At 42.3% G+C, this 123,330-nt stretch overlaps 13 protein-coding genes and 1 long non-coding RNA gene across 18 annotated transcripts; 9 read left to right on the top strand and 5 right to left on the bottom strand.

The window, feature by feature from the left end:
• Nucleotides 1-217: 217 nt before the first annotated feature.
• Nucleotides 218-10,465, top strand: LOC139297553 (sodium-dependent lysophosphatidylcholine symporter 1-B-like). 2 transcript variants are annotated; one of them, XM_070920277.1, is made up of 14 exons: nt 218-301; nt 1,797-1,925; nt 2,546-2,670; nt 5,648-5,771; nt 5,866-5,944; nt 6,032-6,183; nt 6,265-6,355; nt 7,196-7,314; nt 7,586-7,669; nt 9,228-9,311; nt 9,411-9,523; nt 9,623-9,766; nt 9,988-10,164; nt 10,411-10,465. In XM_070920277.1, exons 1-14 carry the CDS (start codon nt 218-220, stop codon nt 10,463-10,465), a joined length of 1,560 nt encoding a protein of 519 aa, XP_070776378.1. The 2 variants fall into 2 exon arrangements, with proteins under 2 accessions (XP_070776378.1, XP_070776379.1); XM_070920278.1 differs by having other exon boundaries at nt 1,803-1,925.
• Nucleotides 10,466-13,350: 2,885 nt separating this feature from the next.
• On the top strand, nt 13,351-15,868 carry LOC139297888 (zona pellucida sperm-binding protein 3-like). The gene is made up of 8 exons (XM_070920698.1): nt 13,351-13,830; nt 13,912-14,024; nt 14,101-14,207; nt 14,346-14,517; nt 14,621-14,735; nt 14,806-14,885; nt 14,991-15,079; nt 15,162-15,868. The coding sequence occupies exons 1-8, from the start codon at nt 13,351-13,353 to the stop codon at nt 15,866-15,868; spliced, it is 1,863 nt and encodes a 620-aa protein (XP_070776799.1).
• A 428-nt stretch (nt 15,869-16,296) lies between these two features.
• On the bottom strand, nt 16,297-42,175 carry LOC139297210 (NHS-like protein 3). Of its 2 annotated transcripts, XM_070919781.1 has the most exons (9): nt 41,912-42,175; nt 33,179-33,479; nt 24,513-24,518; nt 22,963-23,106; nt 22,748-22,791; nt 22,494-22,629; nt 22,207-22,317; nt 17,815-21,990; nt 16,297-17,307 (listed from the first exon to the last, which is right to left on the bottom strand). In XM_070919781.1, the coding sequence occupies exons 2-9, from the start codon at nt 33,453-33,455 to the stop codon at nt 17,243-17,245; spliced, it is 4,959 nt and encodes a 1,652-aa protein (XP_070775882.1). In that variant the 5' UTR covers nt 33,456-33,479; nt 41,912-42,175; the 3' UTR covers nt 16,297-17,242. The 2 variants fall into 2 exon arrangements, with proteins under 2 accessions (XP_070775882.1, XP_070775881.1); XM_070919780.1 differs by lacking the exon at nt 24,513-24,518 and having other exon boundaries at nt 33,185-33,479.
• Nucleotides 42,176-43,995: 1,820 nt separating this feature from the next.
• On the top strand, nt 43,996-46,298 carry LOC139297213 (syncoilin-like). The gene is made up of 4 exons (XM_070919783.1): nt 43,996-44,466; nt 45,124-45,534; nt 45,625-45,749; nt 46,244-46,298. Exons 1-4 carry the CDS (start codon nt 43,996-43,998, stop codon nt 46,296-46,298), a joined length of 1,062 nt encoding a protein of 353 aa, XP_070775884.1.
• A 137-nt stretch (nt 46,299-46,435) lies between these two features.
• On the bottom strand, nt 46,436-50,863 carry LOC139297211 (histone-binding protein RBBP4). The gene is made up of 11 exons (XM_070919782.1): nt 50,774-50,863; nt 50,158-50,305; nt 49,884-50,029; nt 49,195-49,368; nt 48,975-49,090; nt 48,631-48,791; nt 48,382-48,508; nt 48,194-48,271; nt 46,950-47,084; nt 46,755-46,865; nt 46,436-46,604 (listed from the first exon to the last, which is right to left on the bottom strand). Exons 1-11 carry the CDS (start codon nt 50,787-50,789, stop codon nt 46,542-46,544), a joined length of 1,275 nt encoding a protein of 424 aa, XP_070775883.1. The 5' UTR covers nt 50,790-50,863; the 3' UTR covers nt 46,436-46,541.
• A 118-nt stretch (nt 50,864-50,981) lies between these two features.
• Nucleotides 50,982-53,920, top strand: zbtb8os (zinc finger and BTB domain containing 8 opposite strand). Of its 3 annotated transcripts, XM_070920385.1 has the most exons (7): nt 50,982-51,140; nt 51,419-51,443; nt 51,544-51,665; nt 51,777-51,859; nt 52,105-52,157; nt 53,054-53,090; nt 53,279-53,920. In XM_070920385.1, the coding sequence occupies exons 1-7, from the start codon at nt 51,059-51,061 to the stop codon at nt 53,363-53,365; spliced, it is 489 nt and encodes a 162-aa protein (XP_070776486.1). In that variant the 5' UTR covers nt 50,982-51,058; the 3' UTR covers nt 53,366-53,920. The 3 variants fall into 3 exon arrangements, with proteins under 3 accessions (XP_070776486.1, XP_070776487.1, XP_070776488.1); XM_070920386.1 differs by lacking the exon at nt 51,419-51,443 and having other exon boundaries at nt 50,982-51,144; XM_070920387.1 differs by lacking the exons at nt 52,105-52,157; nt 53,054-53,090.
• A 1,551-nt stretch (nt 53,921-55,471) lies between these two features.
• khdrbs1a (KH domain containing, RNA binding, signal transduction associated 1a) lies at nt 55,472-61,129 on the top strand. Its single transcript, XM_070920402.1, has 11 exons — nt 55,472-55,812; nt 56,365-56,492; nt 57,074-57,190; nt 57,286-57,432; nt 57,587-57,714; nt 57,925-58,192; nt 58,355-58,431; nt 58,529-58,590; nt 58,745-58,919; nt 60,719-60,780; nt 60,866-61,129. The coding sequence occupies exons 1-9, from the start codon at nt 55,647-55,649 to the stop codon at nt 58,852-58,854; spliced, it is 1,203 nt and encodes a 400-aa protein (XP_070776503.1). The 5' UTR covers nt 55,472-55,646; the 3' UTR covers nt 58,855-58,919; nt 60,719-60,780; nt 60,866-61,129.
• A 1,533-nt stretch (nt 61,130-62,662) lies between these two features.
• On the top strand, nt 62,663-67,199 carry tmem39b (transmembrane protein 39B). Its single transcript, XM_070920464.1, has 9 exons — nt 62,663-62,757; nt 63,447-63,642; nt 63,845-64,064; nt 64,299-64,382; nt 64,774-64,928; nt 65,828-66,161; nt 66,274-66,461; nt 66,557-66,677; nt 66,852-67,199. The coding sequence occupies exons 2-9, from the start codon at nt 63,512-63,514 to the stop codon at nt 67,083-67,085; spliced, it is 1,467 nt and encodes a 488-aa protein (XP_070776565.1). The 5' UTR covers nt 62,663-62,757; nt 63,447-63,511; the 3' UTR covers nt 67,086-67,199.
• A 3,049-nt stretch (nt 67,200-70,248) lies between these two features.
• ccdc28b (coiled-coil domain containing 28B) lies at nt 70,249-73,095 on the top strand. The gene is made up of 5 exons (XM_070920908.1): nt 70,249-70,484; nt 71,092-71,261; nt 71,477-71,631; nt 72,893-72,915; nt 73,041-73,095. The coding sequence occupies exons 1-5, from the start codon at nt 70,249-70,251 to the stop codon at nt 73,093-73,095; spliced, it is 639 nt and encodes a 212-aa protein (XP_070777009.1).
• A 2,810-nt stretch (nt 73,096-75,905) lies between these two features.
• Nucleotides 75,906-88,017, bottom strand: LOC139297628 (TOG array regulator of axonemal microtubules protein 1). The gene is made up of 22 exons (XM_070920376.1): nt 86,986-88,017; nt 84,956-85,022; nt 83,323-83,451; nt 82,898-83,155; nt 82,501-82,784; nt 82,043-82,266; nt 81,586-81,686; nt 81,338-81,502; nt 81,158-81,223; nt 80,862-81,031; nt 80,591-80,762; nt 80,087-80,323; nt 79,561-79,684; nt 79,153-79,258; nt 78,669-78,904; nt 78,387-78,545; nt 77,507-77,633; nt 77,168-77,283; nt 76,843-77,020; nt 76,493-76,712; nt 76,296-76,382; nt 75,906-76,213 (listed from the first exon to the last, which is right to left on the bottom strand). The coding sequence occupies exons 1-22, from the start codon at nt 88,015-88,017 to the stop codon at nt 75,957-75,959; spliced, it is 4,515 nt and encodes a 1,504-aa protein (XP_070776477.1). The 3' UTR covers nt 75,906-75,956.
• A 2,332-nt stretch (nt 88,018-90,349) lies between these two features.
• LOC139298026 (kelch-like protein 28) lies at nt 90,350-94,553 on the top strand. The gene is made up of 6 exons (XM_070920844.1): nt 90,350-90,409; nt 91,307-91,567; nt 91,664-92,301; nt 92,434-92,877; nt 94,088-94,296; nt 94,390-94,553. The coding sequence occupies exons 2-6, from the start codon at nt 91,307-91,309 to the stop codon at nt 94,551-94,553; spliced, it is 1,716 nt and encodes a 571-aa protein (XP_070776945.1). The 5' UTR covers nt 90,350-90,409.
• A 4,479-nt stretch (nt 94,554-99,032) lies between these two features.
• dorip1 (dopamine receptor interacting protein 1) lies at nt 99,033-101,735 on the bottom strand. The gene is made up of 5 exons (XM_070921017.1): nt 101,513-101,735; nt 100,712-101,236; nt 100,223-100,312; nt 100,006-100,140; nt 99,033-99,216 (listed from the first exon to the last, which is right to left on the bottom strand). The coding sequence occupies exons 1-5, from the start codon at nt 101,596-101,598 to the stop codon at nt 99,033-99,035; spliced, it is 1,020 nt and encodes a 339-aa protein (XP_070777118.1). The 5' UTR covers nt 101,599-101,735.
• A 488-nt stretch (nt 101,736-102,223) lies between these two features.
• On the top strand, nt 102,224-114,319 carry mthfd1b (methylenetetrahydrofolate dehydrogenase (NADP+ dependent) 1b). Its single transcript, XM_070919793.1, has 27 exons — nt 102,224-102,261; nt 104,263-104,347; nt 104,614-104,673; nt 104,779-104,832; nt 105,162-105,298; nt 105,451-105,551; nt 105,653-105,789; nt 106,239-106,350; nt 106,453-106,580; nt 106,875-106,972; nt 107,116-107,289; nt 107,734-107,870; nt 107,995-108,041; nt 108,139-108,246; nt 108,344-108,418; nt 108,505-108,607; nt 108,723-108,799; nt 109,034-109,174; nt 109,265-109,333; nt 109,651-109,762; nt 109,983-110,122; nt 110,543-110,584; nt 110,826-110,926; nt 111,674-111,851; nt 112,207-112,314; nt 112,472-112,624; nt 113,466-114,319. Exons 1-27 carry the CDS (start codon nt 102,224-102,226, stop codon nt 113,553-113,555), a joined length of 2,805 nt encoding a protein of 934 aa, XP_070775894.1. The 3' UTR covers nt 113,556-114,319.
• Nucleotides 114,320-117,729: 3,410 nt separating this feature from the next.
• On the bottom strand, nt 117,730-118,295 carry LOC139298208 (uncharacterized). The gene is made up of 4 exons (XR_011598497.1): nt 118,286-118,295; nt 118,132-118,197; nt 118,003-118,023; nt 117,730-117,915 (listed from the first exon to the last, which is right to left on the bottom strand). It is a non-coding gene; the product is annotated as an uncharacterized lncRNA (long non-coding RNA).
• Between the last annotated feature and the right edge of the window lie 5,035 nt (nt 118,296-123,330).

A 123,330-nucleotide genomic window follows, 5' to 3' on the forward strand; every position in this document is an offset into this window, starting at 1 on the left:
CGGCATTCTCGCATTTAGCCGATAAATGACGTATGCGTCGTAGTGGAATGAATGGACGGGGGACAGCAGCACACAAGAGAGTGGGCTCAACGACAGGCAGCACTGAGAGACACACCGTGATGCTGTGAACAAGCGGCTTTTTCCTTTTGCTTCTGACGCGGAGAAATATTACGATACCGATTAAAACAACAATTTACTTCATCTTCTCGAAAGCACAATGGCACGAGGAGAGGGCGCCGAGCAATACGCGGCGAGTTTACTATCAGTCAAGCCTATAAATACAGAGATCAAGACGGCGAAGGTAAGAACAAGGCGTTGTATGTTTGATTTCTGGGGTTATTATAAAACGAAGTGTCTCCGCGTTGCCCCTGTTTTTTCAGGAGCGTAAAAAGGCGCCATAAATTGAAGGCAATGTTTGATAAACTGTCGTTACTTCCTCTCAAATGCCCCCCTGACTTGTCCTCGGTGTTTGAAATTCACCCGGTTTGTCCATCTGTCCTCGGGCAGCTGCTCGTGCCTCGTGAGGCTGACATACCGGCTTTAAAGGGACCACGTCTGAATTAAACTTGCCCTTCAAAAGAAAAAGTGATTTTAAATAGTAGAATCTGGTCAAATCTAGCAGCCTTTAGTGATGACAGATGTGCCGCAGAAACGTGACGTGGTGCTACTGCTCCAGAGCTGCAGGATTTGTGATTCGTTTAGTTTGAGAGTCTAAAATTAAATGTATGTTCAACAAAGACGTCTGTGGTGTTAAAAAGCATCTCAACCTGCCTCTTGGAGTGCTTATACAGAGGCTTGTGTGTATTAAACCAGTCTTAAAGGACTCAAATTGGCAACTGTATGTGACTAATAGCGTCCAGGTAATTCCCAAGTGTTGGTATTTCATAGGAAAATGTGTGACAGCGTTGCATTTTATCCGTTTACAGCCTTAAAAACCTTCCACATCATGTCTGCTCCGTGACCACTCTTGCATCAGCAATATCAGATCGCCGGACATTTCACATTGGGACTGAATTCAGATATGCCTTAAATACCTCTTATTCAAATAGAAAACATTTCATGTAACTTCTTGGAAGTTGCGTGCAATTTCTTTGCGGCGGTATTTCTTCATGTAGCTTTAGTTTTAGTTTCACAATTATTAATTACGCCAGCGTGGACTTGGTATGCTGAAGGTTTTGTGATTTGTGGGGAGGCAGCGATTTGCTTACAGCATGAGGTGATGCTGCTCTCGTGTCTGTGGCTGCTGTGCATCAGGGTGTATAGACCACCTTTGCCTACATCATCAGACCGGTACAGGTGATTGGCTGTGGCTGTGGGATGTGATAAGACCCTACGCTGCCAGCTGACTGTTAGCTACTTGGCATGAAATATCACACTACCACCAACATCCTATTGCTGGAGCCAATGGCTGCGCTGGAGTCTCCATGATGTAGTGTGAGTGTGTGTGAACTACAGTAACCTCATAGTTTCACACACACCACACCACACACCACACACCACACTCGCCACTGGGGATTTATCTCTAATCTGACCAGTGGGGTGAGGGAAGTTAGCCAATCTCAGTCCTTCATGGAAACAGGTTGTTTAACACAACAGCAAGAGTTATGGACAGAGGGATGGATTAAATACACTCCACACTACAGAGGAGAGCTGTAGATAATGATCATGTAGCGCACCGCCGCCCACATCACTTCACAGTAATTCATAGCTCCACTGGGAATATGAGCATTTAAGCGCTTACAGTCAGATGCACAAACTAACTGCATTACACCCACCCCCCCCCCCTTGTCTTCCAGCCAAAGGACCTGAGAACTCGTCTGTCTGTGTGGAGCAAACTATGCTATGCCATCGGTGGGGCTCCCTACCAGATCACGGGCAGCGCTCTGGGCTTCTTCCTCCAGATCTACCTGCTGGATGTGGCTCAGGTGATTGACAAGAAACACACGAAAAATGGGAAGGGTGAAATCACTTTTACATATTACACATCTGACTTAATAAGAAGAAAGACAACTGGAAAAAGTTGTTGGAATATTTTATATTCAATAGTCTATAAAACAAAGTTCATCCATTTGTTAATTCTGCACAATATAAGTTGGAGACTAATTTCCTTATCTTTGCATTTCCCCCGTAGTGACACACACTGATTGGCTTGAAGGCCAAAGCTTGTGTTTGCCCTTCTCAGCCCTGTATCACTTTAACAGTCTCCATCCTGCAGCAGTCGGTCAAGCGCATTAACCTGGACTCCTACTGCTTTGCTTTGTTACTCAATTAGCAAATTAGACTTTTCCACTGTACACAGTAGGAACTTGTGCAAAGGCCATCCAGCTCAAGATATGAGATCATTAGAGTGGCTCTGAATGCTACTTTGTTCTTAAACAAATGGCACAGTTGTTTATTTCATTCTAAGCACATTCGAAATGTCTCCACAACCTCACTGGTGTCTTGGCTCTTTTGAATCAGTCACTAGCAGTGCTGTATGAGGTATTTGGCATCCTCTTTGTTTTGGTTTCATGCCTCACTCTTTTTCCACTTTGTGTCCCTTCAGCTGGATCCATCCCATGCCTCTATCATCTTGTTCGTGGGCCGGGCCTGGGATGCCGTCACAGACCCAACAGTTGGTTTCCTGGTGAGCCGGAGTAGATGGACCAGCATCGGCCGCATGATGCCCTGGTAGGTGTCTGAATCTCACAGCACCACATTATTTCAGGACAAAGCAAAAGAGGATATTAAGCTGCGATAAGGGAATACTGAAAATGAGTAGATAGGATATTGAGTGGGGTTGGAAATTTGAGGCAAATGTACTGGCAAAAACCAGCTCATGAGCCGTTGGCAGTAACCATGGCAACAGGGATGAAGTGGCTACTGAGGAAGAATAAGTGGTAAGAGTTCAGGAATGTCTGTATAAATGTGTGTGAAACACAGTGTAACACGCGTAAACAAACAGCAGCTGAAGCATCAGCGAGTTTGTCTTCACCTCATTCTAGATGCAGATGTGTAGCAGAACCAGCTGTTTTAACTTTTAGTTTAACTTTTTGAAGTGACTTGGCATTGTGTGAAGTTAATTGAACAGCTGGAAGCCTGTAAGCTTGTAGCAAAATAGATACATCCATATTTACTCGCTGGAAGTTCTAGTACTAGTGGTCAAAAACTACCTGGGGGTACCTTTTTAAATGTGTGTGCATGGATTTGATTTGTTTGCAAAGATCTCATGGTGACCAGTCGAGGATATCCCCACTTCCTCTTGCCAAAATAGTGTTGGCATTAGCTTGAGCTCCCTGCAACCCTGAACAGGCTGGATATACTGTATGTTTTAATATATTTTCACCTTAAGCACTGAAAGGCTCCGCATGAAGCAAGGAAAAGTGCAGGTTGTAAAATTGTAATATCCAAACGCTCTGCTTCAGAGCAGAAGATGACTTCTGTAACAATCGGTTCTGTATACGGCCGATGTCATTTGGCCATGTAATACTGACAGTAGCAGTCAGTTTGTGAAGGAAGATGACCTTGACATTCTGCTCGTAGAGTGAAAGTGTGTGTGTTTGTGTGTGTGTGTGTGTGTGTGTGTGTGGGGTGGTGGCTGGATGTGACAAGATTGTCTGTTTCAGAAACCATTGCTTAAGGCCATGATATCATTTGCACTGGAGCAGATCTAAATATTTTAGGGGCATTTTTTCTCACATGATGTCACAGTGATATCTTGAGCATTGTGGGTATTTGAGTCAGAAATGCCGGCTGTGCAGAAAGTGCACTTGTATGGGAAGGAGGGGGAGGGGAATTTGCCAGCTTCTGCTGCGATTGGTCCAACCCACAACACACCATCAGCTTCAAACCAATAGGGGTGTGTCCATCTTTGTGTGTGTGTGTGTGTGTGTGTGTGTGTGTGTGTGTGTGTGTGTGTGTGTGTGTGTGTGTGTGTGTGTGTGTGTGTGTGTGTGTGTGTGTGTGTGTGTGTGTGTGTGTGTGTGTGTGTGTGTGTGTGTGTGTGTGTGTGTGTGTGTGTGTGTGTGTGTGTGTGTGTGTGTGTGTGTGTGTGTGTGTGTGTGTGTGTGTGTGTTCTCCTAGACTGTTTGGGAGGGGGTTTGGCAGAAGCAGAGAAAGGTTACCTTGGGTCAAGCGGCATGTTTGGTTGAAATAATGGAGGTCATTGTTAAAAAAGGCAACATGTACATGATCCTCTGTGGACTGTGTGGCATTTCAAATTGAAGTGAAACAACCAGCCGTTAGATAAGAACACACAGATGTCCTCACGTGTCCTTTCTTTAGCCTTGTTTGCTGATGAAGTTATTTGAAACACATGATCAGTGTTTTTGTGTGGGTACTTTACACATTGATTTATGTCCCTCCAAGGTAATTTCCTGTCCTTACTGACAAATGTGCTACATCAAGAATCTGTCTGTGTCTGTGTCTGTGTGGTGTGTGTGTGTGTGTGTGTGTAATCAGCCAGTGTGTCGAACAGTCGCAACCTGGCCTCTATTTCCAGATAATTTAGCTCTCATTAACCCAATTCACTCAGACATTACATGGAGGTGCTTTCTTTCTTATTTCTCACATGTGTCACACAAGAAGGGAGGTGGGTGGGGGGATTTTCAAACAACCGTGTGTGAGCGCAGAAGTGTCACGTTCAATAAAGAAACATCTCTCTGTGTTCGGTGATACGGCCTCGGGGAGAGCCGGCACTGTATCTCTCTTGCATGACAGCTCAAAAATCTAAAATTAGAGGCAAAAACGCAGGAGGGTGAGAGTCCAGCTCTCAACTATAAAGCAGCAATTAACTGTTTTCATTATCGATTCATCTTCCAGCTATTTTTTTTTCAGTTAATTGTTTGCTCTATAAAATGTCAGAAAACAGTGAATCACACTTTTTCACAGTCACAAATTCGAGCAGCCCAAGGTGACTTCTTGAAATGTTGCTTGTTTTACTCGACCAACAGTCTTAAACCTAAAAGTATTCAGCTTACCGTCACATAAGCAGCAAAACTACAATGACTTAATGATACATTTTCTGTTCAATGAATAACGGACTTGTGTTGATGACAGCATGAGAAAAATATCTTGTATGTTTTTTTTCCCTCCTGCCTGGCAGCAGTGCCTGACTTCTAACTGTAATGGCTTGTGTAAAAGAAAAAGTTTGATTTACTCATTTTCACTGGGAGTTTTATCTGGACTGTTTTAAAAAAACAAGTTTCTGAGATGGCACCAGCTTCTCTGCCCCGAGGTCAGCTGGAGGTCATACAAAACTGAGGAAAAAAGGCTGCTGAGAGTGAGAGGGGTGAGAGCGAGGTGGGCCAGAGAGGCCTCGTCTCCTTATGCAGTCCAGACTGAGCCCCACACACGAGCCCTAACAAGGCAGGATTAGGGGGATTATTCACAAAGCGGCATGAGAGAGTAGAAAAGAAGTGACTGCAAGGGAGGAAAAATGAAAGGGGGGGATGGGGGCGGGGGGTAAAGCTACAGTAACAGTTGGCAGAATTTGTTTAAACACTCTTTAGCAGCAGACTGGACACACTTTTTGTCTCAGGCCAAACGTAATGCAAAGTGACCTCCACTGTAGTCACTCAAATGAGACTAAACATTGCCTATAGAAAACACTGCAAATCTTTTTTTAAATATGTCCCCTAACAACAATCTCCACCCCTTTTCTTACCAGGATCCTATGCTCTACCCCGTTTGCGGTGCTGACCTACTTGCTGATCTGGTACGTGCCTCCTTTTGAGCAAGGGAAGGTCGTCTGGTACCTGATCTTTTACTGCCTCTTCCAGTCAATGCAGACGGTCAGTATGTCATGTTCACACTCCCCGGCACTTTGTTTCCACCTGGTCCCAATGTGTACACTAGCCTAACTTTTGTGTTTGTGTACGTTTGCAGTGCTTCCATGTACCATATTCAGCCCTCACCATGTTCATCAGCAACGACCAGAAAGAGAGGGACTCTGCCACCGCTTATCGTACGTCAGCACTCCTACGTGACCGAGCGTTTTTTACTTGCGTGTTGTGGTTCGTGAGCTGACGCTGTGTTTCTGTGTTGCTCTCAGGTATGATGGTGGAGGTTCTGGGCACAGTTCTGGGTACTGCGATCCAGGGACAGATAGTGGGTGGCAGTGCAGATTGTCCCACTGAGCCTGATGTCCCCGACAGCAGCAACGCAACCAAAATCAACATGTCCAGAGTTACACTGGATGACACGGTGAGTCTCTTTTGCATTGTGTCTGATAAATGAGTATATCTGCAGCTAGTCCAAGCTAATGCTGTCTTTTTCTGTCCTCAGAAACAAGCTTACTTGACTGCTTCAGGGGTCATCTGCATCATCTACGTCCTCTGTGCAGCCATCTTGTTTTTTGGTGTGAAGGAGCAAAAAGGTATGAATCCATGAAATAGCAAGAGACGTTCTTGTGTGTCCAATGGCAAGGTGGAATATTTGTAATGTTTAATGTAGAGCAGTGGACTCTGAGGACTTTAGACTCTGACAAAATCAAAAAAGACTGACTTTAACACCAATGACTCGTGACTTCAGCTGGAGCCTTTTGACTTGCAGAGAACAACTCTTACTCTTCCTGACAACAAATATACTCAGAATCAATCCGACAGCAGCCAATCGCAGTGTGCGGGCGGGAGGGAAAGATGTGTTTGTCAGTGCGGACCAACAGACACCAGATGATACCTCAGGTCATCACACGTGGATGTACAGGATCAAACAGAAATAACAAAGCAAGGCACACCTGATCATTTTTCTTTTGAATGTTATAAAGTTTGTTTGAAATTAACGCATTCATTAAGTAAAAGCATTCATTAGTTCTGTAAATGTAGCACACTATTACCCTTTTTAAAATTTCAAAATAAAAGAGGTAATGACTGCAGAATGACTTGTTTAGGACTGAAACACACAGTTTAGGACTTGGACTTGATCCAGGACATCATAGCCAAGATTTGAGACTTACTGGTGTCTTGCAAAACCAATTTTGTATCAGTCTTTATAAGTTGTCTGTTGGAGATATTTCACCAACTCTAAAAAAAAAAAAAAAATGTCAGAATGTGGTGGCCACATTCTGGCAGACACTGTTTCTCCAAAGATACAAGTTAGATGCATACCAGAACATTGTTTCCTGTCATAATGGCTCTGTGTTGGGCCTTAAATTCCTTACAGCAAGGAGTTGCAGCTGTCTTATCTTTGTTTTCCTTTCCTCCCTGTTGGATTATAGAGAGCGGGCGAAAAAAATCCCAGCCCCTCTCCTTCTGTCAGGGCCTGCGGCTGGTGATGAGCCACGAACCATACATCAAACTGGTCCTCGGCTTCCTCTTCACCTCTCTGGCCTTCATGGTAAAGCTTTGTTTCATTATCCGTCTCATATTGGACGCACATTTTCTTTTGAATTAATTTAATTAAGTCATAGTTTAAGGAATAATTCAACGTTTTGAGAAATAACTTCTCATCTAAAGAGAAGATTGATACCACTCTTATAGCTGTCCATTAAATGAGGCTACAACCAGGATACAGTTAGCTTAGCATAAAGACTGGAAACAAGGGGAAACAGCTAGCCTAGCTATGTCTAAAGATAAAACCACTACTCTTCTTCATTTGTCTTTTACAGCTGCTGGAGGGAAACTTTGCTCTTTTCATCACCTACACTCTCGGCCATAGGAACCACTTCCAGAATATCCTCCTGGTTATCATGGTGAGTGTTTCTGTTTTCCGCTGAAGGCCTCTTCACCTCCCTGGTAAAAGTCCTAATCAGTATGAGGTTTGGAGGACATCAGTGAAATCTGCTGTCTGTTTGGCTGTTTTTGTGGCGTGAAGTAGGGTGCCAGTGTTTGTGGGGTTTTCAGCCCGCACTCTGAGGCCTTTCCTCACGTGAGGAGACTCATGCTACCGAGGCTGAAAGGGCAGATTTTCAGGGTGAGAGGAGGTGTTGTTTGGGCTCCTGGGAGCCTGTCTCCCAGTCGCACACTCACATGGCGTTAGCAGGAGATCAAGGGAGAGACCGGCACACAGTGGAGCTTTTGTTGCCTTGGCGATCCTTCACTGCCACCATGGGAACTGCCACCATTGGTTGCGCCCTCCTTTCCATCCTCTCGCTGCTTTCTGCTCTGGTGCCTTTCCCTCTGATTAGGAGTGGAAAACATTTTTGGGCACCATGTATCATAATTGGAGAGGTGGGAGTTGGGGGGGAGAAAGGAAATATTTTCCACTGTATTTGCCCACAGTTGATGTTCAAGTTATTTCTCAGGCTGCTAAATTGTCAGCAGCAGGATTGTTCTTGTGTGGCCATTTAACACTGCTTGACCAAGTTTGGCTAAGAGGTCGAAGGTCGTCTGCCCACTGCAGGGTTAAGTCATGACCACACAAAGCAGATTGCCCTGTCCCTTGACCTCCTCCTGCAGTGGTCACTTTATTCTTTCCGGTTCCCACATTTTCCAGAAGTTTAATGAAGCCCAGTTAGAATTTTGATTTGATTTTTAATGGAGAATGTGTCTTAGAAATTAGCGTACAAATATTCGGTTATTATTTAGCCTGCAGGATTTTAGATATATTGAGGTTTTTATAGTGCTTTGTACTTATTTACTATTTCATGATTTCCAGACATTTCTTTAGAAGGGAATATAGGATTTATATTTTCATGTAATTGGCAGAAATGAAATGAAGAAATGTTGTACCCTTATTTCATATTTTTGTGGCATCTGTGACAATTTTATTTCAACTACCAAAAATAACAAAACAAATAACATGGTTATATAAAACCATATACACCACAGGAAATGACATACTCCAGCCAAGACTTAAATTTCAAACTAAAAGTTGATTTTAGTCCCTGGTCATTATATGGGCAGATTTCCACCTAAATAAAAAGTTACAGATAGTAACAGGCTGCAAAAACCTCAAGATCACAGAGGACACTGCGGCTCTGATCGTGCCTCGCCAATAACAATGCAAGTGATACAACTGGCAATTCTTTCCTTGACTCCAGGTTTCAAGTTTTTCTCAAATACAAAATACATGTTAGATATATTATCAATGTTATCATTAACAATGCGAGAGTACAGATAAATATAAATATAAAAAACAATATAATCCACGGCTTCAAGAATGAAATTAAAGGCTAAACAGCTTCATCTGATTGAATGATTCCAGTTAAATCAGATGTTTTTATTATTGTCCTGTTGCTCTTTTTCAATCCTGCATAAATGATATTTAATGTCAACAATGCTGATGGTTCTGTGTCACATTGTTTCCAGCTCGCTGGGGCTCTAACCATCCCGTGGTGGCAGTGGTTTCTGACCCGGTTTGGGAAGAAGATGGCAGTTTACTTCGGCATCTCTGTAAGAAAAAAAAAAAGCTTTTTGGCACAACAAAGGCATTAATTAATAAGACGGTGTGTTGTTATGGAACTGCTCACTTCATTCTGTCTCTTTCTCTAGTGGGCAGTACCCTTCATGATCCTAATCATCAGCATCAAGAGCAACCTGATCATTTCTTACATGGTCTCGGTGGCGGCCGGTGTGAGCGTGGCGGCAGCTTTCCTCCTGCCTTGGTGAGTTTATCTGCAGAACCCCTGGATCCATATGCAGATGTGGATTTTAGTCACCTGTGTCTTGAGTTTCCTTCTAAATGTTGTGTTTGTGCTTTTCAGGTCAATGCTTCCCGATGTAGTGGACGACTTCAAGGTCAGGAACCCAGACATCCACGGTCACGAAGCCCTCTTCTACTCCTTCTATGTGTTCTTTCTCAAGTTTGCCTCTGGAGTATCTCTGGGTATCTCCACACTGAGTTTGAAGTGAGTTAACTGATTCATTTCTTTTATTATTCATATCTGTAGCCATTTTATTATAAATAATTCCCATGTTTGTGATCTCCAACTATATGAGATTGGCTCCATGTTACAGATCATTGGCCCAGTGGTCATGTGGTCAACAATCACTTAATCCGTCACCTAACTTGCCAAACTGTACTCTCATCAGCTCAACTTTTCCTCCCTCCATCTGCATTTTTTCGCAGATTTGCCGGGTATGTGACCGGGAGCTGCTCACAACCTGAGGCGGTCAGTTTAACTCTGAAGGTGCTGGTGTCTCCTGTGCCTGTGGTTCTTATTGCTGTGGGCCTGTTGATATTTAAGACCTACCCTATTGATGAAGAAAGGAGGCTTGGCAACCGAAAACTACTCAAGGAAATGCTGTAAGTGAAAAGCACTCAAAACACAACAACACAGAAGTCTATGCTTGATTCAGGATAACTGAACAAGGCTAGGCACCTTTTGTTGTGCAACAGGGCTCGTGCATGACCACAGTAAACAAAGCAGCGAGATGCTAAATTCAGTTCTGCTCTGAACACCTGAGCTAAATACAAATGAAACCTTTAAAAAAAAAACTGCTTTGCTCCAGTGTTGGCATGTGTTGTTCACCCTGTCTGGTCCTCTAACAGGGACTCTGAAGCAGATTCTGAATCTGAAACTTCAGCGCTTGGGAGCACGGTGTAGCGTCGGAGAACCAGCCAACGACCACCGCTGCTTTACATGTTTGCACAGGCTGTCGAGGGACATGACCACCAACTATCTTGACTGGCAAGGCGAGAGACCACAGACCACCACTGCTGCCCACACATCATCAGCATAGACCGGCTCCCTCCGGTGGATCACACAGGTTTACGTCGCCCTCTAGTGGCCAACCAGTGTTACCTTATGTGTGCTTCAAGAAGTTGATATGATGTCTTTTATCTCCAGCTGTGTCCCAATTAAACTGCATCTACTTAAACTAAATATATATCATAACCAAACTAAATATATATCATAACCAATCTACAAATGTACACAGTGTATCACTTTTTCAAGTAGTTTAGAGCCAAAGTCCTTTCTTTCATTGTTAAGCTGAAACACAGCACTGGGATCTGTTCTTATTTTAAACTAAATGGGTATCTACTACTGAAAAGTGAAATCTGATCACCTCATCATATAAAAGGAGGTAAAACATGTGTTTGTTCAACAACTACAGCTCTTATAAGTGTGTGGCAAAGACTCATGGGAGCTGTAGTCATTTTATCATGGTGGCGTCAAAGAGAAATCAAACTTGATCCACAGACCTGTTACTTTACTGTTTACTGAAATGTCCCTGTACCTGTCAACAATGTTATTTACCTTGACTAGTTGTTAACAGCTCCTCCATTTCTTTTGTGCATTGCATTGTGGGACAGTGGCATCCATCAGCTCTGTTTCTATACCCATCCTGAGTGAATGCACTACATACTGAGAACCTGGTTAGTAAAGGATGGAATTGGGACACAGCTTGTGATTTTGTGGTATTATTGAAGTATTTATGTGCTGGTTTACAAGATCGGACCTTTACTCGTGCACACTGGAGTGTGATGCTACCTTTTGATGTTTACCATGTCTTAGGTCGGGCTTGTTTGACTTTCAATTCAGACGGTGCTCTGAAGGAAATATACAGTATCAGGCCTTATTTATAAAAGGCATACCAGCACCATTCCACTAATTGGAGTTGTATGGAGCTGTGCTACAATTTCTCCTTTTCCTTCTGTTGTTTGTTATAAATCACTTCATATAAGGCAAAAACTTTAAGTGTACTTGAATCTTCTGAAGGGGAAAAGGCACCTTTTGGTATGACATACTGTATGTAGGCTGAATCGCTGCCTTACACACACATCTTGTATGATTAGTTGCAATGAGATTTTCTGTTGAACTTGTTACTCAGATTATTTGGTTTCTTTTTGCAAAGTGTTTCCCTTCACACCTCTTTGTGCTTTAATATTTCAGCCAATCTCCATTAGGGCTTAATAGATATTTCTGAATGTGCTTTCACTGCAAAGTCAACTCCAGTTTGAAGTCATCTAGCATGTTCCCACTTCCCAGGGGAGGAAAAATGCTTTATTTAACTATTTATTTAAACAAAATGTCTAAGGGATTATATTTTTTCTTATGAAAGCACATGTGTATAATAATTTATTAACAGTGAACAATTATTGATGGATATGTGACAGTGATTTTCAAGTCCTGTTGAAAACGTTTGAAAACATCAAAATGGTGGGTTTTTTCTTTTTCTAAGAAAAGAAAATGCTGTAATGTGATAAACACACTGCCTTTACAGTATTGTGACTCAAAAACAGCAGCCCAAACCCAGATTTTGTATTATAATGTTAGCAGGAGATGGCTTGATTTAACCTGACATGATCTTAAGGTTAAGCTATTAATTTAAAAAAATCTTTAAAACTGAATATAGACCTGCATACTTTTTAGGGTTTTGAAATTGCACTGAATGAACCTGAGGAATCACATTACGTCTCTCCTGTCTCCTTGGTGTTTATACGCTGCTGTATGTATAATATGTAAATACTTTTTTCTAAGTTTGACCTTGATGAGAAACCTGTTAATCAGTGAAGAGACAAGTTCATGTGCTGTAGAATTGCGATTTTAAGTCTGTGAATAAAGTTTGCCAAAACAGAGAAGAGCCTGTGATGTGGTTGCAATGTCCAAAACTCTCCCCCACCTTTTCATGTGTACAATATTTAACAACTTGTTTCAGCAGATACCTTGTTGAGGTTTATTTGCCAGATACATCAATTCTACTACATAAAAGTGGTTAAAAATACAGCAGTGGTAGGCAGTGGGCCCTCGAACTTAAAGTATTTGGCCCCTTGATGAAAGCTGAATATTTTAGTTTAATAGTTATTAAAACTTTTAAATCACGTTTCAACCACCACAGACAGGCAGAGCAGCTTCAGCTGTGCTCACAGCCAGTGGCTGTTTACTGTCGGAGTAATGAGCAATATATGCAGAATGTAAAGTGTCCCATCATCTCTCCTTTCTGTAGTGTCTGCAGAGTCTTTCCCTACACTGGCAGTGTGTTACAGCTGGACTGGACCAACTGTTTCTGTTATCAGGGGGAACGCAAGGGGTCTCCGAAGAAATCAATTAAACCAATTAAAAGATATGAACACATTAAAAACATACTGGCCCGTGTGTCCACTGCTTCTGTAAAACGTTGCCTCCCCAATGAACAATGCTGAAAAAAAGTGCCATTTAAAAAAAATAAAAAAAATAAAAAAAAAGAGCCATATCCCCATTAAATACTAGTTTCATCATTTAACCTTATTTTCATGTTCTAAAAACCTGAGGGCTGAATCATTTCACTTGTTTCTCTTTAAGTCAGCTTGTTACGTCAAGATATTGTGACAAGAATCAAGACAACGATTAAACAAAGAAATCTGCAGCTTAAAGACTGAAATCAACCAAACCGAGGCTGAGCTGAACCTGCTTCCTGTGTCCTCGCCTCTAATTACCTCCAGCCGTGACTGGGGGCGCTTTCACGCGCAGATCGAGCGGGAAAGGTAGGAGGACAGCAGCCTGTTGCGATGAAAACAAAGTGGCGTCTCTATATTTTGTGGAGTGTTTTATCACTTGGCCTCCTCAGCTGTGCAGTGGACACTGGAAGGAAAAAGGTTTTCAAACTGGGTTCGCCGAAATCCAAAGCAATCAAGCTGTCAACAACAGGCGACAGAAGACCCTCCCAAAGGTTACCTGCCGGCACTTCTCCATTGTCTCAACTCGGTCCCCACAGGCCCTACCCCCCTCCGACACCTGGCACACCTCGATCCGTGCGTCCAGGCGAACCCGAGGCAAAGATCCCGTCGGACTTTGCTCACCTCCCAGACGTCTCTGTGAGCTGCTCCACGTCTGACTTTGTCGTGCGGGTCAAACCAGCTTTCTACGGTCTTCGCGCAGATGCAGAGGAGCTGAAATTAGGCGACACCTGCAGAAGCAACGGGGTGCTCAGACCGTACGGCGACCTGCTCTTCACGTATCCCCTGACAGCGTGTGATGCCGTGCGCCAGGTGAGATTTCCACGCGTGTCATTTGTTTCCAGACTCTCCCTGAATGATCTTGACATCACAGTGTCTGACCCCTCCTGACAGACGCCCCGCGGTTATCTGGTCTACAAATTCGTGCTCCATTATGAGCCCTCGCCAAAACGTTTCCCAAGCAGAGCGCACCGGATCGATGTCGACATTGAATGCCGTTATCAAAGGTCAGACTCGTCTCTTGGCAATTTTTGACATCGTGTGTTAAATCCCACTATTTACACCCTCCAACCTCCTGTCCAGCAACCATCACGTGTACCAGCTGACCGTGCAGCCCACTTGGAAAACTGCTGTTGTGCGTAAAAGGCTGAAAGGAAGTCCAACTGACTTCCAGATCGAGTTGATGGATGGTATGTTTAAAGAAGTGTGGATTGTAGCGATTAAGAGCTGCTTCCCTTTTCAGTGCAAATGTTATTGAATGTTGATCACATCAAATGGAATATATATATATATATATATATATATATATAATTTGAATGAACTCTTAGATTCATGGAGCAGACAAGCAGCCAAGGTGTACCAGCTTGGAAAGACGGTTAATTTCCAGGTGATTGCTCCTCATCTCCCAACTGGTGGGAAACTGTACATCAGTAGCTGCTATGCTACACCATCCAGTGGTTCTAAATCATCCCTCAAATACACCATCATTGACAATTTTGGGTGAGTATTATGGAGAGTAATGCATTTAAACTCTTTTTGGTTTACCCTTGGTTTCCTGATTTGCAATTCGCCAATATTAGTTTTATATTGTTGTCATCCATAGCTGTATGCTGGACAGCAAGAGAGACCCAGGGGCCTCTCAGTTCATCTCGCGGACAGACAAGACCCTGAGATTCTCCCTTGAGGCTTTCCAGTTCACTTCTGACCCTGACACGGAGGTGAGCATGGATCATAATTCTCCGGATTCACACAGTTTTAACTGCAGCTTAAAACTGGTTCCATTTTTAGGTCAATATTCACTGCAAATTGTTTGTAACACCTGAAGACCCGGGTCCCGCACACAAATCATGCACCTACAGAGGGAACAGGTGAGCCTTGATGCTATGAATTCATTTCCATTCCAGGACTATAGGTGACTGTTCTTGCTGCTGACTCTAAGAGGTTTGAGCATATTTGTGCATTTGCCATGACAGGTGGAAGGCCCTTACTGGGGACGACTCCATATGTGAGTGCTGTGATTCCCAATGTGTGACCTCTAAACCGCGGAGGGCCATGATGGAAGGTATGAGGCACTTTTTATAGCCTTGCTTAGATTTCAAGGAAACATTTATACACCCGTTTATGCTTTATCGCTTTTCTTCAAGGCTCTGCCAGCAGTGGGTCATTGCTGGTCTCTGACCAGCCGTACACAGCAGAAGATGGCTTTCTACCAGTCAGTCCCTCCTCAGTCAGCATGAGCAGGGAAGGCGAGGCCACAGTCAATCATTACACTGATGAACTGCACAGTCATGAGAACCTGTGGGAAAGTGCAGATGTAATAAAGGAGGAGGAAGAAGAAGAAGTCTACACAGATGAAGAGGAGCAGCTTGATGAAGAGGAAAGTGTCCTTAGCGTGATGGCAGAACCTGAGTTAGATGAGTTGGGTTTTAGGGAGAGGGTCTTAGAGGAGGAGAAGAAAGAGTCTGAAGTGAAGGATTTAAATCAGCCTGAAGAGGATGGATCAGGTCATAGAGTACAAGAGCGTTTTTCAGAGAGTGAAGAAGAGGAGGAAGAGGGATTTGAAGGTAAAGATGATATATCTGACGTACAGCAGGCGATCCATTCGAATCAGAAGGAAGGTGAAGTGCTGCGTCACTGGGTGCAGTTGGAGCAAATGTTACCGTCAGAAGTCAGCCGACAGAGAGAGTTACGGCCACTGGTCTCCGAAGGCGAGGAGGAAAACAGGAAGCATACAGGTAGAGATGAAGAGGGTGACAGGATGATGGCCTCTGAGGTGAAGTGGAAGAGTGATGACGGTCTTACAGATTTAGTAGATGATAGGGAGATGACCTGGTATTTCACATGGAGGTAGTATTAGTTTAAAGTACTCTGCTTAAAGACTGTTGTAACTCTCCATAACAGAAGAATATTCTGACTCATTTCAATAAAAACATGAAAATGCCGATGGATTCTTTTGTCATAACTTGACATCAGACTAAGACGCCACTTCTTTTCTAAATGTTTAATTTGAAGATTTGATATTTAACATTATGAATGCTAATAGTAGTTAACAGATCAATTAAGCCATGTCAATATTACTCCTGACAATTACAAGTGTCCAAAAAAGGGGAAGTCAGAGTCTAACACTATCTACTTGTGTCTGTATCATACTGTGCACAGACTTGAGGCCAAAGAAGAGAGGGCTGAAATAACATTGCATTCAAATGTCAGAGGAAAATGCAACACTGAATCTCGGATTAACAGGAAATTTAGAAGAAAAAGGATCCTCCTCAGTCAATGTGACGATTTGATCTGTCCATAAATCTTTATTTTTTTCATTATGAATGATCATTTATTACAACACGTACTGTGAAACAAGTCTGAAAATATATTAATGCAGAAATACCCCACTGTCTGAGCCATAACTGTGAGGAAAGGCAATGCCTCCATTATCAGTAACTAAAAGCAGCAGAGAATGTGCTCCAAAATAAATCGAGTACTGCTTTACATGTCTGTTCATGTGACATTAATGGTCACGTACAAAGGTAGATTTCAATCATAGAAAATGACACATATGATTTCTGAGAAGAACATATATTTGTATAAGATTAAGAGCTATACAAACACACTTGATTTAAATGATATTAGGGTTTAAACATTGCAAAGAAGACATTCTGTCTGTAGAGACCCTCTTCTGAACATGAAAACAGGAACAATAACTTAAGATAATTAATATTTTTTTAACAAATATAATTGGTGTGGAAACTCTTTAGGAGAAAATACAGAACAGAACTCTGATGCACAGATCCATCAATACTGGATATGTTAAATGTACAAAATGTGGCTATATTTACAGATGAGCACCCAAAAGTCCCATTGTTAAGTACAGACAAAAGCTCTGATTCAGCAGGACATAAGTGGTACAATCATTGTGTGACACTAGAGGGCAGTATAGTCCCATCTCTTACAATGTTAAAGCTCAGAAGACCCTCTGGCAAAAGCAAATATGCTGCGTTTACTCTTAGTAAAATGCAAAATGAGTACTTAAGAGAAAATTAAGACCCACACCATTAACATCCAAGTCAAAGGATTTTCTTTAAAATCCAGACCTCTTCCAAATGAAATCTTTGAAATAAGCATCTCATCAATCCAACTCCAGTTTCTTGTCTCTCACACACAAATGCCAACTTGCAGCAAATTCAGTGTAATTGATAGGTCCTTCCCAGGTCTCCTTCAGTCTTTACAATCATGTTGATGGTATCCCTCCTCCTTCAACAGTACCTGCTGTCTCATTTGTTTTTTCTGCAGCATCTGAGGTAGGAGAAATTAGAATTGGTATAATATGCACAAGAAGTTGTACAATAAAAAACGAATTTTAGCCTCACTAATGGCACAGCTCTAGGGATTGTTGGTTGGTCCACCACTTTGGCCCAGACTGAAATATCTTAACTATTAAATGGATTGGCCATGAAATTTTACACAAACAATCATGTCTCCCACGGGATGAATTGTAATCACTTAAGTGATCCTCTGACTTTTCATCTCTTTAATTTGTCCTATAGTTTGGTTTGTGTGATGTACTTTGTGTTTGTGTAATTACAGTCAAAAAGACGTAATGCAGCCTAAACATCAGCATGTTAGCATGCTGACGTTAGTATGTGGCTCAAAGAATTAGGTACAGCCTCACAGAGCCGCTAGCGTGGCTGTATAGAGTCTTAGTCTTGTTCATATTCTTGATTCAAACAAAATAACTCAATTATCACATCATTCCCCGTCCAACTCTGAGGTGTTTTATGTATAGTGGATGATCTCTCTTACCCTTGATACTCTCTTGCAGTGATTCCTGTCCAGCAGTTTGCTCCGTCCCTTCACTGGTCTCATTCTCTTTGCCCTTCGATTTGGGTTTCTTTGCAACAGGTGGTGGCACCTTGACTCCCTTCTTCACCGCCTCTGCTTCACTCACCACCTTTGTCACAGAGGAAACCTCCAGGTTCTTCTGATCGGTTGCCATGGTCTCTGGCGCCGGCTTGGTCTCAATCACCACCCTCTTGTTGCTCTTGGAGAAGATAAAGCTTGCTGTGCTGGAGGGGGACTTATGCAGGTCTATTGGTGATGTTGGTGAGTGCAAGCTGAGGCGAGATGCAGGGCCAGCTTTTGCTCTGGCTGCTGTCCTCAGGCGGATGGCCTCCTGCAGGTTCATGGAAGGAGATGCGGTCATGGCGGGAGGAGACTTTTTTATAGGGGAGATGACTGTGGATGAAGATGCAGACTTTGGCAGAGCTGGTTGTGAAGTAACTATGGCAGCTTCAGAGGTGGATGTGGGAGATATGGGAGAGGTCATGATCAGAGACCTTCTGATGGGCTTCTGAGGAGCCTCACCACTGGAAGATGAGGTTGGGACCTGATTGCTGGGCTGTTTATTCCTCATCGTGACCTCACCCTCTGGTTCCTCCTGAGCATTAGGAGGCTCAGGGCTGCTACTGACGGACCGCAGCTTGACCATCTGCAGTAGTGAAGGGGTGACAATGGGAGTGGGTTCCTCCTGTACAACAGGGGCAGAGGTCAGCTCAGTTTGTTTTTCTATGCTTGCAGGGCTAGGTTGGTGCTGAATGCTGTCAGGACCCTGCACAGGTAAAGGTGGAGGTAAAGGAATGTTTCCAGGTGGAGAAGGAGCAGGTTCTTGAGCCTTTTCCGGTGAAGGAGAGTTTTCAAGAGCTGGTGGGATAGAGACTTCAGAGGGTGGTGAAGGGGAGGCCTCCTGGGTTGCTGGACCATCAGTGTTCAGGGGTACAACCTGAGGTTGGTGGAGAAGCTGTATGGGAGGCAGAGGTGAAATACTCTGAGGGGGAGTGAGAATACTGTTAGATGAATCTGGGTTGGTATCAGATTCGGATGGGATGTTCTCTTGTGGAAGATTAATTTCCTGGGGTTGTGATGGTAGGGGTGGTGGAGGTGGAATACTTTGTGGTGGAGAGAGATTGTTAACAGGTGTTGCCTCTTCAGAAGACTGACGGGCATTCTCTTGAGAAGGAGGAGAAACCTCTTCAGTGGACAGAGTGGAGACCTCGATAACAAGTGGAGGGGAGACATCTTTAACAAGTGTTGGGGGGGCTTCTTGAACCAGAATAGAAGTGGATTCTTTGGGCCTCACAGGAGAAACCTCTTTAGGTGGTGGAGGAGGAGAGACCTCCTTAGGTGGCGGAGGAGAAACCTCTTTAGGAGGAGAGACTTCTTTAGGTGATGGCAGAGGAGAGACCTCCTTAGGTGGTGGACAAGAAACCTCTTTAGGTGGTGGCGGAGGAGAGACTTCTTCAGGTGGGGGAGGAGAAACGTCTTTAGGTGGTGTTGGAGGAGAGACCTCCTTAGGTGGCGGAGGAGAAACCTCTTTAGGAGGAGAAACCTCTTTAGGTGATGGCAGAGGAGAGACCTCCTTAGGTGGTGGACAAGAAATCTCTTTAGGTGGTGGCGGAGGAGAGACTTCTTTAGGTGGGGGAGGAGAAACCTCTTCAGGTGGTGGAGGAGAAACCTCTTTAAGTGGCGGTAAAGGAGAGAACTTTTTAGTGGTAGAAAGAGAGACTGCTTCAACTGGTGGAGGGGGAGCCGTATATGGTGGGGGAGGTGGGATGCTCAGGGGTGGAGGTACAATCCCCTGGGATGTACTGGCTGTTTGTGGTTCAACCTCTGTGGGCTCGCTAACCCGTTCTGTTTTCACCGCTGACATAACAGATGTAGATGTACAAGAGGAGTAACCACCAGTAATGGATCTCTCTGGTGCCACCTGAACAGGTACAACCATCCCCTCTTCACCAAACATTGGGGGAGGCGGAAGAGGGAAATCAATGTCATCAGGCCCACCAAGGCCCATTGGTGGAGGGGGTGGGGGCCAGGATGATTCGGGGGACACAACTTTTACTGATGTGACAGAAGCAACCTCTGTGGTATGTTTGGTGGGGGGTTGTGGAGGGTGGTGTACAGTTGGAGGAGAGGGAGATGGAGGAATGCGTACGAATGAAATGGCAGGTAACGTGTTCATGTTAGTCTTTACCTCTGTAGCTTGTGTGGATGTCTTTTTGGCTGCTTCTTCTCTCACTGCTGCCAGCCTAACTTCCCGTTTCTCTACGGCCTTCACTAACATCCCATTTAATATGTCACTTACTCTTACTTTCTCAACCGTTTCTGTCACTTTGCTATTTCCTTTCAAATCAACGTTCTGCTCAGCCAGTCTGTCATTGTTCTCTTTGCGAATCTCTGCATTCAAAATCACACTTTCTTGAACTTTCTTTGTCTCCATCACATGTAGAGATCCACTAATGGACTCCAGTGTTATAGCCGCATTCTTGTGTTTTCTTTCTACCACCAAGCTCTTCACAGAGCCCTCTGTAGAGGCATTAGGAGACTGCCTCTGTTGTCTCCTGTCCTTTGGATTCTTCTTTATTATGGCGTAAATGTTATCAGGTGCCGGGGGTCCCAGCAGCAGCTCAAAGGTACGTTTGCTATGCGCCCATACCTCTGGAGGAGGGGGTGGAGGTGCATGGACTTTAGGTGGCGGAGGGATGTTGAAGAGTTCTCTCAAGGTCCTTACAGAGGGGCTGGCATTGGCAGTATCGACTGAGGTGTCGAGTTTGAGATCCCCTTTGTTTTTTGTGTTTTCAGGAGCCTCTGTCTGTGGAAGAGGGGGTGGAGTTGAAGCAGCAGGAGTGGACCCAGGAAAGAACCTTTGAAGCTTTGCTAAGATGCCTCTCTTGTGCCTTGGAGATGAACTGTGGGACTGTTTAGAAGGCTGTGCAGATGTGCCATCTTGGCTGGAGTAGCCACTGGACGGGGAGACTACTTTGCTTAGCTTATTCTCCTGAAGTGGTTCCTGCTTCTCTTGTGAAGCATCATCGGGAACCGTTTCCTCAACCTTTGCAGCTCCCTCTGCCTTTAGTGCCTGCAACTGGGATCTGATGGGACTGAATGCTACAGAACCTGTAGAGTCGTCCAGAGAGCTGGTGTCACCATTGTATCCAGGGCTGTCTATGATTCTGGAGGGCATGAGAGAAGATCCCGATTTGTTTTTTTCATTTTCCCCACCAGCTGAGATGACTCTAACCTCTGCCAGATCACGTGACCGTCGCTTCATCTTATTGTGAAGGGAATAGGAGCGGTTTGGTGGAGGAGGAGCCCTCTTGGGCTTCATGACAGAGAGGCTACGTACAAAAGGCCCTTCTCTGTTCTCGTCTCCCTTAATAAGGAGCTTGCCATTGGAAGTGCATTTTGAAGCCTTGCTGATGGAGGAGTGAACACTAATTTTGTTCTCTTTAGCAGAGGCATCTCCATCCTGTGACCTCTTCTCTCTGGGGGTGCTGCTTCTGGAGATGGTCGAGGAGTCAGATACCAAGGTCTCTGAGGATTCAGAGTTGCTCCAACAAGAGCTGTCGGACATATTGGGAGGGTTGTGGTGGGAGGTGGAGGCTCTGGAGGAAATGTGTCTGGAGGAAGAGGCTCTAGAGGAAGCACGGGATGGGGCCGGGCTGGACAGCAGCAGGCTGCTCTTGCTGACGGTGCGTACGCTGTTGCGACTCCGTCCACGGCTGATTTCCACCACCTCGATGGAGGGTGGCAACACAGCATTGGGAATGATTTTGGACATGTAGGGGGCCTGCGGTGACATGGACATGACTGGGCTGGGCGGCTCCTGCTCAAGGCTGTTGGCAGTGGTCATCCAGGGAACAGCCAGGGACCGAGGCCTCTGCTCACCTGAGAAGTCAGGGCCCAAGCGGTGCAGCAGGGCTAGGTCATCCCTATGACCAGCATGGGTGGCACCAAGATGCTCGAGCTGGTCTTTGTTGAGGGGCTGGATGATGTTCATGTCCTGAGGGCTGGCGCCGGCTCCCTTTTGTAACTCTGCTGCCTGCAGTGGCCCATAAGTGGTTGGGCTGTTGTCAGTTTCACCATTATAAAGCTGGTCCTCATCTAACCTCTGAGTCAGGGTCCAACCCACTCTGTCCAGGCCTGATAGAAGACAGGAGGACTAATTAGCACATGTTCATATTAATAACTAAGGAAATAGACATGCAAAGAAACCATGCATCCATTTATTTTCTATTTAGAAGACATAACCATATTTAATACCATATTTTTGAATATACTGTAGCTCATACAATTTAAAGAGTCATTCATAGACAGATGTCTTTCATAGGTAATACGTTTAAATGATGAGCTGCATACCCAGTTCTCTCTGAACATGCTGTGGGATACCCACAGCAGTCTTCCTGTGTCTTCTCCTTGTCCTGGCCTTTTCCGACTTTTTCCCAGAGTTCAAGGGCCTGAATGTTGATTCTGGGCAGACGGAGGCATGAGAGAAAAAAGACAAACATGATGCTTTGATCCTTAAAACATTCAATTTAAAGTCCAACCTGCGCATCTCACCCATCAAATTCATTCCCGTCATTGTACGTGAGTGGATCAGCATATGTTGTATAATGACCAAAATGGGAGTTTTGTGGTTAAGTTACCTTGCCTGGTGAGACCAGAGCGGGAAGACCTTGTGGACACGGATGATTGTACAGAGACGATGGAAGATGTGTCAGCAATGGTACTGTCTGTCATAAAGCCTCCACCTTCCCCGTCTGTGTGGACTGACATTGACGACTGGAAAAAGGAGAAACACAATCTTATTGGAAAACAAAATCTTGCTGTTCTTGTACAAGACCTGTGCATTTGCAGCAAGTGTAAGAAAAAAACAGCAATTCTGGGTGTGATCACTTACAATTGTGCTTTCATTATCCCGGTACTCCACTCCATTATTGGTTTCTGCAAGGAGAGTAACATTTAACTCAGATATATAATGGCATTTAAAATACTTAGCAGTGTTTACATCCTCTGGTGCACACCCTCTTTAGTAATATGCAGACAGTTATCAACATGTTGGCATGGGACACCTCTAATTTAGTTGTACGGCTGCATCACTAGAGTGTTTTGTACCTTCCTGCTGCATCATTTTCAATCCTTCCAGGGCCTCAGTGTGAAGGTTCTCCAGGTACTTGGGCCTGCTGGCCTCGATGAACACATTCTCCTGGAGCAACGGGGGTGCCGGGGTCTTGTCGTCGTCACCTCGCTTTGGGACGGCTTGAAGTAGAGAGAGGAGAGAGAGGGGGGGATCAGCCTGGATCAACTCAAAGCTCTGTGTTACTGTAACAGTAGATAAGGGGGCCATATGGAGGGGATGAGAGCGTTCAGGTGTCTGCCAGAGTGATTTAAGCACAGGAACAGTAAATATGTTTGAGGGTTAATACATGAGAGCGTGAGTGCGAATTAAAAAGGCTGAACTCCAGCTCCACTCATACAGGGTTAAACTCCAGTGGCTGACAAGTTTTAAAACGGGATTATCACATCAAAAATCTACCGTCAGCAACGTATGCTCGCTATTTTCTTCTAGCCTAAGTATCATTTAATCAGACAGTGAGAAGGACACTAATTAAATTGCTGTCACATCTTGTTGCATGCTTAGTACATTTACAGTTCAGCCTTTCATTAACTAACTAATGAACTAATAAAATGCTGAAATACCATGTCATGAACCATGGGCGACATCCAAGAAAGTGCCAATATGCTTTGAGATACAAATTGCATGAAGTCATACTGTACGTGAACTCTGAAACCTGAATAACCTCTTCTAATGGCTCCAGCAAGTACAGCAAGTACAAAATCAAATTGAGTTACTGGTTTTAATGTTGTGGTTTTCCTTAGAAAGTGCAATTGTTGTGTGTTATTTTTTTGCATTTTAAAAAGACGTCATATGAAAATTAAAGTATGAAACTTGACAAAAACTAGTGCTACAATAGCTTTACAGTTGCTGACTAACTGGCATGTGATGCAACTCTGTGATCCACGCTTCCAGGCCATAGTCAGGGATCATTGGGCCAACAACCGGCTAAGACACTTTTATGTAATGGTGACAGCTGGTCTACATTTAGCCACCTACTGAACTCAACTGCCCACACTGTCACTGTAAGACCATGCTGGAATTAGCCTTGACAGTCATGTGCTCAGTGATTGCTACTAATTATTACCACTGTCTCTTTTGTAACAGCATTACAGGTGCTCTCTGAGACAGAAAATCTCAATAAGCAATTATCTAGAAATATACAAAATTCTCATTCCTTATTTTATTTTCCTGCAATTTAGAGTAAAGTATTAGTTGCTAAAGTGAGACTATAAATCACAGCACATTACATATCAGAAGAGTACACATTACAAACTGACAGTAGCTTTTATGGTCTACAGCGGCAGTGAATGACCACAGTTTTATTACTTGATTGCCTGTCTTAAGCGAGCCAGTAGGTCCAGCTTGTACTGGTCATACTTGAATAGCAATTGTGACAAGGAGCAATTGGTTTGAGTCATAAACCAATCAGGTCAATTGTCTCATAATTTCAAACAATTGGCACAAGCTGCTTTCACTCACCTTTCCTCTTGAAGACTGTTGGAAAGCAGTAGAAATTAGTACTGGAGTTGTTAGTCAGAAGCACTACCATGGTCTCTCGTAAAGTAATCAAAAAGTACACCAAAACTACGCCCAAGTTGTGTTAAAGAAAGAGGGGGGAAAACTCAATGCAAAGGTGCAGTCTGCAGTCCGTCAGTTCAGAAAACATCCGGGAAAGTATACGACAGGATGATAATCTTGCTTGTTTTTGATGAAGTTGTTGTTGTCAGTTCAGGACCATGCAGAGCGGAGAAGGTCTCTACAGCCAATAGACAATCAGAGCTCAGACACTAATCCTCAGCAGCCTAATTCCTGCCATCCCTATCGACTGTTATCTCCCCCACTCGCTGCTCAACAAGCTACCCAGCATCTCTCTGTTGCTCCCCATCTGCAGGCACGCTCGCCCCGGATTGGTCAGTCATGGGCACAGATCAAAGTGAGATCATACATGTAAACATTGAAGGGAAGAGAAAGCTGTTGTCAGGGATTTGAGGCACGAGGGCGTCACGGGTGGCTCCCTCTTACTTGAGCACTATTAATAAATAACACTACACTCCTTTGTTAGATTATACGCCATTTTCACTATAGAACACTGGTTATTTACTTCCTCAGACTTCATTAAGAGATATATAACTTTTATTGTTTTGCCACAAGGGGGAGTAAGTGAATTAAAATAATCTATTTCTGAACGGAGATTAAAAACATGTTTAAAAAGAGGCCTGCAGCTCCACAGCACATGGTCACACATGTGAAAAATGTTCCCTATTGTTTCTAGGAACATTACTTTAGATTTGCTACTAGGCAACAAGAATACAGAGACAGAAGTTCTTAAATTCTTCATTTGATCAAGAGCTGCTATTTAGAGATGAATTTTCTGATCAGGAGAAGCAATAGACACTTTTGAGTCTGTTGTTGAGACTACTTCTTCATCTTGCTTTCTTTTTATTTTCTATTCAGTACACCTCAGACTCATTTGCGGCTAAGGGGGTTTGTTCACTTCCTGGTGTGCCGAGCAGACATGACATGGAATGAATGCCATCTGAACAAATGGAAAACATTCCCATGGTCGTGATCCTACCAAGTGACTCAAGACAAAAGCAGTTTGCAAGAGAAAAGAAATGAATTGCATATGTTACCAGTACATAGCAACGTGTGGAAATAGATCCCTGTGTCAACAGGATCCACTGCTTAAGTGGAAGCTTCAACCTATCGATGTAAACAGCAAGTTGATATGCATGTGCAGAGGTAGAGTCAGTCTAGGCCAACACTTGACAAGGTCTGATTACCATGACAGTACACACTCGACTATAGAGGCCTGGAGTGATGGGTGGGGCACGGCTGCACGTTAACGAGGGGCTCATATTATCACCGGTTCTGTGATCACATTGTAATTGTGTCCATATTAATCACTGACATATTACAGGCACCATCTGCCACTGGTGGATTGTGCGGAAGCTGGCGGTATTAACAGGCTGGTGGTGATTATGTATGAAGCCCAAACTGATGTTTACATCTCGGATTTGGATAAACATACTAAATCTAATGGATGTGATACTGCGTGACCAGTTCATTCAAGTTGCAGCCTCTAGTGAGGAAAAACAATGTGTTAAAAAAAAAAAATCAGCCCTAGGGGGTAATTATGATTATGTTTTATGACATGTAAATAATGGTGGATTTAAAGTAGAACATTTTAAATGAGCAAACATCTGTTAGCAAGTTTGTTTTGGTAAAATATGGACTCTCTGGCAGTAAACACAGACAGAAGGCTTCAGGGGACATGTTGCGTCATCAGCTACTGTAAACAAATTACAAGCAGTGACACAGACAATGGTGAAGAGTGTTTATGATATGAAACCATGGCAATTCTTTGTACATTTGAGCTATGACTACCCATTTTAGATTACTAACAGCGCTCTGTAAATCGATTTAGGTTTAGAAAGAAAGACCACGATACCAAATTAAAATGTTTTAATTTTAGAGTAATCATTTCATTTTTGTGTCAGAGGATAGAAATTGGCTTAATATTTCACATTTAACATTTATCTATGAACAACAGCACTCTGATTTACAGAGGCACACCTGATACCAGGGCTGAAGCCAGGATGTTAGAACTATTGATGTCATGAGTCCAAGTCTCTAAAATGTTTGAATTGTTTTTCTTCTTTTTCTTATTTAATGTATTCAGTTAACTGTGTGACGACATTTCCTGTCAATTTCATTTATTGTACGTGAAGGTCTTGTTGTTTTTAAGCCCCCTCTACACAGCCAAAATTCTGGCAGGGAAACACTGAATCCTTTACTTATTCATTTTTTTATTGACCTAAAAGAGGCCATATTTTAATGTATTCAGTCTAGAAATACTGTAAAATACCCGTGTGTTCCTTTATTTTATTTGTAGAATGTAAACCTGCCCCCAGGTTGCTATGACCATAATGTCTTCAGTAGCTACAGCTCTGCCTGAAAATGCCTTCTTCTAAACCTAAAACAAGGATCTAGATCACAGATACTATAGTTACAAAAGGGAAAACTGATTATCTTTGTGAAGTTGCTGTTAATATCATCTAAACAATATAATCTCTAGCATCGTCATCCAATAGTAGGCAAGGAACGAGGGAGAGGAAAGGGAAAGACAAGTTGCTCAGCTTCAGAGTGTAAATAGTAAAATTCTATTGTAAAAAGCAGTTTGGGATCCCTGCTATAGATAGAGCGCCGCACACATACACACTGACAGACAAACTACCTGATGTGACACTTCATAGAACCGCTTCATGGGAATCAAACAGATGCAAATACCCCACACACACCTTACATCCCTGCCCTAACTTGCCCCTCTCTCTTGTTTTGCACCGCCAGGCAGACAGCCATGCAGAGACATTCTCTCCAGCTCTGAGGGTGCTGTCTGCCAGGTGCTTAAGCCTCTCTAATCAGCACAAACCCAACCGAACACACTGTGATGACAGTGGGAAAGGGCTGGAGGCTCACTGTTCCTCTAAAAGCAAGTATGTACTGTCTCGACACAGTGGACACTGATGTTAATGCTCCCTTGACTATTTTCACGCTCTTGGTTTTCAATGAATTAAATATAAACATCCCTCCATGACGGCTGAAAGAAAGGAAGGAAGAAGCGTGGTGTGACGAGGACAACAATCCAGGTAACAGATACACCTGCATCGTCTGACACGCAGGGTTACACTCTAATTCACTGTCAGACAACACAATGTGTACGCCAACAAACCAGCGGACACATCCAAAAACACAGCGGTGTGGCTCTAGGGATGGCAATGTCGGTCTGTCGCTCAGCCCATCACTTTGGGCCATCTCTATATTAATAGCTCAACAGCTATCGGAGGAATTGTCACTAAATTTGGTACAGACATTTATGGTCCCCAGAGGATGAATCCTAATGACTTTTGTGGTCCTCTGACTTTTCCTCTAGCACCACCAGCAGGTCATAATTTCAATTTGTCCAATACTTTGGTTTATGACCAAATACCTTAGCAGCTGTCTTTACTGCTAATTAGCAAATATCAGCATGCTAACACGCTACACTAAGATGGTGGTGACCATGATATTGCAAGCATATCAGCATGCTATAATTAGCATTTAGCTCAACACACCGCTGTTTACCATTAATTCTTGTTTACCATTAATTCTACATCTTCGGAATAAATGAAATGGTAGATCACTCCCCAACACCCCTGGGCACTAAAACACCAGGTTGTGCTGATGTAAACTGGGAAAGTCCCTCATTTATATACAAGCAGAGTGCAGGCTTATCACAGCTCCAGTCCTTGAACACGTCCCGAAAGAACAGTGTGTTCTTGGAGAAGAAAAGTATGAACAAACAACACTTTGTGCACCTTTACTAAACTGGACGTAAAAACCAAAAAGTAATCTTCACCAATAGTACAGTGAATGTCTACTCTTTACAGTCAGCCCTGCTGCTAAAAAACTGCCTCATTTGACAACAAAAGTCATGTCTGGTGACTCACAAAACTTTCCAAGTACATATTTATCAGTCTCTCTGTAGACTTGCCACAGTGCCTTGGCAAACATTTGCCTTTCGTGACAGTAGCCTGTGCAGTTGGTGCAAAGACACAGTAATGTATCTGCAAATCCTGACAATGAAACAATGTAGGATTTCATAAATAATAAATACTAATAAATAAAAACTTTGCTTTTGGTCGTCCCGCTTAGTCTGGTAACATTGACATCAAACATTAGAGGATTGCAAAGAATAAAAGGAACTTGATAAGTGAAACTGGAGCACATTATTCAGTTGGGACTGGAGGGCAAACTGGCACTTAGTAAACTTCTCTTTCCATTCGAGGGACCTAAATATGATCTCCTCTGTCATTTGGGCGTGGTGACTCTTCACCTAATGAAATAAAATCCTAGTAAATGCCCATAAAACCCTGTGATCGCAACCAAGCATTTGTACAACTGTTTACTATACAGGTAGTCAAGTCCTCGTGTACAGATATTCCTGCAATGTCAGCATCAGCTTGATTCTCACAAAACACATGAGCAGAGCATGTGCTTGTGTTTGTGTTGCGTCAGCGTTTCAGGCTGATGTTCATTTTCAGATATTTTATATTCGAAGTGACAAAAAGTAACCACAGCAGAAAAGAACCTCATCCTTGCTCCACTACGGCGAGCACATGACAAAATCAACAAGTGCTTTTCACATGAAGGCTAAATAATGAGACCATCTCTCAGATGTATACACTTTCCTGAGGTGACAGTGTATAAAAAGGCGGGCTGGTTTATAACTTCCCTCCATGACAGGAGGAAAGCGAAACTATCAGTTTTCTCAAACCTGTTCTCCTGCCCTTCATTATTATCATGTCATCATCACAACACAACTACAACGACACATGCTGCGTCTCACAAACACAAACGCACAAACCCACAGTGTCGCAAACAATAAACATTTCTTATTAATTGCTGGCGGTTGATGTGGCCTTTGGCCTCTATCTCAGTGATGTTGTTAGCCCAACTACATTTCCCATAATCCTCAAAGCTCCTGTGTGTATTTCACTGCTCACTGTAGTGTGTACAATAGTGTATGTTACAAATAAATCTTTGAATCTACATAAGGATGCTGTAACTTGTGCCCTGCCGCCTCCATGATGGTGTTTTGATTATTTTGTCTTACTTCTTCTACTGTTTACCATCCCAAAGCTGAAAACTTGACTTCCCCTGAAAACACGCACTGATTTTATGCTATAATGCAATCTGCCGTTGTGCCTTATATACAATCAAGCAGATTTCATTAAAAAAAAAAAAAAAACCCTGCTGATGAACCCGTACAAGCTGCAAATCTTTTATACAACCGTATCAAAACTGGAGGTAGTGGTTTATCAGTGACCAAACGCTCCACATAGCACCTTTAACTGACACAATAAAGTGACAGAAAATACAGTAAAGCAACAGATAAACACACTTAGGCTCAACAGTCCCTCTTAAATTAAGCAGCGTCTATAATAAACATATAAAAAAAAAGTTAAGTTAAGTTAAGTCAAATAAAACGGCTCATACGATCTGTCACCTGGCATGTATGCCAAACACACTCACACAAAGGGCTCCCTATTTCTAGCTTCCTCAAAGAAATGTCCTTATAAAGCTCAGGAATGTGAGGAATCTCTGAGGGAGTGTTTCGGGCGAACAGGTGACCTTCCGAATGTACCTGATCAGTCTTCCCATCACCTTGTTTCCATTTAACCAAACCAAGAGAATTCCTCTTAAAACCCATTAAGAAGCTAAGACATGTCGTCTAGTTTAACACAGGATGGAGTAAACTGACGGCAGGGACATAAATCACTGTCAGACACTGACATTAATACTGTAAGGAATTAGACAAATGGGGGGAGAAAACATGTAATCAGGGAACACAATGCAGGATTAATGGGTCCAAGGAGGCCAGAGTTTATCACTCCTAAACCTGCTACCGTGCAGTTCCCTCTCTGGTCAAACTCCACAGGCCTTGTTTACAAAAACGCATTCCTGCAAGAGCAAAGGGTTTGGATGCTTCCCCTAACAGGGACTCTAAGTCAACCTGCACTGTCATCGTCAAATGAAACTGAAAAGCAAACACATGGGGAAATTAGATTGTCTGATAGCAGCAGGTTACTTTGTTTAGAATGAATACAAGCCCATTCCAGTAGGGCTGCGTATTCATTGAAGATTTTCAGTACTACTGCCGATACCTGATACCTGAGTTTTGGTACCGATAACAAAACTATACTTTCTTTTTGTGCCTTACTTTGAAAAATATAAACATGGTTTTCTACAAAAAAACTTTTTCTTTACCAAAGTTCTCAAATGTTAAATGTTCTTTATCTAACTTGACTGATATAACTGAATGAAATATTCTATAATTCAGTCTAAAGCCAGGAAATATCTGACCAAAGAATTAGAAATCAAGATTACGAATCTGACCGGACATTTAATACCAGCTTTCGGTACGTGGCCACTTACTTATGACACTCACTGTTACAGACACATTTAGGTTGGTCAGTTCTTCCCCAAAAACATATTCTCAAAAAAAAAAAAAATCACATTTTCAAAGTGTGATCCAGTGTAATTAGCTTTTTGAGATTATACATTTGCTCTAAAAAAAACTTTAAAAAAACAGGGACTGAGTAGAAAAATGTGAGTACACTGTGTCTTGAAACATTTGTGTGTTTTCAAGTTGGTTGTAATACTGTGTAGGGCTGCAACTTATTTTCAGTTAAATATGGTCTTTTGTAAAAAAAATAAATAATAATAATTACATAAATGTTGTTTTGTATACTTTGTATCTCAGATAAAACTGATGAAAAAGAGATCCAGTATCGTTAACTGTAGAAGAGTTGTGCAAAAAGGTTTGACACTGAGGCGTTCGTACTAGTCTCATACGTACACATATTCCATGTGAGGAGGAACAGTGTGAGTGGAGGGGTCAGGAAAAACAGAACCCCTTGTTCCTCCCTCACTGTAACGGTCCTGGCATGGCTTTTAATGAACTGGCGCTGTGCCCGCCATACCAGGCATTTAGTGGGCAGGAGGCCCCTCTGGCATCAATACAGATCATCATCAGGGGCTCAGCTGGAGATATTCAATTTTCTGAGCAAGTGTGTCCTACGCCACGTCCTGCTCCTGCAATAGACCTCCTCTGGATGCGTTTTGGGAATTGCTGAGCTCCTTCTCTAATCAGAGGAAGCGTCTGGCGAAGAGTTTGCTGTGGTTGTTGCCAGCACCAACAATCTGCACGCCATGCACAACACGTTGATTGCTGAGGGCTCAATAGCAGCATATGTTAATACCTGGCATAAATCACACTCAATAGTCTACACTTCCGGCTTTGAACTGATATATTTCTGTAACCTTAAGGCAACAGGTACACATTTAAAAGAGTATTCATTGTAGCTGCCATCAAAGCAATCATTAAAGGTTGGCACCAACAAGATCCAGAAGTTTTTCAGTAATTCTACTTGAGTGGAAGATTTTACAGCCTCTGTCTGATGTGGGAGGCAGCCTCGAAGCTGACCTTGGCAGAGGAGAAATACCTTATCTGTCCTCACCGTTTACTTTCTCTTACAAAACTCTTCACTTCACACTGCTGCTGTAACCAACCACAAGCGGCACAATGTAGTGCAGAGATTGTGTAATGCAGTCTACATATGCATGCTCCAGTCAATGCTGACGCACCTGACTATAAATTCATCATCCACCAAAGCCCCAGACGTGACAGAGAACGTGTTAATGCATATTCATCTTCTGTTGTGGGTATAGTTCGACCATGTGAGACTGAATCCTGTGGAAATCCCCCCTGACGCCCGCCCAGCTGAACTACAAGCTCTGGGCTTCCACTTGGAGAAGACGCAGCAAAAGAAACAGGCGGGGCCTCCTCTGTCTGTTAAGCAATTAGCCATGACTGCACAAGCACTGCCAGACACACATAAAAACAGCCTGAACCGAACACTGCTTGTACATTTTGTGTTTTTTTTGCATAATCCGACTCACTAGCACAAGGTTTAGCTTGCTGGTCTGATGTGTTTGTGTTTCAGGTCTGACTGCATCGTGGTGTGATTAATGAGGGTGTAAAACTAAAGTTAGTGCTCACTGTTCACACTACACTAAACTGAAGGAAAAAAAAACGTGTGCACAAAGAGAAAACAGGACTGGTAGAGTTCAGCATGCTGACATACGAGTACACATGTGCAAGATCCAACAAGATCCCACAGCTCTGGGAAAAGTCAGAGTGTTGCTGCAATTTTTCTTGGGAGCGTGTGAATAGTACATTTGTATGCGTGTGTGTCCTGTGTGGATTGCAGCCACAGTGCAGCACTTTACACCCTCCATGTAACCTGAAGACCAGGTAAGTTAAGTGATGGTATCACAGAACAGGACAGGCAGAGATTTTTTTTTTCCACAGCAAACAAAAGCGAACGAGAGGTCAGAAGGCAAGTAGCAAGTCAGTCTGTTCAAACATCCCTCCACTGAACAAACACGCATGCCTGGGAGCCAGCGAGCAGCATATTCAACTGGCTCCAAGGAACTTAGTCCTGCTCATCTTAGATGTTACTAAACTAAACTCTCTCTATAGAAATGGCTCACTGTTAAGGTACAATACATTACAGGACCACACTGGTGGGTTTCAGCCCATTAGCAACAAATCACTTCACCACTAACCACTAAAGGGGATAAAATGGCTGTCGAGCATCCTGTGACTGTTACCTTGTGGATGAGCCTGCCTTCCTGATTTCTGTCCTCCTTTGTGTCCTCCAGCAGGATGCCCATCCAAGGCCAAGTCAAGTGCAGGACCTAGACCCAGTTGCCCCTTAGCACCGAGATCCTTCCTCTTCTTGCCCTTCAGCCAGCCCAAAGCCCGGCCCAGGGAGTGACTGCGCTTCTTCCGGCCCCTTTTGCTGTGCTTCTCCTGAGCAAAAATATCAACCACATCCTGGGGAATCAGGTCCCCGAACCCCAGCGAGTCACGGTTTGACATACCACCTCGCACGGGAGCTACGTCCTGAAAAAAGAAGAAGAAGAGCAGGGAGGCAGACATTACATTTTAGTCATCATCGTCCAGGTTCCACATGTGCTGGCACTCAAGTAATAATCAAAGGAACATACCAGATTTTTTGCTTGATTTCTAACCTTCCAGGTTTAAATGAATGCCAGTACTGTGTTATAAATCAACTTACGGATACTTGAAACTTGCTTTACAGTAAATATTGACCAAAAAAAAGGAGACATGAAAACCAGCCTCGCTGCTGGAAATCACAACATCCAATATTTGAGAGTTAGCTGCTACAAAGAAATCTTTTTCACTCAAGAAGCTGCCAAATTCAGTGTTCTTACAACAATTACTATATCTGATTACTGACTGCCTTCCAGCTTTGATTTCCCGTCAACATAACTCATTGTTCTCAAGCCTTTCTGCAGCTGATGGTGGGCTTTAGCCCTTCCTTGAATGCAACAAAAAAGCACCAAAGTTCACGTGCCAAATGATTTTCATCTTCTTTTTTTTTTTTAAAGTGGTGAAAAGGTTTTTAATCAAGTTAAAAGTATGCATTAGAAAATGTTTGTCAGTAATGTAAAGTGTACAAAACCAGCAGTGTGGTGAATCCAGTTGGACTGCAAATATATACAGCATCAGACACGTGTCCATAGTTGCAACGCCTTATTCTTTGGTATGTGTGTGTGTATATGTTGTGTTTGTGCGTCTCCGTGGGCACTTCTCATTCAGCCCACACGCTCAGCCTACACAGACCCCCTCCTGCCTCTAAACCAAACTTCACAGTTCTGCAAAGAAAGACCTGGCACCGCTCCCTTCATTCCATAACATGGAGTCATAATTCACAAAGCCGCACCCGTAGGCTCATGCGCTTCTGCACACAGGCACAACAGCACACCAGGAAGAGCTAGAGAGTAGAAAATAAACAGTCACCAATGTGCATCGAGGCGTTTTTAACAAACAGTGTCCATTCATGTATCAATGTAGTTTCTGTTTTGTGCTCCTTGTCCTATAGAATGAGTTCATCGCGCTCTCTCAGCCTCCTTCCTCCACCTCGCTAAACTGCTCTACTTTGAGGCAGGTTTCCCAGCCGTGCTCCTGAGGATCTGTAGCTTACACTGGGCTTCTTCCAGCTGTGTACTTTATTAGATACTTATCTCCAAAAATCATGGGCTAAAAGTAGGATCAGGCCCTTAAGATGACAGGAGTCAGAGCTTGTAAATAAGCACACAAAAGACTGAAGGAAGGTGGGAGCGGAGTGGAGTCAGAGTGAGAGAATTATGAATCCCTGGATGATTTGTGGTCGAAAAAGTTCACGAAAAGTTTTTTTGGCTGCTATGCTGCTACACGGTCATGCATGAAAAACACTGCAGAAAGATTTTAGTACAAGCAATGTGTGAGCAACACAACCAAGCATCTCTCAATAACCCAGTCTCTAGGAATACTTGCCTGCCACAGACGAGACATGAAACTGAACCACAGGAACCTATGTCGTGTTCTCTGAAGTTCACAAATGTGACTTTTCCTTATCATCACAGCTCTGACTAATGTAGAGGGCTGGTTGTGATGAGAAGAAGAAGAGGACGCTGGTTTGGATGTATCGTATGGAAAGTTTTCGAGCAGATGTGCACCCTTTAAAGCCAGATGCCTTACATACTGTACATGGTCATAAATTAACCTTTTAGCAGTCAAATCTTGACAGCATCTCACCGCTGGAGTGAAGAAGACACAGGAAATATACACTCAGTTGCCAGTTTTTTAGATACACCTACCTAAAACCTGAAACAGTCCTGCAATGAATCCTCCCTTCATGGAGGTCATAATGTTGTTGAAACTGTTTTAGAGATGGTGTTTATTCAACTTTATGGTCATTTTGGGGGATGTAGTGCGTGGTGCTGTTGAACTGTGTTGTGTTATAGTGACCGGCGTTTCTGTTATTTTGTCCAACCCGTTTATATCAATGAGGGTAAATAACAGAAACACCTCTTAGTATAATGCACTACAGTTCAACAGCACCACAAATTGCGGCCTCCAAAATGACCTTACAGTTGAATCAACACCTCTCTGAAACAGTTTAAACAAAAACTAAACATTATAATTTTCTCAAAGATAGAATTTATTGTGGATAGATAGAATTGTTATTGTTAGGCTGCATTAGTTTTAGCTAGGCGTACCTAATAAACTGGCAAATGAGTTTCCAAGGCAGGCGGGGGTCTTCACTGTGTACTCAACGTAGACACATGTATACAGCCATGCATCACAGAAATGCTGAATGCTAATGTCAGCATGCTAACATGCTCACAACAACAATGCTGACATGCTGATGTTTAACAGGTTTAATGTTTACCCTATTCAATGTCTAAATGTTAGCATGTTAGCATGCTAACATTTGCTAATAAGCACTACACAAGTGCACACAGTCACCAAAGAGATTAGGGTTCATCCCCTTGGCACCATGAATGTCTGTAAAAATTTCATGGTAGTTGTTGAGATATTTTAGTCTCAACAAAGCTGCCAGTACGGCTAAAAAGTAAAGTTAAATTTGTTTCGAGAGGTTTGCACACAGAGTATGCAGCCCCATATGAGGGGCTTAAGACGAGTACTTAAAGTACTCGAATGCTTTTCTAAACTTTATACATATGTGGGCGTTTTTGACGTAATTTGTTATCTTAATGTAGCCGAAGGTGAACATATTCTTCACTGCAGCACATCTGAAGTGGCACAGTGTGTACAGAGTAGACGAAAGGAGTGAGTTGTAGTGAAAGGCCAATAACAAGAGAGAGCATCCATCTTCTCCAGAGAAAAGCACCGGGCCTCTCCCTGCACTAAGCCCTGTGTTTCTCCTGCTCCAAATTACAGTCATTTGGGTATGACTAAGACCCGTGCTGTCTGTATTGGCTACAGTCGCCAATAATCAGACGCCACTCTCGGACAAAGAGGGGGCTGGTGGTTCATTCATTTATAGCCCAGGGGCTGCTGGGAGTGCTACAACTCCTCGTATTATTTCCATTACGGGGGGACCAGAGTACTGCTAAGAACTCTGGGACTCGATGGAGGACCACCCGGCAGACCGCTGTCTGTGCAGTCCGGTCACAAGGAGCTGACTCATGCCACCGTTGCTGTGGTTACACATGACAACGTGCAATTTTCAGTTTTGCAAACAAATGTAATGAGGTGATGCACACAGTGGACTGTCCTTTAAAAGTGCCATTGCTCTGTTGGTTTGATGATGTCTACTTTTATACAGTTTGTATTTAGATTTACTAAAGAAAATGTCACATCTCTCTCTAACAAATAAGCTCTGACCATCTCTCTTCAAAGCTAAAGCACCGCTGCTGAAATCTTAATTACAGAGTTGCTTCATTGTCCCAGCAACCACTTAACCCCTAACCACACCCCTCAATTCATAAAAGTTGATACATAAACTATAGGCACAAAAGACTCATTTAAAATCTTATTTTTTAGAGGATTTGTGGCACAAACTTAGCTAAAAACCTCCGCCAGCATTGCCTACACTCCACCACATCAGGGTGTATCACATTATCATAAAGATCATGTTCAAGTCGTAAGCCCTAAGCTGATTTACAAACAAAAAAGTTCTTCTCTCTCTCTCACACACACACTAAAACCAGCCCAGCCCCAGTCCTGCCGGAGCAGGCATGTGTTCCAACATGCTGTTTACTTATCCTTTACAAAAGACGCCAGGCTTTCACATTGGACAGGAGGCACAGCTCAAACACTGCAAACCTCAACCCAGTGAGTCAATATCTGCAGCACTGACTGATTATCTGACATTGACAGCCGTGTGTACACATCAGCATGAAGTAAACTGGGGCTGATAATAGTTTACACACAGTCATGAAATAGACTGTGAGACTCAGCATATCTGGAAATGACGTTTATAGATTGTGTACTTTTGACATCTATATGTCCTGGAGCTTGAGGACATAAATTCCAGAGCGAATGTGGGTCTCCTCTCCATTTTTTTACGCAGGTGGGTAAACAGAGTTAAAGCAAAGCAGAGCACTGACACCTGCCTTGCCTAAAGCAAAGCGGCGTAGCGTCCTGATCAAATCCAAACCCAAATCCACGAATATACCAAAGATCTCCATCTCACACTGAGCTCTGCTGTACCTTTCTTTGACAAACTGGTGTGTAAAAGAAAGATGGAAAGCCAGTTCTTGTAATAGATGGAAATGACTCGTGACTTAAGACTTAAGACACACCCTCAACTGATCTATGTCAAAGAGGAAGTGCAAATAATTATCAGTATTTGTTTTAAACATCATGCCTTTAAGCTGGGATTTACTCCACCAGACATTTCAGAGAACTATACCGACTCTGAAATAATTTCCATTACATTGTGGTCAAGAATTAACTTGTCATAAAAAGTAAGTACAAAACTCCAACTGGAGAGTACAGCAGCCGGTAACGTAACAAAACTCACAGTACTTTATGCTGAAGTGTAATCACACCCTTATCGTCTCTAGCAAATATGAACAATGTGAATTTTGCAGGCGGGGGACGGGGGAGAGGTCTCCAGGAACTGTAACTCCGACTGCGGTGAGTCACACAGGGAAGTTGACGGAGCAGACTCCAGTGCCTCATGGGGATAAGGCAAAGCCAAGAGGGAGCGGCAGTGATACAGACAGCCACCTTTGTTTGAATTAGGAACTGGCTCAGTTTAACCAGGAGGCCGTTCACATCTACACCTCAGCTGCTGGGTTTTGCATAACACGACTTAGCTGTCAGTGAACGCGGTTAAGGTCAGACTGAATGTGGTTAGTCAGAAGACAGAAATGACAGATGAATAAGGTTTTTTTTGGGGGGGGGGGGGTCTGTTCCAGTCTCCCTGCTGAGATCACCTGAATATGCTTCACAGTAACAGCCAGTTTTGTCAATAACAGTTTTTAAACCACACTTAAAGTGACACTGTAGCTAAATGGCAAGCGTTAAGCAGTGTGACAACTGCTGTTACTGTGCAGCACCTGCAGGCCTCAATCAGGGCGTTGGCTGTCTTCTCTGGGCATAATCAAACAAAGGAGAGCACTGCTACTCAAGAGCAGACTGAAGCAACCACATCTGCACAACACTCAGTGTACGAGATCTGTATGTGTGATGGATGATGAGGCCACCAAGACACAAACCGTAAAAACTCAATTTGACAACTTGAGGAGGTTTGAGGCCAGGGACAGTCGGCGAAATGGCCGGGGAGAGCTTTTTAGGAGAGCGTTGTGGGAGTCATCAGGCATCACTGAAAGCTGTCCCATCCCGAGGGAAGCAGTTCATCTCGTTCGGGGTGGCCACAAGTTTCCTACATTCTGGCTCCACACCGACATATCAGCATAAACACACATCGGTGAAGGACTTAGACTGAAAGACAATCTCTAACTGACATTATGTGGTCCCTTTGTTTGCTGCAGAGAGGATACAGTTTCAGAAAAAGACCATGTAGGTAATGACAGTGATAAAAATAAACACAACAACAGTGCGAGACAATAACGACACAAATAAACCAAACTGCTATGTAAGTGAACTCGCTGAGGTTATAGGCTGTGTGTGTGTGTGTGTGTGTGTGTGTGTGTGTGTGTGTGTGTGTGTGTGTGTGTGTGTGTGTGTGTGTGCGTGTGCGTGTGCTGCGAGGCCGTTATAGCCATGCAGCAGCTTGTCTGGTAAGAGCAGCAGCTACATTCCTGAGAGATTCATAATTACCGACTGAGGAACTCTTCACTCCAAATCTGCCCCCCCCCACATCTCCTCCTCTACCCCCATCCCCTCCTCTTGTTCTCCCTTTCACCCCCTCCCTCCCTGCCACACATCCCTCATATACAGTACAGTGGCCTTGGAAACAGAGCCATGAAAGAAAAAACATAATGGCTGGCGCATGAGAGTCATTTTGAGATAATATCATAACATGCGGTTGAGTGCACTGGCCGCTCTGTGTTACAAATATTTGACCTCTATGGAAACACAAGAGATTTTTCTTTTTCAGAATATGTGGTAAAAGTATGAAAAAACATATTTACATTTTGGTTAATTTTACAATAATAATTTGTCCATGTTGATACATATTTTAAAATACAATCTGAAGTCAGCTGCATTTAAGTGTGTGTATTACAAGCCTCAGTACCTCAGTTTATTTTGTTTAAGGCTGCAACTAACAATCATTATCATTAAACCAATATTTTTCTTAATTAATGACTTGATCATTTTGTCAATAACACTCAGAAAACAGTGAATAATGTCCGTTATAATTTCCCATAGTCCAAGGGGGCTTCAAATTCCGTGTTTTATGTGACCATCAGTCCAAAACCCGAAGATATTCTGTTTTCTATCACATGAAACAAAGAAAACTCAAAATTCTGAAGCTGAAAGTAGGTCATGAAAATTAATTAAACGACTAATTGATTATCCAAATAATAATGCAGATTCATTTTTGGGGGGCTGCTGAGATACTGTAGTTGTCAATAATGTATAGGAAGTGCACTAAAATGTTACTGATTGAACCCTTATGATCTTAGTTTCCATTGTTTACTTATTTGTTTCTTTCCAAAGACAGACAAATGACGGGAATTTGACTTTTCTCTGGCAGTATACAAGACAGCAGCCAGCAGAGACAGTGGCAGAGCTCTGTAAAGTGTGTTGTTTGCTTTGCTTCCAGGGGTTGCCAGGGGTCTGAGTCTGGACCGCAGCCTCAGTGGAGCTTAAGACCCCTGAACTGACAGGTCAGTCAGGGGTGAAAAAGAAAGTGTTGTGCAGCAGCAGCAGCGACCAGCTCACAGCAAAGGCAAACACAGCTGGACACTCTGGGTTTTAAAAATACATCTTGGCATCTCTGTGTCTCTGCTCTGCACCCTTCAAAACAAAAAACTCTGTAGCTGCTTTGAAATGCTCTCAGTCTGAGGCTCACGCAGTCTGACAGTTGCCTGAGTGGATGGCAGTCAAATTAAAATGTAGTGTGGGAATAAAAAAAGTTTAGACCAGAACTTGTGCAAACCTTCAGAAAAAGAAAGAAAAGAAAGGGTGTAAGCTTGTTTGCATACACACATCATGCCTTAATGCCCCTAACAGCTATTGATTAAATCTGTCAGAAGCATTGATGAGGACTCACTGACGAGCTGATTAACAACACACTGTGTCCTACTCATCAGGAAGCAGTTTCCCCTCACTGCAGGCCTGCAAGACACACACACACACACACACACTCACTCAACGTTCACACACACCTAATCATGTGTCTTTGTCCGTTACAACACCAATTGTTCCTCCTGTTGCCCTCTCTTGACCAAGAAGCTTTCCCCTTTCCCCCACTGAGCTGGATCTTCGTCACTGACAGGTCACGATTGAACACAGTGAACAAGTGAGATGTTGAACCTACCTGGCTGCAACATAGTCTTTCTTTCCAGTGAATTCTTTATCCTGTCCTGCCCCTCATCGCTCACTGCCTCTGCGTTATCATCCCTTCTCTGCCTTGATCTACCTCTCAATCTCGGGTATTTCGCCAGGCTCTGCTGTACCTCTAGTGCTTACATAACACACCTGTAATCTCCATGGGTACAAGCCCTGGCATGGCAGGGCTGGCGAGGAAGGAGCACCAGTATGCGACACACCCTTTCTAAACAAATGGCTCAGTCTCAGCCTCACCTTCCACGGCTTCAGGTAAACTTGAAGCCATGGAGCTGGGGGAAAAACAACGGCCTCCAATCCAGAAAAGTTTGGATTTTCAGTCCAAAGTCCAAGAGAGGCAGCGGACAAACAGAGATTGGGAGACCCCTAAGAGGTCTAGAGGTGGTCCTGTTATCTCTGCCAGGTTAATCAACAAGCAGTGGATCAATATAAGAGCATTATGAACTGCACACCGACTGTCATTGACTGGCTCACATGAAATCAAGTGTCAGAGCGCCGTGCTGTCAAGCAGTCATTTGCTGCTGGGACAGTGACGGGAAATAACACAATAGTGTTCATTGTCATGAGCTCCATAGCTGAGAGAAGCACTACAGGTCTTAAATTACCTCTGCTTAGGATCCGTCAAGGCCAAGCTAAGCAAATCTCCCACACCTAGTTTTCCATGCATGCCTATACTCAACCTGGATCTCCTGCCATCCTGCCATCCATTCGCACCTCACTTTATGATTACAACACTGGTTTTGACTATTTTCTTTATTTTATTTTATTTTTTTACATTACAGCAACTGTATGAGACTAATCAGACAACATGATGCAACAGCTTCACCTACAAATGTACTTTCTGTACATCCTTAAAGGTTGCTTCAGTCGATCCTGGTCTCATTTGAACTTTTTGAAAGAATACTAAGCTCTATTTTTCATAATTTATCATGCCAAAGAATAGCTCAGGAGGCTTTAAAGAGGAATTGACAAAAGACAAAGCTGCACTTTTCTATCAAACTTTCACGACGACAAAGAAAAGCAGCTGTTGGTCATACCTTGGTGAACTTTTCTGATCCGGATGGGCTGATTCACCCTCTCTCCATTGGAAGCGTCTCCCTGCTGCGTCCTTCCTCTCCAAACTCCAAACTTTCACCGTCCGAAGGAAAACTTCAGGTGAACCATTTCCGTGAAAAAAAAGCACTTCAGGAAGCGACTGGAGTCTGTGAGTTTGTTTTCGTGCCCGCGGGTTCAGATCCGTCTGTTGGCTGGCAGCTAAACTGACTTGTCCGCTGTCGGTGCTGCTGGTCTGCGGGCGCTCCGGTGGACCACAGAGGGGAAATGAGGAGAAGTCGCCGTCGACCTGCAGCGCCCACCTGGAGGAGGCTGGGCGCGCGCGCGCTCAGGTGAGCGTGAGAGGCTGCGGGCAGTGTGGTGAGGACATCTAGTGGCGAGACAGAGGAACAGCAAGTGACACAGAGCAAGTGAGGATCCCATGCTTACTTTGCATTTCAAACTTTGTTATGCAAAATATCTCCCAAAGAAGTCTTATTAACTGTTTACGTGAGAGATAATAATAATAATACTGATAACTTTATTTATATAGCACTTTTCAAAATAGTTACAAAGCAGTGTAAATACAGGACATAAAACACAGCAAAGCAATGACAATCAATGAAAAGTCATATCTGACAATTAATAGAAAGGATATGAATTGCATTGGATTTTGCATTTAAATACCATTTTGAATGTTAAATGTTAAAACACAATCTCTCAGGTTCAAACATATTCTTTGACAATGATCGTTGTTAGGCGTAGAGTTAAAACATTTAAACATATACATATTCCTTTTTGTTTGTCTGTTTTTATTTACCTATGCAGAACAACACATCAGTGCACAACCATGCAAGATACATAGGACATGTAACTGTCCCATGAGAACCATGTATCACACTATCCAGTGAAGAAGTATTAAAATTTTGTTGACCCATAAAAGAAAAATAATTAATTAAATCAAGTTTGTCTGAAAAATTCAACATCACCACATGTGGAGATGCATGGTTTTCTTTGGACAGCCTAGAGATTTGCACACAGTAAACTATGATACTTAGTCGACAATGACACATTGTTGCCATGGACACAGAGGATGCCCTTGCATTATCATAAAGACACTCTAGATAAACATACAGTGCCAATTTATAACTTCCCTGTTTGGAAACTTTCTTACTGTATTTTAGTGGTTTTTCATGTGGAATATGGGACATTATGAAATACATACACGATGCTCACATCTCAGAAATTGCCTCCTTCGTGTGTGGTGGTACATGTTTGTCTCCATTTGTGTGTGAGGAATTTGAAAGGCAGCATGCAAAACACTACAAACAAATACTGTTTATGAACCATGCAAACTTTATGGGCAGCTGAGCTCAATACAGAAGGAAGCTATTAAAAGAAAATGTTTGAGGCAAAATGTTTTCAGGTAGAAAGCTGAGGAAAGTTATTGCTCAAACAGTTTTCAGTCATGATGTCACTACCCTCTTAGATGCACATGGTAAAAAACAGGCTGTAAAGCTGCATAAATATAGCACTCTCCCTCTCTCTGGCACCCAGGTTCATCCAGACATGTGTTAGCTGATGCATCCAGAGCATGTAGGCCAGTCTGTCCTCAGCACTGACACAGTTTGTGATCCCATGTGGGGGTATGAGAGAGTCTTAGATAGAGTTTCCCCTGTGCCTCCAGTGTTATTAATACACACAAAGTGTGCCTCTGTTTTCCTAGAGACAGACACACAGCAGAGCTGTCCTTAAAGTCAGACGCAGACTGTCTTCACAGCTGTCTGGACTGTCACCTCCAAACAAAGTAAGTAGAAATATTAGTTAATGTGAATTGTTACTTTTTTGACAATGAACTGAAGGTTTTTAAGGTCCTCTTGTGTGCTATCTTTGGATGTTTTTAAGGTTTGCAGCTATCAGGATTATAAACATGATTAGATTTACATTACATTGCTTTGTTATGCAAAACAACTCAAAAGGAACGATGAGTAGAAGGCTTTTAAACCACAATCTCGTCAATTATTGCTGTGGCTCATTTACTTAATGACAGTTCTCTCCTCCTTCCCTCTAGCTTGCCTCTCAGAAGGCCATGGACAATCACACATCAGCAGACAATGGGAAAGACAAGGACTCACACATTAAACTTGTTGAGGATATCACAGACAGCAGCCATACTGTCTCTGAAACAGAAAAATATATTCCCCTAGATGTGTGCACACCGCATCCCATAATATATATGGACCAGGCGGTCATGGACGGCTTGGGGAAGCTTTTCGACCACTGCATCCAGCAAGTGTCCCACATGGAGACGCAGAGGAACGAGCTGATACAAGAGCTCCTCCGTCTGCAGGAGCCCATGCTGCGAGTGGTGGGGCACCTGAGAGGGAGGCTGGTGGAGACGCAGAGGCGGCTCTCTCTGGCTCAGCTGGATTACATCACTGTTCACGAGGAAGTGCAACAGGTGAAGAGGAAACTGTTTGCCACAGCCAGAGACTGCATCCAGAGCCAGGTGACGCTGGCTGCACACGAGTACGAGGTGGCTGAGGGTGCTGTTGCACAGGTAGGAACTGCTGGATTCATGACACCTGGAGGACTGAGTTACTGTGGCAGGTTATGGCAGATCATTGTGTTTTTGTTCTGCTGTTTGAGAGGTGTTCCATGTTCACATTTTTCATCTACTGTAAATGAATCATGTAAATCATGTATAAAGTAAGCAAAATAAACGACTATGTGCAGGTATATGTTTGAAATGAGAGAATGTCAGTATGAATTATTGTATTTCAGTTAAAGAGATGAATTTATGGAACAGCTGCAGTGAGGAACTGCAGACACACAGCACACTTTGTAAGTTTAAGATAATTTAATTAACATATATAAAAATGAATGACCAGAATGCCATGTTGTTGAAGTTTGGCTTTAAATAGGTTGTGTATTGTAAACAGGGTCGGCACAAAAAGCTGTAGCTTCAGCCTATCTTTACTGTCTGTAGAAAATGTTTTTTGTTGTTTTCTACTGTTTTGTCGTGTCATTTTTTGCCTAGTTGTTTGTTTAATTACCTATGGACTCCAATAAATTTCAAATTAAATCTTGATGAGCACTTCCTCCTCCGTCCTCGCCAGTTTGTATTTTTCTGCAAAAATTTTATTTTTACAAATAGCATTGCTCAATTATGGCATTGAAATTTATGTATGCATGCTTTTTTTACATCCACCCATAGGAGGAGCTCAAGGCCCACATCCAAAGTCTGACCCAGGAGTTGTCCCAGCTCCGGGAGGCCTACCAGAACCAAGTAAACTCCCTGAGGGACCAGGCCACTAAGCCCTGCAGGCCCAGGGCCATGAGCGATGTCGGCCATTGCCGCCAGGCTTCTGTCAGACTGCAGCGGCGGCTCAGCGGCAGCGTGAGGGCACTGGAGGGCTGCTATGAGCCTCGGCTCATGGCCCTGCTGAAGAGAAGGCAGATTGGGGAGGATGCTTTGAGAAAGAGCAGGGAGCAGGCCATGGACCTGAGGGCCAGCCTGGGGCCCCTGAGAGATGACGTCCAGAGACTGGAGTTGCAGAGAGCCTGTCTGGAGCAGAGGATCACTCTGATGGAGAGGGAGAGGGAGGAGAGCATCGCACAACACAAGGTACAGTGACTGAAGTCAAGGAGGACATAAAAGATATAAAGGATGTTTGGTGAGAGTAGACCAACTAAGATGTTTCTCCACTTTGCACAGGAGACTGTGGAGACATTACAAGAGACTCTGAGAGAACTACAGGTGGAGCTTGAGGTTCAAAGAAAATCTAAGATGGACTTGGAGGATCAGAAGGATGGCCTTTTAAAAGAGCTGACATTTCTGAGGTACGTTTACTCGGATCCTTTTACTGTTTAACTATAAACTGTGAGAATCAGGATTTACAAATACCTTATTTTACAGAGGCTGTGAGGAACCCAGGGAAACCACTACAGAGGAGGATCCCTCTGTTTCCAGTGGATACTCTTAAGCCGATTATCTACATCAGACCAAACCACTACATTTACATTTAATGTCAAATAATTTAAACTTGATATTTATTCGCTTCTACAGACTCATTTACTTATTAATTCATATTTCACAGGAAATTACTCTTACAACTTAATACCTTGCATGCTGTGCCAAGAAACAAAGCAAACAGATTTACTGTAAATATTTTATTATGAATATACACAAAAGATCAGATGCAGCACAGAAAAACAGAACAAAACAAACAAAAACAAAAAAAACGTACAAGTGACACAACACGCAATCTGGAAAATGTAATACAAGAAAAACCTACAATATGTACAATTTTGTTAAAAAGGATCTCAGTTTTCAGCACAACTGATGAAGGTGAAAAAAGCAAACCTGAATGTTGTTGGACACATCTGTGATGGTTTCATCACAAGCCAGAGTTGATGAAAGTTCTGGAAAGATCTAAAAATCTGACCAATACAGACTTAATTTAAATACTTCATGACATGATGATTACGCAGCATTTTTATTCTTTCATTTTTTACGAAACCACTCTGCCGCCCAAAATGTAAATAAAAACTCATTACTGCTTATGCAGCCAGCACTGGAAAATGGATCCACCTTTAACAAGCACGTCAAATGAAGACACGTGCAGACTGGACTCATGCCTGGACCTCTGAATCTGCAGCACCTTCTGGGTCCTCGTCGTTGTAGATATTTTCAGCCTGTAGAAGAAACAATTCAAACATATATTCACTGTAACTGGTGTTCAATGTTAATAAATGCACTTCAGAATTCTCTCTGTGCTGTCAGATATTTACTGTCCTTTATATTTCCACATCATTTCATGAGCCTGTGACAAACAAAGCTCTCACCATCTGCCAGACTTGCATGATATTGTCTTCTGATACAGAACAGATGACCCAAGGCTCGTTGGGGTTCCAAGAGAAGTCTGAGATCTTAGCTGTGTGTCCGCCGTGGATGAACTAAAGAGAAACAGAGCAGGAGGGATTACTACAGCATTTCACGTTTAATTAAAAACAAATGTAATTGTTTTTGTCACAACTAACCAGCAGCTCAGGAGGGCCGTCCTCAGCATCCTCTGGTGACTGTTCCTCTCCGATCTTGCTGAGGTCCCAGACGTTGAGCCTCCTGTCAGTGCCGCTGGAGGCCAGGATGGTTTCGTTATGAGGAGACCACTGAACCTGTGGGGTAGAGATGGGCCAGATGTTACATACCTGCGACAAAGTGCCTCATAAACATAAAACTAAAAACAACTGCGAGTATTCCTCTGTTTGCTGACTTTTAAAGCCCAGCATAACTCCAGATCAGTAGAGATGGGCGGATGATACCGAAGCTCCAAAGTTTGTTTCACTCCAGTGAAGTGCACTGTTTCAATACATTGTGTCAGAGCTTGTGTCAAAATGAAGAGTACCACGTGACTAATGACAGCTGAAGCTTCAAACTTCTCTGGTGCTTCAGAAAACACTGAGAAATATGGAGATGTACACTAGAAGGACACATTTCCACCTGATAATACCAAGTAATAATGTAATAAAAGGAATAGGCTAATTTAATGAATATCACAGCAAAGTTACATTAACATTTCATGTCAGCAAAAATATTTTATAACCAGGCCTTTTGAACAATTAATTAATTATCTTACTGTAACATGTTGCACAATAACATCTACATTTAAAGCAGCATTTCTGAACAAAAGTATTACAGATTTAATAATAACACGCAGGCTTGTTGGACTTTTATTGCTCACAAATGATACTAAAATTATCAATATCAGAGAGGTGTTGTGGTGCTGCAGCTCCAGTCTTGAAGGGCCGCTGTAAAGTTTTCTGAGCCACCACATGTCACTGTTCTAGAGGTGTCTGAAGCTTTGAATATGTTTCGGCACAAATAGACAGAAACCCCAAAGCTTCATAAGGCTTCATCCGCCCATCACTACAGATGAGCCAAACAATACTGCTAGTTCAGATGAATGCAAAATGAGTAGCGAGTTGAAACTATGGCTGAGTGCTGATCATCTGATTGCAGTTACATGAGGTAGTTGTGTTGGGAATGCTCCCAGCATGCACTGGGGCAATAGATCCATGGACATAAGTCTCATTTTATGTGTTCCTGCATTTTTACGGGTGTTCTTTTGTTTTACTATTAAACAATTAGACATTACCAGTGTTATGATCTAGCTAACTGTCAATAAGGCTGCACTTTTGCATTTTAATTTTTTTGCAATTTTAAATCAGCTTTGAAGAACCAAAAATCCATGCACAAAGATCGGGCCCGGAGGGTCGCTTCTTACCTGGAAGATCTCGTCCTTGTGAGACTCGAATGAGTGCAGCTTCAGCTTCAGGTTTCTCAGGTCCCAAAGTGCCACAGTCTAAAAATAAAAGTAGTCAGCTTCAACTGATTCAAATCATACAAAATGAGAAAAGAGGAGGGGACAGCAACAAGCTATGCAACAGTTCTACAGAGAAAGAATGGACCCACCTTATCTGCAGAGCCAGAGGCCAGGATGAACTCGCTGTAGGGATTGAAGGACAAGCAGTTGACCTCAGCGGTGTGGGCGTCCACTGCATGGCTGGGCTTGGAGGTGTTGTTGGACCGCGTGTCCCAGCTGTGCCAAAACAGACAGAAGCATCATTGTTACAGAGAAAATTGAAACAGAACAACAACTTTGTTTCTCGTGAGTCGTCATAGAGGTTAGTGAATTTTGTTACTAACTTAAGAGCTGCTCACATCATGAGTTTCTGGTCATCTGCGACAGATCCAAAGAGCGACTCGTGGAGCAGGTGCCAGGAAACATCCTCCACCACAGCAGTGTGTCCTGTGAAGATGGTCTTGGCATCCACAATCTTTCCCTCCTTGGGCACTGTGCTGATGTCCCACAGGCAGATGGTCTGTAACAGAGAGCAGAGATGGGTAAGAAAATGTATTAACAACAATATAAAAGTTTTAAAAACCACTTTCCGAACAAAGTTACCAAATTGTTTGCAATGACGTATATTCAATATATAGGAAAAACACACGATTCTATTTAAATGGGGTAAAACAAGAAGAGAGACAAACAGAAGGTTGCTTACATGGTCATCTGAGGCACTGAGGAGGCAGCCGCTGAGGTTCGAGTTCCAGGAGAGGCCATATCCCTCCTTCTGGTGCCCTCTCAAACGCAAATCTGGGGTGCATTCTCCAGAGGGGTCTTCAATATAAATAAAAATCAATGTTACAAAAATTGAGCAGAAACAACACTTGTTGTAGACTTTTGAAAGCTCTTGATATAACGTGTTCTGGTTGTAATCCTACCAGGCTTAGAGGGGTGCTTTGTGTAATCAAAGACCAGCACGTCGCAGGTCGGGGTCTTGGTGGCAATGATGCAAGGATTCTGAGGCATGTACCGGGCTCTGTTCACTTCTCCCTCGTGGTTGATCTTGATCTCAATCTCTATCTTCCCACTTACAGACCCAAAGCCTCCAAACTCTGAAATGAAGAACAACAGATACATAAGATGGTTGTTGCAAATTACCATGTGTCCAATAAACTTTCCCACTGTTAAAGCATATTAAATGGTATATTGTATGCAAGTATGGTTTATTGCATTTTACTAACTAAAGTATAATCTAAACCAAAAATACATACCTATATTTTCTGGAGCATTAAAGGTTTCAGCAAAATGTTACTTGAATCATTCACTGAGAGGAACTATGAACCACAATATTCAAATATAAGAACTTGTTTGAGACAATTTAAATACATTGAATGAGAATATAAAAATATCGCACAGGCCTAGCTGCAGGAGTGTGAATTAGTTTGTTTAATCCATGTGACTTGACAATGTATATGAATAATGACTATGACTTTAAGTCGTTAACATTTGAGAACATAATTTACCCATCAATACATATATTTTGTGCAATAAGCAGCTAGGCACAACATATAGTATACTCTAGTTTTTAAACATAACCAAGCTTCCCACGCACATAATCCTCCCTCACCTCCTTTCTCGCTGTCGTAGTGTGAAGCATCAAACTGGGCATCATCGTTTGGGAGCTGAACGCTAGCAATGACAAGGTGATTCTGCTCATCAGAAGTGTGTGTCCCCAGGACCAGCCTGTGCACGCTGTAGTCTTTCCCCTCTGGCCTGTCAAAAGAGATGAATCAAAATATATATATATATATATCTCATTTATTCATTCATAAAAAAAAAAGAAGAAATCAGATGTCTCTCTTATATCATGTTTTGTCAGGGTGCAGCAGACCTCCTCTCACCTGGTGACATCAGGCAGCCACTGGGCCGTGAGGCTGGGCCACTCCAGAGCGTGTGTCATGACCAGGTCGTAGAGGAAAGGGGTGTTCTTCTTCCAGATCTTGTACTCCTCGTTGATCACCCTTTCCTCCACAGCATCATCAAATGCAACTGCAAATTTAGCAGCAACACACAGATATGTTATACTGGCTGTCAAAACTAGTCATGCAGCATCTAATTAGCTTGAATTGAACAGAGGATATTGGGGTGATTTATAGTTATATACCTAGTCAAGTCTTTTCCTTGTTAAATCAACGTTTATTTTGCCGAGAAGATACTGTCAGCACATGTTGCCACGGTTACCTACTTATATACAACATCCTAAATCAGTTTAGGAAGATCCCAAGCAATACGTCAGTCCATGTGGGACAGTAAGCTAACCTGCTTAACATAAATTAAAAACATCTATAACCAGCCGGCTACCAGCTAACCTTAGCTAGCTGGTGTGTAACAACGATGAAGGGAGATGTTGGCTGGCGCGCCAACATCCACCCGTACATCCTGGCTAGTACTTTCTATCATTCTGGATAACGTACGCACACATTCAGTCATGCAATTCAGAAAAGTAAACACCCCTACCGTCTTTATCAGCCATTGCGTCGTAGTTCTAATACTGGCAAAGAGTAACAATTATTTGGGGAAAGCGCTCCGACAGCAGCAGAGATGTTTGCGATGGCGCCAACTCCATACGAGATTGGCCAATCAGCACTCACCAAAAACCCGATCGGAAGTCGCTACAGCAACACATTACGACATCCGGAACACCTTCCTCTGGTCCATGTTGTTAGCGGTGCTGTAACACAGCGACATGGTAAAGATCAGATTTGATCTTTTTTTAAAACGTTGAACAAACCTACAGCTACAATGGACGACCGTCACCTAGACTTGACAGAGGCGCAGAAAGCTACGAAGTCAAAATACCCGCCTATCAACAAGAAATATGAATGTAAGTCTGAAGTTGTGATATATAACGTAGCTAGCTTAGCTTGTTTACTTTTACTTTACTTGTGAAAACAGTGTTATACACTATTTTCATCGTCTCCAACGTCGTGACTAGCAAATGGTATGTTAATGTTCTGATTAAATGAGACCGTTTATCTAAATTAAGTGACATATGCCATACATGGTCTTTGAAAATAGTACTATCATATCCGCCCAGCTGTTCTAAATTGGTCTAACAGCATACCCTGGCTTATCATGTCACCCTGTGTTTTACTATTACAGACCTGGATCATACAGCAGATGTACAGTGAGTGCGTTTTGATATCTTGGTAAAGTGTTTGTCAGATCTGGTGTTTCTCTATTGTTCAGTAGTGATCAATATCATATTTTCTCCTCTCTTCTCCAAGAATTCACTCCTGGGGAGACTCTCTGGAGGAAGCCTTCGAGCAGTGCGCCATGGGCATGTTCGGCTACATGACGGACACAGAGACAGTGGAACCGCTTGATACTGTTGATGTGGAATCAGAGGGTGAGAGCATGGATAGTTTGTCGCTGTCGCTTCAACAGAAGTGTCAATCAACCTTCTCTATACCTGCATCAGTCACTGAAACTCTATGTGTACGGTTTCCCTTCTCAAAAGGTGAAGACATGGAGTCTCTTCTTTTCCACTTCCTAGATGACTGGTTATACAAGTTTAGTGCAGACCTCTTCTTTGTTCCCAGGGTGAGTATGTTAGCCTCTAGACCCCTGTGGTCCTGAAAGGGATTTACGTCAGAACATGTGCCACAGGTGCTTGTTAAATGAGTTAATTTACACTGCTGCTCATAATTTACACAACATGCACAACATTTATTTTGATTCCTGTTTGATGGGAAGCCCATTGAAAGGTTGTGTTTATTATTGTGTTTATTATTTGAGTATTTTGTTTCCTGTTATTCTCCTGACAATCAAATGCTACATCTATACAGGAGATCAAAGTTCTGCACATAGACAGAATGCGCTTCAGGATCCGCTCCATTGGGTAAGTTTGGGTATCTCTTCACTAGAACATAGTGCACTCTGCACTGTTATAGCATATATAAAGCATCCACACATGCTCCACTAGGGCCACTAGGGGACTCCTATCACTCCATCATACAGGCATAAGCTCAAAGTATCTGAGCCACTAACATAAACAGTGAACATATGGTCCCCTGAGGCCATAGAGACTCTGAGACTGCATGGACTACACAGATTGGGACATCTTCATGACCACCAGTGACAGCCTGGATGATGGATCTCTCCACTGCTGTACTCACTCTATACCAATGATTGTACGTCCAAAAGCCTATGTGTCAAACAACGGACGACACCGCTACACTTGGCCTTATCTCACACCATCCACGTACAGAGAGGAAGTCAAGCAGCTGGTGTCATGGTGTGGAGCCAAACACACAAATGGCTATTGACTCCAGAGATCACTGGATGTCATCTCACCTCTCTGACAGAACTGTACCCACCAAGGACCAGGAAGAGAGCACAGAAAATCTTGACAAACCCTATTCATCTTGGCTACTCGCTCTTTCTGTGCTTCCCCTGTCAGCGGAGACTGAGAATGAGAGCCCTAAAAATTAGGACTACACAACACCTCCACAGCTTCAGGCCGTAGCCCTCATAAACAAAGACCCCTCTCACAGCCTAACCATTCCTATCTGCCACTTGCACCCTGCTACACAGACTGACAATGTGCCACCTATAACAGTTCCTTGATCTCCTCCATTCCTTATACTTTGCACATTATGCATATTGTACTCAGATGCTGTTGCACACATGAATACTATGTATTTATCTAAACCGCTTTTTGCACTGAACAACAACTATTGTATTTATCTCTCTTAAGCTGCTCTCATACGGTCAATTTTCTTTTGTTTATTAAAGTTGGGGTGAAGAATTCTCTCTGGCAAAGCATCCACAGGTAAGCTAGTAAACTAACTCACTGGATGATTGTTCAGAATCTAATTCTGTATATAATAAAATTATGGAATAAAAGTACAGAAGGCTTTACGTTATGTTTGACCACAAGAATTCTGTAAAATAAATGATAAAAGATACACTATTGTAGTGCGTTTATACTAAGTGTTATGTCCTGTGTTGTCAATCCAGGGAACTGAGGTGAAAGCCATCACATACTCGGCAATGCAGATCCACGATAAAGAAAAACCAGAGATATTTACCATTATTGATATCTGACAATGCCTCCAGAGGCAGACTACCTCCTGGTTCAATGGAACTGTAATATCTACATGGCCAATTTAAGTGGCCTTTTAACTGAGGCACTGATTATTGATCGTTCTCTACTTGTAGAGTGAACTGTTTGCTAACAGGAGCATTTCTTGTGATTATTGTGCACATAGTACAATGGAAGAGCTCTTTGACAGATTAGTGAGGTTATAAATTGAATTGTTTCAGAAATCACAAAACTTCATATAAATGAGACTTCTGAGAATGACAGTGATAGTTAGAGAAAGGATGGAAATGGATGGATATAGTTAAATAACTATTTACATAAAGGCTTTATTGAAAAGTAAAACGCTTTAGGTTTAGAATGATGTAATGGTTTTTAATACATTTGTGGAACCGGTTTTGCTTGAAATGCTTTTGCAAATTCTTATTCTTATTTGTCACACATTTGACATTGTGTTGATGCCTTATCAATCATTGTAAATAAATCAATGGATGTTTATTTTCTGCTGTTGGTTTAATTTAATAATTACTGGTACTTATAGATAAAATCTCACTTGTGAATATTTTGTGGATGTGTGGTCATTGTGGAAGACAAAGCAGTAATTAGGAGCTCCAAATTTAGAATTACATAGCAAACAACAACAAAAAATAACTCACTTACCGTCATACATTGACTCTTCTTTTTGTATTGTTTAAACCTGCTCACACATAAGCCTTTAAGTAAATATAGAGTATTGTTAATAACACTATCTAAGTTGTTCAACACACAGACATCCAATATTTATATTTGCTGATTTCTACTTTTTTAAGAGCACTAACGATACATTGTGGACTTCATGGTGTGTGTGTGTCTATGCCTGTTTAAAGGATTGACATTTGGGAATAAGTAATCTTAAAAGGAAGACTGTTTCCAATGAGTCTTCAAGGAAGAATTGCAGGGCATTTTCTTTTGTAGCATATTGGCTGAATGCCTATATCTGTCTGTTTATAAGCTATAAAGGTTAGTGTTTCTACTACTTGAGTGGGTTTATTGAGAAATTGACTGAAAATATAAAGATAACTACTTAATTCATTCATCATTGATCATTAAAAATGGTCAACTAATTAAAAAAGAATAAGTTATGGAATAATAATTGATGATACAAATAATTGTTTGTTGCAGTTTTGTTAAATATAAGTCCATTCTGTAAATCCAAAACTGATTTTAAAAATCGGCCCATTGTTTCAACTGACCTTAGTCTGGAAATGAATTTTAGTCAGACGAATTTGCGAGCTCATGTTTTATTTGCCCTGAACTGGTCTGGCGATGTCAGGCTAAACTGACCCAGTACAAAGGACACCGATAACAGTAACAGCTGTATGTTACCAGTTGGAACAGTTTGTCTGAAGCCACAGCATAACCCAGGGGCAAATTATTCTCAAAATAATATTAAGTATTACAACCAGTATTTAGGATCGATAGAGGATTCACCTTCTAAGGTCTGTTGATATGAGGTCTGTTTTGGGTATAAGAATCATGATCAGCTAGGGTGTACACTTCCTTTGTGGAGAGGGCGTTGGATCCATTACAATAGGTTTCAATGGCATGCCACTGGCATAATAAGATCCACACCCCTGCTGCCTTTCCCTGCTAACATGCTTGGCCCCATAGATTAATGTTGTTTAATACAGAAGTTAAAGAATGGAGTTTGGCACACAAGTAGTAAAACTTGTTAAAATGGGACTGTGGTGGATATGTGGGAAAAACAATTGCTTCAGTTTTTCATTTTCATGACCTCTGGCCCCTGCCTTGATGGGTGCATCAGGAGGTCATTGTAAGGCTCTCACTGTAGCTGCCTCAGGTAAAGATGAATTAATTCCTGATAACATGAATTTATAAAACAGGAGTAAACAATTGAAGTTAGCTACTACCACTATAATTGTGTATTTTAACAAAGTGAACCACTTAATTTCGCTACAGGGAAGAAAATAAGCAGCGCGAAGAGGCAACTTGCTCCTCAGGATTTTGGCTTTACCTTGGTGCTCTCTGGCTGTGACGTCATTGTCTCGTCCCGTGTTTCTTCCTCTCATCATACTCAAATGCAGCTGCGCCATTCCTCCTTTGTCCAGTGAAGAGAGCGAAACGACCTGCAGTGAAAATATACCGGGAGGCTCTGCAACTTCACCGTTTATCGCCCCGCAGTCGGTAACTGCTGTTACATACTAAGCTGTAGGCTTATTTAAAGTGAAGATAACGAACAGAGCAAGGCTTCGTTCGTTAATCTGAACGTGTTAGTGCATTTACGTTATGAGCGACGCGGATGCCAATAACAGCAAATCTGAGTCTGCCATAGAGTCAAGTCCGGCACAGAAGAAAATCAAAATGGAAGATACAAAGTATCTCCCGGAGCTCCTGGCTGAGAAAGACAGCTTGGATTCATCGTTCACGCACGCCATGAAACTGATCTCTGCAGGTAATGTGATTGCTTGCTAGCTAGCTAGCAAGCCGAGGCTAACACAGACTAGCTAACGGTAGCATGGCGCGAGGCCTGGTGTCTTTTTTCTTGGACGAGTCTAACGTACAGAGGCCTGAACAATGGTGCATGAACACGTGGTTGTTGGCAATGTGGGTCAAACCCTCTCGGATGAAAATGTGTCAGGTTTGGGGAATCAACAAGGTAGCCATGTATTTGATAGGATGTGTAAATATTTAATCCATGCAAGAACCGGGTTTGTTTAATAAGACGTTAACAGTCCATTGAATAGCGTCAAATCCAGTCAGGCTCATGGTGCATGGCACGTTTATTTGTTATAGTTAATTTGATATCGGTACCGACACAAAAGCTTTATTCATTTTTAAGCATTATAGAATATATAGAAGCTTTGTTTTGAGTGGTTTGCAGACTGCTCCGAGATCAGCTGAGATGCGGCCTAATTTGGCATTGTAAATACATTTCTGTGTGTGTAGCTGGTTGGTCATGCATGTGTGAATGCCACATGCTGAAAATCTTCTGTATTGCCCGCAGAGATTGAGAGGATCCAGAAAGGAGAAACTAAGAAAGAGCCAGAGAAGGAAACATATTTGGACCTATTTGCTACCAAGAATCTCAAACTCAAAGAGCGAGTACTCATTCCTACCAAGCAGTACCCCAGGGTAAGCATTTCCTATTGTCTTTTACTTATTGAGGGTCCTGCCACTGTTTGCTGTCCCCAGGGGGCTTGGTCACCCTGTCCAATCAGCCAGCTGGTGACGCTGTGTTAAGTGAGTCTTAAATGGGCCAAGTGGGACTAAAATTTAAATTTTATCAATGCTGGGCTTTTTTTTCACACTGGGGTTAAATGTAAAACAGGGGAATTTCTGTCCTTCAGCACTGGGCCTTTACAATACACACACGATTTTGTGTACTACAAGTCCGGCTAATCCTGTGTATCTGACTGATGCACCCCCTCTTCCGCCTGCTGTGCTGTCCCAGAATTAGTCAAGTCATGCGCCCAGTGCCCTACTAAGCTTGTTTCTGCATGAACAATTTTGCAGTAGTCTAAACATGCTGTTTGTGAGGAGGGGGCTGTAACAACTACTGTGGTGTGAAGAAAGGATTTTTTTTTTGTGCTGAACATGACTGACATGTCGGAGGTGACTGTACTTGGCCCTGCCTCCATATTTACCTGCAATATACTTCTGTAATGTTAACAAAGGGTAACAATGCTTAAATTTTATTAAACTATTTCCTACAGGTCAACTTTGTTGGTAAGCTTTTGGGACCTCAGGGCAGCACAATCAAGAGACTCCAGGAGGAGACCGGTGCAAAGATTTCAGTTCTGGGTAAAGGTTCCATGAGGGACAAGAATAAGGTACATGTAGAAAAGTTTTCCTTGCTGCACAGTTCAAAGGATGTTACCATGTAGTATTCATGTGGCTGATTTTGCAACTTTAATATGTTTATCAGGAGGAAGAGCTGAGGAAGGGTGGGGAGGCCAAATATGCTCACCTGTCCATGGAGCTGCATGTATTCATTGAGGTGATGGCACCCATACCAGAAGCCTACCTGCGCATGGCTCATGCCATGGAAGAGGTCAAGAAGTTCCTTATCCCGGTATGTGTCCAAGACAGCCTCTTGCAACCCATTTAGAGAAACATTTTGTACACATAAAACTTGACATTTACATTCCAGATATGGAAGAAATTTCTTCTCTGGCTACCCCTGAGGAATACCATGCATAATTGACTGATTTTTGTCTTTTCTGTAGGAACCTGGTGAGCACGACCAGTACATGGATCCCCACTTCCTGAATGGTTCCCAGGATGGTTCAGGCAGGGGGAGAGGTGGTCACCTAGGAAGGGGCAGGGGTGGACCACCTGGTGCTGGAGGACCAAGGTAAGAGCCTGATTGATAATAACTTCATCCACAGTACATTGTAGCATCTGGCAACACACTGCATTGGCACGTTAACTATGCAAGTGACACCGTCTGGAGCAATATAGCAAAATGCTATTGTGTTATTACCCTTTAGTCTTTTGTTTTGCTAATCTTTTCTATGGTTGAACACATTTTACAACCATTTTAAACCTGGCTAACGTTCCACAGGGGGCGAGGAATGCCACGTGGGGGCCCTCGAGGAGCAATGCGGGGTGGAGCTCCACGGGGAGGACTAGGCCGGGGCAATGCTCCTAGAGGTGCACCGTCTGGAAGGGGTGGACCACCTTCTGCTCCTAGTAGAGGAGGCTCGGCTCCTCGCTCTAGACCCCCTGCAGCAGGGGCTCCAAGGATGCTCCCCTCTTCAGCCATGTCCCACCAGCAACACCAGGGTCCTCCTTCAGCATCACAGCCCAAAGCTGATGGCTATGAGGACTATGTAAGTTGCTTAAGTCCTGGTTTCTTCATTCATTTCACATTAGTTGTCTCTAATAAATGGTGGCGATCTCTCGCTGTGTGCAGTGTGGGTTCCTTTTTCCTTTTTTCACAATGGTTGTGACACACGTGACATGGCTTGACTATTCATTTGTTTTCCTTACAGCCTCCATATGAAGAATCCTATGCAGAGCCTGCCTATGAGGGATATGATAGTTATTACAATCAGCAATCTGCACCTGCGTAAGTCAAACTTAATTTGGGTGACAAACTGCCCATTTAATCTGACTATTTAAAGTTGTTGGAGTACTGAATTAACATGATACTTTACTTTCTTCAGAGATACTGAATATTATGACTACGGACACGGAGAGGCCCAGGAAACCTCATACGAGCCATATGGTAAGATTATAAGATTCACATTCACTTTTGTCTTACCATGTAGCACACACTCAATGAGGACCCCTGTGGAGCACTTATTGGCGTCCTGTCTACCTCGCGGAGAATATTTGGACTGATGTTTTGTTTCTTTTGTTTGTCTTTTCTGTCCTTGTAGCTCAAGATGATTGGGACAACTCATGGTCCAACTCCGGGGCTGGAGGCAAAGCCCCAATGTCCAGGCAGTCAAAGGGATCGTATAGAGAGCATCCATATGGAAGATACTGAGCGGCTACTGGTAGAGAGTTGCTATGGCAACTGTCTCAGATTGTAACTCTCTGAACTTTCCAAAAGTAATTTCCCTCTCGTTTTCTCCCTTTTTTTATGGTTTATTTTATTTTTTGTTTTTTAAACTCGTTAGAGACGTTTTGTTGGATGTATCATAGTGCCAGAGGAGAAACATGAACACAAGGTTTTTCATTGTTTACCTGTTTCCATTTAATGTTTGTTTTCAGTTGCGTAGTTGGCAGTTCAAGTCCTAGTGACATAAACCTAACAAAGGAACAAGAGTGACATTTTAGTGATATTTGATGGTTATCGTTTAAGTTAATTGTTCCTGAACAAAATGTGATTGTGGCGATAAACTCTTCTCACATAGGCTGCATTTTTAAAGTCCTTCACGACTGGACAAAAATTATTCATAATGCCTCAATGTAACTTTACTTTAACTAGATTTAGTTGCAAACTCAAACACAGCCCTGAGCCATTTTGATTAAAAACAAAAGTCTTATCATATATTTGTTTATACTGCAATACAAATCTACTCTTGTGTCAAGTTATAGAATCTCCTAAAATATTATTGAAACCCATTTGGCAAAGAAAAATGCTTCTATTTTTGCCACCCTTTACAATTGGTATTATGATCTGTCGTACTATTACTTGCAAAATCATCGCTGTTGATAGACTAATTCTTGTTAAGCTTGAAGGATTAACAATCCTTACTGTGTGTAAGAAAGGCTGCAGCCAACTCAATATTTTGTACATAACCTTAGGACAACTGTGTATGCTTTAAGCCGTGCCGTCTCCAAAATGCATAATGCTTGTGTACCTTTTGGCTAAATAGGATACTAAATATATCCCAAAATGTTTTTCTGCAGTGCGTGTTTCAATAAAGTTTCTAGTTTCTTTTTAATCAATCTAAACATGGTATTTTGCCTTTGTTGTACCAAAGGAATGCCTTCAGTTTGTGAAAGTGGTCCTCAGTGGTTTCTCAACAACGCTGAATAAAATGTATGTATACACGTCAGCCTGACAAAAAAACAAAAAAAAGCAGTGTTTTGACAATGAGCTTATCCTCTTCGTCTGTTTTCAAAACTTATCTAAATGACGCTTGTAATGTCACCTTCAAAAAAAACCCAATAAAGCTCATCATTCCTTGAGGTAATGTGCTGCCAAATACATGTTTGACTTGAGAATGATATAGTGCTTGAACATGTATTGTCATTAACCTTTAGTTAGTGTATCTATTCAAGCTCTCAAGAGAGCAATGTATCTTCAGCCGCTTGAAATAACTGAATTTCAACAGTATTTCAAATCAAGCTTGCAGGGACCTTACTTGACTTTGATGCAAAGTCATGCTGGCTGGTTTTTATAAAAGAAAAAAATCGCAGAGGAGAGGATTCTAAAAGCCTAAAGATCGCCACAAGAAGGTAAAACTAACCCCAACACTCATTTGTTAGATTTTTGTTTTGTTTTCTGTGCAAAACATCAAGTTATGCAAGTCATCCAAAACATATCAAAAGCATTGAAGTACAAAATTATGCTATCTGTAGTTATTCCGAGCAAAATAAGCCGTACAAAACAATCAGAAATGGTTGTGATGCAACTCTTGCTCAAATAAAACCAAGAATGGTCCATTCATTTCACTCAATACTTACCAATTTCCATCTTGATAATTTCTGTAGAATGTAGATTAATGAAAATTAGTAGTTGCACTCAAAGCGTTAAAACATCCCATTGGTGGACAAAAACCCTTCAGCTTGAGTTGCATGATATTTTGTAGTATAAAGTTAGTGTTGCATGTGTTGTGTTGTCCACTGTGTGCATGTTGGCACTGGTGTGTCCAAGATCTCACTTCTGTTTCTCTTCTTAGGTTATCAGAGAACTGCGTAGGTGCAGTTGACACATTGAACTCCAGTTTACCAGGCACTCATGGTCAGTAGAAAAGAAATTGCAGACAGGTGTTAGTCTTGAATTTTGCTGTTTAAAGATGATTTAAATTCTTCTCTGTCTTTAACAGGTCCATTGAAAGTCCCTGGAAAGAGCAGAGGCCTTGCAGTGTCTGAGACTGGTTGCTTGTTTATAAATACTAATCTCTCAAGGGATTTGTAAGAAAGTGTAGAGGGAGCTTTCTCCATCACTGAGAAAAGGCTCTGCTCTTCTGAAATACTGCTGTAGCAAGTTTTAATTATTTTTTTTATTGAACGTGTCCAGATTTACAATGTTTTTACACAAGACATTTTAAATGCCTTTTAATATGAAAAAAAGAAAATAAAACTTTTGATATAAATTGTGGTTTTATTCTTTAAGATATAGGAAGTCGGTCTTCACATGTGGTCAGATCACCAAGAGTGAATTGTCAGTATTAGCTGGATGGTTGTATTTAAGGTTGCGCAAAGGTTTCATGAGCATGAATTACAACACATTTATCATGCAGTGTTGCTGTCCAGTTGTGTCCTACATTATATATACACAGATCCTATGGTCTATTTTGATTTCCTGTATGTCGTCTTGTTTGGACCGAAGTCTATAACTATATGCCATTTGAAGATCAGGGACAAGCAAGTTTACAACCTACGTGTTGGTATAATAGGCCGTGCCAAGTTTTACACTACCTCCCTGAATACCCAGTTCAGAAATGTTGTTGCCATGCCTGAACCTGTGCGGGCGTTGGGATTTGGAGAGCTGGGCCAGTGCTGTGGAGTCAGCAGAAGAGGACTGGTGACTGTGGGGGGGGGGGGGCACTACAAGCACCAGTGAGAGGAAGTCTGAAAGTTCTGATGTACGTATTTTTGTATTGGTAAAATTGAGATGTATTTCCGCTTTTAAATGTGTCCCAAACCAATTCGGAAAGTATGAGACTCCACATGCCTTTTCCCAGAATAGTTTCCATATACCATTTGAGCTTAATGTCAGGAAAAGTCAGTCAATAACAAAAATGTCTAAAATAATGGATGAGACACTACAATCTGCACAGGTTGCAGCAAACCAATTTTTTTTTGATACACTACAAGCAGAATTGTATACACAGCAGTGGTGGAAGAAGTATTCCGATCATTTACTTAAGTAAAAGTACTAATACCACACTGTAGAAGTCCTGCAATGAAAATCTTAAGTATAAGTATAAGTATAATCAGGAAAACATTATACTGTGACTATTATACTATTATATATCATGTCATTAAATTATTATTACACATGCATTCATGTAAAAGAATGTTACTGTTGCAGTTGGTTGAGTTGGAGCTCATTTTGAACTATTTTGCATCGGACTGCAACTAATGATTATTTTCATTATGGATTAATCTGCTGATTATTTTCTCCATTAGTTGATGAATTGTTTGGTTTGTAAAAATTCTGAAAAAGTCACAATTACCCAACGTGACACCTTCACAATGTTTTCTGTCAAATCAACAGTGTGAACCTCAAAATGAAATGTTTTTGCATGAAAAAGGATTTAAACGAGTATCAGAATAGATGCCAATTGATTTTCTGTCAATCGACTAATTGCTTAATCGACTAATCATTTCAGCTGTACTTGTATATTCCAGTATTATTCCAGTATTGTAGTGTATTGTAGTTTTAATTAATTAAAAGTTTCATGTAAATTTATAACATAACATCGTATGACATAAGTAAGTGTGTGTAACGTGTAAGTACATTATCCATCATCGAAAGACGTCGCTTGAATATCGGCGGAATGGCCCTTTAAATGACTCTCCTCCCACAGGTCGCAAACATATCCGCGCCCCCGTCAATCAGAGGCTGGTCTCACATCAACAATGACTGTCTTCGGTGATTTCAAAGAAAAACACGCCAGTATTTCAATAAATATTCTGAAAATGTGTTGCGTTTAACTTAGTATCAATGCAACAGAGCAGCATCTGACAAAGACAAGAGGCACTGCCATCGGTAAGATTACATTTTCTTGTCAAGCCTGTTTGGTGGGTTGTTTGGAAGCTAGCTAGCTGGTGAGAGATACTGTTAGCCTAGGCCTCAATCTTTGTATTTAATCAAGCATGGTCTCGGCGGCATTGGTGTCCGTCGCTCATTGTATAGGTCCACGTTGTTTTCGCAGTCTGCCTCATGTCCCGTGTCCGACACTGCTCTCGTGAGCTATTTGACCCGGGGGGAGAGAGCAAATGATGTAGCTGCTAAGCTAGCTTGTTGTGCCAGCTTCCGCAAAACTTGCACCATATTAAGGGATGCTATGCAGCTAGTGCAAACTTGTTTAACGCCAGCTGTTTGTGATGCATATTTATGAGGGAGAATTTGTGCAGATGGTTTGATCTGGTTGGCCTTGCACGTGCTTTGATTGGCGCAGAAATCTTAAGATAGGTTTTTGTTGTGTTTGTTATGACTCTGTGCACCACTCCTTTCAGTATCAGCTCAGTGTCTAATCCAATCACTGACCAAAATATAGCCTCATTTCCTAACTAACTCTTGATCGATGCTGTGCCTGTAAATTCTATCCTACGTGACACATATCACAGACTCATTTACACCCTTTACTCAAGACGTGTGTATTCATATTAGTTGGATATTCCAGGTTCAGCCCTCCCCATTACAGCGTGTCTGACCTGCTCTCTTTCTGTAAACAGGTACAAGAACGAGGAGAGTAATCATAAAACTAGACACATAGACGTGAGCCGTGGGTGTGTCTGCGATGGCTGGTGGAAGGAGAGGGGCCAACCGTACCACATACTGCAGACCTCCACTGAGCAGTGAACCGGGCTCGGTCAGCAATGGCAACCACTCGACCAGCTCCCCGGTCACAGGGGTGCGATCTCGCACAAGGCAAGTCAAGCTCTGATATGCCGCTGCTAAACACATGCTCTGGGAGTAAAGAAGTGAATGTTGCAGCCTGAGAGTCGGGAAGGATTTCCTCCCACCTGGGCTGCAGGAATGCACAATTACGTGGATGCGTTGTACTCCAGTTATGCCACATTATAACAGAATAATATACTCCATAATAAAGGGCTTTTTGTTTTGTCTGCAGGAATGGTTCGGGAACATGCATGTCCAGCCCCCCACTAGCTGCGCAGACGGTGGTTCCTCTGAAGCACTGTAAGATCCCTGAGTTGTCTGTGGATCGCAATGTGCTGTTTGAGCTCCATCTTTTCTTCTGCCACCTCATTGCCCTCTTTGTCCATTACGTCAACATCTACAAGACTGTGTGGTGGTACCCCCCGTCACACCCTCCCTCACACACATCACTGGTGAGTCCTCAGTGGTCAGCTACTGACTGATGACCATGTTAATTATGGTTATCAGGTGTTATTTTAAGCTGTTGTTTTGTTTTTAGAGTGTGAGCTGCCATAGACAACAGTATCTCTGTTGTTTTGAAATTAACATATTTAGCTGGTAGCCTAAACTGGCTCTGTAGAGCTTATTTATGTTGACAAAATAATGTCAGTGTGGTGGTAATCCTGAATCAATCTTATTGTTTACAGAACTTTCACCTTATTGATTATAACATGCTGGTGTTTACTGTCATCATACTGGCCAGGAGGTTAATTGCAGCAATTGTTAAAGAGGTAAGAAATCTATTTTTGGCTTCACGATTAAGCATTTGTTCTTGACCTGTTTCTCTATACATTCAAATATAAAATACCACAAGTCATGTTACTCTATATTTGATGCAAGGGTCCAAAAAGGTCCAAAAGACAGGATTTAAACTACTGCAGATACTGGACATCTTGAAATGGGTCCTGCACTGTGTTTACAAGCCTCAGATATACCCCTGCTTCCAAACATTCTCAAGGAAACACACTGTGCCATTTGCTTTTGAAGGATTATATTAAAGATGATGTCCATTTTTGCTGCACTTTGTTTCTCTCTGATATCTTTGATTGTGTTTCTATGTAGAATAAAGGTGTAATGGCCAAATTGTATTAATGCATTTGACTTTTCTGTGCCCTCCCCCAGGCATCACAGAGTGGGAAACTATCCTTCCCTCATTCTATCTTTCTAGTGATGGCTCGGTTCGCTGTGCTAACACTGACGGGCTGGAGCCTGTGCCGCTCCCTCATTTACCTCTTCAGAACCTACTCTGTCCTCAGCCTGCTCTTCCTCTGCTACCCGTAAGTGTCCACAGGAGGAACAAAGCGGCCTGTAATCATACCACCATTTCACCTAATAGCTGAGGGGCGGTCACGGTCTCCTTCCACTGATTCTCTTGGTAACAGTGTTGTAATAGTCTGTGCTTGAAATGTTGAGTTGACACGCAAGTTCCAATGTTTATTGCTTGTATTTCATAGTCTGTGTTACCCAACTTCAGCTGTTTTGGTTTCTGCTGGCATGTTTGCTGTCATATTGTCCCCATCTATCATTAGCTACATTCGATACAGCTGCATATCAAATGTGTTTGAATACATTTGAAACAAGCTGCTTATAAGTAGTCTGAACCAAGATTTGAATGATGAAAGTGATCATTCAAATCTTGTTATGTTTGCCATTTGTTGTGCCTTGAGCTTTATAGTGAAGAGTTTTGATTGGAACATATTTGGTTTATTAAATATTGATAACATAATGCAGGTTGAAATGGAGCTTGAATCGTGTACCCTTCATTTCCTGGTAGGCCTGATGGTGTGTGTTGTTTGGATACTGTTATCCATGGTGTCTGTGTTTGCAAACATTTTCAGCTTGGGTGGCCCTGGTTTATCACCTAGCAAGCAGTTGATCCTCAGTGAAGTGCAGAAGACAGTCACGCTTAACGTTAAACCAAAAGAGGATACAATAATGTGCTATTATTCAGGTTTGTGAACCTGTTCTCGGCTCACAGTTTTACAAAATCTTGCAATTCAAAACTATGTACACTGTCGGTGTTGACGAGCCATATTTATTTGGGGTTTAACATCAGTGCCGGCTGTTGTGTCACAAATTACGTTCAGTGTGAGAATATTTACCCAACTACCCTGGCAGTGTTGATGCAGGGCTTTAGGTATTGTAAAGGTTAATTGTACCGGTTGTTTTTCTGCAGATTTGGGATGTATATTCCATTCTTCCGGCTGAGCTGTGACTTCCGGCGAGCAGGTCCGCTCTCCCCCATCGCCAGCATCGGCTCCAAGGAGGTGGGCAGCGTGGGCCGGGGCAGGGACTATTTGACGGTGCTGAAGGAGACATGGAAGCAGCACACCAGCCAGCTGTACGGCGTCCAGGCCATGCCAACGCATGCCTGCTGCCTCTCCCCGGATCTCATCCGCAAGGAGGTCGAGTACCTGAAGATGGACTTCAACTGGAGGATGAAGGAGGTGCTGGTCAGCTCGATGCTCAGTGCTTACTATGTGGCCTTCGTACCCGTCTGGTTTGTCAAGGTGAGAAAGTGTTGGACTTCTCTAAGTCTCAGTTGTAACTTTTTAAACTTCATAACTTAATATGCTTTAATAACAAGTCGTAATATTTTTCCACCTATGTATTTTCATTCAGAGTACACAGTATGTGGACAAGCGCTGGTCTTGTGAGCTCTTCATCCTGGTGTCGGTCAGCACGTCAGTCATCCTCATGAGGCACTTGTTGCCGCCTCGATACTGTGACCTGCTTCACAAAGCTGCAGCTCACCTGGGCTGCTGGCAGAAAGTAGACCCCTCCCTCTGCTCCAATGTTCTTCAGCACATGTATGTACCACTCGTAGTTTATTACTGGGCTTTAGGTCCATTTGCACTCATTGGAGTCAGATCTTAATCTCCCTCTGCTGTCTCTCTTTGCACAGATGGACGGAAGAGTACATGTGGCCACAGGGAGTCCTGGTCAAACACAATAAGAACGTCTACAAGGCCATGGGTCACTACAATGTTGCAGTCCCATCAGATGTGTCCCATTATCGCTTCTATGTGAGTATTCCTGAATTAACAGGCCCTGTAGAACAACAGCAGACGCCAGAGATTTCTGAGAGCCTGCACTGACATAGCCTGTTTTGAGAAATGTTTGTGGCATTTTAAAAGAGCAGCTGCTTGCACAGGCGTTATCTGATGACTGACTGCATCCTGTCTCTTTCCCTCCCCTAGTTCTTCTTCAACAAGCCTTTACGAATATTGAACATACTCATCATCCTGGAAGGTGCCATGATATTCTACCAGCTCTACTCGTTGATATGTTCAGAAAAGTGGCATCAGACGATATCACTGGCTCTGATTCTCTTCAGCAACTACTACGCCTTCTTCAAGCTTCTCAGAGACAGAATAGTCCTAGGAAAGGCATACTCGTACTCCAACAGCTCATCAGACCAGAAAGTCAGTTAGACGTCCGGTATTGTTGGTCGCATTTGCTTAGGAACAACACAAACATGCCTAAGAGCTCTGTATTTTTTCTACAAACTGCATTTTGTGTCACGTTTTTGTTCTGATCTGCCATAATAAAAAGAAATATTTTTGTATTACTTTAAAGGTTTGCTTGAGTTTTATTTGGCTTTAAAATGTGTTTCCATTCTGACCACAAGAGGCCTCTGTGATTCAAAAGTTAAACTATCCCTCAGCAAATAGGGGTAAATTTCAGTTGACAACCTGCAATAAATTGACTTTTTTTAAAAAAAATTTAATTAATATGGAAGCAACGAAAGGCTGTAAGGATTTGAATTTTATTAATGCTGAATACCTGATTAATCACCACTGAATACTAAATTGTGGAATTCAAACATCACTGAATTTACAGCCTTTTACTTAAAACCATCTAACTGAATTTAAGTTTTGCTCTAAGCTACTTAAAAGTCAAGTGTTTAAATAAGCTGTTGCTCAAATTCAGTTGGTTATTTATAGATTTGAAAATTCAAGTTATGAAAAAAAAAAAAAATTAAAATGCTCAATTTTCATTTGTCATTTTATCTAAATAAAGAGAAGTTCAGATGAGTGACTGGAAACCCGGACCCATCTGAATCTGTCAACCCAAAATGAGAGTCAAAACTTAAAATTACCCTCTGGAAAATTTCAAAATAATTCCAACCACATAGATTCATATGGACAGTTTTTACAGCAAATATTTTCAACGCTATAAATTCATTGGTGCGGAAATTTCAACCCTGAGCATTCCGTAGTTAAACGGAAATAAAATGTGACAAATAGATATTTTGTTGTGTATGAAACTCATATCATCATGGCCTTTCTCTGCATCCATAGTATTCACTGTTCATAAAGCTGGGGGATTTACCAGAGACAGAAAATGGTAGATTGTGCATTTCCCATAATACAAGCCAGTATCTTATTGTATTCGACCCTCCCTGTCTGGTAAAAGTCTTTCAAACTCCATCCCTTTAGTCTGTGAGGCAGTCCAAACTGAGATAACTGGGTCCCTCCTCTGTTTTTGAAGTTTCTTGTCTTTTTCCCCCATTGAAGGGGGGGTTGAAGGTACTGCACAGACAGTGACGCCCTTTGAGGCCAATTTGTGATTTGGGGCTATATAAATCAAATTGACTCGACAGAAGACAACCGTTAATGGGTCTTATAAGATATAAGGAAAGCCACTGATAGAGGTTTATCATTAACAGAACTGGTGATGCTTGTCTTATATCAAGATGTCAGTGAAAGGGATGAGGATTGTAAATAAAGATGGGGGAACACTGGCGTCACCATGTGGCCTGTCAGGTCCCGAGTAACTCTGTACTGGTAAACCCTGTGTGCTGTAGAAGAGGATATAAGTATGCAAAGAGCCATCATCCCGTGATCAGTGATCAGCAGTACACAGCAGCACCTGTACGACAGGCCGCGGAGTAAACAGCGACACTGCCCTGCAGGGCTGCTGCTCTCCTGGCTCGGCGGGGCGGACTGGCCCTTTAAGAAGGATAATAAAGACGACAGCTCTGCCTGAGCCGAGCGCATCGATGCCGCGCTTTGCGTTTCGTCGGTAATTTACACTGGTGCTGCAGGGATACTTCACCTCCACCGTGGTTTATAAAGCCTCGTTCATATGAAGCGTACTTCAGCGTTTTGAGCGGCAGGAGGAGAGATGTGGCACTGTGTCCAGCCGGTTTGCTCTCCGGTGCGTAATTGATTCGGTAAGTCTTATTTGTGTCATTCGTAGACGATACATTTGTATACGCGTCTTCTCTCCCACTGAATTTAACACAATGGTGTAACAAACCGCTTCGTGCGTATTGTCCTTAACATCGGCTTTCCCACAGTATTCATACAATCCAAGTAAAGAAGCATTTCAGCGTATAAAGTTGCCGCTGTGTATTACTGTAGTGGCCATCTTTGGATTCTACTTTGAACGGAGGCTGGCGCAGTGTTGAGGAGATAACAGCTATTATGATTTCAGCCACTGTAATGGGATAAAGCGTGATATAGGCTCAGTGCCCATATCACAAAGACATTAATGCACTCACTTGGTCTGTTAATATAATAATAAACAGCCACTCTACTGCTGCAGGAGGGTGAAGGTACTCATATCACCGCAAAACTACTAAGAGCCTAATATAAAACACCACATATATAAGTGAACAGCAAACAAGTGCAATCCAATACAAGTCCTGTAATACTACCTTCAATATAAAAGTATCTGAATTTATTGCAGGTCTATTCTATTTAACCGGATCCTTCACACTGTAAATGTGTTTATTTATGGTCACTCCCAGAGTGTAAATAGATAAGGGTAAGGCCTTTGACCTGCACTATCCTGTCATGCCTGTCCCAAAAATAATGCAATATATTGATTTTCTCCCTCAGTCATTTGTCTGAAAGCTGTGTGCATTTGGTCCATTTGTAGTAGGACTCATGTTCTGCATCTTGGTGCAGCAATTCAATCAATTACCTTTCTGTGCATTTCAGTCATTCATGTAGTAAAAGATAAAAGCAAAGCCTACTGCAGTGCAGCTTTTTAAAAAACTTCTTGATAATATGTGTAGCATATCATTTGTTTGTTTGGCTGGAAAATGTCCTCAAACCAGTAATGCATCCTCTTTCAGTTTGCTCATATTCTCTATTTTCCACTTTGAAGCTGCTCTAAAAATATCTTCCTAGGCTGCTGTTTCACTCCAGCTTTTTACACCAGGGAAGCATTATGGGGGAAAAAAACTAGTAAATTGCTTTCTATTAAAAACTTCCATCTAAATGCAATCCCATTTAGGTGGGTAGATCAGTGCTACAGTCTTCCTCACTGTCACTTAATATGAAAGTGTAGTAGCACGTATATTTTTATGTGACAGATATATTGTTGTGATTACCTGGGGCTGCTGTTAAACTAATGAAAGCATTGCTGGCGTTATTTTGCAGACTGAAGAATCCTGAGCTGCAGCACTCATTTTGGCCCAGTCAGGATCCTCCACAGAGCCCTTTTCTGGGAGGGGAAGGCTTCTGGTTTTGAACTTCCTACCTTTGTTGTTTTCAGGACGTCCTTAACACCAGCCCAGGCTGTGCCCCCTCGTCTCACCCCAGAGAGCCTCACTCTAAAGATAAAATAATAATAATAATAATAATGGAAGACAAACGCAAGAAGCGGAGCCCAAAGGTGTCTCTGCCCCAGCCCCCTCCTCCCCCCATCAACCCCCGCAAACTCTCCGTCCTGCCTGCAAGCAAAAGTGCCACCTTCTCTCTCGGTCTGCCGCAGCCCCCCTCCCCCAAGAACAGAGGCAAGTTTAAGCGGTCCATAGGAGCACCAGGACAGCCCAAAGAGGTGTTCGCAGCCGTCGTAGCTCCACCAAAGACTACCAGGTTTGTCTCTTAACGTAACAGGAAAATCCTCCAGAAAACACCAGTAGCTGCAAATGTTTTTGTCTTATCATCTCATTCTTTTTCATACAGAGAACTGGCTGGCTTACATACTGTGAGATCACGTACAGTGTGCAGCATCTCCACCACAGCTATGTCTGAGTATAGTAGAAAAAGTGTATGTGATCTTGAAATTCAGTAACTACCAGATTTTTTATTTTATTCACTTATTTGACAAGGGGGATACATATAGGCATTGTTACATTTAAATAAAATGCAACCAATGCAATGTACATAGGACCTCCAGCCGTAGCCAATATGTGGTCCATGTCCCAGAGTGCCCCTCTATCAGACACACTACACTCACTATTTTGCAAGCTACTGTTCAGCATTTAAAAAGTCATAAAGTCAGCAGACTGACTCAGTAATATCTTTTATACAGTAATATTTACGTAAAAAACATTAGCCTCAATAAGCTACCAGACTAAGTAAGGCTGCAGCTGTGTGTGCGTGTGATGAGACAATTGAAGGACTGGTTTAAAACAAAACAAAAACATTTTTCAATCAGTTACAACAACGGATGTGATGTTTCCTGTCTGTTTTTCCTCAGGCCCCACAAGGAGAAGCCCAGAGCCCCTCAGCCCGCAGGACCCAGCAAAGTAGTGCAGTCTTCCCCCCTGCAGCACTCCTTCCTCACAGATGTCTCAGACGTGAGGGAGATGGAGGGAGGCCTCCTCAACCTACTCAACGACTTCCACTCAGGCAAACTACAGGCGTTTGGTAAGATTGATTAGAGAGGCCACCAAGGGAATATTCTGTTACGGGCTGAAAAAGTGGCTTTGTTACCTTAATCAGGCTGAAATCAAATAGCTGTGTTGCTATTTTTACACACCTGCTGCCATGGAAATACTTTTGACTTTGCTGTAATTCTCCTGCAATTAAAGAGATGACACTTTGGGGCTTAGAGACGTCACACCTGTGTGGTTGAACTCTAGGTAAGGTGTGCTCCTTCGAGCAGCTGGAGCATGTGCGTGAGATGCAGGAGAAGCTGGCACGACTGCACTTCAGCCTCGACAGCCACGTGGAGGAGCTTTCAGAGGACCAGAGGAAGTGTGCCTCCGACCACAACCTGGAGCACCTGCTCTGTAACGTAAGCACCAACCGCAGCAGCACAGGGTCATCCTCATCCATGTTGTTTTCTTTTGATATGATAGAGATCCATTATCTTTACACCAGCTGTTAAACCTGTATGAATGTTTGAAAAGTCAGTACCTTTCTAAATGTCACCATATGCATGCCAAAACTGCCTCCTAAATAACAAGAAATCAGTGTGTGTGTTTCATTATCGTCTCTGCCACGATGGACAAGCCACTGAAACAGCATCAGAGTGAGGCAGGTTTCACTGTTGGTTTTACAAACTGTCAAGCCCGAGGCTACGGAGTAAAGCACTTACACATAACACTGAAATGTTTTCACCATTTCACCAGGGAGGCATTTCAAGTAAAAATAAGAATAAAACAAGCTGACAAGCAAACCTCTGTTATAGGTCCAGTTTCTCAAATGAATGCATGCAGTTTGACTTTTATTTTTTGGTCAAACCAGGAAGAAACTAAATTATTAGGTCATGGGAGCCACGTCAGTTTACTTATTAACTGCTAACAAAGTGTGATGGAATATTGTACAGTGGAATCCTGCAATATGCTTCCATTTGTGGCTCCAATGCTCAAGAGGGAGGCATGTATCACATGTGTGCAGTGTTAATGAGTACAGTATGTTGTAGTATGCACAAAAGCTATTTATTCTTCCTTTCACTCTAGGCTGTGAACCTTCCAGTAAAGCAGATGAAATAAATATACAATACAGTGAAGACTGTCCTGAGGTTAAGCATAAAGCAGTGTTAAAGTTGTTGTACACTTTGCTGAGTTTCTACTACGTTTAAATGTTAAATATTATCCAGCACAAACAGTGATGTGTAGTCCAAGAATGCCTTGAAAGAGTTTCTATTGTTAGCATGTTTGTGTGTGGCTCCTAGTTACCCACGCCTGAGGCTGGTATGCTGGCTGTGGGGAAGCTGCAGTGTTATGTGTGAGGGAGGTGAGAAAAAGCCTTCAGCTCATTACAGATTCTGCTGCCAGGAATACTTGCTAGCGGTGGATAATTGTGCCTCAGAGCAGATGGGATGTGATGTGACTTTGCTTTGTGTGGATGAGACGGGAAGTTGACCGTTTGCTTTAGTAAACAATGTAGTCGGATGATGGGAGTTTGATTCAAATATTGACCTGACATACAGGCTGTTATGTAATATGATCACTTTTAGTGATTAGTCCCTTGTGCTGCCACATCATTTTCTATTTTTGGCTGTTTCTATTTTATGATACACCTCTCATCCATTTGTTCATTTGTCCCTGCAGCTGGAGGAGCTCAGCACCTCAATGTATCCTTTCCTAATCGAATGACTGTTTATTTATGGGAATCACCTGGCACTCCGGGTGCAGATTTAAATAATCTGTTTCCATTTCACAGTCCTCCTGTACAAATCCTTAACGTGTCCGCGTTCAGACAAAAGCTCCACTTGGCTGAGAACCAGGATCTGCCCAAGACATCTGGTCCCTGATAAAGTGAGGCGTGGAGGACGGCGACCACACACTGATCTTCTCCCAACATCTAACCAGTCCAGGTTGCCATGGCATTAATCCAGCTGCCTTAGTAACAGAACGGAACGATCCACAGGAGGAGGGGCCATTTTTCCATTTGGTCAGCGACGCTGAGGGAACAATACAGTGACTCGAAGCAGCAGAGCATGAAATGAACACTCAACCAAAATCATAAACCCCTCATTCACGGCAGAAGAAATGATCAGAGGGTTTACTGAACAGTAGTGTTAGAGGAAGTATGCTGTTTTAAAGTTTTCAGCATGTTCTTGGCTCCAGTTATTAGTTACATCATTTGGTAACAAATGACTGAATCCAGGTGTAGTCTTTGGTTCTCTGTTTGTGTTCCAACATCCATCACAAAAAGCACACATCATGACAGTTTAAGAATTTGAATCATCTCATATTATGCCTTGTCTTATGCATGATTTCTGAAGGTATTTGTCTCTGTTAGCAAAGGTAAGAATTTGCCATAGTAGCAAACATTTGTCTCTTGTCGACCACACCACTGTGGTTAGCTCAGAACTTTAAAAGGGAGTTTTCACTTTTGCTATTATTCTGAATACACTCCCTCATTTTTATATGTTTGCTCTTAAAGTTTAATACTGGAAAACAGACTGGATTTAATAAAAGCAGGGTGAACCTTTGTTACAACTGTGCATTTTAAAAGGGACTATGTGAGGAGATGTATGTTTGATTGTAAAATGGGTTATATGTTTTGCCAATGTGCAGTCCAGCTACTGTATTTGTTGATCCTGATGGTTTAATAGAACTTGAGTTGGAGGATTGTCCACCCTGCTACTGAAATGCTGTAAAATCACCTACTGTAACATGTAGGTCACAGGGACTCCAGTCTGACATTCACTTGTCTCTCATTACACTGTGTTGGACAGCACATTCAGAGTAATGCAGCTGGCATAAATCTCTGTACAGTACAATTTCAAAATGGCAGCTACTTTCATAGTTAAAAGTTTAGGGGGGGTTATGATTTATGTTGTATTCAGCGATGTACCATGGCCATAATAATTAATCCCTGAAAAGCCAATTAAAGTGATCTTAGTGATCACTGAAAAACATCAGAGCATGTCAAAACATTGGTGCATTCGGTACATTAAAAATGTAATATATGACTTTTATACTGCTTGCTAAGCCTACCTCTTTTTAAAGCCATGGCCTGGATCGCCTCTACAGTGACATAACACATTTCTTATTCTGGTTACTCTGTCAAAGATCCTTCACAGTGGGGCTGCAATTATTTTCTCAATTCATTGATTTATCATTTAGTCTAAAAAACATCAGGAAATATTGAAAAATGTCCATCCCAGTATCCTGGAGTCCAGGGCTGTGCCTTCAAATGTCTTGTTTTGTCAGACCAACAGTCCTAAACCCAAAGATATTCAATTTACAATTCTATAAAACAGAAAATCAGAATTTGGGCATTTTTTCCTTAAAAAAAGAAAACCTTTATCAAAATGATCAAAATAGTTGTCATGACATGTCTATCGATTAATCAACAAATCGTTGCAGCTCTTCTTCATCTTCATAATCTGCTATTTTCTGTTATTTTAAATATGAAGTGGGGCTGGTTATCATTAGCTTGACACATGAATTAGGCAGTCAAAACAACAGAAAACTTGGTAAGAATCTTATGTGTATTCAGTAACTTTACCCATTAGTAAAGGTAAACTTGGTCACTTATAAGGCATATAATGTGTGTTTCTGGGACAGAATTTAATTCACCTTTCATTTTGAAAAGCTGAATAGCTGTGGTCGATTCCCCTCCACCCCATTTCCAGTCCCATTAGAATTTGAATGAGGCACCTGGAAGTTGGTTTTACAGAAATAAAACACTTTATTTATATATCAATCTGTCTTTGCTCTTGCTCACAACCAAGTTCAATATAATTTAACAATAGGTGAGTTAAAAGGCTACTTGAAGACTGGCACTATACTGAGACAGAATCAGATCTGGGCCTTCAGCTGGAGTAGAACTCAACTTCCTTCCAAGCCGTCCGCATCCAGGAGAACTGGTTCGAACCCGACCTTCATCTAGACATCAGTGTACATATATATACACTGTATCTCCTTAACAAAAATATACACTATTTTGATCCTGCCAGTACATTTTGGTCATGCAAAAAAAAGAAAAAAAGACAGACGGTACCAACTCAGCACATCATCAACAGGACTTTTAAACCATTACACAATAGATAAATTATAACTGTACCATCATACAGCATATGATTACAGATTAAGCTAATACTGTGCAAATACACATTTGAGCTGTACAAAAGTATTTTGTACTATTCTTGTTAATCTCAATTCACAAATCTTCAAAACTACACAAGACATTTTGAAAATATCACATCACATATGATGAAACAGCAAAAATATACATCTCTCAGGTCCCTGTCTTCTTCCTTGTCTTTTTGTGCATTTCATTTTTATGTTCTGCAATAGTGTCTCTGATTTGTCTACAGTACATGTTTAGATCATGAAAAAAAGCAATGACAATCATGGGATGGTAAAATGTAAAACTCATGATGACGTCTATCATGATAACGAGCTACCTTTTCAAAGTGCAAAGAGAGCAGGTTGAGTATGTGTAAGACCTGATGTCAGTATGTTACAATTGTCCATGCTTCTGTACCAGAGGAAATCTCACTGAGATAAGAATAAGAGCTCCTAACTTTTAAGGACTTTCTCTTTATTGATATAAAAGTGCAGGCACTATAAGAAATGTAGAACATCTCTGTCTTCAAGTAAGGTCAGTGTTAATGTTCTTCTCTTCCAACATTTGGTTGCGTTTGGACTGGATTCACCTTTAGGATAAGGTCCTCAGGACCTCATTTAAACATTTATGGATATTGGCAGGCTGGGAGGCCTGAGCACACTCGATCAGGCTGGGCCCCATCTGGGCGTAGAGGGCTTGGCACAGGTTGGCGGTAGCACCCCTCACGCTGCCGCCCCGGCCATGGATGGTGCCGCTGTGGGTAGAGGTGCCCAGGAGGTGCCACAGCAAGGGCAGCACTTTCTGCTCCACCATCTGGGGCTTGCGAGGGTAGAGCTCCGTCACAAGATCTGGAAATAATGAGAAGAAACAAGAGGTGGCCAGAATATAAACCAATTCGAGAGCCGAAGCTAAAACTGTGTTCTTAATTACCTGCAACCTTTTCGATAAGATCCACCTTTGCTTTGCCGTTTAAAAACTGGGCCTTGGTGCAGAAAGGCTGAAGAAGAAGTATGTTATCTGTCATGGAAACAAATAAAATCATGCAGTCAAATAAAGACAATTCTCCAAATAGACTGAGCCTCTAATTTCACCTTTACCAGAAATATTTGAATGCTCGTAATGAGTACCAAGATTTAAGATAAGTGCATTAATAGCTCCAATAGCAGCAGAAGAGATGGCGTTGTTCTTGGAGTTGAGGTGATTGTCCACGATTGCTGGGACCAGGATGTTGACCACTTGGGACAGGTTGTCTTTCAAGAAGTGGATAATTTTCTGTAGAGACTCAAGGGCATGCAGGTTGACCTTGCTGTTGGACTCCTGCAGCCTGGCCTTGAAGGCATCAAACACCTGGAAGAAGGGAAACCGGAGGGGGAAGAAGAAAAGAGTGAAAGTGAAAGAGAGATATTTCATAATGAAACTGAATTGTAATTGAAATTGAAAACCATGACAAAGCACATAAAGAAATGCTAAAACTAACCTGGAATATACTATTGATGACCATGTTGGGGTTGTGCTGGCAGTCGGCCACTAGCTGGTCGATTCCTTTGATCCTCTCTCTGAAGTCCTTTGAACCCAGCAGACCTGAGATCTGCTTGATGTATTCTGTCTTGTCTGCAATACTCTGAGATCTACAGCTGTAATGGCTGTTAGACTCCCTGTAGATGATGAAATACATCAAATGGTTTATAAAACCTGTGAGTAAAGTATGAATAGCTTCCATATGTATTATGCAGTTTGTGTATGTCTGCTTAAAAGGCTGAACTGAGTGTTTACACTGTTGTGCTGTTGATATTTACACCCACCTGTTGGTCTGGTTGAGTGGCTCTCTGGTGAGAGAAGAGGCCCTGACTGTACCACTGCCTGGGAGGGAGCGTCTACCCCTGGCTGACTGGGTGTCTTGGGGCATCTCACCAAGACCCTAAAAAAAGCCCCAAATAATCTCCAGGTAAGATGACAGTGAGACTTTTAGCAAAGTGGGGGGGGGGGGGGGGGGGGATTACTTTATTTGATAGGAACAGCTCTGAGTGACAGGGTATGTGGGAGAGAGGAGGTGACATGCAGCAAAGGGCTCGGTTTGCTGAGGTAAGGACTCTATATGGTACGTGCTCTACCCGGTGAGCTACCGGGGTGCCCAACTGTACCTTTGTCTTGAGAGTGAAGACGGTGTCTCTGACAGTTGGCAGGTCTTTGGTGGGGATATATTTCTCCAGGATCTTGTCAAAGTCATGGTGTGATGACAGGGACAGTAGCATCCGTCGCCCAAAGTACCTGTGGGTTGAATCAGTGTAATAGTGAGAATTCAGACGTTCAGAAGTGTAGATATTAACAGTGACTTCTCTTTGGCCTTGCAGATGTCAAGTCCATGAATCAGCTGCTAAGCAGGAGAAGCTACTCTTATTTTTCTTCAATGTTTTAAGATATCCATTTCAGTATCAGTAAATCATGCATCAACCAGAATGCCTGTGTATATATATCTTGCAATTTACTGTTGTAATGTACTGCATTACATCAAAACAAATGTCTACATGGGGAAACAAAATGTTACAAACACTTAAAATCCAAATCCAATAGACAACCACAACAAGAATGACCATGAGTTGAGTAAACACACCCCCTGATACTGTCAACAAAGTTTCGATTGCATTACATTGTCTATTTTTCTAGTCACTCAGTGGATTTCATGGCATGTGCCAACAATATGAAGCATCACTCATCTAATTTTCTATGATGGTTGACCAAACTTTCCTAAAAATCATGACAAAAAACGTCTTCTTCCAAAAATCTTTTGGAAAATGTATTATTTTGCATTTTCCCAACATTGAAGGCCTTGAATTTTCTGCAAAACAAGGATTATATGTGAATCGGCTGGTAGACCCAACCACTCTTTGTTTCATTCTTTGTAAAACACTTTGTAAAACAGAAAATATTAATGATTTTCACAAAAGTTCATTTGTGCAAACACAAAAGTTAAAATCAAATCTGTGTGTACACACATGAATGAGGCCCAATGGCTCCACATACCTGGCTTCCTGTGAGGAGTCTTGTGCAAGTTTGGTGACGGCTGGCAAGATTCTGTCTGTGAGATCTTTACCTCCTGACAGAAGACGGGCAGCACCAACCTTCTCTACCAGATTAGCCAGATGTTGGGCGGTGCATTTTCTCACCACTGCGTTGAGGTGACTATCAGTAGAGGGGAAACCAATTCAGCAATCAAAGATTGAAATAACTACCCGCAAAAATTCAAAATTGTCAGTGTGGTGAAACAGCACTTCACTGTGTGTGTATGTTGACATTCACACTGACCTGAGACCCCCAGAGAGTAAAGCACTGATGCAGCGAGTGGGTGTGCAGTGTTGCACCATGCAGTCCAGTGCTGCGTCCACATCCTGCCTAATGAAAGCGTTACTCTCCCCAGCCTTCTGCAGCAAAGCTTTAACTGTCGCTTCCAGCTCCTGGTCCATTGCCTTCTGCAGGTGGGTGTACAGGTCCCCCAGCGTACACACTGCCACCCTGGACACACCCGACCGCAGGTTCTTCACCTGAATGAGATGGACATTATTAATACCTCATGGGAAACAGTCCAGGATCACTCCAGCATCAAGCAACAGGAGATATAGATATTACACAGATATTAATGTGTATACTGGTAATTACCAAGACACTGAGGAATGAAAGTGATCTGCAAAATCAGACATCAATATAGAAAATCAGGAGCGAAGCAGTTTCAAGTTCAGATGGAAGAGACCAGCAAAATGATGTGGGAGTGTTATACAACAAGTTATACTACCTCTTGAATGAGGGACAGGCAGACATCATGAAGCCTGCCTTGGAGTGTGTCTGAGTGGTAGTGAGCCAGACTGCGCAAGAACGTCAGACCCTCGATCTTCTTCTCCCTGAAGTAAAAGAGAAGAAAAAAAGACACAGTTGGTAACCATTTTTTCTTGACCAGACCTTCTTCAAATTTAAAGATATGGTTCCTGTTGAGTATGATGTATGCTGATAGTGGCTGTTTTTGTTCCTCTAAAAAAAAGGTATATACATGTATATGTAATGATTACACCACAAATATCATACCACCTGCAAGTGCACTTTTCTATTCTATTCTATATTTTATTTATCAGTATGATGGATCAAAAGTATTCTCCTCCGCTGCAGTGCAGTTGGGATACTGCGATAACATGCAAGTGTTTCTCACCATTCTTCGGAGCTCAGCAGGTTGAAGCTCTGCGTCAGTGCCAGGTCAGGCTTGGAAAACGGACACAGCTCCGGAGGCTCTGAGAGGTTTTTCTTGTGGCCCATAGTACCAGGGGACAGCTCATCTAGATGGTCCGTCAGACACCACACGACACACAGACACACAGATTCGGTCTCATGTTACATCTCTATCAGTCTGAAAACAAGCAGTGTGTGTGGGTGGCGGTGCATTAACAGTAGGCTGTCAAAACAAAGCATTGTGGCACCAAAGCATCTTATTCACCCATGCTCTGGTGGCTCTGACAGTCTAATTAATGTTCCAACAGTTTCTATAAACAAAGACCTGTTAAAACACTGGTTCATCTATTTATAATGCGGTGGAATTCTGCTACATTGCGAGCCAACGGACCAACTAACAAATTATATATAATACTAAGCAACATAATAAAAGATGTCTCTGGTTGTTTAAAAAACAGATGACTGAGCTTGATGCAGCAGGTACACCAAATCTTGTTGGATCAACCAACCTGAGCTGTGGGACAGCGACAGTCTGGTTCTGCTGAGGCTAGGGGCCCTCCTAAGACGGGACAGGTTTTTGGGGTTGGGGGGCACTGTGGGGGGGCTCGGCTGGTGGGGAAGAGCGAAGCACTTGATGGGGCTTTGGGCTCCTGGTGGGCTGACAGGACTGGTGGGGCTGATAGGGGACTCGTCAGAGAGATGGTCTGCTTTGGTGGAGGTCAGTGTGCTGCCGTTCAGATGCAGATCTACATCAGAGAAAATCAACATTTCAAATCTCTGGCTGCAAACATTATGTGCTGTATTTATGAATGATTTCATTTCTTTAAAATAACATGAGGATAAAATAAAATACAACACAGCGAGATCCAAGGGGGTAGTAAGGTAGAGAAGCTGAGAAGGTGCTTGAATCTGAAAAAGTAAAACTAGCTAGAATTTAAACTCCACAGTGTGAAGAAATATTAATGTAAGCAAAATAAAAACAGTTGGTTAAGTTTTCCAAATGTTTTTCTTGCCTTTGATGATTAATGCTCTATTCTCCTCCGTGGGCGAGTCAGACAGCATCTGTCTGACTCGGTGGCGAATTTTGTCTCGTGTGTGGTCCACTTGACTGAACTGTCCCTCTTGCTGATCCAGAGACTGCAGCCGCATCTTATCCCGGCTAAACCTTGCATTCTTCACCCTCTGCTGCACATACATTGGTAGAAAACAAACCAGGTGGGACTTTGGTAACTGGAAACTTTGTATGACGTACTATGATTTACCACTGGACAAAGTGTTACTAACCTTAACCTCATCTGGACGTGGGCTGTCATCACTGTCTCGGTGACTGCCAGACAGAGCATGGCTGTAGATGCCTGCTGAGGGATCAGTGGGGGGTTTGGCTACAGGATCACCCTGCTCAAGTGACAAGGCGACTCCTGGACGGCTGGAGGACACTGCAGTGCCAAACATGCCTAAGAAGCATGAGGGGGAAGTTTGTAGATAACTTAAATATATTATCAGAGAGGCGGACATCAAATCTTCTCAACTGCGAGAATAATTACAAATGACATCTATTTACACTCAAATTAAGATCTGACCTCTTCCAATGACTCCTTCAGGCATATCTGTGGCTGGTGAGTTCCTGCTGCTGTGGCTCTGAGATCCTTAGAGTCAAAGGAGAGTAAGACTGGTGGTTTAATTATTTAAGCACACAAAATATCATTACAAGATAAATCCAGGAAAAAGATCTGTTGTGTTTGATATCAACACTGACGGACCTTTGGCAGGCTTCAGAGCTCTGACTGATTCACGGAAGGCTGATTTGACCAACGGAGGGGACGGTCCTGTCGTCTCCTCCTCAGTTTTGATTGATCCATTGGAGTAAGTGACTCTCTGGCCAACAACACCCACCTCAGACGACAGTTCGTTTCTCTGAGACAATCCTTGAAATAAAACAGAAAACAAAGATAATAAGGTAAACTAGACAAAAACCAGATTGGACAAAACCATTTAATCCCTTTTATACCTTGAAGGCTGCTGAAGTCCATGGACACAGAAGACCTCAGTTTTGCAGAAGGCACTCTTGCAATGCGAGGTTTCATTCCTGGAGAGGCAGAGTTCCTGTGACTGTCGACAGATGTGACAAGTGAGAAATGATGCTGGAAATCTGCTTAGCACTGTTCAACACATTGTCAAACAACACCAGATGGGTACCATGTTACCACTGCTTTAACTTGTCAACAGGTGCTTGAGCTGACTAATGTCCCCACATACTGTGATCCTCATTACAAATGAAGCATAAACCAATCTGAATAATAAACGAAATAATGCATTCTCTGAAAACATGTTAAACAGTATCTTTGTGCTTGTGTTTACACAGGACATGTATAAATACAACAATTACGAGTCTACGCACAGACAGACACCATGCACAGTGATGGCGGGACTTCAAAAACATTATATGCACAATGTGGATATTTTACCTGGTTTTGATGACATTGACGCTGGAATTGGCGTCCGAGTTCAGACTGGAAAGACCACTCTCACTGGCTGAGGTGGTAAGCATTGGAGAGGTGTGTGATGGTGAGTCCAGACCCAGGTCCAGCCTCACAGCTGAGTCAGGGCTGTCTGGATCTGAACTGCTGAGGCTCACTTTGGCCCTCTTCTTGGCAGCACTGTTGCGCAATGAGCGCAGTGAGTTCAGCATCTGTGAGCAAAACACAAATTAGCGCATGTAAGCATGGAGAGGAAAATACTACTAATGGAGCCAAACTTCAACCCCCTGGACTAGCAGACTATGCCCTTATGCCTTTGGTTGTACAGTATCTATAGTACCCAAAATACTTTTCCTGTTTCTTTAAAGACTCTTAGTTGCTGAGGTTGCAAGTTTGAACTTGCAGTGTCCAGTATTTTCTAAGGAAAAAACAGACAGTTTGCTGACCTCCTGCATGTCCAGAGGATCATCCTCTTGAGATTCTAGCACTGCATTGATGTTATCAGGGTCCAGATGAAGGTCCCTTTCTATCTGCTGAGTCTGTGGGCTGCCTGGAAGATTGGACCTCTGGTCATTATGGGACTGGACATGCTCTGCTGTAGGGACAACTGGCGAGATAGACAGGGTTGCCCTGGTGCTGCTCAGAGCCCGGCGGAACGACGAAGTGGAAGAAGAACTCACGAGGGAGGCACGGAGAGGCCGGGGAGAGCATCTGCTAGAGAGATGGTCTCCTGCAGGGGGTAGAACAGGGAGGATAAAACAAACAGATGATACAAAGAGGCCACAACATTTTTACATTCAGCTGACAGCTCACGTGACTACTTGGGTCTTTTTACTAGATTACCCTTTGCTGTTGTGTCTCTCCAGGGGCTGGTGTCTCGCTGCTGAGGGCTGTTGTCTCTCTTGTTGGGCCAGGTGTTGGACATCGAGAGGGAGGAGTCTGCATGACGGCGGGACAGTGTTGGAGTAAGCATGCCTCCTGGGAGTGTAGCCAGTGGGTAGGAGGGAAGTAGGAAGGAGCCGGATGTGGTGGGGTTCGAGGGGAGGGAAAACGTGCGCTCAACACTGGGGTTCCTTGAGAGCATGCGTCCCTTGGGTGCCACTGTGAGACAGGGTATTCACACGTCAGGAACCTTAAACTGAGTACATACAAGGTAGCAAGGTGGAATTTAAAAAAGGGCTTAAGTTCTTTGTTATTTTGTCATTTTAAAAGGGACATTTGACATTTTTGAAAAATGAAAAGATCCTTTTGAGGTAATGACTCCTTACCAACATCTGGGTCAGAGAAGTTGGTGGTTTTAAAGATGTCGGCATCTAAGTTGAGGCTTCCACTTCTTCTGAGGCGTGCAGGGGATGCCCTCCTTCTGGAGGATTGTGGCTTCTGAGGCTCTGCAGAACCTAGATGGAAAGTATATTTTGCTATTCACACTATAAACATGGTTGCACAATACTAACTAACTTACTTGACAGTAACAACCCCACCGTAAATCTATGATTTTAAAAGTGTATTGTCTAAAAAGTATTGTAACTTTAGTTAATATACTACTTTACTTTAATTTTTTATGCTGCTTCTAGTATTGAGTTCTACTATTTCCAGGGTCTTCTAAAACCTTATTTAATACATAATTTAATGTCTGTGCCTGACTGAACCTTTGGCTGAGATACTTCTTCTTGAACAGTCCTTAAATTCAGATATAATAAACTGATCTTGACTGAAGATTGAAGGTATTGGTATACTGATTAGACTGGTGATTACATTGTTTGCTTAACTGGGGTGGTAAACATTTCTGGCAAGCTTTGCTTTGCAGCCATAAATTCAAAAAGTTTCAAGTCCAGTCTTGCCTGTGAGAACAGAGTGTTCGGACACACAGAGGCTATGTAGCTCCTCTACATAGTGTGTCACACATAGCTGCAGCCATAAAAAAAACTGCACACAACTGATTTTTATAAAGGTATGGAAAAAGAGACTGCATTCAAATATTATCAGCACATCTCCTACACTTGTAATCTTCATTTAAGGATTACCACAAGCATATGTTCAGATTACATAAAATATAGTGGCAGCATTGGAAGTGAGTGTAATCCCTGTGTAAATAGTCAGAATTAAACAGCCCAACATAAGATTCACTGAACATTTTGAAAACACAACATTTTGGCAAGAATAACTGAGTAGGCAACCATGGCTTTTGCTTTCATTCCAATTATTGCACAAAATCTGGCCATTCCACACCATCTGGCTTCTTTTTACTGCTAGTGCTCAAACTGATGAGTAGTCAGCAGCTGGCAGGTCATTTTTAAAACACTGACAAGCTGCTATAAACCTACGACCCCATGCTACAGTTACAGCGGCAGTAACACCACACATTGGCTTGGCTTGACTTTATATTGCAGTCGGCTTATTGCAAGAGCTTCAAGATATTCACCCAGAGTATAAATCTCATGTAGTAGGACTTTTTACAACATTTTCTTACCTGTGTAAGCTTGAGTGGCATTTACGGGTGAATAATACTCTCACAATTAGCCTGGCCCACTGCGACATGCTCTGAAACTGTTTACTGAAATGTGCAAGGGTAAAAGTTGTTCCATAGAGAGCTTACAGTGTATCTGACAAGGTAAACATAACTATTATTATTTTCTTGGTTGGTGAGTAGTGTAGTGTAATGGTCTTTTTTGGTATGTTGTGAGACTGGTATGATGTATCTGCCTGGCAACCGTGCTCATCACAGGGCTTTTGGTGACATGTGGTATGGTGACTCCTCTGACTCAGCATGCTAATCCAATTTAAAGCCGCTCTAATTTGAGTCCAGCTGAAGTTGACCATGACAACCACTCAACTGTACTTGTCACCTCATATGGGATGAATGTGAGTGTAATGTTGAGAGAAGGAAGTATTGGCACTTACTGAAACTGGGGATGTAGGTCTCCGGACTCAGCTTCCTGGACAGGGGAAGGAAATCCTCACTGGCCACCTATTACAAGGCAGAGAATTATTTTCTTTAATAGTAACAAAAGAGGATTAAGTTCAAACAATTAACGTAAAGCAATCCTTAAACAAACAAGAGTCTAAGTGTAATTCCATCCACTGCCCTGAACAAAGGGATGCAGCAGATACTCGGCCAGCTCAGACAAGAGACACTGGCGTTGAGTGGATCAACTGTAAAACAGACTTAACTGAATGTACATGACGTCTAACTGTTCTCATGAAACTTTAACAGCCAAACTGCAACCTGTGAAATCATAGTCTACGATAAATTAATCAAGTAGAGAGAGAATTATGACAGATTTTTTCCATCAGTGCATGCGTCTCAGCTTTCTAGAGAGAGAGAGAGAGAGAGTGAGAGAGAGAGAGAGAGAGAGAGAGAGAGTTGCTGAGGTTGGTCCCACTGCCTACAATCTGATCAACACTCATTGTGGAGCACTTGGTGTGATTGCAATCAACACTAGAGCAGTAAGTAAGCAATGTTTTACAAGCATAACCTCGTGATATTACCAATTATGTTTCACGCCCCCCTTGGTAAATGTGCTGTGTGGCAATGGGGTTGCTGGGAAACAGACACTGCTATAAACAGAAGGTGTTTCAAATAGAGGCTCTAAGCTGGATAATAGTCTCCAGAACAAAATATGGTCAATTAATACCTCATGAAACAAAGCCACTCATCTCAGCCAATGGACATTATTAGAATAGAGCTGATAGAAGCTCATGTTTAACAAACCATTCTAGTTTGTTAGCTAATCAAATATGATATAGTATGTATCCCACATTACAGCCTTTAACAACAGAGTGGTAGGTTGGCCCGGATTGTTACAAGGCTTATTCTCAAGACAATGGATGCTCATCTTTGTAGCGACACTGTCACTGTGCAGGGAAATGAGTCACCTACTGTATTTCTTCCAGAAATAGTGTCAATGACCCTGAAGTGCTCTGAGATTTTACCCATCTATTCCTCTCTCTGTTTATAATGAATTGAGAGCCAGCATATTCAATGATACAATCCAGCCCATTGTTACCCTGCCAACAGATGCAGGTTGATTGCCAATAATGTAAAAAAAAAACACATATCAAGCATTATGAGTTTAGACAATATGTTCCCAAGGATGCATTCATGACAATCATACACACAAGCAGAGGTTGATTGAAGAGGACACTGCAGAACCCTACAGTATGGAGTAAGATATACTCGGTCCCTCTCGGCTGCACTCCATCCATACTGCATCATGACAGATATATATTATTATTATACTATATTTAGGTTTTTTTCTCCCTGAACGCTCTGCCATCTCTAAGATTTCTTCAGTCTTTTGGACTGGTGCCTTTGTATGTGACTCAGCTTGCTCAAACAACAATGACAACAAGAAGTGTAAAATTCTAATAGTAGACAAATTAATTAATTCTTATTTATAATTAATTAAATTAATTAATTCTTAATGAGGTTTAGCTTTATCAATCCTATGTAAACTAAGCAAGATTAAAGGGAAGCACACAAATATAACCACTCCTCTCATGCTGCCTGCACTTGCTGACTGATTGGGAGCAAATCAACATTACTGCCTGGCCACTGAGGTGCTCTGTAATTTCAAAGTCAATACGGACAAACCTTCTGGAAATCCTCTGTACAGGCAGCAACAAATGACTGATTAAGCCCTAATTGCTTTGGATTATTTTTAGAAAAAAAAAAGGTGAACACTGCTTGTTGAGTCAATAGCTGCTTCATTAATGTCAATCAATGACAACTAAAAGGACAAAATTTCCATCCGTTATCAAGTAAACTAACCTATAACACACCAGAATATCCCTCTAAACTGTGTGTCTTATTTTGATAGGGAATAACAGTTAGTAAAACATGTGCTAAATCTGGGGATGTTCCCAGATTACTTAATTATCACAGGAGGTAAATGAGAATATGGCAAGTCGACAGCGTTGATGGACCCCACCTGTTCAGAGCACTTTCCATTAGGGGTACCACACTGCTGGTCATTCTCAGTGGATGAGAAGCTCGACATCTCCCAGGGTAGTTTGTTCTTCCCTTTACCCGCGCTGACAATCCTCCTTTGAAGTGGAAGGTCATCAGTGAGGGAGCCCAAGCTGCCATAGCCATAAAGTTGGTCGCAGTCTGGTTCAGTTCTGTGGCTCCTGGCACTGCTTATCCGCCCTCCGTTCATCACCCAGTCCAGATCAGCTCCAGAACCATACTGTGGGGAGCACCGCTGTCCTGGTTTGGGCACAATCAAGCCATACTCCACTATACCCTCTGAGGAGAGTTTTGGCAGGACGTGCCTTGCTCGTCTCGCCTGTACAGCTGCCATAAGACCCTCTGCATCCTCATTGAGTTCAACCATGTCCACAGCTTTCATTAGAGGCTGCCTTTTCCCTGTGTCAAGGCAATAGTCAAAAACAGCAAACAGCTCAAGGGCGGCATGACGAACCTTCTTTTTGCTGTCTGCCAGGTATGGTGCTACCTCAAAACAAAGCTTGGGGATGTTGAAATCTTTCCTAGGATGAGTGAGCATAGCTGCCATAATGATGTTAAGGACATCTTCCCGAACCCTTGAATTCTTGTGTTTCAAGTTGCCAATGACATGATCCAATATTTGTTGTGGTGCAACAGTTTTCATCAGCTGTCGAAACACATTCATGTATTCATTTCTGGTGACGGTGCGAGTGTCCCCTAGGGCCTTCAGAGCCACTAAGACTATCTGTTTGAAATATTTGTCTACACCTGTATCTAGCGTCTGAATGAGTAAGTTTAAAACTTGTAAGGTGCCATACAATACTTTAAAATTACTGTCATCCAGAAGTCGTGGGAGAAAATTGATGAACTCCTCAACACTGCCAGATGGGACTGATTTCATGTCCACTTCTGAGAGGATGTGCTTGAGCTCCTCCACCCCATTTGTGCGATTTTGGTAATTCTTCAAGTCCAGAAGCTGCTGGTGTAGCTCCTGGGAGATCAATCCAGGTATCATTATGGATGGTCTTGTGGATGTGGTCAAATTTGAGAATCCAAAAAAGCAAACACAATCCTGTGAGGACAATAATATTCCTCCTCATTACTTCCTGCTTTCATCCTGAGTGGTTGGTGATGGAAAACCACTCTCCTGTTTGTCAAGCTGTGAATGCAAAACATAAGACAATTAACAATAAATTCCCATTTGCTTATAGTGAAGTGGATACAGTGAGGAGCAAAAGGCTCGGTAATGATGTATACAAACATGTTACAACACAGCCACATAACAGTAACGTACATATTCTAACTGACGGAGTGTCTTATTGCTCCTCAACACCATGATCGATCACTACGTTAGATTCGAGCGAATGGACACAACCACTTGTGGCTGTCAGGCACGGTAGATACCAGCAGAATGATTGAGAAAACCTTTGCTGCTGAAATGTTACGTTACAATATTATCTGCTATTGTAACATTACTTACTATGAAGTGTGTCGATTAGAGCTTTAGCCACTTATACGATACTAAGTAATGCCTTCAATGGGCTTACAATCAATCCCTGACTACACGGTAACCGTTAAGCAGCCAACATTAGTTAGCTAACATTGCGTAGAATCATAGCTAACTGCTACACCGTTCAAACGGCGCTAAGCTAATTCGCTACTCCGCTAATTGTGTTAGTAGTTAGTGCTGGCTGACTGGGCTAGCAAAGTTAGAAAAACAGCAAGAAAACAGACCTTGCATTTCCCCTGGTCCTCTTCGGTGACGCTCGACGAGACTATCTAATGTTACGTCGTTCAAATGTCCATGTCATGCTGCGGCAGCTACAGTTCTCTAAGTGCAGACATATTCCCTGGTTGTTTTAGCTGGTGTCTTGGGTGTTAAATGTTTGGAAGCCACAGAGGTATTCTCATAGAGAGGAGCCCACACACACTCTCTCTCTCTCTCTCACACACACACACACACCGAGGCAGGCAGCAAAATGGCGAATACATGTCGCAAACTGAGCGCTTCCATGGTGACGCGAGTTCCAGGCTCCTCCAGACGGTATCATCATCATAGAGCTGCAGCGTAGACTGTGATGAAAAGTGAATCAAACAGAGTGGAAATTTTCAAATATAACAGGACCTAAACTACGTGTAACATGCATATCCGTAATGATCGATGTGTACACTGTTTTTTAATTGAATAAATAAAGAATATAACATAAATAGCACTTTTTGTATTCTCAAATATACTTTGTGTACAAAATGCTATCCAGGGTTGCACCCATGTTGTGGGACACTTATGAGGTTCACATTTACTATAAAATAGTTACTTATGCTTAACATGCTTTTAACAATGACATTAACAATAAAAATAGTATAGTTACTGTTCTGCAAGTACTGTACTTGAACACTTTTGATGTACTTACTTTTCTATAAATGTATGCAACCCTAACGCCACCCACTACCCAACACCTGGATCAGCTACAACAGTAAAATGCTGGTGACAAATTAAAGCATGTGTAATCATTTAATTAAATATATAACACTGACATTGGCAAATAACCTTCACACACAATAACAATCTACATACGGATATGAGAGTATTATATTAAGACAGATTAAAAAAACAACCTGTCCTTTTAAGTTTATTTTCTACATTTACAGAAGTTAAGTTGTGGAGATGGAGAGCTTTTACTATTATAAAATGTTTATACACACACTAATACAGCGGTGTGTGTGTGTGTGTGTGTGTGTGTGTGCTTTGTTGTTATCAAAAAGGTATGGAGTGGACCGAGCTCTCTCACTTCTGCCGAGGCTGATTAAGACAGGCTATACAGTAGCTGTGATTATGACTATAGCCATAGGATGACATCTTTGGTTGTTGCTGTCGCTGTGATCGTGGCTGTAGCCATGGCTGCTTTGGTTGCGGCGCGTCACATCATCTCTCCTTTTTGTAGTATCTGCAGTGTTTCCCTAAACTGGCAGTGTGTTACAGCTAGACTGGACCAACACACTAGCTGTTTCTGTTATCAGGGGGAGCGCAAAACTTATTGCGAGGTAAATAAATAATTCTCCACGTGACCCTTGGGGAGCTCCATAAGGTCTTCAGAATAACGATTTTTATTTCCTCTAAAAATACTGGTAGAGTTCACTGTCATTGTTACTAATTTTCTCGGCTTGTCAGTTACTGACATGAACGTCTTGTAAATAGCTGTGAATGCCGTTTTATTTTGAAACCAGCGGAAGTGGGTGTGCTGCTCTAATAGCTCGTTATTATAAGAGCTCATCTCTAGCTTTGTGGCTAGGTTGGCAGTCGGTTGTTTTCCTGATAGCCGCCCGGGGTTCCCAGTCGTCGCCGCTGAACTCCGCCACTGCATAAATCGGTCATTACAGCGGCACACCAGACGGACTTTAGGTTACAGGTTTGTTTTCCTTTATTTGACGATATACAAATGTTATCTGACAGCTAGCTATAACGTCACGTTTTGTATCTGTCAGCCATGTTACTGTATATCAATCAATGATGCAGCTAGCCACAGTAACCGTGTTTATTTTTAGCAGCTAACCTTCGCTGACTGCAGTGCAATGAAACAGAGATATAGGCACTGTGTATTTGCTGGAGTCGAGCATTGTTGACAATACGATGGTGACATGAATGCCGATGTTATTATAAATGTGATATCCGTGGACATTTGCTTTTGCAAAATCCAAGCTGTTGATGGGGTTTACAGTATGTTAGCTAGCGCACTATTAGCTGTCTGCTGATGTAAAGCTAAGAGGTAGCTGACGAGTTATGATCTGGCCATGTCCCCCGTTCGGAAATTAAGACAAGGCCCTAGTCAACAACTAACAGTTGACGTTATTGTGACTGAATGTCATAAAGCGTAAATGCATCAGCAGTATATAGGCAGTTGGCTTGAGGTTAACCTAAAATGTGTATGCTGTCTAGCCAGTACGGTTGGGTAACTTTAAGCAGCGTTAGCACTGGATTAAGAAGATCATGCTTCTTTAGCTTGCCTCACAGTAGACTGCTAACAGCAGGTCGAAATCACTACTGCATTAAAACATCCCTGAATGCATCATACTGCCAGGCATGTTTCCTTTACGCGTGCTGTAATTACGTCATGTTGCACCGGCCCATGTTTTGTTGACTTTTCAGGCTTGTAGTCTCGGGGACAAGATGACAACTGGTTAATTTTCTGGATTTACAGTATTTCCATTGGTCGTTGGTCACATGTCAGTTAATCAGAAAATTTCACTGAATCACTAGCCATTACAAAATGTCAACACTGCACTCATATGTGGATTCCTGCTCTCAGATGGACCAGCAGGACCAGTCCTATATGTTTGCCAGTCTGAAACGGCCTCACTCAGAGCAGCTGCTGCAAGGCCTCCAGCTCTTGCGGCAGGATCACGAACTATGTGACATTGTCCTACGTGTGGGTGATGCCAAGATCCATGCCCACAAAGTAGTGCTGGCCAGCATCAGCCCTTACTTCAAGGCCATGTTCACGGGTAACCTGTCGGAGAAGGAGACGTCCGAGGTGGAATTCCAGTGTATTGATGAGACTGCTTTGCAGGTATGCTTGGAGCCAGCAGACACTTTATTAACTGTACTGATTAACTGCTGTACAGTAGGTATTGTTTATGTGACTCTTTTACTCTCTCTCTTCTAGGCCATTGTCGAGTATGCCTACACTGGCACAGTGTTTATCTCCCAGGAAACAGTGGAATCTCTGCTGCCGGCTGCCAACTTACTCCAGGTTAAACTAGTACTTAAGGAGTGCTGCTCCTTCTTAGAGAGCCAGCTGGATGCTGGGAACTGTATAGGCATCTCTCGCTTTGCAGAGACGTATGGCTGTCATGATCTGTGCCTGGCTGCAACTAAGTTCATCTGTGAGAACTTCGAGGAAGTTTGTCAGACAGAGGAGTTTTTTGAACTGACGAGGGCTGAGCTGGATGAAATTGTGTCCAATGACTGCCTTAAGGTGGTCACAGAGGAGACTGTATTTTACGCCCTGGAATCGTGGATCAAATATGATGTAACTGAGAGACAGCAGCATCTGGCTCAGCTGCTGCACTGTGTTCGCCTTCCACTCCTCAGCGTCAAATTTCTCACTCGCCTGTATGAAGCCAACCACCTTATACGAGATGACCACGCATGCAAGCACCTGCTCAATGAGGCCCTCAAATATCATTTTATGCCTGAGCACCGGCTCTCCTATCAGACTGTGTTGTCGGCACGGCCCAGGTGTGCCCCGAAGGTGCTGCTTGCAGTAGGAGGCAAGGCTGGACTGTTTGCAACATTAGAAAGGTAATGATGATGATAATGTCTTGAAGATAATTTTAAGCAATATTGAAAAGTCAGCTTTCCAAAACGTCTGTATTGTCTACGCCTTATTTATGGTATGTGTTTAAAAACAAACTATCTGTCTTCCTCTTGCAGCATGGAAATGTATTTCCCTCAGACAGATTCATGGATAGGACTGGCCCCTCTCAGTGTACCCCGATATGAATTTGGAGTGGCAGTGCTGGACCACAAGGTGTATGTAGTGGGAGGCATCGCCACACACATGAGACAGGGCATTAGCTATCGAAGGCACGAGAGCACAGTGGAGAGCTGGGACCCCGAAAGCAACACCTGGTCCTCGGTGGAGCGCATGGCCGAGTGCCGCAGCACACTCGGGGTGGTGGTCCTGACTGGCGAGCTTTATGCCCTTGGAGGCTATGACGGCCAGTATTACCTCCAGTCGGTGGAGAAATATGTCCCCAAGCTGAAGGAGTGGCAGCCCGTGGCCCCTATGACAAAGTCCCGCAGCTGCTTTGCCACGGCAGTGCTGGATGGCATGGTGTATGCTATTGGAGGCTATGGCCCAGCCCATATGAACAGGTACCACCACTGAGAGTTGATATTATCTTTTTTTGTTTAATCTGTGGAAACATTCTGGATGTTGTGGAATGTAGAATTTTGAGTAATGTGTGCTAATTTATCTGATCGACTCATGAACTGTGTGTGAAAGTGCCAAAACTAAGACTCATTTGTGTGTATAAATACTGAATAGCAAAAGATTAAATCCCTGTAAAATTCAGACAGTAGCAAGTTTAATGGTTAGATTACATGAAGATCAATAACTATCTTGTTCAGTAGATTACCCAATAATTAACAAGGCATTGAATCATATATATGGTAACATCTTCCATTGAAGTTTCTGTATAATGTGAAGACTGCAGAAAGCCACATAGGAGCAAAACATGCATCTAACCTTTCTTTGCTCCTACAAATGACATTTGACATTAGTAACATACATGGTGGTGCTCTACCACACCTTTTTTTTTAATAGTCTTTTGATCTCTCAGTGAAAAGCTCCTAGCTCTTGTAGACCTCCTAACCTGACTTTCTCTCTCAAGGTCTTGTTAGTTATTTAATAGAACTGGCAATCAAGTGAAGGATGTCAAGTGTTGCTGAGAAAATGGCCAGGGCCCTGTTAGTGAGTGAAGAGCAGTGATAACAGAAGTGGTGGCTGAAGTTTCATTGAGAGGGTGCCTGACTGTGTGCTGCTGGTTAGACCTCTGTTGTTGCTGTGGGTCTCTAGAGAGCAGTGTCTCTGTTGCTGGTTTCCTTGACTCCCGAAACCCCTCAGGAGAATGTGTTTGGACAGAGAATCTTTGGGGACTATTTTTTTTCTTTCCCCAATGGCTTATATGTCCTTGCATACTGCAAAACAATCCCAGATTGCCAGTGTTCCAGTCGCTGTCAGGGGGTTCATTTGACTCTTGTCAAATCTGCTAATTCACCACTGCCATTGGTGGCCTCATTACTAGTTGCATCAGGTGTTTTTGCATGTTGTAGACAAATAACTACAAATTACAATACTTCAGACAATTTTCTGTTATGCTTTCTGTTGTTTCAGTTATGCCTGTCTAGTATAAAAATCCACTTGCCGAGTTCCTTGAAACTTGCTAACAATGGGTAAATCATTACAACATTCAGCTGGGGGTCTGTTGAGGAATTGCAGGGGGCTGTGAGCTTGGATCAATTTATATTTGGACGTTTTAACCATTGTATGTTTTGTTAACTGTGCTGCATCTGCTCCGCACAGTGTGGAGCGGTACGACCCCAGCAAGGATGCCTGGGAAATGGTAGCCCCCATGGCAGATAAGAGGATCAACTTCGGGGTAGGCGTCATGCTCGGCTTCATATTCGTGGTGGGCGGACACAACGGAGTGTCGCACCTGTCCAGCATTGAGAGGTATGATCCACATCAGAACCAGTGGACAGCCTGTCGGCCAATGAATGAACCTCGCACTGGTGAGTATACATCATGTCTTGGCTACAGCCACTAATTGTAGGATTTAGAAATGCATGTAATTGGCTACATATGACCGTGACATCATCTTGCAGGTGTGGGCTCTGCCATCGTGGACAACTACCTCTATGTGGTGGGAGGTCACTCCGGTTCATCCTACCTGAACACAGTCCAGCGCTATGACCCTATCTCAGACAGCTGGTTGGACTCGAGTGGCATGATGTATTGCCGTTGCAACTTTGGTCTGACTGCCCTTTGACCCATGGCCCAGTCTGCTAGGACCCAATAAGAGAACTTAGACACAAAGACGTTTCTTTTTTGTTGTCTCCTCCTCCTTCCCCACATTCAACCTCCAGGTGCAGAAAAGAGAAGCACTGCAGAGAAGCGCTGCACACCGACGGGAACACCAGAGGAGAGAGAGCCTTCTGGGTGGATGGATGTGCTGGGCTAGCTGGCTGGCTAGTGGGGGACCCCAGACATGGCTGCAGAGATGAGAAAGAGCTGCAAAGTTGTGCAGAAGTGAGAGGAAGACGATTGCACGGCTGTTGTCACGGGCACGAGGAGACGACCGCTCTACTGCTGCTGCTGGACCACAATGAGGACTCTGAGCCATTTCCCAGAGGATTGTGGGAGAAAACTTGTCACTTTTGTTAAAAATTATGTTAGCAGACATTGTTTTTTCTTGTTTTCCTTCATGCCATTAATTGTGTTTAACACACTAATCTTATTTTTTTTAATTTTATTTCCCTGCTGCAACTGGAACCACGTGTTCAAATTTTGTAGAACACTGCAGTTTGCTGGTGTATTTGTATGAGTATGTGGTTGTTGGCCATGTAGTGTGTATGTCTGTGTGTATGCTCGAGGGGTACATGCATGTCAGATAGGATTGTTTGTTTTGTTACTTGTCCGCGTGCAGAACTGATGCTCAGGCTCAGCGACGCAGGAGTTCTGCATCAAAATCAGTGCTTCACGAAAAAGAGAAAAGTTGGAATCTTTATATTTTCTCAAAAAGGGCTGCCTTTTTCTCTCTTGTAAATAGTTTAAATGAAATATATAGATATGAATATATCCTCTAGTGCATTGCCTGTAAATGTTTTTCTGCACTGGGTCACTAGTGTGTGTGTGTGTGTGCGCGTGTGCGTGGATGTGTGTGTAGTTTGATTCCAAGGGTCAGTGTAGAGGTGAACGACAAATTCTCCTGAGAGTCTTTGCCACTAGTCTCTGCTTCATCCTCGGAGCCATTTAAAAAACCCCATGTTCTAGCTTCTGTTACATCTTCCTAGAGGTCAGGTCATGCACTTGCTACTCTTCACAATAGTTCACTTGATTACATCGACCTTGGCCCTCTTTTCACCCTTTGGTCTGTACACAATACCAACTGGTGCTATATTTAGGATTCAGGATTCAGCCGTTTGTCTGTGTTGCCTCACACAAGTAGGTCAACCTCTGTTCAGCCTCTGCTACATTACTGCGTTAGATGCTAGTTATTTGATTATGTGCATTTAAATGCGTAAAAATTGAATGGCCCCCAACCATGCAATAAAATAAAATCTTAAAATCCTGGATGGCATTCCCCTCCCCTCACATTGTCCCTGTTGCAGGATATGAGCATGCTTTGTTGTCGTCTCAATGCCTGTTCCCAGTGCAATGTCACTCTCTTAGCTAAGACTTTTCTGCCTGTGATTGGGCCTGACACCTGCTCTTTGCACTCACCAACTCACCACACAAACATGTGATCCTCATATAGCCAAGGTCTTGATGGCAAGCTCAGGTGTGAGGTAATTCGTTCACAGCTTCATGTGAAGTGCCAAAAACATGACCCCTTTTTTTGTGTCTTTCCCACCTCCAGTGCTAGAAACAGCTTCCCTCGTGTGCCACAATTGAAACATTTTTATTCTCGTCCTTATTGCTAATGTATTAGCATTGCATTCTTCCATGCTGTCATATGGAGATGGATGATAAAGCACCAAGGGCTGTGCTAGCCAACTCAGGCCATGTTGCCACTGTCACCAGTCCTGTGTCCTGGGAGAGAAACCAGAGTGCTCCCCTGGGTGTGTCTGACTCCAGGCTGGCTGAGGGTGTCACTCTGTGCAGCCTCGGGAAAGGCTAACAGACAGGTCAAGCAATGCACGGCAATAGCAGGGGCACTAGACTAGGAAAGGCTAGGTGTGGTGTGTCTTGTTGAGTCGCTGTTGATGTTCAAGTCTAGTTTGAGTTGCTTTGTGCACTGATGTTTGCACACAAGTGAACTTTAACCAAGCTCTGCATTGCACTTACCAAACTATTTGATACATATTGTAATTTGTACATATGTTTTAATTTAGAACAATGGCATTTAGATAATGCAATAAGACTTCTGTTCTTTCTGTGGATGAGTATGTTTTTTGTTTGTCTCTTCAAAAAGCCAAGGCATCTCATATTGCTGTAACAGAACCCCACATGGCATGTCTGTCGAATCACACCGTTGGCTGGTAATGTGGACGTGTAATGAAACATCAAAAATGGTACCATTGACTTTGTATCATCATACAAGACATCTCGTGTTGTCATTTTGTTGTGCATGCTGGTTCACTTTTTACAAGGCTTAAGTTTATTTAGGCAGATTCAGATGGATTGCTCACGATGTATACACCGTTTTTAAAAACAAAAAAACAATTTAGCTGTTTTCACCACATATAAGTCTTGTAAACACAAGACAGGACGTGCTCTTCCACTTTACCCTTGTACACTAAACTTGATATGTTTGTAAAATGATTACGGAGACCATCACTACAGACGAGAACTTAAATGACATTTGGTGAGACATTTAGTTTGTTGCAGATTGTTTGCATCATCATATAAAGTACTTTCCTTTCGATTTCTGCTTTACTTTGAAAGAGTAACGCAACCCAAGCATATTCCTGCAAATATTTTATTTCATTTTAGAAGGATGTGAATGACTTTTATTTATGATTATAATGTGTATTGTTTATGTTCTGCAACCTGGTTTTTGTTTGCTAATTCTGCTGTCTATTGTACTAGACTTTGTTAGTCACTGAACAGCCACGGCACAAATCACGCAGGCGTAATTATGTGCTGCTGCCATGACTCATCCAGCATTGATGTTATATACAATGTCATGATTTCTGAGGTGTATAGAAACTACTACTTTTAATGAATTTTTGGGAGGCGCTGATGAAAATCTGCAAACGTGAATCTGCAAAAAGAAGGGATGTTAAAATTTGGTTTGTACCCATTTTTATTATGGCCTAACCAATGTCATGTTTTTGCCACCACTCTCACCAAAGTGCTTGTTCAAAGAAAGCAGATGGATGACTAACACCTGGTCTGCAATGGACTACCACTCTAATGTTTGTGTCTGAAAGAAAAATCCTTTGAAACTGATGTCAATGTTAGCCAAATGACCACTCTGCTTCTTTTACATTTCCCGTTGTGTGTCTGGAGTAAGGTGACGATCTTGAATTTTATATCCTGTGGATTAATACTGGAAGTACAAGATAACCTTAGGTGTAGAAACAGTAGCTTTTCACATTTTATCATGTTTTGATTGAAGACATTTTACATACATTTTAGTCCGTTTGTGTGGTGCAGTTGTACCCAGTTTAAAATAAATGCCTGCCTTAAAAGGTACCGTCTGCTTTTATGTGGCTCTTGTTAAACCCATCCATGCAATGGAACAAAATAAATCCATACAAGTGTAGTACAAAATATTTGTATTTGCATTATAAAGACAGTCTCTGGGTAGAAAAACAGCAATTAAAAACTCATCATGATCAAGGATTTATACTCGCCAGGATTCACTTTCCTTGGGAGAGGCACTGTGTGATACCAGTTATTATCTGAAGTTAAAAAGTATTAAAAAACCATGTAAAACACATTTCCTGTGTTGGCGACTGCAGTGTGTGCTGACTTAAGAGTGTAATAATGCTTGAATTCAAGGTATCAGTATGGACATGCTGCCAGGTCAGTGTCCTGGAAGCCACACAGGTAATATTTAAGCTTGTAGTGTAAAGAAAAGAGATAATTCAGACTGCCCTCAACCTTTATATAACTTAAGAACTTTGTATTTTAACATTCACTCATTGGATTAAATGCTTTCTTCCAACTGAAACATCTTCAAAAACAAGACATTAACCTGACATGGGACTTTGGCCTTGTTTGGTTGTTTCTTGTCCTCAGACCACAGTGCAAACAGAAAAAGCACCAGTTTATTTTTAGGAAAGGGCTGATATGCATAAATGTAAAATGAAACAGACACAATTGTACACTTGCAATTTGGATAGAAATGTCATATACAGTCCGTGTCATAATAGCAAATGCACCCTCACAGTGCAGTATGCGTCAGTTAACTGTATATGCATACAAAGTGCATTATTCACTGATATTGTCATGTATGCATATCAACCCAGAACTATTATAGTCCATTATATTCTTGGATTCCAAGCATGCCCAAAGAGAAGTGATTTCCATTTTGCACAGTAAGCTGTCTGCAAGCATTCAGGTGACATAGCGCATGTGTCATTCAGCACTCTTGCAGCTTACAGAGGAAGCAACAGCTGACAGGAATTCATTAAGAAAAAACAAATGATGCGATAGGTAGAGAAACATGATTACAGTACGGTAACGCCATCCACAGGGTCATGACAAAATAATCATAGGAAGGGTGGATGAACGCTTGCACTCTCGTGTTTGGTGTGACTCCTCGCTCATCGGCGTGTCCGCTTGCGATAACATGAGTTCACTTGTCGGAGGCGCGGATGTAGACCAGAGAGGACAGCAGCAGGAGCTCCGGTGGCTTGTGTAACAGGATCAGATTGTCACTCCTCAGGCCGTCATAGTGCATCCAGCAACCGTCTATCTGGAAGGCTGCAGAGTAGTGGTGCTCCTCCCTGTTGAAGAGTGTGGCGCCCTCTAGTAAGTACCTGAGGAGAGTGAAGAGTTTAGAGTTGATTCAATACCACTTCCTCTATACAGTCCAGGAAACTCAAAATAAGAGCATAAATAATAGTGAGAACATATTTTTCTCTTTGGTCTGGGACAAAGATTTCTAAAACAAATGAAACAAGTGTATGTAAATTTAATTAGCCAGTTTTCTAATTTCGTGTCTTTAAAGTGAGTAATATTTCTAAAATTAGCTTCCTTTTCGTTTACCGATGTGGAAAATGTCATCCAGCTCTTATCACAGTTTTCCTGCCTCAGTTCTCAACTTGCACAAACAAAACACAGCAGCTAAGATTCTTTCTGTAACAGAAAAACTGGATGCATTTTAGTAGTTTTACATAAGCCCTTGTCTGACTTTATAGACTGATTTTTAGTATCCTACAGATCATGACAGATGGCTATGGCACCTAAAATATTGTAAATCCATCTTAACTCCATTGTAGCTCTTCACAATGTAGATTAAAAAACAGGCAATTTGTTCCTTGATATCATGGCTACTAGACTTGAAATGAAACTTAAATGTAACTGAGAAAATGTTTAAGGACATGCTTTGATGTAATATGTCACACATAGTTCTCTTTTTATGGCTTACTACTGTCTTTAATTATTTTTATATCTCTGCTTAATTGCTGGAGACATGGTTATGCGCCCAAGCCATGATATTGTGGGTCAGCACAGTGACTTCCTGCTGTGAGGCTTGCACCACTGTGTGGCTAAAGCACGGTACTGTATACCAAGCCAATGGAAACACACTGTGGAAAGCTCCTTACCTGTGCTGGCAGAGAGCCACATGGTAAGGAACATAGGACAATTCCTCTGACTTCCACTGCTGCATGTTGAGAATAACAAAGGGTGGGGGTCCATGGCAGAAAACCCTCTGAGAGAACTCCCTTAGACCATCACACCTGTTAAAAAAAACAGATAATCAACTTGTCAAGGAGTAAGACTGAGCCGAATTAGACGAGGAGCATCCTCCCTGTGTCTCACCCTAGTTCTGAGCAGAGCAGGAGCTTTGAGCAGAAGAACTCGTCCACGGCAGACTGAATGGGGTCTCTGTGAGGCAGCTCATGTGGAGGGCTGGAGGAATATCAGAGAGAAATCATAAGAAATGGAAATCACGTAAACCATCCAACAACAGTTAACTAGGACTGACCTACTTTGTGAGAAGAAGTTTGGCATGTGAAGGGGTGAATTGAAATTTTATGGTGGAGCTGTACACCAGCTGCCCTGAACCACTGATATTTCAAGTGGAGACAAGGACTTCCTACTGAGACAAAGTCCATAAGGACATTTGATAATTGTAACATTTGATACAGAACAACACTAGATAAAGACAGCTGTTGGCGAAACGCTGTCCTAAGTCCTGACACATAGAATCTCTGCTACTGTTCACAGGGTAAAACTGGGAAAAGTTGCATCAACTTCACTTTGTAGCATCAGGATATTACACTGACATTACGTCTGTGTGCAGTATACCTGATGTTGATTGTAGTCTTGATGAACTCCTGGAAGCGGGCTGGGCAGCACCAGTTGGTGCACAGACTCTCCTGCATAGTGGACATGAGGTTCTCCAGGTTCTCTGTGAAGTTCTCATGCTCATTACCAAACAGATCAATCTCCAGGGCTGCCTGGTGGATCTCAGAGCGGTACTGTCTTTTAGACATCCTGTCCCAGATCCACAGCATCTTTACCGTGGTGTAGTCACAGGAGTCCATCAGGTAGAGGAAATGCTCCACAAACTGCTTGCCCAGGAAGACGGCCAGCTCCCTGGGAAAGCCCTGGTTGTCCCGCAGAATCACATAAAGGATCATGAGGAAGCCATCAATGGTGCAGGTGTTTTTTAGGTTGATTTTGACGTAGAGAGGGGTGCATGATATGGCCTTCCGCCCTGCCTTAATGGAAAAGACGCCACCCCACGGGAGCACAGGCCTCCAGAAGGAGCGGTCCTCTTCGTCATTGTTGTTGATGGAGGCACGAATTTCTTCAAACAGCGTCTTAGACCTGAAGAGACATAAGCATATGAGTTAGCAGAGGATTAGCCAGAGCTGGTTTGAATGTGGGTGAGGTTTAGTTTGTCGCATTGATGGATTTGGGTTGTATAACTTGGAGAGACGGCGGCTTTACAAACGTTAACAGAGGCTATGCAAATATATGTAAGTTAGCTTGCAATAACAAAACAAGCGGCGCGGTGACGAGTAACATCCAATTGTCCTCCAGGGAATTGACAGAGCCCAAAATCTTGCTGGCTTAACAAATTAGCAGCTGCTATTAAGTTACCTTTCGAAGAGGAGATTGTTCTCGGTGTTTGAAATGAGCGTTTGGAGGTCTTCGGTGTCGCTCAAAACACAGAATCTACTCTCCATAGCTCTCTGTATTTCTTCATGTCTTGCATCGGACTTCTAGCCAGATATCTAAGTATAGTATTTTCTAGCACTTTCTAACGAGTATCGGAATGATGACACTTTTGTAAGCATCAAAACAATCCCGATCAAACGTCAAATTGGGCCCATATGAAACGCTGCTGTTTTTTTGACGGATAATCCAAACGGTGTGTAAATACTGTGCTGCCCTCTGTTGATTCTCAGCGTAATTACGTCCTCTGAAGTCCCGCCCATTTCCCCACCCTCTCGTGGGTGGCTTAGCAGAACTGGGGATGTTATTGGTTATGAGGTTTTACTGGTATATTATATTAGCTATATGATTGGCTGTCAGGGTTGACAGTTTGTCGATAGTCCAGCCCTTCTCCGTCGTCATGCCCACTAGCGAGGCTACGTTCTACGTTCGACGCTATTCCTGAAAGTTAATACGCTGAATTTCAGCGGTAGTGCTGGATTTGCAAGTGGAGGCTGCGTCACCTCCTGCGACTCCCGACGCTTTTTGAATAAACAGAACTTTTTGGCAGTACTCAGCGCGCTGCACTTCTTGTCAGGCAGTGATTGCAGTGAGGAGGCACCAGTACCTTAGAACACGGACTTTCAGGACCAAAAGATGTCAGCTCAAATCATAAGTGGGAAAACGGTTTCAGCGTAAGTATCATATGTTATTCAGCGCGTTTATTGACGCACAGATAGCCAAATAGGTGTAACCAGCCTGATGAAGCATGTGTCTGTGTACTGGCTAACTCGCAGCTAACTAGCTATCTGAATTACTTAATATCTAAAAATTAACGTCACTTGAGGCACAAACAGCTTATGCACATTTTACATGCAGCTGTTATAGTCTATATTTCAAGAAGCTGGTCTTGTCCTTGCTGGAAGCAGAAAACGATTTCATAACTTAGTTGAATTGGTGGTACATGATGCTGTCCACGTGAATGGAGTGTGCCAGCAAATCTTTACTGTTACTTGTGAATAACTAGCTGAGAAATCACAGTGGACTCTTCCTCAAGTTGTATGGGAAATGTGTTTCCTTACAGTTATGTAGATTAGTCTAAATGTGTTCACACTAAATGCTCTGACTTGTGAATAATAAGTGTATAATTTAGTGGTAATCCATGAGGATAGATCATTGAAAACTTCCGAATGATTGGTTGCAAATCCTGCAGCATTATGTAAGAAGCTGTGGTGGTGTGATATGTTCTTTGCCCTATTGGTCCAGTGACCTCAAGTGGTGAGGCTGACAAACACCACTCATTAAACTCTAGCTAACTTTTTAACAACCATGCATTTGTCTAGTTCAAGGTTTGAATGAATGCAAATATTGCTTAAAAGTTTGGGGAAATTAATTTGGCAAAGAGAGAACATAGTGCAGGACATTTAGTTGCATGTGCTTGTCACAAGACATGACGGCCTGCACCCTGTTAACTGCCCCTCACAGAACTCATTAAATTATTTTATGCAACAAAAAAAGGGTTGTACAGCCTCTCCACAGATCTGCCGTGCGTTCAGTAGGAGGATTTACATTCATTATCTCTGACAAAAGGTCTGACATACCACTGATTCTGCTGGACAAGTGACCTTTATGAGCAAGAGGTTTATTGAGGAGATTGTTGCTGCCTTTCAGGAAATGTAGTTTTGTACAACCTCTTATCCAAAAGCGTGTTCTTTAAAGAAGCATGATTGACACGGGCTCGACAATCAAAGCACAGCAACAGTGCTGTGTATTGTATGAATGTCGTTTGTTTATAGGAATATGGCCCTGGTTGATCAGTGACCAGGAATTAAGAAATCCCAACATGCTGTTTTATGGATTGTTGTTATGATGCAATATGTTACAATAATTGTTTTTATGAAGTCTGGGAAAAGACATTAAGATCATTCAGGGATTTGAATAAGGCCTTTTGGACAAACATTTCAGAATATAAAATGCTCATTTTGCAAGGTCACGTCTGAGGTTACTTGAGAGGTAGTTCAAATTGGTGTCACTTCATTGTGCCATGCATCTATAATCAATAGTAATCACATCACTACCAATGAAGTTCATGTGATGCACAAAGACACTTTGTTTTAAACACGATCATTCGTCTATCTTTAGAGCTTTTTGAGTCACTCTGCTCTCTTTCTCATCCGCAGTGGACAAGATCAATAACCTGATTACTTGTGTGAAAAGAATACAAAAGAAATGCAATCAGCTTTGTTTAGAAAGACATGACAGATCTTAAAATTGATTTGAATTACTTTGATTGAAATCCAGTAACTTTGTGCCACTGCTGTCTTGTCTTTGATTGGTTGAGTTGACTTTGCCTAATCTAAATGTCGAGGGAACAGTGAAGCCGGAACTGCCTAACCAAACCATTAAACGAATAAAGATAAAGCAAATGACAAAGACCAAAGATAAGATTCTCATTCTCCCTAACAGACTCTCTGCTGACCTGGCTTACCGTGTGCAGTGGAGATTGACAGCTGGAAAATAATTACCAATTTCACAATGAGATAGCCAGATGGCACGTATTATGGCATAAAATCTGTAACCATTGCAGGGGACGGGAATGGGTTGTGCCTGTGGTTTGTGTACCACATGGTCCTATCCCTTTATAATGGTGCACCTGTCACTGCATTGAGATTTATTCTGTTGTCTTGTGTTCTCAGGCAGGTGAGGGAGCGTCTGAAGAAGGATGTGGAGCAGATGAAGCTTCAGGACCCCAACTTCAGACCCGGTCTAGTGGTTTTACAGGTAAGTGTAAAATGGGAACATTTTTGGATGTTTGTTGTTGGATGTTAGCTAATTTTGCCATGTGCTTTCTCATGGCCTTCCCCTGGAGACAGTCCGCAGGTAAGGATTTGGGTCGTGTGTGTGATACAGAGTTTATGAATGTGCTCTACTAAAGTCTCCTTCTTGTAGATGGAAGTGCAATTCATGCAAGTGCTCTGTCATCAACATGTGTATCTGTATCTATTCCTTCATACAGGCAGGCAAAGTGATGCTATGTTTCTTTGCAGGTTGGAGACCGCGATGATTCAAATCTGTACATCAGCATGAAGTTGAAGGCAGCAGCAGAGGTAAACCGATCATTTTCTGATAGAGATTTAGATTTTTACATGCAGTATGCACACCACAGTTCTAATGTACACTTCCCGGCCTAATCTCTTCTTCTGTGTACACAGATTGGAATAAATGCTACACATATGAGACTTCCCAAGACTGCAACAGAGGAGGAGGTGAGAATGGATTAGAATGGAATATTAGTGTAGCCTGGTCTTTTGTTTTTCTGTATATACACACACACACACACACACACACACACACACACACACACACAGTAAGACACTCCTTGATTTTGTTGTAGTGCCCATTAAAGCCCACAAATCCCTAAATTGTACTGTTGATGTTTTAAAACTTAACATAGTTGACAGATGATTTTCAATGAGGTAACATGGGAGTAAAATTTGGAATTTGGGGTGCTGTTGGAGCCAAAACAAAACAAGGCTAACAGTAAATGACAAACTGAAAGTACCTGAGAGTATAAAGTCTGTCTGTCTGTCTGCAGGTTCTTCACAGTATTGCAGAGGTGAATGAGAACACATCTGTCCACGGCCTCATCGTGCAGCTGCCCTTGGACTCGATCCACAAGATGGACATAGAGAAGGTCACCAACGCCGTGGCCCCGGAGAAGGATGTAGACGGGTAGGCGCAGACATGAACTAAAGACCAGGATCGAGCTGAAATGTTTCTTTGCTTCCTTCAAGTCTGGTTAAAAGATAAAATCTCACTTGGGTCATTTTAATTGTTAGACATCTTTCATTTGCAATGTTCAATGTGTTCTGCTCCATTTACAGACTGACCAGCATAAATGCAGGGAAGCTGTCTCGTGGGGACCTGGGTGACTGCTTCATCCCCTGCACACCAAATGGCTGCATGGAGTTGATCAGACAGACTGGTAAACGCAACAGTTAACACCCTAAAACATCTGTTGCTAATACTTGACAAAGAATTAAATAAGGCCAAAAATGAATTGATGGGTCGACTGCTTCTCTACAGGTGTGTCTGTGGCAGGGAAGAGAGCGGTTGTGATTGGTCGCAGTAAGATTGTAGGCGCACCGATGCATGACCTGCTGCTGTGGAACCACGCCACCGTCACCACCTGCCACTCTAAAACCGCTGATCTCCCTGGAGAGGTAACACCTCCACCCAACCCAGCAATACAATCTCAGAATCGTGTTCCCATCGGCCGTTACGTGCCCCCACACCAGTGCAAGTAGAGCATATAATATGACCACTGATGGGTTGATTTTAAACTTACCCAGGCAGTGACACAAACAGCTTTCATAGACATTTCTGATACATTACCAAAAGCCAATGCTTGTCCAAAGATGCAATGACATTCTCATTTTTCTCATTCTCCCTTTTTCACGGGTGAAATTTATACATGTCAACTAATTAGAGATCATAATCTAACCTGTCGATTGTTGCATGAAACTGACATACAGCGAAATACAGATCTCTGCTAAATAATAACACCATGTCTTGCCAGTTTTTGAAAATTTCTGTGGACTCTGAAAATGAATATCCACCAAGGCTAGCGTCATTGTTACACATGCTCTTCTCTTTTTCGTGAAACATCCAGGTGGGCAAAGCAGACATCCTGGTTGTCGGCATCGGGAAAGCAGAGATGGTGAAAGGAGACTGGATCAAGAAGGGAGCAGTGGTCATCGACTGTGGCATCAACCACATTCCAGGTTGGACTCTGAGGCTTTTCAGTCTACTGTAGAGGTTCATCAGTGGCAGTCAGAGGTGATCATAGAGTATTTACCTCCAAAGTTTCTCTCCGTGTCTTTCAGATGAGACTAAACCAAGTGGGAAGCGGGTGGTAGGCGATGTGGACTACGCCTCAGCCAAGGAGCAGGCTGGCTTCATCACCCCCGTCCCTGGCGGTGTGGGACCCATGACTGTGGCCATGCTGATGGCGGTAAGGTCCAGGTCCTGTGTGTGTGTAATTAAGCTTTTCCAGAAAGTGCCAGGTGCTTGTTGAATATGTAGTAGGAGTTATCAGTGTTAACATTTTTAATACATGATTCAGGCTGCTCTTATTTTGTCACAATTTCCCACAATGCTGCTGCATTTTTATTGCAGCTAAGTTATCTGACATTTTCGTTCTTTACTTTCATGTAACCTAGATGTTAAAAGAATGACATGCGCGTGTGTGTGTGTGTGTGTGTGTGTGTGTGTGTGTGTGTGTGTGTGTGTGTGTGTGTGTGTGTAGAACACAGTGTTGAGTGCAACGCGTTTCCTGGAGAGCCATCAACCAGGGAAGTGGAACATTTCTTACACCACACTCAACCTCCAGACGCCCGTGCCAAGGTTTGTCTCCTTACCTTCCCCTCCTCTTAGTCATGTGTTTAATAATTCCTTGCCTCACGTTCGAGTGCTCTTTGTCTGTCCTGTTTCCTCCTTTGCTCGGATGTAAAAGTGATTTTGTGTGTTGTGTTTTATAACTCCAACAGTGACATCGTGATTTCTCGCTCTTGTGTGCCCAAGCCCATCGACCATCTAGCCCGAGAGGTGGGCCTGCTCTCTGACGAGGTGGAGCTCTATGGCAAGACCAAGGCCAAGGTCCAGCTGAATATCATTAAACGCCTGCAGGCGCAGCCCGACGGCAAATATGTGGTGGTCACTGGGTATGCTGTCAGCACTTTGTTTTGTCTCCGGCTTACTGCATTTGTTTTTTTTTAAAACTGTATTTTTTTGTAGAACCTGGCAGCGTGTGAAAATGTGTTGCTTGATAATTGATTAATGTTAGGCAATGAACCAATAGCACCATTTATTATCTTTAAAATACTGTTTTAAATTTCATCATACCATAACTTTATCTAGCAGGTCAGTTCCGTGAAAACAATTAGATTATTTCACGTAATTATTGTTTCATGTTTGCATGCTGACATCAGATTCCCTTCCTTTGTTTGTACTTTTTTTCATATCATTCAGCAACTTTATACAGATGGTAAAGTTTCTACTTATTTGAAATGGCAAAAAATCATTTAATGTTCATTAATGTTATTGCCACTTGGTGCTTGGTACCTGTTCATTTTCTGGCCCTGCTGATGGAGATTTTCTGCCTGCAGCATCACACCCACCCCTCTGGGTGAAGGAAAGAGCACCACCACCATTGGCCTGGTCCAGGCCCTGGGAGCCCACATGAAGCTCAATGTGTTTGCTTGTGTCCGACAGCCCTCTCAGGGACCCACATTTGGCATTAAAGGTGAGCTTTGCAATAATGTACACCCAGCAAGAGGTTGCATGGATTATAGGCCATTGAAATGATAATAAACCTATAATATACCTAAACTGGTATATGAATCTGTAGTTTTGTTTTCGGTCTACAGGTGGTGCTGCAGGAGGTGGATATTCTCAAGTTATTCCCATGGAAGAGGTACTACACTGCTGTTTGAAGTTGTAAAGTCTACTGCATGTATAAGAATACCAAAGCAAAAGTGCATTTAATTCATTAATGAGTCTATTCATTTTAGTTCAACCTCCATCTCACCGGTGACATTCACGCCATCACAGCTGCCAACAACTTGGTGGCTGCTGCCATCGACGCTCGCATGTTCCACGAGTCTACACAAACTGACAAGGTGGGTACTCAATTTTGTCAGTGTATATTAAAAAATACAATTTTTGCGAGTTAAATAATGAATTGTGACTATAATCTTTCTCTGTATGCGTCTTTAGGCTCTTTATAACCGCTTGGTGCCGCTCAGTGGAGGACAGAGGAAGTTCTCCCCCATCCAGATCAGCAGACTAAAAGTCAGTGATCGTGTCACAGACTTGTAGGTTTTGACTTGACTCACAATCCAGAGGATGTATCTGACAAGTTTTCTATGATTGTTCAGAGACTGGGCATAGAAAAGACTGATCCCTCCACTCTGACTGAGGAAGAGATCACCCGCTTTGCCCGCCTAGACATGGACCCGAGCTCTGTCACCTGGCAGAGAGGTATGAACACCTGAGACGCCTCATTAAATCTGCTGTGTGCATGTGAGTGAGTGTGCTGACCAGGCTTTATGTACAACTGATAAAATGCTTATGTGGTCCTTTTGTGTCAATTCAGTGTTGGACACCAACGATCGTTTCCTGAGGAAGATCACGATCGGACAGTCGCCGACTGAAAAGGGATACACGAGAGAGGTAAAGAGATAAGATCCACGAAGCTGTCTCTTTAAAGTCACTCTGTGTAATATTATTGTTTTGGCTCCATCCAGTGGTTGCATCAAAAAAGACACACTGGTAGGTAGCAATGCAACACACCCTATTTGAAAGACTCATAAAGCACACACTGAAACATTGGATCACAAAACAGTTAAGTTCCCTGCATTGTTGTTGATGAAGAGAGGACATGCATTCCCTCTCTCTGTCCTCCAGGCCCAGTTTGACATTACGGTGGCCAGTGAAATCATGGCGGTGCTCGCCCTCACCAGCAGCCTGGAGGACATGCGCCAGCGTCTGGCCAAGATGGTTGTAGCCACCAGCCGCAGTGGACAGCCCATCACCACCGAGGACCTGGTCAGTGGTCTGGAGTCTCCTTCATGACGGGACCTTCTGTATAAGTACTGTGGGAAGGAGGCTCTTGTAATATAATGTTTCTCTCTGTAGGGTGTGAGTGGTGCTCTGTCTGTGCTAATGAAGGATGCCATCAAGCCAAACCTGATGCAGACCTTGGAGGTGAGTGAAACACATGCTGATCTAAACAGTGCTCCTGAAAAGAACTCAACAAACTCAAGAAGTACCGTGTGAGAGCACCTAGATCTTTAACCAGGTTACGAACATGTGTGGTTACAGTTTTAGACTCACAGAAAAATATCACAAGCTTTGAAAGTTCAGTCCTGACGTATATTGTTCTGGTTGTTTGTTGTTGTTGGTTTTAAAATGGCAGAGTTTATTGTTTGCTAAATGTTTTTGGGATCCACGTGCGTGCCAGAGGGATGACATTGCCTTGAGTTATGGGTTTTGTGTCACATGTGTGCCGTCTGAATCCACAGGGCACCCCTGTGTTTGTCCATGCTGGCCCGTTTGCCAACATCGCCCATGGCAACTCCTCCATCCTGGCTGATAAAATAGCTTTGAAGCTAGTTGGACCTGAGGGCTTTGTAGGTACGTGGAGCTGAGAAAATGGCTCTATGGCAGCATGTTTTCAGCAATATTGACTTTTTTTCATACCTGATCTGGTACTGCAGTGCTACAGTAGATGGTACCTTGTGTTGTTGTAGCAGATATTATACTGTAGTACGATATAACTCTAGTAGGAATACTGAATAACATCAGCTGTTACTATTCTCTTTGTCTTACAACCCCTGTCAATTGTGCCCAACAGTGACGGAGGCGGGCTTTGGAGCTGATATTGGCATGGAGAAGTTCTTCAACATCAAGTGCCGCTACTCAGGCCTGAGACCCCATGTGGTGGTGCTGGTGGCCACTGTCCGAGCCCTGAAGATGCACGGAGGAGGACCAACTGTGAGTTTCCCTCAGCATCCTAATAACAAGATATTTAGTTTAGTGATTTTATCCAGTAAAAAACATGTGCTTTTACATTTAGTATAATTTTACATGATTATTACATTTCTCCATTGTGAATTCTGAACAGATCAGCATCCACACAACTTCCTCTGCGCAAAACAATGTCTCACACTCCCTCAGGGAATGACAGCACACTGCTGGGAGTGTAATTACATTTCCTGCTGAGTGGGCGTCGCAGAGCAATAACTCATTCATATTCTCACTTCTTCATTCACACAATTGTCAGCTTCTCAATAATCCTGAAGACAACAGCTGGGGGAAAAACAATTCAAATCTGTCAAGTCTGTGTTGTAGAAGATTTAGTGAGTTCATTGTTGGATTATTTAAATTCACTGAAACGTGATATTTATTGTTCAGGTCACTGCTGGGATGCCGCTGCCTAAGGAATACATTGAGGAGGTAATGTATAACAGCAGCCTACCAAAATGTGGTGTTTATTTTAAAATGTCTGTTGATGAGCTGTAGCTTGACATCAGGTAATCAACACTGTGTATTTATTAGTTTGTATGGAGGGCCTAAGACAAGTCTGCATCTACATTAAACACTAATGTGGGCTGCATTGCTTCTTCCAACTACCTTCTCATAAGCTTATTTAACGTGATTATTTATTTGACGTGTTTATGTGTGTACCTGCATGCAGAACCTTGAGCTGCTGGAGAATGGCTGCAGCAACATGAGGAAGCAGATAGAGAATGCACAGCACTTCGGCGTGCCAGTGGTGGTGGCTGTCAATGGTTTCAGGTAAGTGATGGAGGACAACAGAGTAGAAATGGACTAAAATCATCCATTTCACAAACATAGATGCAGAGAACTTGTTTTTTATTTAACTTAAAGCTGCACTAATCAATATTTTTATGTTAATAATGGATCAAATAATTATGTGTAATGTGAAAAGGGTCTCTTCTAGTGAGAAACCCTCAGAGAACATGGCAGTTCCCCTCAGCTCTACGGAGTGCTTTAGCAATTTTCAGCTCATTGTTTTGGTTTTCATTCACTTTCACTGCTGTCATCAGTGTTGTTGTTGTGGTGTTGCACGCTACCTGCTCAGCACCAAACACCAGACAGACAGACAGACAGACAGACAGACAGACAGACAGACAGACAGACAGACAGACAAGTTCTCTAGCTGGTGAACATAGTGGAGCATTGAGCAGCTAAAGAGCCAGATATTTCCTGTGAAGTTGGTGGACACTAAAACAGAGCTAAAAGGAGAGTGAATATTGGACTTGTGAGTGAACAGAAACATGACTCCAAATGAATGTTAATGTTGCTCCTCCACGTCTGCTGGATGCGTATATAGGCAACTGTTTGCTAAAATATTATCCTTGACAGCGTTACAAGGTGATGATATGTCAATGTTGTGTTTGCAACTTGTTGTGCTGCCCCCAAGTGGCTAAAAGTTTTGGTTTGAGTCTCTTTTCCTTTTGGATTGAAGCTTCTGTGTCTGTTTATCTCGAATGCCTTTTGTTACTCTGACCCCTCCTGCAGGACTGACACTGAGGCTGAGCTGGACTTGGTCTGCAGCGTAGCCAAAGCTGCCGGAGCTTTCGACGCTGTGCGCTGCTCCCACTGGGCCGAAGGTGGAGCCGGTGCGGTGGCCCTGGGCCAGGCTGTCCAGAGGGCCTCTGGGGCCCCCAGCAACTTCAAGTTCCTCTATGATTTGGAGGTATAGGCCATCATGTTTTCTGTTTTTCCTATAGCTATTCACTAGGTATTTTAAAACTGGTTGAGGTCAAGTATGTGAATGAAATTGCTAGAAAACATGCATGTTATTATATTTGTTTTGTCTGTGAAGGGGAATAAAGATGTCAGCCACACTGAAGATAAAGATAATGTTCTCATCCACTAAGAAATAACCTCTTGCACATGTATTCAGTCTCTCAGTGAAAATAAATAAAACTAGTAGAAAATATATAGCCTCATGTATTCGGGACACTGGAAACACGCTAATTTTGTCCAGTTGGGACTACACATTAAGGACTACACTGACAGCTGTGTGTATATATCTAATTCCTCTCTAGCTCCCTATTGCTGAAAAGATTCGAATAATCGCCCAGAAGATCTACGGAGCCGATGATATTGAGCTTCTCCCAGAGGCTCAACACAAGGTGGAGCTCTACACCAAACAGGTCAGCATCTTTCTTAGTTCATTAGTTTCCTCACTGTGTCTTGTCAGGACTGTTTGTTTTGCTGTTGCCGTTGGTGGAAGTCATCATAATTGGATGCTTGAATAGGCCTTTTGTAAAAGATCTAATGCATTTTCTTTGTCCCCTCTTCTCCCCTCAGGGTTTCGCCAATCTGCCAATCTGCATGGCGAAGACTCACCTGTCGCTCTCTCACGAGGCTGACAAGAAGGGCGTGCCCACAGGCTACATCCTGCCAATCAGAGACATCAGAGCCAGTGTGGGATCTGGCTTCCTGTTCCCACTGGTCGGCACGGTAAGCTATAAAAAAGTGCCTTTTCTTTTCCACAGTTGTGCAGCAGATTGATGTCTGGGAGGCGTTATAGGGTGTGTCTCTTCACTGCTCTGCACCTACGCACAAGCTAACTGCATCACAACTGGATTTCCTACATTAACCTGTCTCTCATCACACATACAGACACACACACACAGAGACACACAGACAGACAGACAGACAGACAGACAGACAGACAGACAGACAGACAGACACACACACACACACACTGCTGTGATCAGTCTGTGCAAACATTGTGCACACAGGATGCAGCACTTAATTCATTCATTATCAGTAACTCAACCGATTAATCCACGATTTATTTAATATATGAAACATCTACAAAAATAGCAAAATGTGTGTCACAGTCTTTAGATATCATGTTTTGTCCGACCAACAGTCCAAAACCCAAAGAATGACAATTTGAAGTGAAAGTAAAACAGCATATCCTCACATTGGAAATGCTAAAACCAGCAAATATTTGACTTTTTTTTCTCCTTTCTTTTTTTTTACATAATTGACTTAAACTGATTAATCATCTCATCATGTCAATCGACAAACTAATTATGCAACTGATCGTTTCAGCTCTAATTCTAACAGTGCTGTACAAGCAAGATGGCATATTAATCATTTTAAGTGCACTGATAATCAAATGAGTCTCTGTGTCATCGCCTGAAATTCATCATGTGTGTATGCAGAAGTTGTTTGTGCCTGTTTGTTCACCTTCAAAGACTGCATTATATGTGTGTACAGTACATCAGTGCATGAATGTTTATATAATATCTGTCATAAAAACCTTTCTTTCTCTTGCTGTTCCTCCTAGATGCCCACGATCCCTGGTCTGCCCACCAGGCCGTGTTTCTATGACATTGACCTGGACCCTGAGACTGAACAGGTCAACGGGCTCTTCTGAAGCGGGGCTCTGCACTGTATGATGGTAAGGAAGGCAGTTAAGACGCACAGATACCAATCTCATCCTGGAGTTGGCGTCACGGATGATAACTTTGTTTGTTTTTTATCCCACTGTATGTGGCCTAGCACCCCCCCACTGAGCCTTAATGAAATGTGATGGACTAATAACTGGAAGCGCCTTGAGCTTGTCTGCTGGTGCTGTTTGTTGTTTTTCACTGAGACGCTGACATCTGTAAGTAATTGATTTGCTTTGCCCAGAACGCCGCTGATGGGTAAATCAAGAAACTTAATTAATCACAGAACAGTTTAACCCCCCGTGAGTCTGTGATAGATTTTTTTCTTTGCGAGGGGGAAGTGTCCTATTGGTGATTCTTTCAGCTACATTGCTCCCTGCACACATTTTCCAATCACAGTAATAAGCCTTGACAGATGGTAGATCTGGAATCTTGTATTGACTACTGTATTGTATATTTTGTTGACTACAAAAGGAGCATCTCCTTCAGGCCACTGCCTTTAACAATCCACTGAATTTAGTGTGACTTTGGGATGAATGTCTTACTAAAAAAACATAAAAGTAATGCTGCCTTATAAATGTTTTATGTTTGAGTAGTCTTGTGACTACTGCCCGTCAGTTTTCCTGTTTTGCCTGTCATGTATTCTAACTGAATATTTCTAACACTGTCTAACATTGCTGAAGCAATCGCCACTGTTGGGAAACTGAGCTGTCGTGTTGTTGTTAATCCGTTGTTTCCACTTTTATTTCAGAAAAGGTCAAATAAAGTGTCCTTGATGGAAAGCCGCTTATCAAGAGTTATTTTTTTTATACTGTATTTATCCAACCTGTTCTTAGAAAGTGGCATTTGCTGTCTGTCTCATTATTCCACCACTTTCATGCCTTTCTTTGCAGTCAATATTAGTTTTATTATTCTCCCAGACCATCAGGAGGAGGAACTCTGTGTATACTACAAATGTGAAGATTTTTTCTTATACTGAAAATATGCACCTTGACATTTTAAAAATTATATTACTTTAATTATTATATTACTTTCAGCACATCATCTAGAGTATGCCACCCCCACATCCCACATTTCACTGCACAAAAATATACAAGTATGTGACAAATAAACCTTTGAATCTTTGTATGTGCTAGTAAATATTCCTGACGCTGCCCATTCGAATATCAATAAAGGTGAGTGCGGCATGACCACATGCTGGGAACTTCTTTCACACCGCACATATGCAGAATGAGATATTGTGACTTCTCGGAACAAATTAATGTGGAAAATGTTTTCCAGCTAAATGTCTCAAATGAACAAGGAAATTGTTTCTAAAATGCATTTCAAGATAAAATAATGGTATTATTTAGTTGGATATCCTATTTTCTTACAGTGGCTGTTTACTGGTGTGAGACTGCCTCCTGCAACACAGTCAGTCATTGCATCACTATGGAAATCAATGTGCCCAGTTGCTGTTAAAGGCGTCTGAGGCGCAGAGGCACATTCAAAGGTGGGCCACATACAGTGTTATGGAGTGGAATAAGGGGAATGGACAGACTGACAGGTAAGGAGCACTTTTACATGCAATATATTATCTTCAGCTGAAATGTGTAACTTGCATATTTGGACATCTTTCCTCAAAAATTAGAGTAAATGTAATTTGTTCATGTTTGTCATTGAAAATACTTTTTTGAAAACGTATTTTATTAGATAGTAACATATTGCATGTGCTGCCATAAATATTTAGCAATGGATGAATCAGACAGCAGTGTTCAGAAAGGTCCAATCAGCACTTTGACCAAAGGAGAGTGACTCAGTGATGCACAGACTGTGTGCTGTGAAACAATAACAGATGGCGTGTCAGTGTGGCAAACTGCAAAGTGGACTTAAATTGTGTCTTATGATATCTGGGGGGAACTAATATTAAACAAATGCTGTTCTATCAGCAGGAAAGCAGCTATGGATAATCTTAAATGAACCATGTCAGCGACAGAAGCTCAAACTGGGCGTAGTTCGGAGCTGACATGTTCTAAATGTCTTTTACTGGGAAAGTCAGGGATAAAAACCAGAAACAGGAGATTTGAAGCGTGCAGACGCAATAGCTCAAACTGCACATGGAACATGACTGAAATGTCAGTGCAGAGCTGTGAAGAGAAAGTCAAAATTGAAACAGTATTTTTATTATTAAGTTTTCTCAACATCACTAAACTGCTTCACCCTGAAACCTGGAGAGGGAGGCAGCCACGATGAGTATCATGCTGGTACAATCACAGAGATACATACATTCAACTATGCAGAACAGTCACCTTTGGAAGAGAGGGAAGCAATTAAAAGCAGAACATTTGAACTCCTCGATCAACTCATGATTGTTCCTAAACTCCAGTCAAAAGCAAAATCTTCAGGGCCGGAAAATTCTCTGCAGCTAAAAGCATTGTGGAGGACATCCCGAGCACATGCCCAGAAACTGAGGTAAAACGCTGCTGTCCTGAGATGCTGACTGTGAGTGTAGATGTGACTGCTATGACAGTGATGAAGACAGTGAAGCTTCTACAACTCCTTCACATGTGATGGCAGGAAAGGTGTGATTGGTAGTGGAGGGATTCAGATGATCTTTAGAGGACTCCTGCATTGCTCAGAGCAGCACGATGGGTCAGGGTCATGGCCGTACTCGAAATGATGACAATTTACACAAACAACAAAGCATAAACACCCCTGATGATGAAGGGAACTGCGTCAGAGCGTCCAGCAGTAAGGGACGAGATTAGACTTTATGCAACATCAAACAGTAACTCATTCTCAATTCACCACAATGCTGCTGCAGAAAATGGCATAGGCACAATGGGAAACAAAATACCAGCGGCTACTGTGACAGATGATGTTGCTGTTGTGGAGAATTTACACTGAGATGCATCTGATGGTAGTTTTTTTACGCAAAGACGGCACACTGAGCAAAATGCAAAGCAACAGCGTGAGAAAAGAGAGCTTGCGAACAGCATGCCCTGTGGTTCAGGTTGCGTTAGAAACTGCACTGAAGCAGTTTAAAGATGAACTGCTGGATGCCTCTGCCCATCTGGATCACCGCGACTGTCACTGAGCAGCTTATTATGGAGAGAAAGTTACTATGTTTGTGGACTGACAATTGTACAGTTTGTCTTGAGGATAGCAGCAGAGGAAAGGCCTTGATGTAAATAAAATCAAAATGGGAGGAATAATGTGTGGGAAATGTCTTAGTAAACTGCCTTTCTTTTGACCTCTTGGTGGTGCTACAGGGAAGGTCACCCGTTCTCTTTGCAACCTGGTCAGTTTTTCTGTGGCCTGGAGACAACCTAGCCTCAGTGTGGTAGTTTGATTAAAGACGCGTACATTTTGGAATATGCAACATATAAGCATAGAACTGACAGAAGGAGCAGTTTGACACCTTGGGAAATATTCAAGCTTCAAATATGAAGCCGCTGCCGACAGCTGGTTTGCTTATCTTAGCATTAATACTGGAAACAGCTAGCCTGGCTCTGTCCAAAGTTAACTAAACACGCCTACCAGCACCTCTAAAGCTCATTAATTATTATTGTTAATCAAGACACAAGATAAAATGTGTTAATTACTGTAATATAATGTAGCTGTAGAGGTAGGTTGATTTTGTCACCTGTGGACAGAGCCGAGCTAGCTGTTTACAGTCTTTATGCCATCATTAAGATCTTTTTAAATTTTTTAATTGTGGAGAAAAAAGAAAAAATATTTAGAAAGTGTCTGGTAGTTTATGATGATATCTAGTTTATAACATCAATGTGATATTTTAAAATATTCCTATAGACATCATCTGTTTGTAGCCACATGACAGAGTTTACGCTCTTTGTCATTTTATTTCACCAACTTAATTTGATGCAGATGTTATCCAAATATTTGTTGTTGTTGCTGTTGTTGAAATATTCACAACAAACCCACATCGTCCCATTCCTCAGTGAAACAATGCCCCATACATGTAGTTATCAGCCAAATGAAATTACAGAGGCTTTAGACTTGTTAAATTGTGAACCTAAGACATGGAGCTCTAAAAGTTCCCATGCGTCTCTTTTGGATAAATGTCTGTGGAGTCTGCTACTCACGTTATAACTAATACACAATGAATCAGTCTTGTCTTTTTCTGGATTTGTTTATTAGAGATGTATTTAATTCTTCACAATCATTATCACAGAATGGCGATTCAAGGATTTCTCCATTGTTTATTTAAGATTTCCCTCCACGACCACCTCCACCACCTCCACCACCTCCACGGCCTCCACGGCCTCCACGATATCCGCCACCGCCATGTTGTTCTCTCATTTCTTGTCCTTTTCCTCTTCCTTCTTTTCCTCCCTTCCCTCTCCCCTGTAAACAACCATAAGAACAATGATATACAGACAGATAAATGGCTGTATAGTTTGAATTCACAAAGGTTGTAAAACTCTACCATACCTTTTTACGCCTTCCTCCTTCCTGTAGAAGATCATGGAAAATTAACACAAGAGTGCCACATAGTTGCTGACTCAGCCAGTGAGACAAAACAGTATAAAGCACACATAAGGAAGATCAAAGATGTCTTACTCCGTCTGACTCAGATCCTGAGCTTCCGTCCTCCACCTCCTCCTCTGGCCTATTTCCCATCTCGTCCTAAGAGAGGGAAACAGCTTCTTAAGTACACACTTTTTCACGCTGTTAGTCTCAGGTCTAAAGCACTGTGAGGAACAGACTGACTCACCTTGCCGGTGTCTGTCATGGAAAGACAACAACAACAAAGTCAGAAATGTGCAAATTACCAGAGAAATGGCTTCCAAACTAAAAACAAATGTGTCAGAAGCAGTTGCAAATGGACAGTTTATTTAAAACCTTTCTAAAACTAATGTTGATCACATTCAGTTCTCATCAACACAGGATAGGCAATAGTCTTTTCCTATCTTTCAGATCATCTTTGACAACAACAACAAAAAATATAAACACTTACACATATGTTTTCTTTTTTTGACTAGTTTTTTGGTAGAATAGCGAAATGGAAATAGACCATTAAAAAGTGATATGATATTATGCCAAACACCAAACCCTGAGGAGAGATTATTCTCAAATGTGCAGTAAATGATCAAGTACAAGATGCAAACAGAATAAAGTACAGTGAGCATCGTAACTGCACCAGTGCACTAAAGCACAGTATTCTCAGCCTAAAGTAATAATTACATATTTGCCTGTACAGACCATCGATCATCAAAGAGACTTACCACTCATTTTGTCTTGTTGACAAGTGCAGTAAAAAGTATTTTCCTGGGGAAAAAGAAAGAATGGAAGGATCTTAAAATTTGAATCCTTTACGTTTTCTACCAGCACAGACAATCAACAGTACCCACTACATACCTGGTGCAGAAATCAGAATGATGTGTGCCTCATGTGTGTGTTCAGTCTGTATTTATAAGTATGAGATGATGTAGGTGTGTTAGTGCTGCACGCAAGCCTCATGTTGTGAAGCATGTCTGTTTTATGGTTTAACAGGTAAGATCTGGGTGTGGCCAGTCACTGTTTTTCTCTTTGAGAGTGATTGAGTGATCACCTCTAATATAGAATAAAATACCTTCACAGACACTTGAGAGCAGGGGCGGAACTGGAGGGGATGAAACTGGCCCAGCCTTAACATCAATCACCAAACCTTTCCTCAAAAAAAAGTGTTTGTTGTTGGGGAAACGTAGCATGCTGCCTGGATTACATTTCATATCAAACACTGAGTCAGTGTATTTTGCTGATTATTCATAGTGAACAAATGTTCAGCATATCTGCAAATAACTGTGAGTGTGACATTTTCTAGGTATTAGGAATGGTTCTGGTGTAGGCGACTATGAATCCCTTGGTTAAGATTATAAAAAGATCACAGCTATGCTTTAATTTCCCAAAAGTCCATTTTCACAAAGATCAAGTCAAGTCAAACTCCCTCACTTTAGTCTTTACATGTAAAGTCACACTGATGCCTGTACTGGTACTGAAAGTTCCCAGTGAAATTACAACACATTACTGTAGGTGTGTGTGCACTTAAGCTCCTCAGAGGCAAGGCTGCATTTGTTGGTAATGGTCTTACATGTTACAAGAAAGGGATCATTGTTTTGGATGCATTTATTAGATTATTCCTATTCCTCGTGGCAAACTTGTCTCATGCAAACAGGTTCAGTAGCAGGGTGCAGTAGGCCGATCTTGCAGGATCTACAGTGGCAGCATAATTATGGCTAAAACAAATGTTGAATGTCAACTTAACACTTGCATTACAAATCCTCGGAGTATTGAGATCAAAGTACAACACTATGAAAATACTCTATTACAAGTAGAAGTCCTGCATTTGTAATTTCAACTAAGGTCACAAAAGTATCAGCAGCAAAATGTTCTGGGAGTATCAAAAGTGCACATTGGGCATCAGACTGATGCATTACTGTGTATGTAACATTTTAAAGTATTGCCAGTTGAGATGGAGATGATTTTAACTACTTTACACACTGTTGGGAAGTGAATCTATAATAAAACATTTTTACATTTTATAGGCGAATCATCATCGTTTTACATGTAAAATCTTGTTCTCCAAAGTAACTACTAATCATATAAATGTAGAAAAATGTAGTAAAATGTGCAGTGATTGCCTCTAAAATGTATTTAAGGACAAGTAAAGAGGCATAAAATGACAGTACAAGAGTGTACAAATAAAGTACTTAAGTAAATGTAGTTGTTACGAGCTGTAGGTCTCAGTAGAATGAGAGATGATTATGAGGAAACAAGAAACGTAAATACAAGAGCAGTACCATCCATGACTGAAGTCATTCTGACACTGTACACACGTTTTTAGTTTGTAACCAGTCACCACCAGTTCAAATGTCAACAATAGTGACACCTCCCTCACTGACTGTCTGGCTATTTACAATATTTATAGATCACAACTCTACGACACACCTTTCACTGTCTTAAGGTATTCATACAATACTGTAAAACATCACATGAGGTGATCCTGGTAGTGCACTAAGGGACAGACAAACAGGTGCCTGACGCCTGAAGAGGAATATTTTTGCAGTAGACGCCCAAATTATTACAACAGTCTTTTCTGTTCTGAACTGCAGACGCGTCTATTTAGGTCAATAGCTCCTTCTCGTGTCAAACCTGATGATCACAAAGACATTTGGGATGTGTGCACTAACTCAGGCTGTGTGACTTGGGCAAAGGAACATCTCGTTTTCATCTGAACATGCACAAACCTGAATGTTTGTTGTGCATACCTAAAAGACTGTCAAATCATATCAATACCCCGAACTGTTCATCTTTGTGCAGGAAGCTGAAAAGGTGGTGACCTCACATGTTGTTGACAAGAAAATTCCAAATGATTTTCAGATTATATAACACTGTGTTTACAATGCAAATGCTGCTTAGTTATTTTATACCCATATATTTTTTGGATCATTTGTTAATTAATTTCATTTTTATTTCATATTATTTTCAAACAAATGAATATAAAGTTTTTATTGTTGAAATATTAGTAGTATTCATCATACATTATCCAAGACAAGTGGACCTTGAGTTGAGATTGCTTTGTCAAATATTGTAGAACCACAAAGTTAACAGAGTTTATGTTTCTGTACATAAAGTCCCTCACAGGACGACTGAGCCGCGGGTCCGTACTAAATATGTGGCTCATATCACAGAGCAGTCTGTATTTCAGGAGGGTTACAGCATACAGCTTCGTCTGCAGGGGAGCTGCTGCTTGTCTGCCTCTCTTCTTCTGTGTCTGCAGCTGCATGTCTCTGTGTAGGTGACAAAGGATTTGGCGCGGCCTTGTGGACACGGTGTGTAATTGCAGTTTGTTTCTGCTGCTGCTGCTGCTGCTCCTGATGTTAGCTTGATGACGGTGAACGCAGCTAATGAGGAGGTCAGTGCAGTTTTACTTTGATGCTTTACTTATCTATCTATAGAAAAAAAACACTCATCAAATTATGATTTTGAGTGACTGTAGGTGCTGATATTCGTTTTTTTAAAAATCTCTATTATTTAAAATGTGGCTTTAGCTGTGTGTGTCTTCTCTGTGGTAATCAAGCTGAAGTGTTGGCCTCAGCTGCTGAACTGTAAACTGTAAATATCGTCAACATGAAGAATGTTGATCAAATTCCAAATTAATCTCAGTCTTCTGGGCCTTCCCATTATCTAATCTGTCTAGTATGGGTTGTGCATGTTCCCGCCCACCGTCCAAACACATGTAAGTCAGACTGACCTGGAGACTCCAGGTTCCCCATATGATGCGAGGTGTCTGTGGCAAACCGCTGTAACATGTAATCGAACCACACTCTGTCTGTAATTACGTTTTAGATAGACTGGATATATATTGCAGATATCTGGAATTCAATTCTTCCCAGTCAAAAATGAACAGAACAGAGCAGAATATCCATAATTACATTTTTGATATTGCGAATGAACAAAGCTAATCACAAGGCTGAAACTCAGCTCCTTAGTTCACCATTTAGTAGCATACTTTCCAGGTATTAACATGTTAAGGGGCCTTCACATCAAACACAAGCATTTCTTACATTCATTCTAAAATAACTCAAATGCTTGTAGGCTAAAATAGTTTTTAAAGAGCTTTTGCTCATCAGCAGGATTGATCCACGGAGAACGTAAGCTACGTGGACTATGTGGTTAAAAGTGTTGCTCAGACTGGTAACATTCAAAGATGTGTTTGTTTCCATAATGATGTGGAAATTGCAGAGCAGTGACTCCGAGTCTCAAGTGACTGACTTCACCTCCGCTGCTCTCCTCGAGACTCGCCTGTGGCATCTGTCTGCTGGGCTGCCTGGTTGCTGCATGTCATTAGCTCTCAGACTTGGCTTTGGCGAAGGCAGCGTACCGTGCATGAGGAATTGTGGGAAAATCAGCCATCAACACCCCCCCCCCCCTCTCTCTCTCTCCCCCCCCACCAGCAGTCTTTAGGACGCTTCTTTAGTACTCTAAACATGTAGTCTGGAGCTCGTAGGGGACGCAGCTGTTGAAACCACAGTGAGAACAAACAACACACGCATCTCATTTATGATGCCTGGATTTATAAAGTGCCACGTTTAAATGTGAATGGGAGTGATTCAAGAAGCTTTTCAACAATTTTCATTTTTTTTTTTTAACATCAATTCTTCTTTTTCTCCCCATCTCGTTGAGTCAGGACACAAGACTGGCACCCACACAGAAAACACACACACACACACACACTACGTAATGAAATATCAACAAACAAATCTCTTTTCTACATCTTCTATACCATATGGAAATCAATAACCGTCATGTGCCACACATTTTCAGCACAAATGCAGACACAAACATAACCACCAACCCTATATGCCTTATATACGTATACGCCCATGATTTAAGAGAAGAAAGAAAACATAAACAATCAGTTTATGGATATTATAAAACTATTATCATCAACTATTATCGTGGCCACTCCAGCATTTTAATATGAAAAAGGAAAAAAAGTAATAGTATAGATTTGCTGTGGCTGCCAAGTATATGACGACACATATACACAGATTTTTAATTCTTTATTTTATTACAGTGTCAATCAAGTAATAGTGCTAATTTACTTTAAAATTCACAGAGTGTGTGTTTGTGGGCAGGGTGACAAGATTTAACTAGCATGCTTTGAGCAGAGAATAAGTGAGGAGGGGAAAGAGCAAGTGCTTTAGAGAGGGCGAGAGGGAGTGAGAGAGCATATGTGCAGGAGGGTGGGAGGGTTGGAGAGAGAGAGCGGGAGAG

Source organism: Enoplosus armatus, chromosome 15 (assembly GCF_043641665.1).
Source record: "Enoplosus armatus isolate fEnoArm2 chromosome 15, fEnoArm2.hap1, whole genome shotgun sequence".
Taxonomy (NCBI): Eukaryota; Metazoa; Chordata; class Actinopteri; order Centrarchiformes; family Enoplosidae; genus Enoplosus; species Enoplosus armatus.

Coding starts and splice junctions, on each gene's coding strand:
- LOC139297553 (XM_070920277.1), top strand. CDS start 218: ATGGCACGAGGAGAGGGCGCCGAGCAATACGCGGCGAGTTTACTATCA. Junction 6,184..6,264: donor GAGTTACACTGGATGACACG/GTGAGTCTCTTT, acceptor TTCTGTCCTCAG/AAACAAGCTTACTTGACTGC. Junction 7,670..9,227: donor ATATCCTCCTGGTTATCATG/GTGAGTGTTTCT, acceptor CATTGTTTCCAG/CTCGCTGGGGCTCTAACCAT.
- LOC139297888 (XM_070920698.1), top strand. CDS start 13,351: ATGAAAACAAAGTGGCGTCTCTATATTTTGTGGAGTGTTTTATCACTT. Junction 14,208..14,345: donor CCAGATCGAGTTGATGGATG/GTATGTTTAAAG, acceptor ATGAACTCTTAG/ATTCATGGAGCAGACAAGCA. Junction 15,080..15,161: donor GCGGAGGGCCATGATGGAAG/GTATGAGGCACT, acceptor CTTTTCTTCAAG/GCTCTGCCAGCAGTGGGTCA.
- LOC139297210 (XM_070919781.1), bottom strand. CDS start 33,455: ATGTCAAACCGTGACTCGCTGGGGTTCGGGGACCTGATTCCCCAGGAT. Junction 22,792..22,962: donor GAAAATGATGCAGCAGGAAG/GTACAAAACACT, acceptor CTCTCCTTGCAG/AAACCAATAATGGAGTGGAG. Junction 17,308..17,814: donor ACTGCAAGAGAGTATCAAGG/GTAAGAGAGATC, acceptor CTCCTACCTCAG/ATGCTGCAGAAAAAACAAAT.
- LOC139297213 (XM_070919783.1), top strand. CDS start 43,996: ATGGACAATCACACATCAGCAGACAATGGGAAAGACAAGGACTCACAC. Junction 45,535..45,624: donor AGAGCATCGCACAACACAAG/GTACAGTGACTG, acceptor CACTTTGCACAG/GAGACTGTGGAGACATTACA. Junction 45,750..46,243: donor AAAGAGCTGACATTTCTGAG/GTACGTTTACTC, acceptor CTCAGTTTTCAG/CACAACTGATGAAGGTGAAA.
- LOC139297211 (XM_070919782.1), bottom strand. Junction 50,030..50,157: donor TGGCTGCCTGATGTCACCAG/GTGAGAGGAGGT, acceptor CTCTTTTGACAG/GCCAGAGGGGAAAGACTACA. Junction 48,509..48,630: donor GATGACCAGAAACTCATGAT/GTGAGCAGCTCT, acceptor GTTTTGGCACAG/CTGGGACACGCGGTCCAACA.
- zbtb8os (XM_070920385.1), top strand. CDS start 51,059: ATGGACGACCGTCACCTAGACTTGACAGAGGCGCAGAAAGCTACGAAG. Junction 51,666..51,776: donor TGTTGATGTGGAATCAGAGG/GTGAGAGCATGG, acceptor CCTTCTCAAAAG/GTGAAGACATGGAGTCTCTT. Junction 51,860..52,104: donor ACCTCTTCTTTGTTCCCAGG/GTGAGTATGTTA, acceptor ACATCTATACAG/GAGATCAAAGTTCTGCACAT.
- khdrbs1a (XM_070920402.1), top strand. CDS start 55,647: ATGAGCGACGCGGATGCCAATAACAGCAAATCTGAGTCTGCCATAGAG. Junction 56,493..57,073: donor CTACCAAGCAGTACCCCAGG/GTAAGCATTTCC, acceptor TATTTCCTACAG/GTCAACTTTGTTGGTAAGCT. Junction 57,433..57,586: donor TCAAGAAGTTCCTTATCCCG/GTATGTGTCCAA, acceptor TCTTTTCTGTAG/GAACCTGGTGAGCACGACCA.
- tmem39b (XM_070920464.1), top strand. CDS start 63,512: ATGGCTGGTGGAAGGAGAGGGGCCAACCGTACCACATACTGCAGACCT. Junction 64,383..64,773: donor TTGCAGCAATTGTTAAAGAG/GTAAGAAATCTA, acceptor GCCCTCCCCCAG/GCATCACAGAGTGGGAAACT. Junction 64,929..65,827: donor CTGCTCTTCCTCTGCTACCC/GTAAGTGTCCAC, acceptor GTTTTTCTGCAG/ATTTGGGATGTATATTCCAT.
- ccdc28b (XM_070920908.1), top strand. CDS start 70,249: ATGGAAGACAAACGCAAGAAGCGGAGCCCAAAGGTGTCTCTGCCCCAG. Junction 70,485..71,091: donor GCTCCACCAAAGACTACCAG/GTTTGTCTCTTA, acceptor GTTTTTCCTCAG/GCCCCACAAGGAGAAGCCCA. Junction 71,262..71,476: donor AGGCAAACTACAGGCGTTTG/GTAAGATTGATT, acceptor GTTGAACTCTAG/GTAAGGTGTGCTCCTTCGAG.
- LOC139297628 (XM_070920376.1), bottom strand. CDS start 88,017: ATGATACCTGGATTGATCTCCCAGGAGCTACACCAGCAGCTTCTGGAC. Junction 85,023..86,985: donor ATGGAAAGTGCTCTGAACAG/GTGGGGTCCATC, acceptor GCCTTGTAATAG/GTGGCCAGTGAGGATTTCCT. Junction 76,214..76,295: donor TCTTATCGAAAAGGTTGCAG/GTAATTAAGAAC, acceptor CATTATTTCCAG/ATCTTGTGACGGAGCTCTAC.
- LOC139298026 (XM_070920844.1), top strand. CDS start 91,307: ATGGACCAGCAGGACCAGTCCTATATGTTTGCCAGTCTGAAACGGCCT. Junction 91,568..91,663: donor TTGATGAGACTGCTTTGCAG/GTATGCTTGGAG, acceptor TCTCTCTTCTAG/GCCATTGTCGAGTATGCCTA. Junction 92,302..92,433: donor CTGTTTGCAACATTAGAAAG/GTAATGATGATG, acceptor TTCCTCTTGCAG/CATGGAAATGTATTTCCCTC.
- dorip1 (XM_070921017.1), bottom strand. CDS start 101,598: ATGGAGAGTAGATTCTGTGTTTTGAGCGACACCGAAGACCTCCAAACG. Junction 100,313..100,711: donor AAGACTACAATCAACATCAG/GTATACTGCACA, acceptor ATATTCCTCCAG/CCCTCCACATGAGCTGCCTC. Junction 100,141..100,222: donor CTGCTCTGCTCAGAACTAGG/GTGAGACACAGG, acceptor TTTTTTTAACAG/GTGTGATGGTCTAAGGGAGT.
- mthfd1b (XM_070919793.1), top strand. CDS start 102,224: ATGTCAGCTCAAATCATAAGTGGGAAAACGGTTTCAGC. Junction 104,348..104,613: donor CCGGTCTAGTGGTTTTACAG/GTAAGTGTAAAA, acceptor GTTTCTTTGCAG/GTTGGAGACCGCGATGATTC. Junction 106,973..107,115: donor CTCCAGACGCCCGTGCCAAG/GTTTGTCTCCTT, acceptor TAACTCCAACAG/TGACATCGTGATTTCTCGCT.